This window comes from Triticum aestivum, chromosome 5B, assembly GCF_018294505.1.
Source record: "Triticum aestivum cultivar Chinese Spring chromosome 5B, IWGSC CS RefSeq v2.1, whole genome shotgun sequence".
Classification (NCBI taxonomy): Eukaryota; Viridiplantae; Streptophyta; class Magnoliopsida; order Poales; family Poaceae; genus Triticum; species Triticum aestivum.
The window spans coordinates 712,987,644-713,131,822 of record NC_057807.1 but is presented as its reverse complement, the minus strand read 5'-3'; the positions used below and the strand labels follow the sequence as shown (position 1 = coordinate 713,131,822).

General features: G+C 43.9%; 3 protein-coding genes and 3 pseudogenes across 4 annotated transcripts; 5 read left to right on the top strand and 1 right to left on the bottom strand.

The window, feature by feature from the left end:
* The first annotated feature begins 42,824 nt into the window (after window positions 1–42,824).
* On the top strand, window positions 42,825–53,040 carry LOC123114498 (putative disease resistance protein RGA3; annotated as a pseudogene).
* Window positions 46,425–49,950, top strand: LOC123114496 (uncharacterized). The gene is made up of 4 exons (XM_044535987.1): window positions 46,425–46,983; window positions 47,148–48,948; window positions 49,052–49,170; window positions 49,273–49,950. The coding sequence occupies exons 2-4, from the start codon at window positions 48,204–48,206 to the stop codon at window positions 49,690–49,692; spliced, it is 1,284 nt and encodes a 427-aa protein (XP_044391922.1). The 5' UTR covers window positions 46,425–46,983; window positions 47,148–48,203; the 3' UTR covers window positions 49,693–49,950.
* On the top strand, window positions 51,089–113,257 carry LOC123114497 (uncharacterized). Its single transcript, XM_044535988.1, has 5 exons — window positions 51,089–51,231; window positions 51,503–51,600; window positions 51,709–51,785; window positions 107,791–109,031; window positions 113,019–113,257. Exons 4-5 carry the CDS (start codon window positions 108,104–108,106, stop codon window positions 113,159–113,161), a joined length of 1,071 nt encoding a protein of 356 aa, XP_044391923.1. The 5' UTR covers window positions 51,089–51,231; window positions 51,503–51,600; window positions 51,709–51,785; window positions 107,791–108,103; the 3' UTR covers window positions 113,162–113,257.
* LOC123114493 (disease resistance protein RGA2) lies at window positions 61,602–65,633 on the bottom strand. 2 transcript variants are annotated; one of them, XM_044535985.1, is made up of 3 exons: window positions 65,018–65,633; window positions 61,981–64,414; window positions 61,602–61,868 (listed from the first exon to the last, which is right to left on the bottom strand). In XM_044535985.1, the coding sequence occupies exons 1-3, from the start codon at window positions 65,378–65,380 to the stop codon at window positions 61,843–61,845; spliced, it is 2,823 nt and encodes a 940-aa protein (XP_044391920.1). In that variant the 5' UTR covers window positions 65,381–65,633; the 3' UTR covers window positions 61,602–61,842. The 2 variants fall into 2 exon arrangements, with proteins under 2 accessions (XP_044391920.1, XP_044391921.1); XM_044535986.1 differs by lacking the exon at window positions 61,602–61,868 and having other exon boundaries at window positions 62,353–62,676; window positions 62,801–64,414; window positions 65,018–65,630.
* LOC123114495 (putative disease resistance protein RGA3) lies at window positions 102,421–104,754 on the top strand (annotated as a pseudogene).
* Window positions 113,258–121,198: 7,941 nt separating the features above from the next.
* Window positions 121,199–126,035, top strand: LOC123115369 (putative disease resistance protein RGA4; annotated as a pseudogene).
* Window positions 126,036–144,179: the final 18,144 nt, after the last annotated feature.

Genomic DNA, 144,179 nt, shown 5'->3' with positions numbered 1-144,179 from the left:
GAAACTGGCCGCCGCCAGCTCGGACATCCGCCACCTGTCTGCGCGTAGTGAACGGGTCGAAGCCCCATGTATCTCTCCCACTCGTTCCACCTCCGTACTTGACTATATATAGATGTCCTCTGAAGGAAATATGCCCTAGAGGCAACAATAAAGTTATTATTTATTTCATTAATTCATGACAAATGTTTATTATTCATGCTATAATTGTATTAACCAGAAACTTAGTACATGTGTGAATACATAGACAAAACATATAGTCCCTAGTATGCCTCTACTTGACTAGCTCGTTAATCAAAGATGGTTATATTTCCTAACCATGGACATGTGTTGTCATTTGGTGAACGGGATCACATCATTAGGAGAATGATGCTATGGAATGACCCATCCGTTAGCTTAGCATTAAGATCGTGTCAATTTCATTGCTACTGCTTTCTTCATGACTTAGACAAGTTCCTCAGACTATGAGATTATGCAACTCCCGAATACCGGAGGAACACTTTGTGTGCTACAAAATGTCACAACGTAAATGAGTGAGTATAAAGGTGCTCTACATGTGTCTCTGAAGGTGTTTGTTGGGTTGACATAGATCGAGATTAGGATTTGTCACTCTGTATTTCGGAGAGGTATCTCTGGGCCCTCTCGGTAATACTCATCACTATAAGCCTTGCAAGCATAGTGACTAATGAGTTAGTTGCGGGATGAAGTATTACGGAACAAGTAAAGAGACTTGCCGGTAACGAGATTGAACTAGGTATTGAGATACGGACGATCGAATCTCGGGCAAGTAACATACTGATGACAAAGGGAATAATGTATGCTGTTATGCGGTTTGACCGATAAAGATCTTCATAGAATATGTAGGAACCAATATAAGCATCTAGGCTCCATTATTGGTTATTGACCGGAAGTGAGTCTCGCTCATGTCTACATAGTTCTTGAACCCGTAGGGTCCGCATGCTTAACGTTCGATGACGATCGGTATTATAAGTTTGTGTGTTTTGATGTACCGAAGGTTGTTCGGAGTCAATGTGATCACGGACATGACGAGGAGTCTCAAAATGGTCGAGACATAAAGATTGATATATTGGAAGGCTATGTTTGAACACCGAAAACGTTCCGAGTGGTTCGCGCATTTTTTCGGAGTACCGGGAGGTTACCGGAACCCCCCGGGGAGTTAATGGGCCTTAATGGGCCATGGTGGAAGAGAGGAGGAGGCGGCCAAGGTGGGGGCACGCCCCCAAGCCCAATCCAAATTGGGAAGGGGGCCGCTCCCTCTTTCCTTCTCTCCTTCTCCCTCTTCCTTCTTCTCCTACTCCAACTAGGGAAATGGGGGAAACCTACTCCTACTGGGAGTAGGACTCCCCCCCCTTGGGCGCGCCATAGAGAGGGACGGCCCTCCACTCCTCCACTCCTTTATATATGGGGGAAGGGGCACCCTATAAACGCACAAATTGATTGTTTAACCATGTGCGGTGCCCCCTTCCACAGATTTCCACCTCGGTCATATTGTTGTAGTGCTTAGGCGAAGCCCTGCATCGATAACTTCATCATCACCGTCATCACGTCGTCGTGCTGATGGAACTCTCCCTCAACCTCAGCTTGATCTAGAGTTCGCGGGATGTCACTGAGCTGGTGTGCAGATCGTGGAGGTTCCGTACCTTCGGTGCTAGGATCGGTCGGATCGTGAAGACGTACGACTACATCAACCGTGTTGTCATAATGCTTCTGCTTTCGGTCTACGAGGGTACGTAGATAACACTCTCCCTTCTCGTTGCTATGCATCACATAGATAGATCTTGCGTGATCGTAGGATTTTGTTTTGAAATTACTGCGTTCCCCAACAGTGGCATCCGAGCCAGGTTTACGCGTAGATGTTATATGCATGAATAGAACACAAAGAGTTGTGGGCGATAATAGTCATACCGCTTACTAGCATGTCATACTTTGATTCGACGGTATTGTTGGATGAAGTGGCTCAGACCGACATTACGCGTACGCTTACGCGAGACTGGTTCTACCGACGTGCTTCACACACAGGTGGCTAGTGAGTGTCGGTTTCTCCAACTTTAGTTGAATCGAGTGTGGCTACGCCCGGTCCTTGTTGAAGGTTAAAACAACACACTTGACGAAAAATCGTTGTGGTTTTGATGCGTAGGTAAGAACGGTTCTTGCTAAGCCCATAGTAGCCACGTAAGACTTGCTACAACAAAGTAGAGGAAATATGCCCTAGAGGCAACAGTAAAGTTATTATTTATTTCATTAATTCATGACAAATGTTTATTATTCATGCTATAATTGTATTAACCAGAAACTTAGTACATGTGTGAATACATAGACAAAACATATAGTCCCTAGTATGCCTCTACTTGACTAGCTCGTTAATCAAAGATGGTTATGTTTCCTAACCATGGACATGTGTTGTCATTTGATGAACGGGATCACATCATTAGGAGAATGATGTTATGGACATGACCCATCCGTTAGCTTAGCATTATAATCGTGTCAATTTCATTGCTACTGCTTTCTTCATGACTTAGACAAGTTCCTCAGACTATGAGATTATGCAACTCCCGAATACCGGAGGAACACTTTGTGTGCTACAAAATGTCACAACGTAAATGGGTGAGTATAAAGGTGCTCTACAGGTGTCTCTGAAGGTGTTTGTTGGGTTGACATAGATCGAGATTAGGATTTGTCACTCTGTATTTCGGAGAGGTATCTCTGGGCCCTCTCGGTAATAAGCATAGTGACTAATGAGTTAGTTGCGGGATGAAGTATTACGGAACAAGTAAAGAGACTTGCCGGTAACGAGATTGAACTAGGTATTGAGATACAGACGATCGAATCTTGGGCAAGTAACATACTGATGACAAAGGGAACAATGTATGTTGTTATGCGGTTTGACCGATAAAGATCTTCATAGAATATGTAGGAAGCAATATGAGCATCTAGGCTCCACTATTGGTTATTGACCGGAAGTGAGTCTCGCTCATGTCTACATAGTTCTCGAACCCGTAGGGTCCGCATGCTTAATGTTCGATGACGGTCGGTATTATAAGTTTGTGTGTTTTGATGTACCGAAGGTTGTTCGGAGTCAATGTGATCACGGACATGACGAGGCGTCTCGAAATGGTCGAGACATAAAGATTGATATATTGGAAGGCTATGTTTGGACACCGGAAACGTTCCGAGTGGTTCGGGCATTTTTCCGGAGTACCGGGAGGTTACCGGAACCCCCCGGGGAGTTAATGGGCCTTAATGGGCCATGGTGGAAGAGAGGAGGAGGCGGCCAAGGTGGGGGCACGCCCCCAAGCCCAATCCAAATTGGGAAGGGGGCCGCTCCCTCTTTCCTTCTCTCCTTCTCCCTCTTCCTTCTTCTCCTACTCCAACTAGGGAAATGGGGGAAACCTACTCCTACTGGGAGTAGGACTCCCCCCCCTTGGGCGCGCCATAGATAGGGCCAGCCCTCCACTCCTCCACTCCTTTATATACGGGGGAAGGGGCACCCCATAGACACACAAGTTGATTGTTTAACCGTGTGCGGTGCCCCCTTCCACAGATTTCCACCTCGGTCATATCGTTGTAGTGCTTAGGCGAAGCCCTGCATCGATAACTTCATCATCACCGTCATCACGTCGTCGTGCTGATGGAACTCTCCCTCAACCTCAGCTGGATCTAGAGTTCGCGGGATGTCACCGAGCTGGTGTGCAGATCGTGGAGGTTCCGTACCTTCGGTGCTAGGATCGGTCGGATCGTGAAGACGTACGACTACATCAACCGTGTTGTCATAACGCTTCTGCTTTCGGTCTACGAGGGTACGTAGATAACACTCTCCCTTCTCGTTGCTATGCATCACATAGATAGATCTTGCGTGATCGTAGGATTTTGTTTTGAAATTACTGCGTTCCCGAACAGTGGCATCCGAGCCAGATTTACGCGTAGATGTTATATGCATGAATAGAACACAAAGAGTTGTGGGCGATAATAGTCATACCGCTTACTAGCATGTCATACTTTGATTCGACGGTATTGTTGGATGAAGTGGCTCAGACCGACATTACGCGTACGCTTACGCGAGACTGGTTCTACCGACGTGCTTCACACACAGGTGGCTAGTGAGTGTCGGTTTCTCCAACTTTAGTTGAATCGAGTGTGGCTACGCCCGGTCCTTGTTGAAGGTTAAAACAACACACTTGACGAAAAATCGTTGTGGTTTTGATGCGTAGGTAAGAACGGTTCTTGCTAAGCCCATAGTAGCCACGTAAGACTTGCTACAACAAAGTAGAGGAAATATGCCCTAGAGGCAACAGTAAAGTTATTATTTATTTCATTAATTCATGACAAATGTTTATTATTCATGCTATAGTTGTATTAACCAGAAACTTAGTACATGTGTGAATACATAGACAAAACATATAGTCCCTAGTATGCCTCTACTTGACTAGCTCGTTAATCAAAGATGGTTATGTTTCCTAACCATGGACATGTGTTGTCATTTGATGAACGGGATCACATCATTAGGAGAATGATGTTATGGACATGACCCATCCGTTAGCTTAGCATTATAATCGTGTCAATTTCATTGCTACTGCTTTCTTCATGACTTAGACAAGTTCCTCAGACTATGAGATTATGCAACTCCCGAATACCGGAGGAACACTTTGTGTGCTACAAAATGTCACAACGTAAATGGGTGAGTATAAAGGTGCTCTACAGGTGTCTCTGAAGGTGTTTGTTGGGTTGACATAGATCGAGATTAGGATTTGTCACTCTGTATTTCGGAGAGGTATCTCTGGGCCCTCTCGGTAATAAGCATAGTGACTAATGAGTTAGTTGCGGGATGAAGTATTACGGAACAAGTAAAGAGACTTGCCGGTAACGAGATTGAACTAGGTATTGAGATACAGACGATCGAATCTTGGGCAAGTAACATACTGATGACAAAGGGAACAATGTATGTTGTTATGCGGTTTGACCGATAAAGATCTTCATAGAATATGTAGGAAGCAATATGAGCATCTAGGCTCCACTATTGGTTATTGACCGGAAGTGAGTCTCGCTCATGTCTACATAGTTCTCGAACCCGTAGGGTCCGCATGCTTAATGTTCGATGACGGTCGGTATTATAAGTTTGTGTGTTTTGATGTACCGAAGGTTGTTCGGAGTCAATGTGATCACGGACATGACGAGGCATCTCGAAATGGTCGAGACATAAAGATTGATATATTGGAAGGCTATGTTTGGACACCGGAAACGTTCCGAGTGGTTCGGGCATTTTTCCGGAGTACCGGGAGGTTACCGGAACCCCCCGGGGAGTTAATGGGCCTTAATGGGCCATGGTGGAAGAGAGGAGGAGGCGGCCAAGGTGGGGGCACGCCCCCAAGCCCAATCCAAATTGGGAAGGGGGCCGCTCCCTCTTTCCTTCTCTCCTTCTCCCTCTTCCTTCTTCTCCTACTCCAACTAGGGAAATGGGGGAAACCTACTCCTACTGGGAGTAGGACTCCCCCCCCTTGGGCGCGCCATAGATAGGGCCAGCCCTCCACTCCTCCACTCCTTTATATACGGGGGAAGGGGCAGCCCATAGACACACAAGTTGATTGTTTAACCGTGTGCGGTGCCCCCTTCCACAGATTTCCACCTCGGTCATATCGTTGTAGTGCTTAGGCGAAGCCCTGCATCGATAACTTCAATATCACCGTCATCACGTCGTCGTGCTGACGGAACTCTCCCTCAACCTCAGCTGGATCTAGAGTTCGTGGGATGTCACCGAGCTGAACGTGTGCAGATCGCGGAGGTGCCGTACCTTCGGTGCTAGGATCGGTCGGATCGTGAAGACGTACGACTACATCAACCGTGTTGTCATAATGCTTCCGCTTTCGGTCTACGAGGGTATGTAGACAACACTCTCCCTTCTCGTTGCTATGCATCACGTAGATAGATCTTGTGTGATCATAGGATTTTTTTGAAATTACTGCGTTCCCCAACAATGGCATCCGAGCCATGTTTATGCGTAGATGTTATATGCATGAATAGAACACAAAGAGTTGTGGGCGATAATAGTCATACCGCTTACTAGCATGTCATACTTTGATTCGACGGTATTGTTGGATGAAGCGGCTCAGACCGACATTACGCGTACGCTTACGCGAGACTAGTTCTACCGATGTGCTTCACACACAGGTGGCTAGTGAGTGTCGGTTTCTCCAACTTTAGTTGAATCGAGTGTGGCTATGTCCGGTCCTTGTTGAAGGTTAAAACAACACACTTGACGAAAAATCGTTGTGGTTTTGATGCGTAGGTAAGAACGGTTCTTGCTAAGCTCGTAGTAGCCACGTAAAACTTGCAACAACAAAGTAGAGGATGTCTAACTTGTTTTTGCAGGGCTTGCTGTGATGTGATATGATCAAGGCATGATGAGATATAAATTGTTGTATGAGATGACCATGTTCTGTAACAAAGTTATCGACAACTGGCAGGAGCCATATGGTTGTCGCTTTATTGTATGCAATGCAATCGCCATGTAATTGTTTTACTTTACCACTAAGCGGTAGCGATAGTTGTAGTAACAATAGTTGGCGAGATGATAACAATGCTACGATGGAGATCAAGGTGTCGCGCCGGTGACAGTGGATATCATGACGATGCTTCGGTGATGGGGATCATGAGCACAAGATGATGATGGCCATATCATGTCACATATTTTGATTGCATGTGATGTTTATCTTTTATGCATCTTATTTTGGTTAGTACGGTGGTAGCATTATAAGATGATCCTTTACTAAATTTCAAGGTACAAGTGTTCTCCATGAGTATGCACCGTTGCTACAGTTCATCGTGCCGAGACACCACGTGATGATCGGGTGTGATAGGCTCTACGTTCACATACAACGGGTGCAAGCCAGTTTTGCACACCCAGAATACTCAGGTTAAACTTGACGAGCCTAGCATATGTAGATATGGCCTCGGAACACTGAGACCGAAAGGTCGAACGTGAATCATATAGTAGATATTATCAACATACTGATGTTCACCATTGAAAACTACTCCACCTCACGTGATAATCGGACATGGTTTAGTTGATTTGGATCACGTGATCACTTAGATGATTAGAGGGATGTCTATCTAAGTGGTAGTTCTTAAGTAATATAATTAATTAAACTTTAATTTATCATGAACTTAGTACCTGATAGTATTTTGCATGTCTATGTTTTTGTAGATCAATGGCCCGTGCTACCGTTCCTATGAATTTTAATGCGTTCCTAGAAAAAGCTAAGTTGAAGACTCGGTCCATAATTTGAGGATTATCCTCATTGCTACACATAAGAATTACATCCTGGAAGCACCGTTAGGTGTACCACCCGCGCCCGCAACTGTAGACATTGTGAATGCCTGGCAGACGCGTGTTGATGACTACTCAATAGTTTAGTGTGCCATGCTCTACGACTTAGAATCGGGACTTCAAAGACGTTTTGAACGTCATGGAGCATATGAGATGTTCCAAGAGTGGAAGTTAATATTTCAAGCAAATGCCTGAGTTGAGAGATATGAAGTCTCCAACAAGTTCTACAGCTGCAAAATGGAGGAGAATAGTTCTGTCAGTGAACACATACTCAGAATGTCTGGGTACCATAACCACTTGACTCAGCTGGGAGTTGATCTTCCAGTTGATAGTGTCATTGACAGAGTTCTTCAATCACTGCCACCAAGCTATAAACGCTTCGTGATGAACTATAATATGCAAGGGATGAACAAGACTATTCTCGAGCTCTTCCAATGCTAAAGGCTGCGGAGGTAGAAATCAAAAAGGAGCATCAAGTGTTGATGGTCAACAAGACCACTAGTTTCAAGAAAAAGGGCAAAGGGAAGAAGGGGAACTTCAAGAAGAATGGCAAAAAGGTTGCTGCTCAAGAGAAGAAACCCAAGTTTGGACCTAAGCCTGAAACTGAGTGCTTCTACTACAAAGGGACTGGTCACTGGAAGAGGAACTTCCCCAAGTATTTGGCGGATAAAAAGGATGGCAAAGTGAAAGGTATATTTGATATTGATGTGTACTTAACTAATGCTCACTGTAGTGCCTGGATATTTGATACTGGTTCTGTTGCTCATATTTGCAACTCGAAACAGGGGCTACAGATTAAGCGAAGATTGGCTAAGGACGAGGTGACGATGCACGTGGGAAATGGTTCCAAGGTCGATGTGATCGCCGTCGGCACGCTACCTCTACATCTACCATCAGGATTAGTTTTAGACCTGAATAATTATTATTTGGTGCCAGCGTTGAGCATGAACATTATATCTAGATCTTGTTTAATGCGAGACGGTTATTCATTTAAATCAGAGAATAATGGTTGTTTTATTTATATGAGTAATATCTTTTATGGTCATGCACCCTTGCTGAGTGGTCTATTTTTGTTGAATCTCGATAGTGATGATACACATATTCATAATATTGAATCCAAAAGATGCAAAGTTAATAATGATAGTGCAACTTATTTATGGCACCGCCGTTTGGGTCATATCGGTGTAAAGCGCATGAAGAAACTCCATGCTGATGGACTTCTGGAATCACTTGGTGCTTGCGAACCGTGCCTTATGGGCAAGACTAAAACTCCGTTCTCCGGAACAATGGAAAGAGCTACTGACTTATTGGAAATAATACATACTGATGTATGCAGTCCAAGGAGTGTTGAGGCTCGTGGTGGGTATCATTACTTTCTTACCTTCACAGATGATTTGAGCAGATATGGTTATATCTACTTGATGAAACATAAGTCCGAAACATTTGAAAAGTTCAAAGAATTTCAGAGTGAAGTGGAAAATCATCGTAACAAGAAAATAAAGTTTCTATGATCTGATCATGGAGGAGAATATTTAAGTTACGAGTTTGGTCTTCATTTGAAACAACATGGGATAGCTTCACAACTGACGCCACCTGGAACACCACAGCGAAATGGTGTGTCCGAACGTCGTAAACGTACTTTATTGGATATGGTGTATGATGTCTCTTACTGATTTACCGCTATTGTTTTGGGGTTATGCTTGAGAGACGGCTGCATTCACTTTAAATAGGGCACCATCAAAATCCGCTGAGACGACGCCTTATGAACTGTGGTTTGGCAAGAAACCAAAGTTGTCGTTTCTTAAAGTTTGCGGCTGCGATGCTTATGTGAAAAAAGCTTCAACCTGATAAGCTCGAACCCAAATCGGAGAAGTGTGTCTTCATTGGATACCCAAAGGAAACTGTTGGGTACACCTTCTATCACAGATCCGAAGGCAAAATATTTGTTGCTAAGAATGGATCCTTTCTAGAGAAGGAGTTTCTCTCGAAAGAAGTGAGTGGGAGGAAAGTAGAACTTGATGAGGTAATTGTACCTTCTCCCTTATTGGAAAGTAGTTCATCACAGAAATCAGTTCCAGTGATTCCTACACCAATTACTGAGGAAGCTAATGGTGATGATCATGAAACTTCAGATCAAGTTATTACCGAACTTCGTAGGTCTTCCAGAGTAAGATCCGCACCAGAGTGGTACGGTAATCCTGCTCTGGAAGTCATGTTACTAGACCATAATGAACCTACGAACGATGAGGAAGCAATGATGAGCCCAGATTCCGCGAAATGGCTTGAAGCCATGAAATCTGAGATGGGATTCATGTATGAGAACAAAGTGTGGACTTTGGTGGACTTGCCCGATGATCGTCAAGCCATAGAAAATAAATGGATCTTTAAGGAGAAGACCGACGCAGACGGTAATGTTACTATTTACAAAGCTCGACTTGTTGCGAAAGGTTTTCGTCAAGTTCAAGGAGTTGACTACGATGAGACTTTCTCACCCGTAGCGATGCTTAAGTCTGTCCGAATCATGTTAGCAATTGCCGCATTTTATGATTATGAAATTTGGAAAATGGATGTCAAAACTGCATTCCTGAATGGATTTTTGGAAGAAGAGTTGTATATGATGCAACCAGAAGGTTTTGTTGATCCAAAGGGTGCTAACAAAGTGTACAAGCCCCAACAATCCATTTATGGACTAGTGCAAGCCTCTCGGAGTTGGAATAAACGCTTTGATAGTGTGATCAAAGCATATGGTTTTATACAGACTTTTGGAGAAGCCTGTATTTACAAGAAAGTGAGTGGGAGCTCTGTAGCATTTCTGATATTATATGTGGATGACATATTGTTGATTGGAAATGATATATAATTTCTAGATAGCATAAAGGGATACCCGAATAAGAGTTTTTCCATGAAAGACCTCGATGAAGCTGTTTACATATTGGGCATCAAGATCTATAGAGATAGATCAAAACGCTTAATTGGACTTTCACAAAGCACATACCTAGATAAAGTTTTGAAGAAGTTCAAAATGGATTAGTCAAAGAAAGGGTTCTTGCCTATGTTACAAGGTGTGAAGTTGAGTTAGACTCAATGCCCGACCACTGCAGAAGATAGAGAGAAAATGAAAGTCATTCCCTATGCTTCAGCTATAGGTTCTATCATGTATGCAATGCTGTGTACCAGACCTGATGTATGTCTTGCTATAAGCATGCTATAAGCATAGCAGTGAGGTACCAAAGTAATCCCGGAGTGGAGCACTGGACAACGATCAAGAACATCCTGAAACACCTGAAAAAGACTAAGGATATGTTTCTCGTTTATGGAGGTGGAAAAGATCTCGTCGTAAACGGTTACGTCGATGCAAGCTTTGACACTGATCCGGATGACTCTAAGTCGCAAACTGGATACGTATTTTTATTGAATGGAGGAGCTATCAGTTGGTGCAGTTCCAAACAAAGCGTCATGGCAGGATCTACGTGTGAAGCGGAGTACATTGCTGCTTCGGAAGCAGCGAATGAAGGAGTTTGGATGAAGGAGTTCATATCCGATCTAGGTGTCATACCTAGTGCATCAGGTCCAATGAAAATCTTTGTGACAATACTGGTGCAATTGCCTTGGCAAAGGAATCTAGATTTCATAAGAGAACCACGCACATCAAGAGACGGTTCAATACCATCCTTCATCAAGTGTCGGAGGGGGACATAGAGATTCGTAAGATACAGAAGGATCTGAATGTTGCAGACCCGTTGACTAAGCCTCTTCCACGGGAAAAACATGATCAACACCAAAGCTCCATGGGTGTTAGAATCATTACTATGTAATATAGATTATTGACTCTATTGCAAGCGGGAGACCGAAGGAAATGTTTATTCTTCATGCTATAATTGTATTAACCGGAAACTTAGTACATGCGTGAATACATAGACAAAACATATAGTCCCTAGTATGCCTCTACTTGACTAGCTCGTTAATAAAAAATGGTTATGTTTCCTAACCATGGACATGTGTTGTCATTTGATGAACGGGATCACATCATTAGGAGAATGATGTGATGGACATGACCCATCCGTTAGCTTAGCATTATGATCGTGTCAATTTCATTGCTACTGCTTTGTTCATGACTTATACAAGTTCCTCAGACTATGAGATTATGCAACTCCCGAATACCGGAGGTACACTTTGTGTGCTACCAAACGTCACAACGTAAATGGGTGATTATAAAGGTGCTCTACAGGTGTCTCCGAAGGTGTTTGTTGGGTTGGCATAGATCAAGATTAGGATTTGTCACTCTGTATTTCGGAGAGGTATCTCTGGGCCCTCTCGGTAATACTCATCACTATAAGCCTTGCAAGCATTGTGACTAATGAGTTAGTTGCGGGATGAAGTATTACGGAACGAGTAAATAGACTTGCCGGTAACGCGATTGAACTAGGTATTGAGATACCGATGATCAAATCCCCTCATTCCCCTCTCGTTCCCCTCGTGTTTTCCTCTTGTGTGTTCATCGTGTTCTTCGGGAACCCCCTTCCAAATTATGAAAGATCGCCCCCTAGGGTTCCACCCTACATCACCATGGGATCACGTCTACAATGTCCATCTCACTTGTGTAGAGAAGGGAAAGTAGTGGCTGAAACCCAACTCGGTGCACCCACGCAAGAAAACATAGCAAAATATTTCAAAAAAATCCGAAACTTTGTTTGAATGATCATCAAAAAAATTATGGGTGCTTGCAAAGTTGTCTTTTTTGTACAGAGCTCATCGAATGTTATTTGACCATCAAATTTACAATTATTGCCATGCCTTCAACTTCTCTGATAGTATTTCATATCAGACAAAAAATGAAGAGTCATTGGCAGACTACCGCAATTGTTGCGACACCTCAGACTTCCCTCAACCTCAATGCCAACACCGACATCTTTCGCGGGTCCCTCTTACCTCCTCGGCTAAATATCACACTCACAGTGTAGCAGTTCAACCGGACGGGACCCAAAACTAGATGAGTCAAACGGACAGGACCCAAAACTAGGTGAGTTAGATGGTTCGTCTAATTGCCAAACATTGACGCATGAACTTGTTGATATATGCTACTGTTCAATTGTATTTTATTCATCTTTTGTATCTTGTGTTTTAATAATACATGTTTGAGTCACTATGGGGAAACATCAGTCTGGTTCCTCTAAACGCAAGAGAAAATAAAGAGAACAAAATTTAATTGATAAATCTTATAAAGGTGGAATGGACAGATATGTTAGAAAAGAAGCACTGCCAGTGTCGTCCGATAATCAGTCTGTTGATACTTAGTTTTTTATAATGAGATAGAGCCCGTTTTTTCAGTTTCACATAGGGTCTCGGATTTTGTCTGCCCAGCCCTGAAGAGGGGGTGGCAACAATGTTGCCTCCAAGAACATCAACGATGCCCATAGCCGCCGCCATCACTGGTCACGTGCCCAAGGCCGAGATAGGGTCTTCACACAAGCTCCCATATAAAGCAACAATTTATTTTTTTATTTTTTTAGCATACAAAACAACGGTGTTGACAAGTCCACCAAAACACTACCACCCCCAACGAGCCAACCAGCCACAAACAAAGAAGCCCACCGCAACAGAGCACCAACAACACCTGCAGAGGCTGCCGGTGTACACCCACCAGCACAACAGTGGATGCTCAAAAAAAGAAGTAACCAACACAACGGTGTGAATCTGAAGATCCAATTGTATTATAGGTGAATTGGTATGTGTTTTGTGAGGGTGAATTACTTTTTTTTCTGAGAAATCTGGGGGTGTGTATCAATACTTGTGGCATCAACACATAAACATTTTGTTTTAAAAAAGGAACACATAAACATTTTCTATGGTAAGAAAAAACATAGGGTCGCGATAACTGCCACATGTGTGGCATGTATGCGAACCCGCCCACATGCCTCGTGTGGCGTGAACAAGAACCCGCCCGCACGACCGCGTCCAGGCGCACAATTGCACAGCCCGCACGTCTGGTGTGTGGCAACCCCGCCCGCACTGCCCCGTCTGGGCCAGCCGACCCGCTGCCCGCACGACCCAGCCGTTCCCGGCCTCCGATCCATCCCCTCTCTCGTCTGCCGCCATCGTCCCCCACCTCTCAAACCCCGACCTCCGTCACCGGCCATCTATGGTTGCCATGGCAACCAGGGCAGATCCATAGGGCATTCCCACCGCAAACCACACCCCAACCCTCCCCACCCCCACCACCCCACTCCAACCCAGCCCTCCAGAGACGATCAGCTAAAACTAGGTGAAATCTCCCGATCTCATCCTTCTCAACCTTAAGGCTGAAAATCTCACGATCTTGTACTGGGTCCATGCTATAGGGGTAGAACACTGCATGGTTCAGTGTATATTCGTGATTGCCAGGCAGAATACACCAGATCTGCCATGTAATATGTTTGTGATTAACTTAAGTTCCTAGTTTGATTGACGCAAGTAGTTGGGTATGAAAATGGATGAGTAGGAATCCCTAAAAAAAGGAGAGGAAGGACAAGTTTGGAATGAAGGGGGTGGGAAAAATTAATAGCCACTTATGTATAACGATAGTTGCCACCTTTCGTTGTCAGTAACTGCCACCTATTTCACCTGTTGCTTGCCATCCCTATCTTCTATGTGCAAGCAGCGGAAGAATACAATTCTTGTGGATTGTTGATGCATTCTTGTTCATGCAGCGATTGAGAACACATTGGAAAGAAGCAAGACACGGAAAGAATGAATCACGAAGATGGCGCTGATACTTGGGGTTCTCAAAGGCCAGAAACGACCCCTTGGGATGCATCAGAGTACAGTCAACTCATCTTTGTAGGGCCGTTGCTGCCACTACTAGAACAGTATGCAGGCATTGGTATGATGCGTGATAACAAAAGAAGAGAACAATTGCCATCTTTGCAATGATGAAGATGACATTCTACTTATGTCGTACACTGTCATTTTTTTGCAGGTTCTTATGACCAAAACACTCTTAGGGGGCCCCCGTGGCAAGTTCAGTCGCAAGGCGCTAACACTGACAAATGTATGGGCAGCCAACTTCAACTAGCTAATATGGCTAATCAAGATAACGCAAACGAAAAAAGAGCACATACTGGTGTGGACATGAAAAATGAACATGCAAAAAAATGGCAAAAGGACTCACAAGTTATCACGGGTGAAAATGCAGAGCCTTCATGCACCACGTGGCATCAGGCAGCACCCATGTACCTGCCATCGACGTCATACACAGGTGAGTACATAAAAAAGTGAAGTTGTGGATGCGCACTTAGCAGAAGGAGCATATTTGACAACTGCAATTGCTATGACTGGACATCTACAATTGCCATGTGTAAAAAATTGCAGTTGTCATCCCTGGACAACTGTTGTTGCTATCCCTGGACAGCTGCAGTTGCCATGGAGGAAAAACTGCAGTTGCCATGCAAGTGCAACTACAGTTGCCATGCCATGACAACTGCAGTTGCCATGAAGGAACAACTGCAGTTGCCATACCGATACAACTATAGTTGCCATGTCAGGAAAACTGTAGTTGCCACGTCAGGGGCAACTGCAGTTGCCGTCCTAGCACAAAACTGCATTTGCCATGAATTGACCAACCACTACTATGCTTACAGGTTATTATGGTGGTGGTAACCCGGCAAACGTCTCGTGGCATGCTTCACAAATTGCAGGTGGAGCACGTCATTTTGGTGTCACAGACCACACAAGATGGTCACATGCAGCACAACAAGGTAAGGAAAAAAAACTGAACCACAACACTACATTTGTTTTTTGGAAAAAAACCGCACGTGCCGAGAAAAAAAAATTGAAGCAGTGATGGTGGACAAAAACCAAGCATAAAATGCTGACAAGTGGTTGCGTGTAAATGAGTCATGTATTGTCTTTGAAAAATTGCCAACTGCTAAAAGCATGTGTGCATCACTAATGGTTGAACACATTTCGCCTAGTGAGATCAATCTTATAAGCAGTAGTTTTGTTGCTAGAACACAGTGGTTGCCATTTGTTGCATGCAGTGTTTGCCATGTATGCAAGACTGCAGCTGCCATGCATATAGAACCCAAGTTTTCGTACTAAAAATAAAGGAGCTTGTTGTCGTGCATTGGCAAACAATAGTTGCCATGTTTGTTGAACCGTAGCTGCCATGACTGGACAGCTACAGTTGCCATACATGTCCACGCACAGACTCACGGCTTGCTGTTTGAAATGATGTCATGCAAAATCACTCAAATTTGACGTGATCCGTTGCGATAAACATGTTATTCAAACAAAAATCTTACTCTCATACCTGTTTTTTCTATTACAGGGCCTACAACTACAATGAACAGCGGCGCAGGGACATCTACTGTGGGGAGCTCTGAGCGCACGGAAGACGCATTGCACCAGCCAGCAGACAATCATGCCGCAAACAATTTCGAGTTGGAGTCGTAAATGGCAATCATTCTTGCAATGCCGACAAGCATCCCTTTGAACACAAGCACTGGCAACACTCAAGTAGATGGAACTGCCGCGGATACTGAAGTGAATGATGAAACTGACGACGACGCACAAGGGGATGAAGATGGTGGGCAATCAGATATCGTGGTACCTCAACCACCGTACGTTGGGCAGAGATTTGAATCATTCGAAGAAGCAAAGGAATTCTACCAGACATATGCAAAGTTCCATGGATTTGTGGTCAACACCGAATACCATAGGAAAATTAAGAAAACTAACGAGTACAGCAGAGGTGAGATGAGGTGCCACAAGGCACGGAGGAACAAGAAGGGGAAAGGTGTTGCGTCTGTCGTTCCGGAACGAAAGAGAGGTATCATTCTCAAGACTGAATGCCCTGTCCGATGTAAGCTAAACATAGATGGTACATAGTGGGTGGTCACTGAATATTTTGACGAGCACAACCACAAAATCATAAAGAAGTTCGACCTGGTAAAATTTCTGATCGCCCACAGAGGGTTCACCCCCGTGGAAAGGCAATTCGTAAAGCTGCTACATGATTGTAACGTCGGTCCATCAAGAATGGTCCAGATACTATCACTCATCCACAGCAAAAAGGGGACTCTGAGTAGCATGCCGTACATACCAGCTGACGTCACAAACCTACATGCCAAATACCGTAGAGAGAGCAAGTTGGCTGACATAGAGGCCACAATGGCCTACTTCGATGAGAAAGCGAAGGAAGATCTAGATTTCTTCTATAGAATAAGGTTGGACGATGAGGACCGTGTCAGGAACATGTATTGGGTGGATGGTGCTGCAAGGAGAGCCTACAAACATTTCCGAGATTGCATTTCATTCGACGCGACGTACCTCACCAATATGTACAAGATGCCATGCGCTCCGTTCATAGGAATAAATAACCACAATCAGTCATTGCAGTTCGGCTGCGGGCTCGTTCGGAACAAAGACACAGATGGGTACGTTTGGCTGTTCAAGACCTTCTTGGAGTGCATGGATGGACTTGCTCCGATGTACATAATAACAGACCAGGATTTCAGCATGCGTGCAGGCATAGAGGGAGTCTTTCCATTGGCAGTGCACAGGCACTGCAGGTGGCACATTATAAAGAAGGCTGAGGAGACGCTAGGACCGTTCTTTGCTGACCGTCCAGAGCTCCACAAGGCATTCGAGCTGTGCGTGGACCACAACTTGACGGTGGAGGAGTTTGAAAGGAGCTGGATGGCCATGATAGAAACATATCAAGTCCAAGACAACGAGACGCTTGCTAGCCTGTGGGAGAAGCGAATGTACTGGGTGCCGGCCTACTTCATGCAGTGCTTCTTCCCCTTTCTGCAGACTACACACCGCAGTGAGGGGTTCAATGCTGTTTTGAACCGGTACGTGAGCCCTAGCAACTCATTACTACAGTTTTCCAAGCAGTACAGAGCTTTGCAACAAAAAATTCTAGGATCTGAGCTACAGCAAGAAGCTACCACCGCGCTAAAGCAGCCGAGATTGCTAACGTATTTACCGATCGAGAGGCAAATGAGCAAGATATACACAAACAAGATCTTTAACAAGTAAGTTAGTTGCGTTACCATCTTATTTGCACAAAAAGCACTAAGGCAGTAGGTGCCTTGTAGAATGTAATGCAGTTGCCATGATATGTAGTTGCCATGTTTAATAAAATACTGTTTGCCATGCGTAATCAGCTGCAGTTGCCATGTTCAATGAAAATTCTATTTGCCATGCTTGCTCGGATGCATTTTCAATGTTCAATGAAGTGCAGTTGCCATGTTTAATGCACTGTGCTTCCCTTGGGGCACGTTGGTATGTAAATGCCAATGTCAACTGAAAAATGTTATATTGTCGACACTTATGCTGAAATGTAGTTGCCAGGTTTACTAAAATGCAACTGCCATGTTTGTTGAAATGCAATTGACATGTTTAATCAACTGTAGATGCCATGTTTAATAAAAATGCAGTTGCCATGCTTTATACGATGTGCTTCCATTGGAGAATGTTGGTGTAGGAATGACGATGTCCAGTTGAAAATGTACTGCAGTTGCCATGTCTGGTGTACTGCATTTGCCATGTCTAATGTGCTGCATTTGCCATGTTTAGTGTACTATATTTTCCATGTTCTATGTACTATGTTTGCGATGTTCAAACAAAATATATTTCTATTTCCATGACAACATAAGGTGGTAAAAAAAAAAGAGCGCACGATATTTTAACAGAAAACACATGAAAATTGCAGATTCCATGAAGAAATAAAGCGTGCCAGCATGTTCACGGCTTTCCAGGTGGACGAACATACGTTCAAGGTTTGTTCTATTTTGGGCATGTCAGATTCAGAACATGAAGACCTGGACAAAGGAAGGATCTACTTCGTCAAAGCCTCGATAGCGAAGGCGAGTACTACTGCCAATGCTGCAAGTTCGAACGGGACGGCATTGTGTGCTGTCACATACTAAAAGTAATGGACATGAACGCTGTGACACGAATGCCCCGCCATTTCATAAGGCGGTGATGGACTTGGGACGCTGACGACGCGTTTGCGCCCCAGACAACAAACGCAGTTCTGGCTGTGCATGACGAGAGACCTGAGGCAACCATGGAAGCCGTGAGGCACATTGTGCTGACAAAGAACTGTGCTGAGCTAATTGATGAAGCGTGCAAGAGTGATGAGTCAGCGAGAGTCGCAGAAAAACACAGGAAAGCACTTAAAACAGAGCTTGATAAGATCAAGAAGAGGAAAGCTGAGGAAGCCTTACACCGGTTCCCCCGCACATCAAGTGTGCCTTCATCCAGGGGGCCATCATCTGAAAACTCAGAGATAGGATCTGGAACAGCAAGCACACAGACCCAGGTCAGGAACCCACCCCGTTCCATCACAAAGGGTCGTCCAAGAGAGATAAGGTACAAGTCGGGATTGGAGATTCAAGCAAAACACAAGAAAACGAAGAAAGGGGCGGGCAATCCATAAGAAAAAATTGGGGCGATGTGATATGGTCCTTGTGGACATTTTGTTTTGTACCCTAGATGATGAGAATTTTTGTTTTAAAAATAATTGGGATAATGACTCTTGAGGGGCATCAGAAGTGGAAGGAAAATTCATTGAATGGATAAATGCAGTTGCCATGTTATGGGTACTTAATATACCATGTTATGTGTAGTTAATCTGCCATGTTATGTGTAGTTAGTCTGCCATGCTATTTTATACTAAATATGCCATGCTATTATATACTAAATATGCCAGGCTAGTTGTACTGAATCTGCCATGTTAGTTGTACTGGATCTGCCATGTTAGTTGTACTGGATCTGCCATGTTAGTTGTACTGTATCTGCCATGTTAATTATGCTGGATCTGCCATGTTGTTTGTACTGTATCTGCCATGTTAGCTGTACTGAAAATATGCCATGGTATTTGTAATGACTCTGCATGGCATATATTTCCATGAAAAATCGACGCGGTTTAGTAACACATAGTGTGTTGTGTGCAATATATGTGCAACAAGTTGGAAAAAGCGTAACGTGCATAAACCACAGCAAAGGTTGTGGCTACATGAGCAACCTACCGATGCTAGCCGGTGCAGTTAGCGATGAAAAAGAAGAAGCGAAATAGCCAAAATGAAAAACGACAATGACTTTCACTACCCATGTCTGATGAACTACATTTGCCACCTTTTTTAAAACATCATAGACGCATTCGAAACAGCAAACCGGTGCTAGAAACGATGAAACCATAGTAATAATGATAAACATAAAAACATATCTGCTGTAACGCCTAAAAAGGTTCACGTCCACACATATATTACAGAGACTATTCAAATGTCGCTCACACACCACCACTACATAGTAGGCTACGCGGGGTTGCAGTCTTAACATAGCACACAAACATAGTTTTCGACAAAAACAAAGAGATAGTACCTTACATTCCTCGGCAACAGAATGTAAGGTATGCGTTCGGTGTGTAACGCCACGTGATCACTTGTACTTCTTGATGACTTTCTTGATAGCTTCCTCCACAAACTCGCGTGCTCCGGACCGCTTGTTGAAATCTTCATTCGTCAACCAGTTCCATGTGTAGATTTTTCAGAGCTCAACAACCGTTGTAGCTGTGACAGCAGGACAAGTCTACCTTCCTACTTTGCAAAGTATTCCAACGCGTGAAAGCCACAGTCCGTCCTGCACAAGAAAAAGAGTCAGGTGAACACACAAAAAGGACAGACATAGCAAAGATAGACTTCAATTCAGATGTGACAACAAATGAGGGGTTGGATTGATGTAAATGGCACATGAAGGAGGGGGGTAAGAAATTACGTGTTCCCTTGCTTCACAGTCGCCACGTACTCAGTCGGGAAATGCCTGATCTGGACCTTTGAGTGTTCGTAGTGACGGTTCCATGTCTCTTTGAGGTTGTTGATGAAGAATTCAGCATGCGTAGTAAGGTCTGCATCAGCTTCCGAACGGATTGAATCAAGCACCTCAAAACGTTGGTTCTTCAGGTCAAGACATATCGCATAGTGGTGACCACACTTGTCGTGTGGGTCATGTGGTGCAAGCTCCTGGAACATGGGGAACATGACCTGCATTTAAAAATGAATGAAATGAGAAGCAGAGTTCACATGAAGAACAGCAGAGGGACAAAAAAATTAGAATCACGTAGAATGTTTGGTTATGGGTGGGGGTGGTTGAAAGAAAAGTTGCCGTCCATGTATGAACAAAATTTGCCGTGTATTTTACTGTGAAGTTGCCACATAGTTTGCACGGGATGGAAAAATCAAAAAGTCAGTGTGCATGGCAGCTGTTGCCACATGAAAACATCTGCCACAAAAACAGAGTGCAGATGATGGCAAAAAACCATACCATGTGAAAAAACAGCGCAAACAGGGAAGGAGTACTCACATATTTCTTCAGTGTGAGCTTGAATTCACCATGTTGAGCAAAATTCTTCCTCAGGATTTTGTGGTGAAAGTCACCATCCCATATTTTGCAGGTCACACTATAATGCATGATTATCTTGTCGGCACACACATCGATGTGATTGTTGATGTAGTCGATCCCGCATGCAACTACATTCGTCGACATTTTACCGTTTGGCCTCACGGACTCGGCAAGATCACCAAGGTCGACGTACGTCACTTTGCATTGAATGACCTTGGTTCTGTCCAAACATGAGCTGTATGAAAACGATATAACATGAAAGAATCATGCCTACTAAGTAAAAAAAGAAAGAACTAAAACGTAAGTGGATCGTGTATAGAAAGTACGAAGAAAATGAATAGTAAAAAAGGAGCAAAGCAAAATGAGAGATTATGGGGTGTGGTCATTTACGCTTTTAGCTCCTTCATGTGCTTGCTGCTGGCCCTTGCATTTCCATACCGCTTGACAATATCATACAGCTGGGTCTGTTCCTTAGTGGCTCTGAAATCGGGCTCATAGTCTTCCGCGAGAGGTGGGTGAACTACCCTCTGCTGCCTCACAGAACCAGGGGTGGCACTCCTAATGGTATCCTCAGATACCGTAGCTGCAGGCACGTTGGAACTTGATTGCCCTTGCCCTCGTGAGGACCTCCTATGCAATGCTGCCTCCTCGATCCCGCGGTAAGCTTCATCAAGTGACGGTGAAATGTCCTCAGGGGTGGCTGCAAGGATAAAAAAATGGATTAGGATACCTAGAAATCAAAAACAGATGGATTGTGAGAAGATAGGGTGCATGATGTGAGATGTAGGTACAAAAAGTGGGCATTTGCCATGTGTGGTCCAACTACAGTGGCCATGTCATAGCAACTGCAGTTGCCATGTAGTTGCACTGTAGTTGCCATCTAGTTGGACTGTAGTTGCCATGTCATAGCAACTACAGTTGCCATGTTGTGACAACTCCACTTGCCATGTGCTTGCCGTATGGAAAAATGTAGCATGGAAACAAAAAATGCAGGGTGACATGGTGTGGCAGATCCAGTTGCCATGTGTGATGCACTGTATTTGATATGTGGCAGCAACTACAGTTGACATGCTGAATGAACTTCAGTTGCCACGTGGTTGCCCAAAATGTGAAATGCAGCATGGAAGCAAAAAAATGTAGGTGACATGGTGCATCAAATCCAGTTTGCCATGTCATCACATGTCAGTTGCCATCACAAGTGAGAACCCCCAAAAAATATGATTGAGACAAAAGTCAAAGTACAAAGATGTATACGAGAAAATCATAAGGACATGATAAGTATACCTTGCACTATCGGCTCTGCGAACTTGACAGCCTTCCTGCCCTCAACCATTGGCTGCGCCATCATTGCAGGCATGCCTCCCGGGAAAGCAAAGGCAACTGGCATAGGATATTGCACCACTGGTTGATCTTGACTGATGCCAAGGCTGAAGCTCGGTGGGGTGAAGGCCATTGGGTGCCTCTCATGCCTACTGACCGGACCACGAACGACTTGCGGGGCAGAATCCAAGGGTGAAAGATCGACAAACATATCTGAATCGGCCGCTACAGAAAGATCAGGCTTATTTCCAGGGCGGGGCGTGTTGTCGGAGGTATCAGCCGCAGCTTTCATGACAATCTTCTTGTTTGGGCTGTATGGGACACCCACATTGACTGGGAGCCTGGAAGTGCGCAGATTTAAGCTGGGGATTTCCACTACGGGTAAAGGCGCAGTCTGCTCCGGGCGTTCACCTGCGTCACTCGTGCCCGGCTTGACACCTGCATCAGCTGTGCTCTGGTCTTCCGGTTTCTCCATCACATTGCTTCTGGCAGGTGGCGGGAACAGTGTGGACGCAGGAACATAACCAGACTCGTCTCTCCTGCTCCTAGCTACAGCCGGTGCGTTGGGTATGTCTGTTGGTTGCTTGCGGGGGCTACGACACCTAGGTGGAAGACCAGCACGCGAAACAGTCGCCTTAGCAGTATCTGCACCGACAGGAGCTGGAGCTGTTGTGCCAGGACTCTCACCTATAGATGGCATATCATTGTGAACTGCTGCCTCAGCCGCTTTTGTCGTGGACACAGGAGTGCCAACACGCACGCGCTTGGAATCAGTGTCAGATGAGCGGGAATCTTCCTTGCTTAGGTTCGTCTCGGGGGCGTCCACTTCAACGCTTGCTGATGGGGTGGCATGGCTCACAGCAGCATCCTTCATTGCCAGAAGAGTTGGCAATATTTCAGCTGTCCTGGCAGATACCGACTCGTCACTCCCCGATGTACGGATGCCTGATGTTCTAGCCTGCACATCTGTAGCCGGCGGAGATGGTCGGCCACTGGCATCAGAGTTGGTGGGAGCGGTTGACGGTGCAGCAGCAGTATTGTCACCTGGCGCCTCAGGTACATCTGAGTTGCCCCCTGTTGACAACTTTGAATGCAGGCGTTCGAACGGGTCCTTACTGATATGCTTGGCCCCACGCGTAGTAGTCTTCTTCATCCTGCAAAAAAAAATAGAGCACATGAAAAAGGTATTTAAAATGAACAAAAAATATGGTTGCCATGGTAGAAAACTTAAAAAAAATGAAAAACAAGTGGAAAAGCTGGTAGTTGCCATGTAAGGGGAACGTGAGTTGCCATGTGTCATAGTTAGCAGTTGCCATACAAAATCTAGCAACAGTTGCCATGTTAGCCCACTTGAAGAATGATAAAAATGTCTGATCTGCCATGAATGCAATTTCAATCCTACGTGTGGGATGAGCTCACAAGCCAACGGTGAAGATGGTAGTTGCCATTAGGTACAGTAAAATTACCATTTGGCCTAGATGCCAGTTGCCATGTAAAAACCAATAGGAGTTGCCATACACTTAAAAAGGAAGGAAAAAATCATTTGAAAAAACAGCAGTTGCCACGTGGGGGGCGATGACAGAAGACAATGTGACAAGCTAAACGGATGCATTGAAAAATCAAGAAAAATATAGCGCTATGTCAATGAAAGCGCATGGAAAAAACCTACTTCTTGACTGCCTTCCTCGGGTCTGGCAACACGACAGGATCCCCGGTGTTGGTCGTCGTCGTGCGAGGAAGTGACCTGGTGGAAGGGGTGTCACCAGCAATGGGGGCGCCTTTGTTCAACCGAGAAGAAGCATGGGTTGGCGTTGGCGCTTGTTTCTTCGTCACTGCTCGTCCACCAGCTGTCGGCTCGCTGCACGTATGAGATGGAGGAAAAAAAAGGTGGCAATTGTCAGACAGCAAACTCGTTGCCGCACTTGACAAAGACAAGTGCAAAAAAAGGATGAGTCTGTTCAAAGAAAATAGACAAAAGCAAAAAACTAAAAATAAAAGTTGAACCTCTTCCTGGCAGCTACGGGATCGGTCCTAGACCTCTTGCCAGGAGAACCCTGCCCAACACCATCTGGAGCCCTCCCCCTCTTTGATGGCAAAACCCCCTCGCCTCTCGCGGACGTATGTTCTTTGACTTTCTCCGGTTGGGGGACATCTTTTGCATCCTTGCCCTTGTTACCACTTGCGCGAACTTCAGCATGTTCATCATCATCGGTGTCCTGTTGCACATTCTCCATGTCATCGTCGTCATCCTTGCTGAGACCAGCATCTCCACCTAGTTCATCTTGTGTGTCAGCAGGCTCTTGGGAACTGTTGTAGTCATACCGGCCACGGCAACTGGTTGGCCGATGTGTACGTTCTGGGACAAATGAAGTGAACTGCCTCGCAACCGCGTCGCTGTCAGAGCCACTGAGGGACGTCCACCCCTCAACCAACTTCCCGAGCAAGCCGGTCATTCCAGATGCAAACTGCCCTATTATATGCTCAACAGGTGCCCTAGCCTGTGCACGAAACAAAGAAGCATCAACAACCACCCGTATTGCAATCACTTGCACGACATCAAAAAATACTCCACGGCAAACCATAGATGAAGATCTTTTGATTACCTCGGCAGGGCAAGACGGAGCTGAGTGCACGTCCATCCACTTTCCAAAGTTTTGAGGCCCCCCAAACACGTTGTAGTCTATAGCATGCTTGGCCATCAGCTGGAAAGAACAAAAAAAACTAGGACGTAAGAGAGAGAATGTAAGTCTCAGCACGAATGAAAAAGAGTTGCCATGTGGAGTGAAACATGGACACAGTACTCAGACAGCCATGGATAAGAAAGGTAGTCATCTCTTATGAACCACAGACGGTTGCCACATGCCAAATTGTAAGCATGCCATGTGGATAAAGAAACCAGGACTAACCTGCAGTTTTCCATATGTGGTGTCAGTAGCCTTGTCTGCGGCAAGCACATCCTTGACAGTGTTGATAGTCCACGCAGAAACAACAAACTTGTGCGCAGGCGGCGGGCCTCCAGTCCTAGTGAAATCCACGGTGGACAGATCAAGACAGTCGACGTACATGAGCTGATGCAAAACAATTTTAAAAAGAAAGAAATATCAGTTGCCATCATGGGTATTGTGTGAAAAAAACAGGATAATATATGTTAACATGATAATCAAGTTGATGTGCATGAAGAAGAGAAGAAAAGAAAAGGTTGCCATCTACATGTGCCAATTGCCATCATAGTGTGATAGCAGTTGCCATGTTGCTATGATGGCAGTTGCCATCATACTATGATGGCAGTTGCCATAATAATAAGATGGCAGTTGCCATATTGTCATTATGCCAGTTGACATCTTGTCATTATGGAAGTTGCCATCTTGTTATGATCAAGTTGCCATCTTGTTATGATCAGGTTGCCATGCATGAACAAAAGTGTGTTAAAAAACAGTGTTCTAAGAAAAGAACTGGTAAAAAAATACCATTAAATGCAGTCGACAACCCTTTTGGAACATCTTGCTAGAGAATGCATCATGCAGGAAGTCGGCAATAAACTTACACCAATTCATGTTCTTCACATTTTTCAGATCCGCCTGCACCGCACAAAAGTTCAGGGCAAAAAGGTTGCCGCATCAGAAATCAAATGGAAAAAACATCGAAAAACACTAGCAGTCACTAGCTTTACACATGACATCGGAGCCAAAAGATTGAAGGAAAATAAAGTAGTAGAGATGGATCATTCACCAGGGTGGGGAAGCATTTGTTGCTTGGGCGAAGAGAAGTGGTCGGCGCGAAAACAGCTGAGATGAGGTACATGAGTAGCTTCATCTTGAAAACATCTCCATGCGTCGTCATGGCCTGCAGCGAATCTGCCACTGCAGACATGTTCGGCATGGATTCCAACCCAGGAAACAAACGGGGGAACAGCGCTTCCTCGATCTCATTATTGACCTCGTACGGGACTTTGATATGTCCATGAGGCACACCCAAAATGCAGAACACAGAATCCTCGTTCAATGGTAGTCTTCCATGTCCCGGAATCACGAATTCCCTGGAGGCGGGGTCGTAGATCTCACCAAGCCAGTCGCATACAAGGTTGACAAGGTTCGTGCACCAGACGTTCATCATAGCCTGCATACCCATCTCAGCAGCAGCTCCCTTCTGATCATCGGTGAATTTGTCAGTCAACGCAGTCAGTCGTTCTTGGGAGGCTCTGTTGCGAATACGTTTCTTCTTCTGCAAAAAACAGACAAAAAGTGATCAGTTGTTGCCATGTTTTGCAACAAAGTGATCAGTTGTTGCCATGTTTTGCAATGTCATGAAATTTTAGTTCGTGTCAGATGACTGCAAGCAAGAGGTGTCAACTAGTAACATAAAACAGGAGGAGGGGGGATGTGTGGAAATTTACCTCATCACCCTCTTTTCTCCATGCAGTTGCACGATTACGCTGTGGTGGATCCATGAAATCATCATCATCATTTTGATGATCGCCACGAGCCATTCTGCTGAGATAGGAACAGACCAAATTGTCATGGTGGAAATGTAAATGCAATAGGTAAGCATCTAATCAAGAACCTGAAAAATTTGCCACAGTGATAACTGCTACAGCGGCAGAAATGTGCTAGGGTGAAATTGCCGTGCTGAAATGCAACACATACTACAACAAAGCGATGAAACCACATCTAATCAAGAACCTGAAAAATTTCCACAGTGTGTTCAGATAGCACAAAGTCTTTGTGGAAAAAACAAAAAAAAAGAGTGCGCCTATAGTACAATGAATTTGCCACATTGTACTGACAGTAGAATGGCAATAAACATGATGTGGTCAACCAAAAACTTGCCACATGCAAAGCATATGTATGGCATCTGACACAATTGATATGCAAATTTGGTTGCCAAATTATGCAGCCAATTTGCCACACTGTCCTATCTGCAGAATGGCAACAGACAGTGTGTTCACATTCTATTTGCCACATGAATATACTATCCAAGTGGGAACAGGCACACTTGATGTGCACATTAGTTGCCGCCCAGTGTAGTTGGCTGCTGAAACTGCATTGACTACCGATTGTGCCAACTATCACAGTGTGGCAACTATCACAAATCATTCAGAAAAAATTACTTGCCACAATGAAAAAGCATGTTTGTGGCTACTATCGCAGTAATTCAGCAAATTTAGTTGCCACATGAAAAAGCATGTGTGTGGCAACTATCATAGTCATTCAAAAAAATAGTTGCCGCATGGGAAAGCTTATTTGTGGCAACTATCACATTTGTTCAGGAAGGTAGTTGCCATACAATCATGATAGTTAATCAACCTACCAAGTTCACCTCATACTACAGTTTCAAAACCCAACTAACTAGACCTAGGGTTCAACGGTAACTACAGCGACTTCAAATTCAAGCTCAAAGTTCTCCCCCGAACTGACTGCAAACACAAATTCGAACCAATGCGCATCAAACAAACTGGGAGATACCTGCCCAATCCAAAGGTAAGACTAGTGCGTGCCTCCGGACAGGCATAACCACACCGATGATGCCGCCGCCGCGGCGACGAAACTGACCAGTGGCACCAAAAACGGCTAGCAGGCGACTTCGCCGCCGGCGGGAACACCGACGCATCCCCGAATCGCCTGAATCTCTACGAATCTCGATCGAGGAAACGAACAAGGAGGGAAGGGGGAAAATGCAGGAAGGGAGTGCGAGAGTTGTAGCTAGCATTACCTTCAATCCGCAGGAGCTCCGGCGAAGCCTCTCCGTTCTGGCGAGCACCACCAACGGCCGCGAACACCGTCGATTCTTCCGCCTCCACCGTCGCTTCTCCCCTCACCTTCTCCTCCAATGGTCTGAAGTGCGAGTGGGTTCTGCCAGTAAACGCGGTGCGGGGTGAGTAAAATGGAACCGTGAGGGGAGAGGGGACAGAGGTGTGCGACGTGTTTGACGTCAACCGCGGTCGGAGCGTGGCGTGCGGGCGCATAGCAGTTCCACCGCACGCCCCGGGTGGCAACCGCTACCGCGGGAGGGCAATCAACGTGCGGGCGAACTGTCTTGCACACCGCACATGCGCCTCGTCCTACGTGGCGCAGAAAACCGACCGAATTGTGCCAAGATTCGTGCACAAAGTTGCCAACGGTGATGCTTGCGTGTGGTCGAGATGGTGAACGCCCACACGTGTGTGGACGTTAGCATTTCCGAAAACATAAAGGTTTTCAATCGATATTCTTACTAGAAAATGCTAAGAAAAAACATAAAGGTTTTCAATCAAGTCGGATTTTTCATTTGTCCTCGAAAAAAAAAGAAGCGAAAGAGGCAACCTCGACATCAACGACATGGCGGGCGGCGGATCTGGGCTATGATTGAGCTTATCCGGGAGGAGGTCGTCGATGAGCCACCGGCGGCGGAGCTGGTCGAGAGCGGGATGGGGGCGGCGGGGGGGGGGGGGGGGGGTCGCGGAGGTGCCCCGGTCGATGAGGAAGCTGCGGTGCCTCATCCTCTCCAATGTGGTTTTAGCTCAATCCAATCCGATCCAATGAATCAGGTATGAGTTGGCCCCAAGTGCCTTCTTCTTGTAGCTTCTGTTGCTTCTTCTCTTTGTAGTTTACTTTCAGTGGATTTTTTACAAAATCTTCAGTGGCTTCTTTCTTTCAGATTCAGATTCAGATGGATTCAGATTCATCAGCTGCAGCCTGCAGCAGCAGGACAAGATTAATTATATATATTGGTGACTCTTTAAAGGATTAATTGGTAACGATCATTGCATTTCTATCAATCGAGGAGAGGATAATATCTGGGACAGCATCTGCCTTTCGATTTTGAAAAATAAGAATCAAGGTACACTCGAAATCTTGTCAGTATTTACTCTCTTTGCATGGTTATTATCTCAGTCAGCCTTCAAGCACTGATGCCTTTCCATGTCGATGTTCGTTGATGCACAGATTGGGCCTGCTTTAGCTCACAATTAGCCCAATTTACAATATTAAAAAGACGAAATGCCGTTAGCCAAGTCCGATGAGCAATGGGTACTCGGAACCAAGGATTGAATATATATGCCTCGAACACCATTAATTAAGTCTACTTGGAGAATGTTCCCCTGCACGCTTGGGGAGAGGGGGAGATCGCCAAGATCCTGGGCGAGAACACCATTCTGCACTACTTCGACATCGCTACTCTGCGGAAGGAGGACGCCTCGATGGTGAGCCTGTGGGCCTGGACTACCAATCCGTCGGCCATCCCCAAGGTGATGTGGTCCACCATCGTCAATAGGCATGGCCAACAACCTATCGGTAGCGCCACCCCCGCTGGGCCGGGGCTGGAAGGGCTGGAGGACAGGGTGCTGATCCACCTTGAGCTGATCGAGGACTTCAGCCCGGACGCCGCCGGCAACATCCCGAGGAACGCCCAGCGCCACCCCCTCGACTGGACCAAGGGTGTCATTGACGGCGAGCGGCAGTCGAGGGAGAGCCACAGCTCCCCTGCTGCCCGAGGGCGGGGCCAGCGGCGTGATGATGATCATGATGATCACGACGACCACCGCGGCAGGCAGGGTGACCGTGACCGGTCCTGGGCGGGCAGGATCTTCCGGAGCAGATCCCGAGCGGATGGCAACAGGACAGAAGACGGAGTGCGGCGCGATGAGCAGCGCCGCCGTGATGATTGCCGCGGGGATCGACACGATGGGCGAGACGGGAGGCGCAGGCAAGGTGTGTTGGAGCCGTCGCCGGCGCTCCTGGCCGGCTCGGGTGCTGCCAGCAGCGCCTTGGTGCGGGCGGCCAAGGGCATGCTGATCATGGGCGCTGCGGTGCCTCCACCTGTGCGTGGCCGTTCCCGCCTTCGTCACCCCTCGCCATGCTCCGAACGGAACCGCTCCAACGACAACCTGACGCCACAGGCTGCTCCTCCGTTGTCCCCTACGTTGGTGTTGCCGTCCTTATCAAGCTCACGGCGCGCTGATGCCCGCTCTGCTGCCAGGGACGCGGCAGTGGCAGTCAGGGTGGAGGGGGCTAGTGCGCTGGTGGCTGATTTGTGCTCTCCTCTGCGGCTATCGCTCCCAACACTGCCGTTGTCGCGCGCTGCTGGGTTCTCGCCATCGCCAACTCCACCAGTCTTCCCAGGCAGGACCCCTCCTACAACCCCGCTCGCTGCTGGCGGGGTGGCTGCGGTTCCCGCGCCAATGGAGGCACTTTTCCGGGAGTTCTTCCGACTCCTCAGCCTTCCCCGGTCAAGGCACCAACAAGGAGACGCAAAACACTGGCCGGGGTTGCTATCACGTCCCAGGGTGGAGGATTCTCGCTTCGTCGTACCAGTGCCCGCGTTCAGGCGCGCAAGGTGGGCTTCGCCACTTCCATGGCAAAGGAAGCGCAGGGGCTGGTCTGCCGCACGATTGGCATCATCCGCAACGGCGAAGACGTCACTGCCCGGGCTCTCGACCAATTTGAGCGCCAGTTCAAGGATCAGCTGCCTGAGAATGTCATGACTGCTCTCCGTGGCCTGTTCAGGATCGACGACGCGCATGTTGCTGCAGTGGAGGAGGCCCTCATTGGCCATGGGGGTGCAGCAGCGCTGGACCATGAGGAGGAGGTGCAATCCAGCGCCTAGGTTGTGTTCGTTTGTGGTGTTGTCAGGGTCCCTAGTTTATCATGTTAGGACAACCAATTAACTTTCTTAGTTGGAATGTAAGGGGATTAAACTGCCCAAACCGACGGGCCACTATTCATGAGACTATCGCTGCAACTTCGTGTCATTTGGCTTGCTTATAGGAGACCAAACTTGAGATGTTGGACCAGTTTACGGCTGCTTTCCTGGCAGGGGCCAGGCTCAACAGCTTTGCCCACCGGCCGGCACTGTGCACTAGGGGCGGCATCCTGCTGCTTTGGGATGACGGCGTTGTGGTTGTGTCTGATATTGTGCTCTCGGTGTATTGCCTATCGGCCACAGTCCTCATCCGCGAGTCTGGGGTCTCCTTCAAGATCACGGCGGTCTATGGCCCTACTGCTTCTTCTTGCAAAAACGCCTTCTTCGCGGAGCTTCTGGCTCAAAAGCCACCTCCAGGGACCAAAGGACTCGCTCTGGGTGACTTCAACCAAATACAACGCGCGCGCGACAAGAATAAGCGGAACATCAACCATGGTCGTATCAACCGGTTCCGTAACACCCTCCACGCATGCAAGCTCAGCGAGATACACCTGCAAAATCGTTGTTTCACTTGGAGCAACGAGCGAGACAACCCCACCCTTTGCAAGCTCGATTCATTTTTCTGCAATGAGGATTGGGATCTTGCCTTCGGCACCCACGTGCTACATGCTCTCTCCACTTCGCTTTCGGACCACTGCCCTCTCCTTCTCGTGGATGATAGTGGACCAAGGAGACCGCGTTGCTTCAAGTTTGAGAATTTTGGACGTCCATGCCGGGCTTCCAGGAGGTGGTGGACAAGGCTTGGAGCGAGGTGTGCCCTCATGTGGAGCCGTACCTGCGACTCTTCCACAAGATGAAAAAAGTTAGTGTCAGGCTAGCGGAGTGGAGTCGAAAACTTTTCTCGAAGGCGAAGCTTCACTTGCATGCGGCCCTCTTGGTGATATTCCGCCTCGACGTCGCCCACGAAGACCGGGAGCTCTCGCCTGAGGAGAAAGACTTGAGGGCAAAGCTTAAGAGAAGAGTGGTCAGTCTTGCGGTCCTTGAGCGGGCAAGGAGAAAGCAATGCTCTAGGATCTCAAACTTAAAGGAGGGAGACGCCAACACCAAGTTTTTCCATCGAAGGGTAAATGCACGCCGGAGAAAGAACCACATCCATAGAATTAAGCATAACGGTGGCTGGGTCACTGGGCATGAGCAGAAGGAGGCCTTGATGCACGAGCATTTCACCAGCGTGATGGGGCGTGGGACTTCCTATCCCGTGGACTTCAACTGGGACGCGCTCGACTTTGGTCATCACGACCTCTCCGACCTCGACAGCCCCATATCTGAGGGGGAAGTGAGAGATGGCATCAATGAGATGCCCAATGACAAAGCGCCCGGCCCGGACGGCTTCACTGGAATTTTTTTCAAGAAATGTTGGCCCACTATCAAGACTGACATCATGCAAGCCATCCACTCCTTCAACAATTTGCATTCGGCAAACCTACACTGGCTCAATGCTGCTAACATCGTGCTCCTTCCCAAAAAAAGATGGGGCGGAGGAGATAGCGGACTACAGACCTATAAGCCTCATCCATGCCATCCCCAAGATCATTGTGAAGGTCCTTGCTCTACGGCTTGGCCCTCACATGCACGCCCTCATCTCCAGCGCGCAGAGTGCCTTCATCAAGAGGAGATGCATCCATGACAACTTTATGTATGTGAGGGGCCTTGCCCGCCGCCTCCATAAAAGCAGAACTCCAGCACTGCTATTCAAGCTCGACATCTGCAAGGCGTTTGACTCTGTCAAGTGGGAGTACATTATAGACCTTCTGCACCGGAGGGGATTTCCTCCGCGCTTTCAGGAGTGGATCACGGCCTTGCTTCGTTCATCTTCCTCGCGAATCCTCCTTAACGGGTCCCAGGACCCATTATCAGGCATGGTCGCGGCTTTCGGCAGGGAGATCCGATCTCTCCCCTGCTCTTTGTCATTGCCATCGATCCTCTGCAGCAAATTCGCGACCTCGCGACCCGTCGTGGACTTTTACACAAGCTTAGAGGGCGCCGTGCCATTCTCCGCACATCCCTATATGCCGACGATGCTGCGGTCTTCATGGCCCCTATTAAGGAAGATGTGGACAACTTTGCTCAGATCCTCAACTACTTTGGCAAGGTCACGGGCCTCTGCACAAACTTCCAGAAAAGCTCGGTCGTCCCAATTCGATATAGAGACATCAACTTCGACCACATCCTAGCAGCCTTGCCGGCCTCCCGTGCAGCTTTCCCCATCAAATACTTGGGGCTACCTTTATCGGTTCGGCAGCTGAGGCGAGGCGACTTCCAATTCCTTGAGGACAAAGTGGCGGCCAGGCTGGTGCCATGGGACGGAGAGAATATTACCGCCATTGGGCGTGGGGCGCTTGTCAAGTCCGTGCTAACCTCTCAGGTCATTTACCACATCATCGCCCTTAGGCCTCCATCGGGCACCCTGCTGAACATCACAAAATTGGAGAGGGCATTCCTGTGGGCGGGCTCTAATAAGACAACTGGGGCCAAGTGTATGGTTAACCGGGGATCAGTCTGTTGGCCGACTGAACTCGGAGGGCTTGGCGTCCTGGACTTGACTAAGTTTGCGAGAGCCCTTCGGCTTAGATGGTTGTGGTTCGAGTGGACTGAATCTTCCAAGACGTGGATTGGAATGGACAACCCTTGTGGTGAGCTTGACTGTGATCTATTCTATGCTTCGACGCGCATCACCATTGGCAAAGGGGCATGCACGCCATTTTGGGACTCCCCATGGGTTAATGGCGAGAAACCTTCCGTCATAGCTCCTCTCATCTTCGAGGCTTCCACGAGGAAGAAATGGAAGGTACAGGAGGCCATGCATGCAGGTGCGTGGCTGTCCAAAATCAAGCTCCCCAACAACTGGACAATGGAGCACATCCGGCAGCTTGTCACGCTTTGGGCTCGGCTAAGGGCCATCCCACTAGCGGTGGACGCCGAGGATACATCACCTGGAAGCATACTGCCAGCGGAATCTACTCCGCCACATCCGCGTACAGTGCGCAACTCCTTGGGTTGGTCAGCTCGCCCATGGGCTTCGCCGTTTGGAAAGCATGGGCTCCCCCTAAGATGAAATTCTTTGCTTGGTTGCAATCCAAAACCGAGTCTGGACGGCGGATAGATTGGAGAGGAGAGGGTGGCCAAACTGCGGCCTATGTCCACTCTGCAAGCAGATGTTGGAATCGGTGAGCCACATCTTCTTCAAGTGTCGGTACTCCCTTAGACTATGGGACATGATCAAAGGCTGGCTCAAACTTGACTACCTTGACATCTCCTCCTGGATCACGATGCGCTCCATCAAGGACTGGTGGCTCAACATGTCGGCCTCCAGCATGCCCAACCGGAAGGCGATGGCTTCTCTTGCTATGCTGACCTGCTGGACCATTTGGTGCGAGAGAAATGCACGGGTGTTTCGTCACAAGTCCATGCCTCCGTCTGTATTGTTGTCAAACATTCAGAGCGACACCAACCTTTGGGTAATTGCGGGTGCTAAGCACTTGGGTCAAATCATGCCGGGAGAGTAGTGGCATTGTAATATTTTCTTTCGCTTTTCTTGTAAAAGGAACTCTAAACTCCTTCTTAATTAATGGATGAGGCAAAGCTTTTGCCTCCGTTTCGAAAAAAATACTACTTACAAAGCTAGCAAGCTGTCTGCCTTAATCAAATCTGCCACCTGCTAAAGAGTAGCTCAAGGATCAACCAACTCGATCTCTGCTTCTTAATTCCTTGAGGTTTATCTGTTGCTTCAAGGAGCTACACAAAGATACCATTATCCTTTCCTCCAGAACCAAGGAGAAAAACACAACTCACATCCTCTATATACTCTCATGGCTCATAAACACAACAATATATACTCTCGTTGGAGAAAGAGAGAACAATTAATAGCTTGGATAAGGAGCCATGACACTTTAATGTTGCTGTATTTGTGAATTGTAAGAGTGCAGGCATATAGGGAGCATGTCAAGTATTTGTGTGAAGGCATCAGTGTGTACATAGCTTAATGCTATCTTCATACTTTTGAATGCATTCCAGAAAGGACTACGATGTACTCCCTCTGTCCGGAAATACTTATCATCAAACTGGATAAAAGGGGATGTATCTAGATGTATTTTAGTTTTAGATACATCTTTTTTTATTCATTTTGATGACAAGTATTTTCGGACGGAGGGAGTACTATGCAGGAAGAAGCTACCACGAAGCTTCCTTCTCCCTTCAACCCAATCCTCACACAAATATTTCTTTTTTTTTTGACTTGTGGTGTGGGGTTATTCTTTCAACGTTGATCTTTGCCTGTCGCTGATTCCTCAATATGGGTGTCATGTGGGGCACGTCTTACAGACGTGGGCCGCGCGGCCAGGAGCAGCCGACGGCCGCATCAGGCAAGGCGCAGGCTGGACAGGAGTCCTGATCCGGGCACATTAGTTCCTAGACTAGTTTATTTCGTATAGGTTTCTAGTTTGTTATTAGCCCATGGGGCCTTTATATATCAGATAGTTAGCACCCTTTAGGGATAAGCAATAAAGTTATTTCCTTCTATCTTCCCCTCCCGCATCATAGAGCAGCCAGGCAAAAACCCTAGCGCTCCTATCCACCGCGACTACGAACTACGTAGTCGAGGTCCTGCTGTCTTGGGCACCGAGGCCCTTGACAACTTGGTGTCATGTGGGGCACGTCTTACAGACGTGGGCCGCGCGGCCAGGAGCAGCCGACGGCCGCATCAGGCAAGGCGCAGGCTGGACAGGAGTCCTGATCCGGGCACATTAGTTCCTAAACTAGTTTATTTCGTATAGGTTTCTAGTTTGTTATTAGCCCATGGGGCCTTTATATATCAGATAGTTAGCACCCTTTAGGGATAAGCAATAAAGTTATTTCCTTCTATCTTCCCCTCCCGCATCATAGAGCAGCCAGGCAAAAACCCTAGCGCTCCTATCCACCGCGACTACGAACTACGTAGTCGAGGTCCTGCTGTCTTGGGCACCGAGGCCCTTGACAACTTGGTATCAGGTTCCAGGCGATCCTTCTCCTCGTCCACGCTCCATCCGCCGGCCGCTTTTCCCCCTGTGTCCGCGCCCAGCTCCCCGACATCGCCACAATCTGCTGCCGCCTCGGTCACTTCCGACATGGCAGAACCGACCACCACAGATCTGGCTAAGATGATAGAGGCCTTGACGGCCACGGTGATGTCCCTGCAGTCGTCCGTCACCGCACTCCAGAAGGACAAGTCCTCCTCTTCGTCCAGCGCTGCCGCCGCCCATGATGGGCAGCACCACAATGATCGGCCGCCCAGGTTCCAGAAGATGGACTTCCCCAAGTTCGACGGCAAGTCTGATCCGCTCGCCTTCATCAACAGATGCGAGTCCTTCTTCCATCAACAACGGATCGCCGAGGAGGAGAAGGTGTGGATGGCGTCCTATAATCTCGAGGGTCCTGCCCAACTATGGTATATGCAGGTCCAGCGCGACGAGGGCACACCTCCGTGGCGCCGCTTCTCCGAGCTGCTCAATCTCCGCTTCGGGCCACCGCTGCGCGCTAACCCGCTGGGCGAACTAATGGCGTGCAAACGCACGACGTCCGTCGTCGACTTCCAGGAGCGGTTTGAGGCACTCCTTCCCCGGGCAGGCACCTTATCCGAGACACAGAAAGTGCAGATCTTCACCGCGGGACTCCAGCCACCCCTCAGCCTCGACGTGGAGATCCATAACCCACAGTCCCTCGCCGTCGCCATGAGCCTCGCCCGCAAATTGGAGCTGCGCGACCAGTGCGCGCTTTCCGCCGCGCGACCGGTGCGTTTTCCACAGAAGGGCATCCTGCCGACACCAGGACCACGCCTCGCGCCCCCCGCTCCGGCCCCACCAGCCGCACCTCAGCAGGGCCACAATCTGCCGGACGGACGCCCAATCAAGCGTCTCTCCCAGACAGAGATGGAGGAACGCCGTCGCCTGGGCCTTTGCTTCAACTGTAACGAGAAGTTTGGCAGGGGCCACAACCGCGTGTGCCAGCGCATCTTTCTCCTCGACTTAGCGCCGGACGACGACGACGACGACGCGGCCTCCGCCACTGATGATGCATCGCGGGCCGACCCTCAAATCTCGCTCCACGCGATCGCCGGTGTGCGCACGAGTGAAACCATGCAGATGCAGATTACTCTCGGAGGTGTCTCCCTCCTCGCCCTGATCGATTCAGGCTCCACCCACAACTTCATCGCCGAAGAGGCGGCCGCTCGTGCTACGTTACCGCCCCCCACCACAGAGAAGATGCGCGTCATGGTGGCCAACGGCGAGCGCGTTCCGTGCCAGGGCGCGTACCGCGTCGTGCCCTTCCGCATCGGCCACGAGGAGTTCGCGGAGGATTTCCTCGCCTTGCCGCTCGCGGGCTACGACATCGTCCTGGGCACGCAGTGGCTGGCGTCGCTCGGACCGATCCTGTGGGATTTCCGAGCCCTCTCCATGACATTCTGGCGGCGGGGCCATCGGGTGTGCTGGCACGGCATTGCAGGACCGGACGGGCCAGCCCTAAAATCATGCAGCGGCCGCGACTTCCTGGACGCCATCATCACCGAGTTCGACGGCATCTTCGCCGACCCCTCCGGCGTGCCCCCGCCCCGCAGCCGCGATCACGGCATCACCCTGCTACCTGGCTCCGCCCCGGTGGCCGTCCGTCCGTATCGATACCCGGCCGCGCACAAGGACGAGCTGGAGCGTCAGTGCGCCGCCATGCTCGCCCAAGGTATCATCCGTGCGAGTTGTTCCGCATTCTCGTCCCCGGTACTGCTGGTCCGCAAGGCCGACGGGTCCTGGCGCTTCTGCATCGATTATCGCGCCCTGAACGCCATTACTGTCAAGAATGCGTTCCCGATTCCGGTGGTGGACGAACTCCTCGACGAGCTACGGCACGCTCGTTTCTTCACCAAGCTCGATTTACGTTCCGGCTACCACCAGGTGCGGATGCGTGAGGAGGACATCCCGAAGACAGCTTTCCGTACTCATGACGGCCTCTACGAGTTTCTGGTGATGCCGTTCGGACTCTGCAACGCGCCGGCCACGTTCCAGGCCCTCATGAATGATCTGCTGCGGCCATACCTGCGCCGTTTTGTTCTCGTCTTCTTTGACGACATCCTCATTTTCAGCGAGACATGGGCTGACCATCTCCGACATGTGCGCACCGTCTTCACGGTCCTGCACCAGCACCGGCTCTTCGTCAAGCGCTCCAAATGCGCGTTCGCCGTTGAATCAATCGCATACCTGGGTCACACCATCTCCGCTGCAGGCGTGGCCATGGATCCGGAAAAGGTACAGGCAGTAGCGGACTGGCCGCAACCACGCTCGGCGCGCGCGGTTCGGGGCTTTCTCGGCCTTGCGGGGTACTACCGCAAGTTTGTCAAGGACTTTGGCGTGGTTGCCGCGCCCCTGACGGCCCTCCTTCGCAAGGATGGTTTCTCTTGGTCGCCGGAGGCGGCAGCAGCTTTTACCACCCTCAAGACGGCAATCACCACGGCTCCCGTCCTCGCGTTACCGGATTTTACACGGCCGTTCATCGTCGAGTGTGACGCATCGACGTACGGTTTCGGGGCCGTCCTTCTTCAGGACCACCACCCGGTGGCTTTCTTTAGCCGGCCAGCCGCGCCACGTCACCGCTCCCTGGCAGCGTATGAACGGGAACTCATCGGCCTGGTGCTCGCGATTCGCCATTGGAGGCCGTACCTATGGGGGCGTCAGTTTGTGGTAAAAACGGATCATTACAGCCTCAAATTTCTGCTTGACCAGCGTTTGGCCACCATCCCGCAGCATCATTGGGTTGGCAAACTCCTGGGATTCGACTTTACGGTGGAGTACAAGGCAGGTAGTACCAACACGGTGGCGGATGCACTTTCCCGCCGTGACACGGAGGAGACGACGATCGTGGCGGTCTCAGGGCCTCGTTTCGACTTCATCAATCGCCTCCGGCAAGCGACGTCCACTGATCCGGCGCTCGTCGCACTGCGGGAGGATATCACGGCAGGTGCGCGGCAACAGCCTTGGGCGCTCTCCGACGGCCTCGTTACTTTCAACGGCCGCCTCTACATTCCGCCGTCATCCCCGCTACTCCAGGAGATTCTCAGTGCCGTGCACGATGATGGGCATGAAGGCGTCCTGCGCACATTGCATCGTCTTCGCCGCGATTTCCACGCACCTAATCTTCGCAAGATGGTGCAGGAGTACATCCGCACTTGCGGTACTTGCCAGCGGTACAAGTCCGAGCACTTGCACCCCGCTGGGCTGCTCCTGCCGCTGCCGGTACCCACGGGCGTGTGGACTGACATCGGCATCGACTTCGTGGAAGCGCTTCCTCGAGTAGGCGGGAAGTCTGTCATCCTCACCGTGGTGGATCGCTTCAGCAAGTATTGCCATTTGGTGGCGTTAGCCCACCCATACACGGCAGAGTCAGTGGCACAGGTGTTCTTCGCTGAGGTTGTTCGTCTCCACGGCGTGCCACAGTCCATGGTCTCTGACCGCGACCCCGTCTTCACCTCCGCTTTTTGGCAAGAGCTCATGCGCCTCACGGGGACAAAGCTGCACATGACGTCCGCATTTCACCCGCAGTCGGATGGTCAAACGGAGGCTGCTAACAAGATCATTGTGATGTATTTACGGTGTCTTACCGGGGATCGTCCCAAGCAGTGGCTCCGGTGGCTTCCCTGGGCTGAGTACATATACAACACCGCCTACCAGACAGCAACCCAAGAGACTCCGTTCAAGCTTGTGTATGGCCGCGACCCTCCCACTATTCGCTCTTACGAGCCCGGCGACACACGGGTGGCTGCAGTGGCCAGGAGCATGGCTGAGCGCGACGAACTTATCGAGGACGTCCGCTATCGTCTACAACAGGCCCAGGCGGTCTATAAGTCCTACTACGACAGACGTCATCGGGACATTCGGCATGAGGTGGGCGATTGGGTTTGGCTTCGCCTTCGACAGCGCGCCGCGTCCTCTCTCCACTTGCCAACCAGGGGCAAGCTCAAGCCACGATTCTATGGGCCGTACCGCATTTCAGAAGTGATCAACGACGTGGCATACCGTCTTGAGCTTCCGGCACGCTCGCGCCTCCATGACGTGTTCCACGTGGGCCTCCTCAAGAAGTTCTTCGGCATTCCTCCAACTACACCGCCGGGATTGCCTTCGATCCACAACGGGGCGGCTGTTCCAGAACCAAAGCGCGTGACTCGTGCGCGCCTAGCACGCGGCGTTCGCCAGCTACTCGTCCACTGGAAGGGTGAAGCAGCTTCGTCAGCTACATGGGAGGATCTTGACAGTTTCGTCGAGCGCTACCCCGCTTTTCAGCTCGAGGACGAGCTGCTCGTCGAGGGGGGGAGAGATGTCATGTGGGGCACGTCTTACAGACGTGGGCCGCGCGGCCAGGAGCAGCCGACGGCCGCATCAGGCAAGGCGCAGGCTGGACAGGAGTCCTGATCCGGGCACATTAGTTCCTAGACTAGTTTATTTCGTATAGGTTTCTAGTTTGTTATTAGCCCATGGGGCCTTTATATATCAGATAGTTAGCACCCTTTAGGGATAAGCAATAAAGTTATTTCCTTCTATCTTCCCCTCCCGCATCATAGAGCAGCCAGGCAAAAACCCTAGCGCTCCTATCCACCGCGACTACGAACTACGTAGTCGAGGTCCTGCTGTCTTGGGCACCGAGGCCCTTGACATGGGGGGAGGGGGTATTCCCAAAAATATTGGCTAAATACTTATTTTTAGAATACCATGAAATCTTTGGAATAACTAAATAAAAGTCCATATACAAAAAAAAATCTTCTGGTGCTGGTTCGAAATCAGAATTAATAACTGAGGGAGAAGCTAGAATGATTGAATGTTTCTTCCTCACCTTTTTAGTTGTCAATTTCTTTCTCCATTAACTGCCCCTTTGCTTTGTTTCAAGCATTGCACTCAGATTTGCTAGAAAGTTAATTTCAAGTTTGCAAAAATTAAGGTAGAAGTTGCTGCTGGTAAGTGAAGGTGGTCGCTGGCTGTCAGTTCTATTCTCATTCTAGAAACATGTATATGATTACTTTACTGGATAAGAGTTTGTGACACATAGATAATTTTACCGTTTTTATTGTTGTGTCATCTACACGACTACACCTGTTCTGAATATATCCTCGTGCAACTTCAGTCAGCCTTCAAGCAGTGATGCCTTTCCATGTTCGTTGTTCGTTGATGCACAGGTTGGGCTCACTTTAGCTCACAACTAGCCCAGCTTACAATGTTGAAAAGACGAAACACCGTTAGCCAAGTCCAATGGGCAATGGGTAGGCTATCCTTTATCTTTGTGTATTGGCCGCCATCTTTGGCTGGCAGTGCCACCCAATGAGGTTTGTATCCCTCAAAACATTATTAGCTAAAAAAAAGAGGAGTGCTATTTACTTTTATTCTTTTCATTTTGTGATGTGTGTGCATATGATATATGATGCACAATCTCTACTGCTGGCCCTAGTGATTAGGTCCTGCGACAACGGTGTTCCTTTGTCGTCCCCTTTCTAGAGGCATTGTTGTTGAAGCACCTTTCATGTTACCTGGGTTTGCCCTCATTGATGGTTGCTGTTGCTCCTGCTACAACTGTTATGCTTATCTTTTGTTATTACATTAAGGACCAGCTGTCAATCATTTTATTTTTATGTAATATTTGCTAATTTATGTGTGCGCTAGTCCTGGTCTAGTTTTCTCAAAGGCATCTTGAACAACAAGTTGCTCTTATATGCTACTACATAGAAACAACGTACGTGTACTGCCTTTGTCATGTACTCGTATGCTAGCATGCGCATCGGTCTTGGTTAAAGCGATCAATCGTAGTACTTATATGTTAAGAAATTCATGGATTAGGTGAATGCATGGGTTTATCAATACAGTACTACTAGTTGTGCCTCAAGGTTTTAACTATGCCCCTAATCACATTGATTCATGCAGCATGTCAAGGCTGTCAGTTGAACACAAAAAAATGATGAACTCTCCACTTTTTATATGCTGGCACATGCATTCACGTGTGTGACAACACATGCATCAACGCTTAGACATAGGAGGACAAGAGATCAGACGGAAGAGTTTTTAAATTAAGATTCAAGATTCCAAGAGCCATATATGCTTTTCCTTTAGTTTGGATCAGGATAACCTAATGTCTTTAGGACATCAGAGTAGCTGGATTTCAGGATAATTTTTCAAGGTCTTTTATTGCAAAGATTTCAAATAGTATCTGGATTTTCAAGATGACATCCACTACCAATCGCCTTGAATGTCCTAAATGTTCAGTTTAGGCCACAACCCTGTAAAAATAGTTAAATTAGTGCACCCACAACTTGGTCATTTGAATCACTTTAGTCCGAAAGCTCAGCCCCAAAAAAATGTCCCACATCGTCACGCGCCGAGCACGTGAGGGAGGCAGAAGGGGTGGCAATCTTGCTAAAGAAAACCTGCCATTGTGTTCTCACTGCTCTCTTAAAAGTTAAAACCCAAATCCCTGACTAGATAGAGGTCCCCAAATTTGCGGCGAGCTTGGATCTTGGCCAGCGGCGGCCAAAATCTGGCGGGCGACGCTGACTTGGTCACAGCAGCGGGGAATAGAGCGATAACCCACATGCGGCTGCGCTCACATCTACTCCCTCAAAGTTAGTAGAAAGTTGGGTCATCTATTTTGGAACGAAGGGAGTATTTGGCATGCACATGGTGGTTAGCGGCTGGAAGATGAGGATGAGCGTCGTTGTTTTTTGTTTCAAAAGAAAGAAAAGTCTATCTAGTGCCCCCACGTAGAAATATTTACTTTACTTTGGAATGCAGTGCTTTCGAGTTGCAAATGCTAATGGAGTACGTGCAGAATTTTATCCAGGTGCAAGTTGGCAGATCACCAGTTTAAATCAACGGTGCCCGAATTGCCTAGTACAGTAGTACGTAGTACATAGTAAAAAAAGTCCCGAGCCCAAACCCCCACCGAAACCTAGTTTCATAGCGTTCAGCTCCGAGCCGCCACCCCACGTTACCATCGCCACGCCCACGCTGCCCAGCTCCTGCTACCACTACCAGTCGCCGCTCCCCGCTCAACGCCACACACTCACGCCACGCCGCTCTTCGCCACTAGTAGCTGCGCTTTCTGCTGCTTCCTTCCACCACTGCTCCGGCGAGGCGGAGCACAGATCGATGGAGGTGGCTCTCGGCTCGGCGGCCTCGGTCCTCGGCAAGGTGTGGACGACGCTGTCCGACACCCTGGTGGCGGCGTACGTGGACAGCCTCGAGCTCGGCCAGAACTCCCAGCAGATCAAGGCCAAGCTCGCGCACACGCGAGGCCTGCTGCACAACGCCCAGGCCCAGGGGAGCGACAACCCTGGCCTGCAGGACCTGCTGCCAGCGCTGAGCAAGAACGCCGACCAGGCGGAGGACCTGCTCGATGAGATCCACTACTTTCAGATCCATGACAGGCTCCACGGCACCAACTATGCCACCACGACCCAAGAGGCCGGCCCGGATCTGGACAGCCTTGTCCGCCATCAAGCTCTCCATGCCGGTAGTGCTCTTCGCCACACCCTTGACAGCTTGGCACAGTGCTTTTCTTGCACGCCTACACCCAAGACCAAGAGGAATGGTGGTGGTGCTGCTGCTGCTGCTGTTGCCGGTGCCCCACGCCGGTGCACCTTGCTCCATTGCTTTTCTTGCTCCTGTACACCCAAGAGCAAGAGGAATGGTGGTGATGCTGCTGCTGCTGTTGCCTGCGTTGGTGGTGATGCTGCTGCTGCCGCTGGCGGCGTCACCAACTCCAACTCTGCTGCTGCTGAAGATAGTGATATGCTGCATTTCGACAGAGTGTCCATGTCAAGAGAAATCAAGTCCGTGTTACAGGCCATGCAGTCCCACTGTGATTCCGTCTCCAATTTGCTCGGCACTATCCCAAGCAGCAGCATGGCAGTGGCGGTCGTCCAAGATCGGCCTCAGACTGCTTCCATGATTATACAAGATACATTGTATGGCAGGAAAGGCATTTTTGAGGAAACTGTTGGTCGTATCACCGCTGCCACACACACTGTTTCTGTTCTTCCTATAGTTGGGCCAGGGGGTATTGGCAAGACAACTTTCACAACTCATCTGTACAATGATGCAAGGACTGAAGAGCACTTCCAAGTCAAGGTCTGGGTATGTGTATCCACTGATTTTGATGTGCGTAAGCTCACCAAGGAGATCCTTGGCTGCATACTTGCAACTGAAGGAGCAGGTAGCAGCAGTGCTGCAAATGAAACAACCAATTTAGACCAGCTTCAGAAATCCATAGCAGAACGTCTGAAGTCCAAGAGGTTTCTAATTGTCTTGGATGATATATGGAAATGTGACAGTCAGGATCAGTGGAAAAGCTTGTTAGCTCCGTTCATGAAGGGGGAAGCTAAAGGAAGCATGCTACTTGTCACAACTCGATTCCCAAAGGTAGCAGACATGGTGAAAACAGTTGATCCACTAAAGCTGCGAGGTTTGGAGTCTAATGACTTCTTCACATTCTTTGAAGCAAGTATATTTGGTGAAGACAACAAGCCTGAGAGATACGAATATGAGTTAGCTGGTATTGCACGAAAAATTGCAAACAAGCTAAAGGGTTCCCCGCTTGCAGCCAAAACAGTTTGCAGGCTATTGCAGAAGGACCTTTCTCAGGAACATTGGAATGGAGTTCTTGAAAAGCATCAGTGGCTAAAGCAGCGAGATAATGATGATATCATGCCATCTTTAAAGATCAGCTACAACTGCCTCCCTTTTGATCTGAAGAAATGCTTTTCCTATTGTGGCCTTTTCCCTGAAGATTATCAGTTTACTTCTTCAAAAATCAATCATTTCTGGGTTTCAATTGGCATCATAGACTTGGATCACTTGGCCAATAGGAATTACTTGGAAGAGCTAGTGGACAATGGTTTTCTCATGAAGGAACTAGTGGACAATGTTTTTCTAGTGGACAATGGTCATCGGTATTGCTATGTAATGCATGATTTAATGCATGAGCTATCTAAGAGTGTTTCGACACAAGAATGTCTTAATATAAGTGGCTTAGATTTCAGAGCTGACGCCGTCCCACAATCTGTTCGACACTTATCTATCAACATAGAAGACAAATATGATGCAAATTTTGAGGAAGAAATGTGTAAACTAAGGGAGAGGATAGACATTGCTAATCTGCGGACTTTGATGATTTTTAGAAGATATAAAGAAGAAAGAATCAACAAGATTATGAAAGATAGCTTCAAGGAAATAAATAGTCTGCGTGTCCTATTTATAGTGGTGAAGTCTGCACAATCTTTTCCGGATAGGTTTTCAAAACTTATCCACCTCCAGTACCTCAAAATTACTTCATCTCTCGATGCTGACAGGGAAATGAGTTTACCTAGTACATTATCAAGATTTTATCACTTAAAATTCTTGGACCTAGATTATTGGTATGGTAGTTCTGATTTGCCTGAAGACTTCAGCCACCTTGAGAATTTACATGATTTCCGTGCTAAAAGTAAACTCCACTCCAATATTTGCAATGTTGGAAAGATCAAGCATCTGCAGGAGCTTGAAGAATTCCATGTCAAGAAGGAGAACATGGGATTTGAACTGAGAGAACTTGGGGCACTGACAGAGCTTGAAGGAGGACTGACTATATGTGGTCTTGAACATGTGGCAACCAAGGAGGAAGCTACTGCAGCCAAACTGATGTTGAAAAGGAACCTGAAGGAGTTGAAATTACTCTGGGGCAGAGATGGAGCAACTACAGATGATGATATTCTTGATGCTCTTCAACCACACTCTAATCTTAGAGTACTCACAATTGTACATCCTGGTGGTACAGTTGGTCCTGGCTGGTTGTGTCTTGATATCTGGTTAACAAGTTTAGAGACTCTCACTCTAGAAGGCGTATCTTGGAGCACCCTCCCACCTTTTGGTAAGCTACCAAATCTCAAGGGCCTCTATTTGAGTAAAATTTCTGGAATGATTCAGTTTGGGCCTCTATGTGGCGGCGCTCCAGGGAAATGTTTTATGCGCTTGAAGACAGTTGAGTTTGATGAGATGCCAGAACTTGTTGAATGGGTTGTGGAACCTAATTGACATTCCTTTCCAAGTCTTGAAGAAATCACATGCGATGATTGTCCCAATCTCCACGTGATGCCCTTCTCGGAGGTATCTTGCACCAATTTGCGCAGACTTCAAGTTTATAGGTGCCCCAAGATGTCTCTGCCCTCCATGCCTCACACCTCCACACTGACAGATTTGAAAGTTATAAGAGGTGATGCAGAAAGGTTGTTGTCTTATGATGGAAAGCAATTGGTTGTTAGAGAGTATGGCGGTGCTTTGGCCTACCACAATCTAGATAAGGTAGAAGATATGACTATTGCACATGTATCGCACATATCACTGAGAGACATTGAAAAGTTTAAATCCCTAACAAAAGTGTCTGTCGGAAGATGCGACGGTTTGTTCCCTGAAGAGCTGGATGGCAGTATTGTCTTCCATTCAGTTAAGAGTCTCAGATTAAATGTATCTCATCTTACCAGCAGCAAATCATCATCGTCAAAAGTGCTAAACTGTTTCCCAGCTATTTCTGTGTTGGTGATAACTAGCTATGAGAAATGTGTAATGCAGTTGCCGTTGCCATCATCCAGCTCACTGCAGGAACTAACCTTCTGGGACTGTAAGAGGCTGGTTCTTGTGCCTGTGGAGGAGAATGGAGGAGGAATTCAAAGTTTTAGATAGCGCGCTATAGCGGCGCTACACGCATCCTGACTGTGGTGCGCTACGCGAAGCTCGATTTCACGTACGAAGAGTTAGCGTGCTAATAGCGCGCTAGATGTCATTTAGCGCTGAAAATTGGGCCTCTAGCGTTAGCGTCCCGCGTCTTTGATCTAAAATTTTCGGCCCAAAATGAAATCGCTACGCGGGCCAAAGCCCAAGCCTACCAATAGTCGAATACTATGCCCCCAACCCTCCTCTCGAGCGAAACCCTATCCCCACTCCCGTCCTCATCTCAAACAGGAACCATGGCGGCGGCCGACCAACGACCAACCATGGCGACGGCCTCGAGCTGCTACTCCGGCGACTGACCTTCCTCGCCACTCCCTCCCAGCGACGGGGTATTCCACTATTCCTTCCACCAGGCGACGCAGCTCCCGGACGTTTCCTCTCGGCTGCTCCCTCCTGGCCACTTCCTCTGCTGACGGCGACGACCGCATCCACAAGGCGACGGAGCACCCCGCGGCGACGGTGTCCACCAGGCGACCATGAGCCAGCAAATCCCGTCAGCAGGTAAGCTCATCTATCCTTTGTTATCTCTTCTTGTGGATGCTTGTACTACTATAGGAATCTGCTGAAGTTTTCAGTTATATACAGAATACAGATACATTAAAAGTTTATTTGCTACTGATGTACATTTTTCTATCACGTACTTTGGATTGCCTTAATCTGCATAGGTGTTGGTGGCTCAAGCACTGCCTCAGTAGCAGCACCTGCACTCCCTCAAGTTGATTCGGATGACCCTGCGTGGAAGTATTGCCCTCTTCCAGATGTGAACAAGAAGCATTGGCAGCGATGCAACTTTTGTGGCAAGATATGCACAGCTGGCATTACAAGGATAAAGTTTCACCTTTCACAAATAACGAATTGTGGTGTCTTACCATGCAAGAAGGTTCCTAGTGATGTCAGGCTGGAGATGATAGCTTTGCTCCTAAAGAGTGCTGAGCTGAAGGAAAAAAAGATCGAGGGATTGGAGGCGCTCAGATCTAGTGTTGACTTAGATCACTCCGATGGAGAACAAGGAACTGATGAAGAAGATGGCAATCAGGTTGTGATTTTGAGGCCAAAACCAGGCACAAGCAGCTCAATGGGTGGCCCTATGGACAAATTCTGCAAGCCTAGTATAGAAGAAACTGTCAAGAGGAAGCAAAAAAGAAATTGTGAATACGAAAAGGTTCAGTCGAAGTTGTCAACTCAGGAAAGACAACAGAGGAGGGATAGAGCTTGTGGATATATATGTCAATTTTTCTATGAAGCTAGCATCCCACATAACACTGTCACACTTCCTAGCTTTGCATGTATGCTTCAGGCCATTGGAGATGTTGGCACAAACTTCGATGGGCCTACTGCATATGAGATGAGTGGACCATTCTTGCAGAAAAGGAAGAAGAAGGTGTTAGATTCATTCAAACCACATAAGCAAGCATGGGAGCACACAGGTTGTACCGTAATGACAGATGCATGGACAGATAAAAAGGGCAGGGGGGTAATGAACCTAGTTGTGCATAGTTCTCAAGGAGTCATATTCTTGAATTCAGTTGATTGTTCATCTGTCCAAAAAATGGCAAATACATCTTTGACCTCGTTGATAATTGCATTGAAGATATAGGGGCAGACAAAGTCGTTCAAGTGGTGACCGACAATGCTAGTGTCAATATAGCAGCAGCAAGTCTAATGAAAGCAAAGCGACCTTCCATTTTTGGAATGGATGTGCAGCCCATTGTATTGATCTCATGTTGGAGGACATAGGGAAGCTTGGATCGGTTGACAAAATAATTACCCAAGCAAGACAAGTAACGGTGTTCTTGTATGCTCACACAAGGGTGTTATCTCTGATGAGGAAAACACTTGGGAAAGACTTGGTATGGTCAGGTATTACTAGGTTTGCCACGGCTTATCTCAATCTTAAAAGCTTGCAAGACAACAAGAAGGAAATGCTTAAACTATTCAGATTGGATGAGCTACATGAAATGGGTTACTTAGAGAAGGACAAGGGGAAGATGGCTCACAAAACGGTGCAATCGGAAGCCTTCTGGAAAGGTGTTGGTGTTGCTGTCAACTACTTTGAGCCAATGGCTAATGTGCTAAGAAGAATGGATAGTGATGTGCCCGCAATGGGATTCTTATATGGTTGTATGTTGGATGCAAAAAAGGAAATTGCTGCAAGTTTTGATAATGGCGAGAGTCGCTTCAAATGTGTTATTGATATCATTGACAAGAGATGGGACAGCAAACTCAAGTCGCCATTACATTTGGCTGGGTACTTTCTGAACCCCTACTATTATTATCCAAACAAGGTTGTGATAGAGAGGGATGGATCATTTAGAGCAGCCGTGGTCCATTGCATCACAAGGATGATTGAAGCTCAAAAAACTCAAGATGAGCTTATTGATGAACTCGACAAATACGAGGCGGAGGAAGATTCCTTTGGAATGGACATTGTTGTACGACAGAGAAAAAGGAAAAACTTTTCTCCAGGTGAGTGTTTGCTGAAATCTTGTGATGTTATTTCATAACACTTCCTCTGTCTCCCCTCTTTGTACTTGCCTAACTAATATAATGTTTCAATGTCTTAATGCAGCAAAATGGTGGCTGAATTATGGCACATGTGCACCCCTGTTGAAGGACTTGGCAATGAAGATTTTGAGTTTGACATGTAGCTCCTCAGCTTGTGAGAGAAATTGGTCAGCATTTGAACAAGTAAGAAAGACAATTACAAGGTTCACAAGTACAAAATATAGTTCCTTGCACTTCTCACATTGAGGCCATGTGTTCCATACTTCATTTTGTTCACTTACACAGGTTCATACAAAGAAACGCAGCAGGCTACTCCATGATAGGATGAGTGATCTTGTATTTATCAAGTTCAACTCTAGGATGAAGCATAAGAGAGAGAACAAGAGTAGAGACCCAATAGAGAAGACGATCGTTGATGTTCTTGAGGACGAGGATAATGAGTTCATCACCGGCATTGTTGGAAATGATAATGTTGTTGAACATGTTGGTGATGAAGATCAAACTCAACAAGAGAGAGCTTCAACATCACAAGAACAAGGGAAAAAGAAGAAGAGGCCTACTGCGCCCCCTAGAAAGAAGAGGAAAAAGAGCTTGCAATCTCTCCTTAATAGTGTCGATGAGGAAGCTATACTTTCTGCCTCTTCCAATTCTTCTTCGTCGGAATCAGAAGATGAGTCTCCCTCGGCCCTTGCTGACTCGGATTAATTGCATGGTTGGGTGTACCACTTTTGTTGTTTCAAAGTGTGCTGGTGGTATGTTGTTATGTTGCTATGTCAAGTTAGTTGGCTGAACTTATAAACCGGACCATCTCATGTTGTTTATGTACCACTTTTGTTATTCAAAGTGTGCTGGTGGTATGTTGCTAGTTGCTAGGCCAAACTTTGCTCTGTTATGTAATGAATTGAACCATCTCCTGATATATGTCCTTATTATGTATGGTAGGAACTACATAATACTATGTTATGTGGCTGTTTGCATGAGTATGGTAGGAACTACATAATACAGTATCATTTTTCTATTAACTTGGCTGTATGGTAGTTGATATATGTCCATTTTCAAGTATATATATGTCAAGTTGATGACTGATTCTATGTTTATTTTTTCACTTTTTATTGATTTATACTGAAACGCTAAATGGGGCTTAGCACGCTATAGCTGCGCTATAGCGTTTCATAGCTCTTGGTCAGGCCGACGCTAAGAGGCTTAGCGCGCTATCTAAAACTTTGGAGGAATTCAGGAGGACAAGTCATTGCTCCTGAAATTAACAATATTCGGATGTGGCGAATTGTTCTCTCGGTGGCCCATGGGAATGGGAGAATCAGAGACCATTTGCCCTTTCCCTGCTTCCCTAAGGGAACTTGATGTTTACCAAGAGCCAAGCATAAAGTCAATGGGTCTGCTCTCAAACCTCACATCTCTCACCACTCTAAGGCTAAAGGAGTGCAGTAATCTAACAGTGGACGGATTCAATCCTCTCATCGCAGTCAACCTCATAGAGCTGCAAGTGCATAGGTGCAACACCTCTAGATTAGCAGCAGATATGCTCTCAGAGGTGGCCTCTCAGAGGGCCAAATTATTGCCTGCAGGTTACATCTCTAGATTGGAGAAACTCATTATGAATGACATGTGTGGATTGCTTGTTGCTCCTATTTGCAACCTCCTCGCCCCGGCCCTCCACACACTTGAATTCTGCTATGATGAGAGCACGGAAAGCTTCACGGAAGAGCAAGAGAAAGCGCTACAGCTCCTCACCTCCCTCCAGAATCTAAGTTTTTCAGGCTGCTGCGATCTGCAATCCCTTCCTCAAGGGTTACATCGCCTTTCTTGTCTCAAGGAGTTACGTGTCTTTGGGTGTCGAGAAATCCTGTCGATGCCCAAGGAGGGTCTCCCGGTTTCTCTGAGAAAACTAGAGATGAATTGTGGCAGCGCTGAGATAGATGAGCTAATTAAAAAAATCAACAGAACCAGCCAGATTTATCCGTCTCTTGAAGGATAACAACACAGAAGGTAACACTTGCCGCCTCCCTATTTCTTTTGTTTTTCTAATTCTAAAGCAAGGTTTATTCGCCTCATCTTAACCACTGTTGTCAAATCTTACAGACTAGCAATCTTTTCTGCACACAAGTTATCAAACCTGCACATTAATCAGCAGGTGCGAGATATTTTGCAACGCAATGCTAGCTGTTAACTCTTCATTCTGCTACATGATCGATATTTCTCTGCAAGTCAAATCTGCCGGCAACGGTTAGTACCTCCAGAACCAAATTTGTGATCCTTAATTTTTGATTGCATTCATAGTGCAAAGCAACCACTTTGGCTAGCTTATTTATCTTTCTCCTGCTTGCTTTCTCTAGTTTATAATATGTGCTTAATTTATGACTACATTCACAGTCCAACGCACACTTCTTTTCATCCACTTCTTTTTGTACCCCTTTTCTGCTACGTATTAGACTTGAGATTGATACACCACTGATGTTGGTTTTCATAATATATGTGCATGCATTTTCTTCGTCAGGCTTGTGTTCCACTCACTTGGTACCCATCAAGAAGAAGACTTGACTTGTGCTCTTTTTTCGCATGGAATTTAACTGTTGGCATCAGTTCAAGGAAGAGGTATTTAATTGCTGTTACTCAGAAAGAAGATTTTGTTTATTTTCTTACCATGAATTGAATGAATCAAGTGGCTTTATTTCCTCTTTCTTGAATCCTTTCATTTAACAGGTTGATGCTGCCTGCTGCTTTGTAAATTAAAAAGCAGCTCTCTGATGTACTCCGAAGAGTCCTGGTGGTGCAGAATGGTATGGATGTATATTATCGTGAAGTGAAATGAAATTGAATTCTACCAGAGAGAAGAGAATGCTTTCCAATTTATTTGAATCTTTCTTGAAAAATGGCCTGATACTGAATTATTCCTGTTGGACCGAAGCAACCTATGCTGGGGCAGAGTACTGAAACTATTGAACCCAGCTACGTACATACAGTCTTGCAGGGAGATTGCATGCATACAGGTTTAGGTTTGATTGGCTGGCATTGATCCTTGACTCTATCTAAGGTAATGATGAATGATTGGGTGTTTAAGCTACCTTGTTCTCTCTTCATATTCTGACCCAAGTTCATTTATTCTACTTATTGGATTCTGCAGTCCCAGTAGCAAATTTCACAGCTGATTCGGAGCAAACAAACAAACAAACAAACAGAAGTGAAGCAATTGTCTGTCTTGATATGCTGAAAGATCAGTACGTACTTGACACTTTGTTCTCATTTTTGCGTTTCCCTAGTAATGTAATGTAATGCTCAAAAGTGTTGTGGACTCAAACATTGTAATCTCTGATGAATTGCTCGAATCTGTCTGTCACCAGAATGTTGTTGCTTTCCTTTTAAAAAAAAGTTAAAAAAATATATCTTGTTGCTTTCTAAGGGTAAGTGCCGCATTCCTCAAGCACCTGCCTGATATATTTGTGTTGCATGTTTGCAGAATATTGACGTAAGTGATGGCTCGCAGTGGGATGTCGTTCCTTCATTTAAAGAAGTGGGCTTTAATTTGTGGATGCAGCGGCAGCTAACAGAGCAGAGCAGAGCATTCCAAGATCCAAACGGTGCCAAGGTGCGAGGTGGTTATTGGGATTCAGCACCAGCGTCGCACGACTTGAGCATTTTTTGTTTCTCCTCTGTAGATTAAATTGGTATGGTAGAATTGTTTTTTTTTTATTCCCAGTGTTCCGATCATGATTTTGTTCCATGACCACGGACCAACTGATCGATGATGCCAATGCTAGCCAGTACATTCACGCTTGCTTAATGTGTAAGATTTGGCAGCTTCACATCTGAATCTGATATTGAAGGCAAAAGTTGTATGGTTAATTAATTCCTCAGTGGCAGCAATGTGAGTGAGTGCTTTCAACTTTGGGGCCTTGCTACTTCTCCTTGCTTGCCATCAGCTGCTGCAGCAGTAGAGGATTTGTGTGCTTTAAAGGATCTCCGGGAATAAATCAATGTACATTTGAGATTTGTTGTTTACTATCTTTGTATGGTAATCTACACATCTGTTTTGAATATGAGCATCCTTGTGCAACTTCCCTCAGCCTTTAATCAGTTATTATCCCTTTTCGATGTTGATGTTCAATGTTACACAGATTGGATTGGATTGGCTTTTGATTATTACTGATGTAATATCCGGGATGGATAGCATCTGCTTTTGTTTTCACATTCTGATGTAATATCCGAGATTGATAGCATAGATTATTTTCTCTTCTCCATGGGACAAACTTGAGCCACCCAACAATTTTTCGATCTGTGGAGTCGCCCAACCATATCTTAATCTCTTCCTCGAACGAATGAACGAGGGACATTCACAAACACATTCTCTTGTCGTGGGTTGAGACTTGAGAGATAGGAGAGCAATAGCTTGGCTGGGCGGAGCAGCCATGAGCCTGTTATTACCTCAGGTCGCTCGCTGGCTCGGTTCCATGTACTGGTTTGGTCCAGTTTTTTTTTTCTTTCAGTGAAAACATTTCGAATTCAATGAAAATTTTCAAATTTTCAAACTTTTTCTTACCATGCTGGCAAAAATATTTATTGGTAATTTATGATATTTTTTAAAATATGTTTTTTTTAACAAATGGTTTATATGGGTATGTTATTGTTGTACGAAGAGAAGTATTAAATAACAGTGTTTTCGGTTTGTAAACAACCAAGTGGTCTTGGTCTATTAGTTGTTTGGCTGATACTTCGGCCGACGATGGTTCCCAAATCCCAGCTTCCCCATATTTACTCACAGATTTTTCTTCTATTTGCGCCTCGTTTTTTAGGAGGTTGCACGGTTGGCCCATTAGCGTCGCGCTCGCTCTCTCGGTTTCACGTACTGGTTTAGTCCAGTTTTTACCTTTTTTTTTTCGATTTTCTATTGTTTCCTCACCAGTTTCTTTACGGCCTTCTGTTTTTCTCACTTTTTTCATCTGTTTTCTTGATTCTTTTACGATTTTACTGGTTTTTCCTTTTTCCTTCTTTCTTTGTTTCTTACTCGGTTTTCATTCGCTGGTTGCTTTTCTTTCTTTTGATGTTAATAATTTTACATACAAATTCAACATTTCTTCGATATATTAGGAATATTTTTTGTATACAGGTTAATATTTTCTAAATACATGGTTACATTTTTTTTTCAAAACTCACATATTTTGTTTAAGTTTTACCATACACATTGTATGTTATTTTACATCAGATGCAAATTTTATGTACATCATTTTTACCATACACATCGTAAATTATTTTTGAAATAGATAATAAACAATTTTTTAAACTAATATGTTTTTATGCCTCCCTATTCCATGAACATAGTACATGTTTTACACTTTAAGAACATTTTATTTATACGTGTTTAACATTTTTTGAATGCATGATTAACAATTTGAGCATCGTATATTTCCCATACACATGTTACATTTTTTTAATATATCAAGAAAAAGGTATATACACATTTAACATTTGCAGAATACATGCTAAATATTGTTTAAAAACTTATATTTTTGTCTACTTTTTCCATATACTTTGTACATTTTTTTATAAATCAAGAACATTTTTCATATACATGTTTAAAATTGCTATCATGTGCAGGTAAGGAAATTCTCATCAAACCGTCATCCATGCTATCCCAGCATATCTCTACTCCTAATGTCTGAGTTGGTTGAATAGTATTCATGGTTTATTTTCATCCCATCACTTTTAACCATTTTTTTTCATTGGTTTTTTTCCGTCTCCGCTCCCACCACGCCACCGGTTTATTTTTTCTTCACTATTTCCTTATAAACAAACACTTTCCTACCGTACAAAAAGTCACATATCTTACTTTCTTAACTTACCCAATCAACCGATCCATCTCATCAATGCAATTTTGCTTTAGGAAATAAATAATGAATTTTAAGGAAACAAATAACGGACTTTAAGAAAACAAATCCAATTTACTAATCTTCTTTCTACTCCTTCCTACGTCGTTCGTTCGTCTCCACCCTCCTTTTCCGCCCCGATTGATTTTTCCTTCCACGCATTTTTCTCTCCAATTATACATGTTTTCTTCTGTAAAGGAGTAGGTAAATATTAGTTTGGAATAAAAAAGCTCTCGAGTTGGTCACCGATTCACCGGAGAAAACACTCATATTCATCGATCTGTTACTACTAATTTTACCCCTGACAATATCCCCTCCTCCGGCCTTCCTTTCACTCCCCCTCTTGCGCCGCACGCACTGCCCCTCCATCTCGTGATTTGGAATAAACATGCAATTATGCCTGAATCTGATGACAGCTTCAAGGACGTGAGCATCTAATGCTATGTTTGTTAATCTACATGTGTTGCATGTGTCTTGGTTGCCGATTGACATGTTATATCGTTCTGGATTTATAGGCCTTTTAGAAGTAAATGGGAACACATAATCTAGGCCATTGTAGTAGAGTAACTGTTAGCCGGCTACTGTGTGGTGATGCAATGCGAGCCTTTAGATTTTCGAATTCAGTTCCACTGTTGAAGTTCACGGCAAAGCAGGTTCCTTCTGTTCTGACAATTAATTGGTAATTGACAGTCTTGGGTATCTCGTGTTATGTATGACTTCAGATCGTTCTGGATTACTTGGCTTATTAGAATTCATAATCTAGATCATTGCCGCAACCACAAGGCAACTGTTATTGTATGATGATGCAATACGAGCCTCGAGTAATTTCATATTTTGCAATTGAGTTTCACTATTGAAGTTTATGTCGAACCAGGTTCCTTCTGTTCTGATGCTTAATTGGTAATTGGCAATCTCATGCTTGGGTGCGTAGGGGATTAGAACTTGCTTCTGTTTAATTCTGTACACGTCAATATTTTTAAACTGGAGTATTCTCTTGCTCAGAGGTGATCGATATTCATATGGCGTTACCTCTTGTAGGAAGATGGCAGTGAGATGGATGTTGATGCTGCAGCTCCAGCTGCTCAAGTTTCAATCAAGCATGGACTCCCGGAGATTGAATTCTACTGCTACCTTCTTGTGTTGATTTTCCTTATAGATCACAAGAAATATGATGTGGTACGTCCCAGAATTTCTTCCACTGTGTCATCGTTAGTGATACATACCAATTTGATGTTCTCTTGGTTAAAGCATGTGCAAACGCTAGCATTGCTCGTTTGAAGAATCTCAACAGGAGGACTGTTGATGTTTTGGCTTCTAGGCTATATTCGTATTACTCGTATGTCCATGAACTCACCAACAGCCTTGCTGAAATTCATGGGTGAGTTATTATATCATAATTAATCTCTACTCCTAATGTCTCAGTTGGTAGAATAGTATCCATGGTTTTTTTTCGTCCCACTACTTTCGTCCATTTTTTTCGTTCCCTCCCCCACCCTCACACACGCACCCAAAAAAACTACCCCGCATCACCGCTCCTCTCGATCGTCTCCCGTCTCCACCCGCCGCCCGCTACCTTCATATTTGAGGAGACACTACTAGGGAAAATCCTAGCAGTAGCACGGGTATTTTGCCTATCAGTAGCGCGGGATGCCGTGCTACTGATAAGGCGCTACAACTAACATATAGCAGTAGCACGTGTCATCCCACGCTACTGCTAGGCTAGCAGTAGCGAGCTTTAGTGCAGAGCGCTGCTGCTAATATCTACGACGCTTTTTAGCATGAAGCGCTACTGGTAAGGGAGCGCTACTGCTAACTTTTTTCTCCTCGCTACTGCTAGTTTTATTAGTTTCTGTTTTTTTCTACATATTTGTTTTGTATTTGAATAGGTATTATACAATAATCTTTAGCATATCATACACACACAAATGTAATCATAGCATATACATACAAATAGTCTCATCAAATCATGCCATCATCATAATCATCATCCAACACAAAGTGGTCTCTCGTCATCATCTCAAAAATAGCGATACAAGTCTCGATTACTTGCAACTACATCGTCATTCATCTAAACAATGATATATGCGAGAACATCTATCACTATGAGTGAGAGCGGAACTATGCAGTACATGAGTTCGTATTCCTCTCTCACATTAGTGTGAACCTAAACTAACTACTGGCTGTCGCTCGGAAACCGGAAACCGGTACACCTGGGCCTGACACTCCAGCCACTCGTCGTATACTCCTGGTGTAGCACTTCTTCGCCATCGATGATCTATGCACCTGCATCGTCACATGAGTCGATGATATGCAGCATATATAGTTGAGCAATAAAAAGAGACAGACTTGGCAAAAGTAGAAGCAACATATCATAAGCATAAATAACAAGAATATCTGGTGCAACTTCTTTAGAAGGGAGGGCCTCATATTATCTATCTTCTTTAGTTTCTCATCGTTGATGGTGGTAGTTGTCCGTACGATGCAGCCTATTTGATTGTCATAGCACGCGCGCGCTTCCGCGGGCGCGTTTGGCTCAAAATTGTTGTCGTCCACCTCCGTGACCACCAGTCTAGTAGTCCTGAGCTTGTTAAGAAGTCGTTATCTCTTTGCTTTCGGTTCTATACCAGTTCCGCTAGTCTCGGCGCCAGTCTCAGTCTTAGCGCCGGTCTCGATGCCGGTCTCAGTCTTGGCGCCTGTCTCGATGTCGGTCTCAATCTCCGATATGACAGGTGGACCCGGCAACATCAACCGTTGATCGTCGGCTTCCCTCAAAAATTCGTCTGCCGCCAGGTAGACGTTGTCGCAGTCAGCAAAACCTTATTCTTCATCATTGCTAGCATGTTTCCTACGATTAAATCTAGTCAATTAATTTTAGACCTAATAAAATGAATAATGACATAAACAAAAGGCCTATGTTTTGCAGGAACGTTGACTCCTTCCCGTTGCGGCAAATCCCGGGCACTCAATATATCCTACTCCCTCCGTTCCTAAATACTTGTCTTTCTAGAGATTTCAACAAATGACTATATACGAAGCAAAATGAGTGAATCTACAATTTAAAACATGTCTACATACATCCGTATGTTGTAGTCCATTTGAGATGGCTAGAAAGACAAATATTTGAGAACGGAGGGAGTAGTTTGTAGCATATGTGCTAGTTTATAGCAGTCGATATGTCCTGCTTTATAATAACATTTTTTAAAACTTATATGTTTTATGTCTACTTTTGCGACGAACATAGTACATTCTTTTTACACATCAAGAACATTTATAAGTATTTAACATTTTCAAGTGCATTACTAACAATTTGTTAAACATACATTTTTTATGTCAACTATTCCCATACACATTGTACATTTGTTTTAATATATCAAGAAAAAATTATATACATGTTTAACATTTTTGAAAAACTATTTTTTCTATGTCTACTTTTTCCCATATACTTTGTACATTTTTCTTATACATCAGGAATATTTTTCATATACACGTTTAAAATTGCTATCAGGTGCAGGCAAGGAAATTCTCATCAAATTCCCCTTCTATATGAGCGTATCCCAATCTCCCCCACTACCTCAATTCCCCTTCTATGTATTCTCGACCCCACCTCCCGATTGAATAGCTCAAGCAGCTCCCCCACCTCAGAGGTGTCGTCCAGCTCAAGCAGCTCAGAAGCACAGGGCTTCTTTCCCCTCTTCTTGGTGGCTCTCTTGGCGGCTTTCTTGGCCTTCCTGGCCTTTTTCGCAGCTTCATGATCATACTCCTTCATCCAGAAGTCAACATCAGCCTGTCAAAGTCATCAAAATTGAATTAAAACAAAGTATTAAGAATGAAGGTAAAATAGCTAGTTTGGCGGCTTACTTCTGGTGCCGGGTTAGACTCGCAGAAAGGGCTTAGGCCCACCTTGCTGCAATCAGTCGGGCTCTCATTCAGAAGAGACTTTGTCATCTCATTGATGGTGTCATCAGTTAACTCCTCGGAGCTGTGGCGCAGTGGATCCTTTGTGCTACCGGTGTCGGTGCACATTAAGCCGGAGCGGCGACTCAAGGGGATAATCCGCCATGCAACCCAGCATCGAACCAAGTCAATGCCAGTTAAGCCGTTCCCCAGCAGAGCCTTGACCTTGGCAATGGTAGGGGCAAGTTTCTTGCGTTCAGCAGCTACCAGCTTGTCGGGGAGAGGATGGTTTGATTCAAGACGCAGGGCGCGAAAGCCGGGCAGTCCATTCTCATCAGCCGGAGAAATATCCTTGCAATAGAACCATGTCTGGTTCCGGTCCTTTGGATGACTCAGCGGTTGCGCATAAGGGAAAATTGCGTCTCTTCTTCGCTGGATTGAAATCCCACCAAGTTCCAAACTAGGTCCATTGGAGTACTCGTTCTGGCGGTTCAAATAAAAGTACTCTCTGAATAACTCCACACTGGGTTCCTCTTGAAGGTACACCTCACAGAACACTTGGAAATTGCATATATTTGACACAAAATTGGGTCCGATGTCTTGAGGATGAAGGTTGAAAAAGTGCAGAACGTCTCAGAAGAATTTAGAGCTGGGCGGTGAGAAGCCCCGGTTCATATGATCAGTGAAGACAATGACTTTGCCTTCCTTTGGCTGAGGTTTCTCTTCTTCCGGCTTGGGGGCGCGGTAAGACATGACAGACTTCTTCGACAAATAACCGGTTTTCACAAAGTCTTGAAGTGTGTTTTCCGTGACGATTGAGCGAACCCAATTACATGAAGTGGTTGTTTTTGGCGGCATTATGAAGAAGGAACCCTAAAAAGAAAAAGGACAAATTTGACGGTTCAAATTTAAGCCGGAAGGAAAGTGTTACAACTCATATTCAGAGTGGCGGCTTAAAAAGGGGCCTAATAGTATATGACTAGTTACAGCGGGTTATATAAGCCGCCATGAGCAGTTGATGTTTATTAAAAGAAGAATTTGTTGAGCATTGAATTTAACTACAGCTGGTGATATGAGCCGCCATGACTAGGTGGATCTATCAAGATGTAGTTTTTGCTAAGTATCGTACAAACAGGTTTCACAGATTACAATTATTATTTCAGATCAACGGCAGTTCAGAAGAAGAAAATAAATGAAGACCTAAAACCAGTATAGGGGAGTTCATAAGCTCTAATGAGATCTCTTTTCAAGGAAAAAGGGGCCACTGGTATTGAAGGCAAAGACAAAACTACTACCGCACAAGTTATATGTTGTCTTTGGATCAAAGAGTGCCACGGTGAAAGAACTAGGAAAGAACTCCGAAGAACACGAAGAACAGCCGAAACCCTAATGCGATCTGGAGCGTTGGAGGAGGAGCACTTACTGGTGCAGATCAGACTGCGGTGGAGCGCCGGAGTTTCTCTGGTTCGTTCAGGGTGATGCATCAGCCAAGGACGAGGCCGACGGTGTGCTTCGCGGCGGCGGCGGAGCTCAAGTACAGGAGGGTCGCGAGAGGAGGAAGATGAAGGAAAGAGGGGAGAATGAGAAGAGGCCGTTCATGACTATTTATAAGGAGAAGGCTACTAAGTGGGCGGAAAAACAAAGAGGCCAAAAAACATAGTTATCCAGCTACTCGGGCGCCTCGATTCTCGGAACGGTTATTAAGATAAAGATCCGTTGAGATATGTTGGATATTGTGTGAATTTATGGCAGGTGACGTCATGGCGGGTTATCACAAATCCAGAAGATGACGTCATGGCGGATCATGAATCATCGCACATATGAAGAAGGGAAGATTTTTTCTAAGTATTGAAGATTGACATGAACCAGTTCAAATCAATCTGGGGCCTAATGTTGGGATATAACTATTAGTATGACCCGCCTAGGAGGGGTCGGGTTATACCTATGGCGATTCATCATATGAAGCCCACGGAGATATTAAAGATGGTGGTTCAGTTAAGGGCCCAAGGCCCAAGGGCGACTTAAAGGCCCGTATGAGTAAACCGCCTCATATGTAAGACTTGTATTGTAAGGCATGAGTAGATAGTCACCGAGCCAGACACTATTTATGAGCCGGCCGGGACTCCAAGAGCCACTGGGCGTCAACCTGTGTATATAAAGAAACGACCCGGTGGCGGTTCAAGGACAAGAGATAAAAGATCGAAAGCTAGGTCAAGCGGATTCGCTCCCTGGTAATCGAGACATAAGCAATACCACCTCAACTGGATTAGGCCTTTACCTTCAGCGCAAGGGGCCGAACCAGTATAAACTCCCGTGTCCTTTGACCCGTTTAACCCCTTTAAGCTACCTAGTTGCGATGGCTCCATGACTAAGTCCTTTTGCTAGGACATCTGCCGTGACCTTTCCACGACACTTTCCATCTTTTTGAATGGGCAACTCAAGATGCTTTCAAAAATCATTATTGGTAATGTTCATGCGGGTGAAAGAGTGACGACATCGTTGCACCAGTCCAATTGCAGCCTCTTTCCTGAAGTCTTTTGAAGTATTTCTTGTAGCGAAAATTTATACCGCGAAGAAGGTGTTTTCAAGAGATTTCATTGTAAATTTTAGTCATACGAGTTACTTTGTATTTTCTTGGGTTTTCGATTCAAACCAGTGTACCTGTAATTGTTATAAGCATGAATAAAATTACATGTGATCTATGAATTTGGATGTAAATTTTATTATTTTTGGTGTTAGTTGTACTATCACGATTGAAGATGAATAGATCGAAGTTTTCTCGCAAAAAATAATAATTACATGTGACTCTCAAAAAGAAAAACCAATGAATTTTTTCCCAATACAATTCAATTCCTCCGTATGAGTGTTCATATGATCATCCCTAAAATATGTAGATCGAATTTAGATCTGAAATCTTGTGAGATGATAAACATATATATTGTCAACATAGATGATTATTTCTAGAAAACTTTTTAGGGCGGGTGCTACTGTGCATTGGTAGGACGGTAACATGCGCTGCTTTGTACCACTACAAATTCTCTCCGTTGAACGTTCCCTCCGCTGTCTTCATGACACAAGACCATCATACATCCTCGTGAGAACGGAAAGCTAACAAATAAGTTGAAAAAAGGGTAAGTTGTTAGTAACAGTTCGTCCTCACGGAAGCAGCACTCTACAAATACAAATGAAAAAAAAACAGCAACGCAAATCATAGTCTTACATCCTTGACTTAGAAGACTTTTCATGGGAACGTGCTCAATCTTTTGCCAGTTTGGATGGCCGTGTGTCTCGCAAGACTTCACAAACTCAACGTTGCACCGCTTGAGTGTAAACTCCTCGAGTGACAGGGGCAATGTTGGAAGTGACCGAATATTCAAGCATGCATCGATCAATAATCTCTTGAGCGACATGAGGTGCTTCATATTGCATGGTAAGGCGAACCAGGTGCAGTTCCAAAGCTCCAACGAACAAAGATGAGCGAAAGCCTCGAGTTCAGGAGCAGGTCCATGTTGGCTCCATCCATACAACCATAGTTCTTGCAGCTCATTTGGTCCTTCGCTATGCGTACTCACCATCCAATTTGGGTACTTCGAACCTTCATAACCCAAAATGTGCAGTGTCTCAAGCCCCACAGGAGGACAAAGGCCTTCAAGTACCTCTGCTTGAACTTCTGGATTGCGACTCGTATCACCACCCCAGTACAATACTAGTTGTGTTAGTTGCTCCTTGCCAGCTAGATTGGCTTCAAGAGCCTCCTCCTTGCTCTCAATATTTTCAAGACCGCTGATGCTAAGTCTACCGTGAAGCTTGTTTAGGCCCCTCAGCTGCTTTACTTCATATCCTTGTTCCTTTCTTACTATGAAGGATGGTATTGTTTGGAGTGAGGTCAGCCTGCCGATGTTGGAAATATCCATTCCTGAAAAGCCAAATACATGCCGCAATTTGATAAGGTCACCGTAGGAAAATTGCATCTTTTTGCACTCACCAAAATCTAGCAGCTGCATGTGGTAAAGCTTGGACATTGCGTTTGGTAAAATTACCCTGCATAACATGTTTGTCCTAAAAGCAAGATAGCGTAGATGCTTTAACTCAATAATAGCTTCTGGGATGTATAACACATCGGGCTTCCTGATTACCCAATTATTACAACACCCCACGGTTAGTACCCGAAGTTTCTGCAGCTTCTTGAATATACTCGCAATGACTTTTTCCTCAACTGGTGTATACATTTCAATAGCATCAATGATCAGAGTGCGCAAACTTTTCAATTTAAGAATTTTCTTGGTAATCAATTCCGCATCGTAATTCTGAACAAAAAGATAGCGGACACTTAGAGGAACATCTCCTCGCCACCCTACTCCTCTCTTGGGTTCTTCCCATCTCCAGCCATTTTCGATTCTGAAGCAATCACTTCCGGCGACCATCTCTGCTAAATCATACACAAGATCATGAAGTAAATAGTAGTCATTGCCATTGTACTTTCCTGCCTTTTGCAGAAATGAGGTTGATGCTAACTCATCAAAGTATTCCCGACCAACATCTTCTACATCCTCCCGTTCATTTGGTGTTCTTATAAACCCTTCTGCCACCCACAATTTAATTAACTCATCAAGATACAATTGACGTCTTCGGGGAAAAATACTACAGTAAGCAAAGCATCGCCTAGCCTGCTGATCAAGATGTTGGTAGCTCCACCACAGAGCTCCCATAGTCCCGTCGACAAGCTTCCCATTTTTAACAGTTACCCAAAACTCAGCTTTGGGTCTCCTGCCTAGCCGTCTTCCCACAATCCTGGCTGCTAGAGGTGATCCCTTAAGCTTTTTTGCAATGTCAGCCCCAATCATACTGAGTCTTCTTCGAACATGATCATCTATGACAACACCTTCAAGTGCATAATGCATTAACAAACTATGGAAGACCTGAGCATCCAAATCAGGTATGGGAATACATGTCGGCTTTATAGCACCCAGAACTAGTAATGCATCCTCGCTTCGACTAGTCACCAGAACCTTGCTTCCTACTTCTCCAGCTTTGAGTGGTGAAACTATCTTTCGCAATTCCCCTTGCTGCCTCTCATCCTTAATGTTACACCAGATATCATCGAGTACTAAAAGGAATCTTTTTCCATGTAGTTTCTCCTCCAACTTATCTTGTAGGGTATTAAGATTATTGAAGTGAGCACATGAATGCCCTGTAGCTGCCTCAAACATCTCCTTGAAAATAGTATCCACACTAAAATTCTGAGAAACATGAACCCACATTACAAGGTCAAAATGGCCGTCCCTTTTCTCTTGCTTGTACTTTTTCTCATGGTCACAAACTAACTGTGCAAGGGTTGATTTCCCAGACCCGCCGATGCCATGAATACCTATTACAGAATAACATAAATTGCTGTTTGTGTCTAGCTGATCATCACCTTCCTTCTCATGAAGCATTGCAATGATCTGGTCACGCTCTTTATCGCGGCCTATTACTATTGGCGGAGGAGCCGCAGTAGTTGCTAAACCACCTGAACTGGCAGGAACAGCTTGGCTTCCCTGGACATTACTTACAGTCAACAACTTGAGATGTTCAACAAACTTGTATGCAGTGTTTATAATTCCTTCTATCTTCTCTAGACTATCCTTCAATTCCTTTTTGGGCATACCAGTCTCCTGTGAAACATGCAGTGTGGATACCAACGAATGAGAGGTTTGTTATAGGGACTGACCCTTGCTTAAAAAAGATACTAATATGTCGAAAGGGAAATGTTCTAGTAACTTCTAAATTCCCATTAACAAGGTTTTTGTATGGCGACTAACAACAGGCAGGGCATGGTGTGGTAGAAAAGTTTGGCACGGTAATTTTAGCAGTACATTAACGGTGATCACGAAATGCCGAAGTTGTCTAACACTAGATCTGGGAAATTTGGCTATAAGTTGAGGGTGAGGTAGTAGCGAAATTCTACGATATTGATGATCATCTAGAGCCTTTCAGAATAACGGGATGAGTAACGTGTTTTAAAATTTATTGGCTCCAGTTTATTTTTGCCTAGTGCTGTACTAGTTTACAAAGGCCAGACATATATAGATAGGTTTCTTGATACATTTTTTCGTCAAGCAATTATTCATGATTTGGGCATTTTCCAAAATAATCGAAGCACATAGGAAAGGGAAATGACCTCTCTTTTTCATATATGCATACATACATGTAGGCAAGGATGCCGGAGAAAATCAGAGAAATCAAAGGTTGGGAAGACATGGAGGAACAGGAAGGACCTTAATTTTCAAGCATTGGCTGGGCAGGAGTTTCTTCACCCAATCCCTCTTGCGTGGAGGCATGCTGTGGATCTCCTTCTCAAGACAGTGGTACTCAACATCATCCAAGATGTCTTCAGCTTCATAGAAAGCAGACTTGAGATCCTCAAACAGCTTCTCCAGACGATCCCTGCCGGGGATCTTGTCAAATACCTCCATCGCCCGCTCGAGCAATATAAGTTTTGGCCCAAGTTGCCGCAGCTTCTCCGATGCGTCGAAGCTGAGGTAGGTGGAGCATTTCTTGAAAAGCTCGGAGATGATGGGCGATGCCACCCACCCTAGAGCTTTCATGCCTATTCCTAACCCGGTCACGGGGTCCACCATTAGAATGAACTGATTTACTGGAAGTAGAGCTTCACCTATTATTTTGGCGAAAAATTGCAGCAACAGTTGGTTCTATCTATAATACTCAGGAGCGTGCGTCCTAGCAGCACAAATGGTGAGCCGATGATTGCTAGAGGTGTGACTGCGTGAAACTACCAGCTTCTTTCGCTTAAAGAGAGAAATCCTACGGTGAATATCCATGGACTAGACATGAATTGACATGGGTGGTGCACATCCTCTCGAGTCTTATCTGCTCAAGACTCAATGGAGACGACGACGGACGACCACAAGTATTATTCCGCACAAACCTTCCTTCACTCACCTCCACATATTATTATACCATGCATGAATTGACAGGTGAGATAGGTGTGAATTTCCAACAGCCTTTAAATTTGTCCGTCTTACTTGGTCCAGTTCGTCTGGGCGTGAAGGCCTGCAAGTCATCACCAGCCCTTTCATCCAGTGCGTCGATCGAGAAAAATGAACCTCGCAAAGGAAACTTACTACCCACTAAACTAGAAAGTAGAAACTCTGTGTCATCTCACCGACAGGAGATGTTATCAAATTTGTGAGTTAATACCCATCGTCACACTGAAATTCGTTCATTTACCGGCTTAGATCAACTCTAACCGATCCCCTGTAACCGTCTAGAGGAGTAAATTTCAGGGTTTCCTCCTCTAAGCCGGAACTAGCAGAAGCCCTAAAACCGTTAGTGGGGTATAAAAAAATTGGAGCAGACTAACTTCCAACTGACCGCTCATTAGTAACAGATCCAAACGATACGCAACGAAGCATACGCACATGCAGCCCAAGAAAATTTCCCCGCTTGAACTCCCCTCTCCTAATTAGCTTAAAATTGATTTAAAAGTATGCATGCATGCATGTGAGACAAAAATGCTGATGTCAGAAAGATTCCAATAAAATTTAAAATTCAAAACATTTTATAGCTCAAACCGTTGCTTCAATTGAAAAACTGTTTTGACATAAAAGATTCGTCGCGGCTATGGGGGGAGGCGGGGGGCACTTATGTTATTGGGCCCTTGGGTCAATAACTCTCCACTACTAAACCTTTTAGTATTTTTTTGGGCTGTTGATAAATTAATTCTAAAAGCCTTTTAATCAATATTAGAACCTTACATCACGATGGATTTCACAATGCGAAAAATGAGGCAGAGCTCGAGGAAGAGGGGCAATTCTCTCCAGGGACTCAAACAAAGCTCGCTGGGATTCTCAAAGAACATATTTTGATAGCGGAACAGAAGAGCTCTGGAGTAACTGACTACTAATGTTTGTTCTACTCTGTGCTTGTCAATAATCACTGGTCTGGTTGAGAAAATGCCATGGTTTTTCTGCATAAGGAGAGCTGTGCCATGCTGATTTTGCCGCTGCTGTGCCATGGAATATTTCTGTTGTGCAAACATCAAGGGATATGTAGTACGTATGGTTTGCCAGCTATGAACATATCCACTGATTGCCATCAGTCCATAATTGCAAATTCTCTATACTACATGTTCGAGGTAATAATATTGGTGGTGCCTAAACTTGCCATCGACGTTCATTTTGGTGCCTAAACTTGAAAAATACACCGAACTGGTTCTATAACTTGACATTATGGTTCAAATCATGTCTAGATATGTATGTATTGCTGACTAGACATGCCAGCATGACGCAGGGCCCACTTGCAGTGTCGGGACAGACTGACAAGAAGAGTGCAGGGCCCACTTGCAGTGTCGGGACAGACTGACAAGAAGAGTTTGTGTGTCAATGACCATCGGGTCCCACCTGTCAGTGCACAACTGAAATAAACAAAAAATTTGCAAGGCCGAGTTTCGAACACGCGAACTACGCACCACAAAGGACATGCGCCAACCAACTACCCCATTTTAGTTTGATGTCTTTTATGCACTGTAACGTTATATATATGCGGCACAATCGTGGAGTTAAATGGGGTGGAGTTAGTGCACCCATTTCCCACATGTTAGGTGTTTTTTCTTATTTTCGAAATTACAAAATATTCAGGTAGTATACGAAGTGTTCATGCTTTTAGGAAATGTATTTCTAGCTGTAAAAAGTGTTCACGTGTTCTAATAAAGTGTATGTGTTTCTCAAAAGATATATTTTCGAATAAAAATAAATCCTTAAATATGTGTGAAAAAAAAAACAATGGCCTAGTATTTAAATTTTTAAAAATTAAACTAAACATACATTTATCTAGTTAAAATCATTTTAATTACATGACCTTTTAATAACATGTAAATATTTTTGAAAATTACATTAACATGTTTTAAAATAAATTTTTTATGGATATTATTTCTAAGACAAGAAGACCCTAGCTTTATTTTTTGTTTACAAATACAATAATCCACATAGGATTTAGAGTTACTATAACCGAAAAAGAAACTCACACGTTGAAGGGTCACGTAAAAAGAGAAAAAGAACTAATAGTTTTAAATAAAGGATCACATGATATATTTTTTAAACATGAAGATTTTGAGAATTATATTAACATTTCGAAAATGTATAACTTTTAAAATTTGCACAATTATTTTATTACATATGTGAATCCTTACAAATATTATGAAATCATTTTATTAAACATTTTGTATTATTTTAATTTTGTGAATATGTAAAATTTCATTAACATTTTTTGAGGGGTCATTACCATTTATTCAATACTGTGACAATAATTTGAATATTTTTCTAAAAAACAAAAAATAACTAGCATGTGAAAAATTGGCATTGCCATCTAATTAGCTAGATAAAGGTTAGCGATGCGTAATAGTTAACTAACTATTCCTGGTGAAGTGGTTTGCGCTGGTCCTTCATAGCTCACAGGTGGCCTGTTCAAATCCCAGCCGTCGTACATTTTTATTTATTTTGGTTGTGCACTAATTGGTGGGATCCGATGGTCATTTAGGCACACTCTTTCCATGTCAGTCTGTCTCGGCACTGCAAGTGGGCCCTGCGTCACGCTGGCATGTCTATTCAACAATACATACGTATCTAGATGTGATTTGCACCGTATTTAAACCATACTGCCAAGTTATAGAACCAGTTCGGTGTATTTTTTAAGTTTAGGCACCAAAGTGAACGTCGATGGCAAGTTTAGGCACCACCAGTATTATTACCTCTACATATTCAGATGATGATTTTACATTCAGTCTTCCGATTTTATTGTGAGTTCTTTGGCCCAAGTTTTTTTTCCCTGAAAAGGAGGTTGGGTTGTGCATTTTTCTGGATAAAAGGGCCATTCCCTATTTGGCGCTGCAGGCGCCCGTTACAGGCCATTCTTGCTAACGCGGCCGGCCCATTTAGTTATTTCTTCCTTTCCTGTTAAAATTCCAAAAAAGGTGCGATTGTAAGGATTCAAATTAGTGACCATTTTATTCAGAGCAACGGGTACCAACCACTAGGCCACCTCGATCGATTGTTTAGACTCACATAGTTTTTCTCATTTATCCTGTACAGTTCGCGGAACTTTATTGTTTTTCTGTTTCCTTTTTTCTTTTTTCTGGGAACTGTTTTGTTCAGCTTTTATTTCTCATTATTTTTCTTTTTGCAAAATGCGTGCACTTTTTATTCAAATTCGTGATTTTCTTTTCTAAATCAATGAACATTTCTTCCAGATTGATGAACATTTTTTTGAAATCGCTGAACATTTTTCGAAATCGGTGAACAATTTTTGAAAATGATGAACAATTTTTCGAAATTGATGAACATTTTTACAAACTTGATGAAATTTTTCCAAGATCGATGAACTTTTTTTCGAAATCAATGAACATTTTTCCAAATTCAATGAACGTTTTTCAATCTCGATGAACTTTTTTTCCAAATCGATGAACTAATTTTCAAATTAAAGATTTTTTTCCAATGTCGGTGAACTGTTTTCAAAATTGATGTGTTTTCTTTCATTATTGATGAACGTTTTCCAAAATTGATGAACTTTTTTTTTCCAAAATCGGTGAACTTTTTTCAAAATCTTTGAGTTTTTTCAAAATAGATGAACTTTTTTTTTCAAAATCGGCAAACTTTTTTCAGAACCGATGATTTTTTTTATTTGTTCAAGTGCCATGAAATTTTGGGTTTTTTTTATAAAAAATGTTGAAGTTTTTTGAAAATCAATGAACTCTTTTTAAAATTCATGAAATTTTTCATTTTTGATTTTTTTTTTCAATTTGGTACAAACCTTTTTGAAATTTGTTTATATCTTTCTTGTGTTTTCAAATGCTTTTTCAAATTTATGTTTTCTTTATTCAAATATAATTATAGCGAGTATATAATACCAGTATATGTTTATTTTTTGTACTTAAGGAATGGTTAAATAAGATATGTTTCCATTAGAAATCAACAAACTGAGAATGTCCTACTGGTTAACGCTAGTGGGCATTTACAGTTGCGTTCAGAGTTCGATTCACACCACAGATGGCAGGTGGGATCGAACCCGCGACCCCTTCACTACGAGCGGTTATACACTAACCATCACGCCACAATCTAGCTTGTGCAATTACACTTCCGTTCCTTCATTTATTTAGTTCTTAAGTTCGTTTTGTTCTTTTATCCTTTTCTGTTCATTCTTTTTTGTTTTCTTTAATGCGCGAATTTTTCTCAGCTTCCGTGAATTTTGTTTCCTAAATTGATGAACTTTTCAAATTAGAATATATTTAAAAAAAATAATGAACTTTTTCTTTACAAATTTGATGATTTTTTTCCAAATATGATGAACCTTTTTCAATTTTGATGAACTTTTTTGAGAATTGATGATTTTTTTCCAAATTTGACGAACTATTTTTTCAAAATCGATGAACTTTCTTCGGAATCAATGAACTATTTTCAAAATCGATGAGCTTTTTTCAAATTTGATGAACTCTTTTTTTAAATTTGATGAACTCTTTTCAAATTTGATGAACTTTTTTGGAATTAATGAGCTTCTTTCAAATTTGATGAACTTTTTTCTAATCGATGAACTTTTTTCATTAAAAAATCGACTATTAAAAAGAGAATAGTTCAAGAATGTGTAATAAATAGCGCGGTTGTTATGGTTCTTAAGGATTTGCCTTTGCTACAAATCACCAGAGTTCTGGTGGTGTAGTGGCTAGCGGAAAAAACATGCAGTTTACTGTTGCTGAGTTCGAGTCCTTGTTCCAGCGTATTTTTGCGGTTTTTCTAGCGAGACGTTAACCACATTCTTTCGTCCATGGGTCGGCCCACTAGCTTTGCCAGTAGGCGCCGGTTTGCTACCACGACGCCAAACGTGCCGATTAGGAGCTCCCCCGAACAGGAGGTCCCGATAAAAGGTTCCTAAAAGCTTAAAAGTGCACGCGCACCATCTAACATAAAACGAGCGGCCAACTCGTGACCGCACGGTCGCGTAGCGATCGCATCGCGCGAGCCCCGGGTGCCGTCTGGTCCGTTTCCTCCACCGCGCGGTCGTGGGTGACTTGTCCTCATCCAACGCGGCGCGGGTCCCACATGTAAGCGACTAGAGAGAGATCGTGGGCGGCGGTTTCGAAACGCGAGCCGTTCTCTCCCTCATTTCCTCCGCTTGCTGTGAATTCCAGTTCCTCTCCTCCCTTTTTGCTCTCGCTCTCACCCAGCAACTGCGGCAGAATCGCGCCGCGACTCTGAAATCACGGATCATTCGTTGCTGGACCGTGGGGTGGATTCGCTGCTGGCCCTTGCCAGTGTTGCAGGTACCTATTACTGTCCTCCCTTTCTCTGTCTTGTCGCCAGGGGTTTAGGTCATCTCGAGGCCGTCGGTGGCAGAAATGGTGGGCTGGGATTCCTAGGGTTCTTATGGCGTCAACTACCTCGTATGGTCGATTTGGTGTAGACGTGTCGTGTGTGCTTCCGTTCGACTCTCCTATTCTTGGATTTGTGCGGCAGCAAGAGATAGTGGTGGTGGGGATTCATGGTGGGAGGGTGCATTGGTGTCGGTGGAGTGGTTGTTGGGATTTGCGGTCGACGCAGACATCCGCGGAGGCCTTCTGTTGTCCTTCCCCTCTCTGTCTCATCATCGAGGATGAAGCCATGGCCAGGTTGACGGTGGCGGATCTGGCGGGCTGCATAGGGTCCCTTTTCTGCCCCTTTCTGTGCTTGCTTCGATTTTGTTCGGTTGTAAAGGTTAGTGATGGTGGGAATTCATTACTGAGTGTTTTGTTGGTCATGGCCGAGTGGTGCTTGGGATTTTTTACGGTTTAAGGTATGTGTGCACTCAATATACCATCCATATACCATGTTCTGGTCCTTCCTGCGGTTTTTTGTTGGTAGATGATGTCCTAGATGTGTGCAATGCAATGGTTGATTGAACTAGCAATCAACCATTGCATTGCACACATCTAGGACATCATCTACCAACAAAATTCTACCCAGTTGGTTGCATCCCTTTTTTTAGTTGGCTGTTCACATGTTCTGCACTTTGCATTACTTGTCATGCTTAGTTGGGTTCCTATTTGTACTAGGTTGGTTGTCTATATGTTGTTCAGTTGCACAAGTTGGTAGAGATTTAGGTAGAGATTTTCTATTAGTTGCACAAAATTCTATCCAGTTGGCTTCATTCATATGGTAGTTGGCTGTCCTTATGTTCTGCAGTTGCACCAGTTTGTGCTAGTTGGGTGTCTACACACTGTTCAGTTGCACAAGTTGCCTGCTCAGTTAGCTGCATCAGTTTTACTAGTTGGTTGTCCATATGTTCTACACTTGCACTACTTGTCCTGCTTAGTTGGTTTGCTGTTTAGCACTAGGTTAACTGTCTATATGTTGTTCATTTGCACAATTTGTCTGCTTAGTTGGCTGCATCCATATACTAATTGGCTATCCACATGTTCTGCATTGTACTAGGTTGGCTGCTAGGTTGTCATGCTTAGGTTTGCTTCCTGTTCTAGGTTGTCTATATGATGTTTGAGTTGCACAAGTTGCTCTGCTTTCGTGTTCGAGTTGCCTCCGTATATGCCCTGCTCGTGCACCTAATTGTCCATATATTCCAGTTGGCTATACTAGTTGGCTTTTTGTTTGTCCCAGTTGCACAAATTATCATACTCAGCTGGACTTCTTTAGTTAACTATTTTTCTGCCTAGTTATTTCTTGCCTCAGTGAAACTAGTTGGCTTATAAGTTGTCCAGTTGCACAAGGTTGACTGCCTAGTTGGCCGCATCACTGTAGTAGTTGGCTGTCCACATGTTCTACAGTTTTTTGCATTAGGTGTCCTGCTTATGTGTAGAGGTCTGCAGATCAAGGCAAGCTTTTATGTTTTCTCTAGTTCGTTTGCGCATCTTCTAACTATGTTTTCTTTTCTTGTATTTTCCCCACGGGCTAAAAATGGTTATAATAGGAGGAGATGCAGATGGCAATGAAGAAGATGTATTTTCTCATATTTTCTTTCTGCGTCTTTGAGTTGTTTTCAACGTATCCATGTATGCTTATGTCCTTTTTTCATGTTTTTTTGGTTGCTTAATTAGGGTTCTGGAAGTTAGTCCCTTCGCCGGAACTCGAAGCGTGCTGCTAATCGCCAACCACGCCCTGCGCGTAGTGTTCAGCAGTGAGAGGAAGTTGAGGTAAGGGCATGCTGATGATACAAGCACCTTATTTTGGTTTTGTTTGGTTCATATAATAATTTTTTTTCGTGCCCATGTTTTTTATTTTCTTAGGATGTTGATCAGTTTCGGGTTGTAAACTGGACTAGACGTGCAGCAGCAGCAGCAAGGCGAGCTGAATCATCTACTAGGGTAAGTAAATCCTTGAATATTAATGTTTCTCGCCTTTTTTAGGCATTGATGAAATTATGCAGCCGTTGGCACCAGTATCTTGTTCTAGTTGCTCAATAACCATCTTGTAGTTGACATCACTGGTCATCTTGATGTAAATATTGTTTTTGCAGAAGTTCACATGAGTTGACATCTTTGTAGTTGACATCACTGGTCAGCATTTTTTTTGCAGGCAGTAGTTCACTACAAGAAATATGTCAACTTGTGACCACCACTATTGGTCACTGAATGGTCATTATTTTTCATCTGTGACCTTTTTGTGACCAAAAACAGAAGGTCAAAAGCTGACCATCGTAAACTGACATTAACGACCTTCTTTGTGAGAAGATCGTAGACGTTTACGACCAAAACAAAAGGTCATGGATTCTATGACCTTCTGTTTTGGTCACTGGCTGTCTGTCCAGGCCACGTCGGATCAAATAGCCAAATGAAGCACCAGCACTTGATCATCAACGCAATAGCCGGCAAGGACTGAACCACGGCGCAAAAAGCATTGAAATCCTAACTAAACCATGAAACAGAGCATGGTTATAGCATAGCAAAGGGAGGATCTCAAAGTGGTGGTTTGTGCAGCCAATGTCGAACAGCCTCCGTTCGTCGCTTGCGAGCACCATGCACCTTGGTTAGCCATGAAGCCCTTGTCCTCTGCTGCACGGATGAAATCCAAAGCATCGATGTTGCACATGGATAGGAGGAGTTAGAAATTTTGAGGTCAAATTGATTGAAAAGGGAATAGCATATAGTTTGCAAGTGCATGAGGAAGGAAAGCAATGCAAAAGCATCACTTTGAGGTGTAGAATCCTAACCACAAGAGCATCAATCAGCAGCAGGCATATATATATATATATATCTAGCAATAATACCATGTACTCTCTTATAAAGAAATATAAGAGAATTTAGATCACTAAAGTAGTGATCTAAACGGTCTTATATTTCTTTACGGCGGGAGTAGTAAATAGCAGCATCAGCACTTGTACCATGACATGTCCAGCAAGGAAACCAAAAATGGGAAAAATAATTTATTCTAGACTAGATACCAACTGAACTGTCCAAAGTCCATCCAATGGATTAAGCACGTTCATACTAAACCTACAAATTCTAATTACCTGCAACAAATCAGTAGCATAGGCAGACTATGCTGACTGAAAATCAAACTCCAGCCACATTGCTCTGTGTTCCTAGACTAAACTGGAAACCACATAAATCAAATGGGCTAAACAGCGAGTCAGAGCCCTCCTTCTAGAGTAGAGACTCCACTCTTACCTCCACATCACACTCCTAATGCTACTGATGCAAAACTACTCTTAATGGACTGCTACAACTATACTGCAAAAATTTACAGCTATACTCCATGTACTGCTCTCCAGGAGTACTCCAACTCATCTTTCAAAAAATGTTCAAGCACTGACTAAAAAATGAATTTTAAGTTTTGGAACCCAAGAGACAACCGTAGCATCTACACTGATATGTATAGTTCAATTAGGTTGGTCCTGTGCAAGACAAGCTACCTAGATTTTGCTGATGCACACTCTAAACTATCAAAAAAATAATGGACATGAAAAATTCAAAAAACAAATTAGAAAACTGCAGATACAGACTAGACTGCCACTGGGTCCTAAATGCTACATATTCAGTTTTCACACACAAGCAATCAAGACACTACAAGGTGTCGTTTGTCCATCCTACTAGGAACAGCAGCATACAAAAAGGTAAAACGGAACATATTTTCCCTTGAGGAGCAGACAAGGCACAACTACAATTCAAGCCATTGGACTGCCAATCGACTCCACTGACATTATATTTGATACAACAGTACACATTTCAGAGGAAACAACCCATGTGCAGCGTACAACCTACTAGTATCAGTGAGAGGAGGAGCTACAACCACATCTGATGACTGATGTATACTCTTGGGCATCCATTCGGGCAAATAAGAAAAGAAAGAAAAACCAAGAACGGGGATGGAATGCGGCGGGAGCTATCACCTTGAAGATGGGTGGCTCGGAGCAGATCCTGCAGCGAAAAGCATCTACATCAGTGAGAGAGCAAGGACATCAGGGAAAATAGGAATGTTGCATTCTTGAAAGGAAGCATGGATATGAATAACAGGGCAGAGAACATTGAAAATGTATCTTACCCTGCAGTGGTGATCAAAGCCATCAACACACTTGTTGCACACTCTGCAATGCTTACTGTTCTTCAAAACCTACATAAATACACACAAGGTTTGTAATAACATGTCGCAAAAAAGGTGAAGAAGTCATGCCATTCCCCATAAGATAGAGCTACCTAACGTAGCAATAACATTCGATTCAAACTACTACACACCCTCTTGCATATCTGACTACAACCTACTAGTAGTAAGTTACAGTAGTTCTAAAATTACATCGAATATCAACAGTGCAGGGCACACCACAGCTACCCACTACTCCATTAGTTAGTCCGTACCAACCACAACCACAACTCCACATGCATTGCTGATGGAGCTAAACCGATTTCAACTTGCAGACAAAATTAGCTAGGGATGGGAGCAAGAAAACAAGTATCAGTCAGCTCCGACCATGGCCACGTATATTGTCCAACTCGGGACTGGACACAATCAACAGAGACGAAATGCACAATTGACAGCAGCTCCCACCAGACGGAGGAAACGAACCTGGCGTGGATGAGCTTGACACTGGTCTTCATGCCAGGCCTAGACCAGTTGTAGGCGATGGATCCCGCGACCCCCATGAGCCACAGCGTCCCTGCAAGCTCACACGACAGAAAAAGGGGATCAGATTCAATTCAATCACAAGGCAAGGAACGACACGGAACAAAGAGGAGGAGTAGCTTCGGCGGCGGAAGGGGAGTTCCCCGCGGCGCACCATGCTCGTGGACACCCCCGACGCCATGGCGGGAGGTGGATGGGAGTGCGGGTGCAAGTGTGGGCGCTGCCTCTGCTCTCCCTTTTCTGCCTCCCGCTCTCTCTCGTCAGATGCCTGCGAGGTGGTGTGAGCTCAGCCAGATGCCGCCACTGAGGACGACGAGGGATAGGACCAGGACGCCCGCTCGCAGTCGGTGGTGGCGACCATGTCCACAACAGCCTCCGCCTCGGGCCGCGGGATGAGCACGCCGTCCCGGACGGCGACCACCAGGTCCTTCTAGTGCTTGTTCCCGAGTGGCCCGCGGAGGAGGTAGGGCGCCACTGGATCGCCGCTAGACGAGGAAGGGGCGGAGGCATCGGCGAGGAGCTAATGGAGATGGCAGTGGAGGTGCGGCGCCGAGGGCGGGACGAGCGCAGCGGCCCTGCGGCGGAAGGCGGCGAGTGAGGCCTCCGGGACGAGGTGGGTCGACGGGCCGAGGAAGAGCGGCGGGCATCGTCCGGAGGCGAGGAGGAGCGGAGCGGGTGGTGGCGCGCGGGTGCGGGCGGCGGGATCAACTTGAGGTAGGTGGCGGCGGCGAGGATTGGATCTGAATCGGGGGAGAGGGGAGAGGGGACGGGAGGAGTGGATTTAGAGTTTGGGCTGCAGGTGGGTGGGCGGGTGGATGGATGTATGGAAGGATGGATGTGTGCCATGTCATCAATCCATGGTACAAACATCTCCACCAATGAAAATTAAACTTATGCATATGTGTTTTTTTCTTTTTGTTTCTCTTCTTTGTTTTCACCTATGTGAAGAACCTACCAAATATTAGTAATAAAATTGGACCGCAACAATTTTCAAAAATATTCGACCGTGTTTTATGTACAAATTGACCAAATGGTTCCCTCTCAAAAGATTTTCATCCACCTCTCGTCCATTTTTCGAGTGTTCAAAATGAGTTTTTTGTGAAGAACCTAGCAAATATTTGTTGCAAATTTGGACCAAATCAATTTTATAAAATCTTAGGCCATATTTAATGTATAATTTACCAAATGGTTGGGTGTCAAAAGCTTTTATCAACCTATCGTGAAAAAGACAAATTCCCGCCAATTCAGTTGGAAGCGGGTCAAATTTGAACTACAGTTGCCTCATAGTTTGCTCTTTCTTTTTCCCAAAAAACATTTTTAGGTACAAAATGATCTATTTAATTAGAGAAACACCAAAAGTTTTCCTAGATTCAAACACTAGTTAGGAACGGTCAAGCCCGCCGTTTTAACCGCATTTTGAAATGGGCATAAAAAATAAAAAAATGGAAAACCTTCACATCGTGTCATTATATGTGACCAAGTTTCCAGGAAAAATAATAAACTTGTAATACGGAAATTATTTTAAAAAAGTGTTCTTAGAAATGAGCTATCATGCGTGAAGATTCATGGCTTTCAAGCCAAATGATCAATCTTATGTCCACATTCATGGCATAGTTTGTTCAAATGACCTCATATCGTGCACAGGGGTGCATCTTGGAATTCCAAACAATGTTGCCTATGGGAATTTTCATTTTCTTTGCACGGAAAATTCATTTTCCTCTTTCCGAGTGCCTGAAATGAGTTTTTTTTGTGAAGGACCTACCATATATTTGTTGCAAAATTGGACCAAATCAATTTTCTAAAATACTAGGACATATTTAATGCACAATTGACCAAATGTTTGGGTGTAAAAAGCTTTTATCAACCTCTGGTGAAAAATACAAATTCCCACTGATTCAGTTGGAAGCGGGTCAAATTTGAACTACATCTACCTCGTAGTTTGCTCTTTATTTTTTCCAAAAATCATTTCTAGGTACATAAGTATCTATTTAATCAGAGAAACATCAAAAGTTTTCCAACATTCAACCACTACCTAGGAACGGACAAGCCCGCTGTTTTGACCGCATTTTGAAACGGGCATAAAAAAATCAAAAAAATCAAAAAATTGGAAAACCTTTGCATCGTGTCATTATATGTGACCAAGTTTCTAGGAAAAATAATAAACTTGTAATACAGAAATTATTTTAAAAAAGTGTTCTCAGAAATGAGCTATCATGCGTGAAGATTCATGACTTTCAAGCCAAATGGTCAATCTTATGGCCACATTCATGGCATAGTTTGTTCAAATGACCTCATATCATACACAAGGGTGCATCTTGGAATACCAAACAATGTTGCCTAAGGGAATTTTCATTTTCTTTGCACGGAAAATTCATTTTCCATTTTCTGAGTGCCTGAAATGAGTTTTTTTGTGAAGGACCTACCATATATTTGTTGCCAAATTGGACCAAATCAATTTTCTAAAATACTATGACATATTTAATGCACAATTGACCAAATGTTTGGGTGTAAAAAGCTTATATCAACCTCTGGTGAAAAAGACAAATTCCCACCGATTCAGATGGAAGCGGGTCAAATTTGAACTACAACTACCTCATAGTTTGCTCTTTATTTTTTTTCCAAAAATCATTTCTAGGTACATAAGTATCTATTTAATCAAAGAAACATCAAAAGTTTTCCAAGATTCAACCACTAGCTAGGAACGGTCAAGCTCGCCGTTTTGACCACATTTTGAAACGGGCATAAAAAATTCAAAAAAAATCAAAAAATTGGAAAACCTTCGCATCGTGTCATTATATGTGACAAAGTTTCCAGGAAAAATAATAAACTTATAATACAAAAATTATTTTAAAAAAGTGTTCTCAGAAATGAGCAATCATGCGTGAAGATTCATGGCTTTCAAGCCAAATGATCAATCTTATGGCCACATTCATGGCATAGTTTGTTCAAATGACCTCATATCATGCACAAGAGTGCATCTTGGAATGGCAAACAACGTTGCCTTTCCATTTTCTTTGGACGAAAAATTCATTTTCCATTTTTTCGAGTGCCTAAAATGAGTTTTTTTGTGAAGGACCTACCATATATTTGTTGCAAAATTAGACCAAATCAATTTTATAAAATACTAGGCCATATTTAATGAACAATTGACAAAATGGTTGGGTGTCAAAAGTTTTGATCCACCTCTGGTGAAAAAGACAAATTCCCACCGATTTAGTAGGAAGGGGTCAAATTTGAACTGCAGTTGCCTCATAGTTTGCTCTTTATTTTTTCCAAAAATCATTTATAGGTACATAAGTATCTATTTAATCAGAAATACATGGTTTGGTGGCGAGACATCGAGGTTTCGACGGTGGCCGAGGGCCCCAACTCTAGAGCGCATAAGCTCGCATGCCCGCCGCGTGTCACCGCGTGACCGTGGCGTTGCCATGCGTTCTGGGTGGCCTAGGCATGTCTAGTGGGTTGGGCACTCCCCAGGTAGGTGCTAGGAAGAAAATTACAACATAAGATTCTCATGAGGAGACCGAACTATGCTCAAACATGAATTAGCAGCCAAGTGTTTGATTAGCGGTACTGGAAATGAACATGGCCAATGGGCGTGAGTTTTGGCTGAGGATGATCATATACTAACAGGAATGTCTTCACAAATTTTTAGGGAAATCAAGAATATATAAATAACACTTCCTTCACAAAGTGCGGCTTTGAACAGAATAGGAAAATGAATATTGTTGAATTATTTTTGAACTAGGCAAGGAAGGTTTTTGACATATTTGATGAAGATATGATCCAAAAAATTTATGAGAATTTTTTGGGAATTTTTGGAATAACAGAAATATAGGTTGCTTCATAACCTAGGGCAAAAATTGACGGATGGACATGACACATAGGCAAAACTGATGAGATGGCGCCTAGTCATCACAACCCACCACAATTTACAAGGTTATGACCATCTATATTGGTCGTTAACAACTAGAAATAAGGCAGCGGACCAGCGCTATATGCTTTATGACCATTTCATGTAAGGAAATTATGACCTTTTTGACCAAAATGGTCGCAATGGTTTAGGGTTTGGAGGCCCCTGAACAGCTTTTGACCAATTGGTATGAAATGGTCATACATTTATGACCAATTCTTCCAGGGTCACTGATAGAAGGTCACTAGTTGACATATTTCTTGTAGTGGTTGGTGGAGGAGATGCCTCATCTTCCACAGAAGATGCTGAGGTATGTGGTTTTTTGTGTGTGTTTATGAGCAATTGAACAGTTTCTTGCAAACCTTTTTTCTTAGTTGTTGTTATCTTCTTGCAATATCATGCTTTATTGTTGCACATCCCCTAGAACTTTTTGTAGTTGTCAGCACTAAAAAAAAGACACATCCCTGACATTTTGGGCTGAACGAATTTTTTTCCTGTCATGCTTATGACACTTCTATGAAGATAATCGTGACAAAACCCGGTATCATCGTAGATGTGGTGGGCTCCTACTTCTATGACAAAAAATCATGGCAGAAAATGGGCTTTTCATCCTGGGCAGGCCGGAGACGCAGCTGCATGACATCTTTGGACCGTCCATGACGGAAAAAAATCGTGGTAGAAGCGAGGGCGAGGAAAATATCGGAGATTTCCCGATTATGGTGGGTGGTCGGGGGCCGAGCGATGCGCGTTTCTCTCGTACACGTACGTGCGTGTGTGCGAGGCGTTGGGCTCTAACTCAACCCAAGCAAGGCGTTGGGCTCTAACTGAACCCGAGCGATTGCACTAGCTACGTTACTGAACCCGAGCAATCGATCCCTTGTTGTTAACTAAACCCGAGCAATTCCTTCACTACTGCTACTAACTGAAGCCGATCGAACCCTGCTGCCTCCTTCCCTTGATGAACAGTGAGCATTGTTGGGGGGGGGGGGTTGGATGAACAGTTCCCGGTGGGGGTGGATGAATAGGACCTCGTGGTGTTGCCTTTGGATGAACAAGACCCCGATCGAGCCGGTTGGGGGTGGATGAACAGGACCTCGTGGAGGGCTGGATGAACAGGACGACCCCGTGGAGGGCTGGTTGAACAGTAGTCGGTGGAGGGCCGGATGAATAGTAGCCCATGGAGGGGTGGTTGAACAGAACCCCCTAGAAAGGGCTGGTTGAACAGTAGCCAGTGGAGGAGCGGTGGAGGCTGGACGAACAGGAGCCCGTGGATGAACAGTCACAGGTGGAGGCTGGAGGAGGTCGACGGTGGATGAAAAGTAGCCCATGGAGGCTGGAGGAGGTCAACGGTGGAGATGAACAGTGTCCCGTGGAGTCCCGTTTTGCGGTAAGCCACACCCCTCCCGATGAACAGGACCCCCATTTCGACCGTAGCACTCCAACACAAGTCCGTTTCCTCCGTTTTGCAGTACGCCACACCCCTCCCGATCAACAGGACCCCATTTCGACCGTAGGAGGTCCAACAGAAGTCCGTTTCCTCTGTTTTGCGATACGCCAGACCCCTCCCAATGAACAAGATCCCATTTCGACCGTGGCCTGTCGAACACAAGGCCGTTTCCTCCGTTCTGCGGTACGCCATGCCTCATTTTAATCGGCTATTCCGTCCAAGCCCTCCGGATGAATACGACGACGCATTCCGTTCCAACCCAGCCGGTTGGCTCCCTATGAACACGACGACGACACAGTTTCTCCATTCCGACCCAACCATGTATACGAGCCCTGGCCATACGTATGCGCGAGTAGGCATTCGAGACCTCGCCCGTATATACATACGTGGCCGTATTTACTTTCTCGCACCCTGGCTGTTGTACGTACGTGTACATGATATTAACAGGACTGCGTGACATGCTACGTGCGCGCCTCTACTACGACACGTGCCCTTCCTTACACGACCACGGTTCATCACTGCAGCCTGCAGACAGACCGATCGACCAGTATGTACGTACACGACAGCGACCAGAATGACAACGCTACGTACGTTTCGACCGGGTGGGTTGATACGTCCATTTTGCATCATGCTTTTATATCGATATGTATTACATTATGGGCTGTTATTACACGTTATGTCACAATACTTATGGCTATTCTCTCTTATTTTACAAGGTTTATCATGAAGAGGGAGAATGCCGGCAGCTGGGATTCTGGCTGGAAAAGGAGCAAATATTGGAAACCTATTTTGCACAGCTCCAAACGTCCTGAAACTCCACGAAAGTCATTTTTGGAATTAATAAGAATTATTGAGCAAAAAAGTACCAGAGGGGGCCCACACCCTGGCCATGAGGGTGGGGGCGCGCCCACCCCTACTGGGCGCGTCCCCTGTCTCGTGGGCCCCATGGTGGCCCTCCGGTGCCCATCTTATGCTATATGAAGGCTTTTACCCTGAAAAAATCATAAGCAAGCTTATGAGTGAAACGCCGCCGCCACGAGGCGGAACCTTGGCGGAACCAATCTAGGGCTCCGGTGGAGTTGTTCTGCTGGGGAAACTTCCCTCCCGGAGGGGGAAATCATCATCATCGTCATCACCGACGATCCTCTCATCGGGAGGGGGTCAATCTCCATCAACATCTTCACCAGCACCATCTCCTCTCAAACCCTAGTTCATCTCTTGTATCCAATCTTGTATCCAAAACCACAAATTGGTACCTGTGAGTTGCTAGTAGTGTTGATTACTCCTTGTAGTTGATGCTAATTGGTTTACTTGGTGGAAGATTATATGTTCAGATCCTTAATGCATATTAATACTCCTTTGATTATGAACATGAATATGCTTTGTGAGTAGTTATGTTTGTTCCTGAGGACATGGGTGAAGTCTTGCTATTAGTAGTCGTGTGAATTTGGTATTCGTTCGATATTTTGATGAGATGTATGTTGTCTCTCCTCTAGTGGTGTTATGTGAATGTCGACTACATGACACTTCACCATTATTTGGGCCTAGAGGAAGGCATTGGGAAGTAATAAGTAGATGATGGGTTGCTAGAGTGACAGAAGCTTAAACCCTAGTTTATGCGTTGCTTCGTAAGGGGCTGATTTGGATCCACTAGTTTCATGCTATGGTTAGGTTTACCTTAGTACTTCTTTTGTAGTTGCGAATGCTTGCAATAGGGGTTAATCATAAGTGGGATGCTTGTCCAAGAAAGGGCAGTACCCAAGCACCGGTCCACCCACATATCAAATTATCAAAGTAACAAATGCGAATCATATGAGCGTGATGAAACTAGCTTGACGATAATTCCCATGTGTCCTCGGGAGCGCTTTTCTCATTATAAGAAATTGTCTAGGCTTGTCCTTTGCTACAAAAAGGATTGGGCCACCTTGCCGCACCTTATTTACTTTCATTGCTTGTTACCCGTTACGAATTATCTTATCACAAAACTATCTGTTACCTACAATTTAAGTGCTTGCACAGAATACCTTACTGAAAACCGCTTGTCATTTCCTTTTGCTCCTCGTTGGGTTCGACACTCTTACTTATCGAAAGGACTACGATAGATCCCCTGTACTTGTGGGTCATCAAGACTCTTTTCTGGCGCCGTTACCGGGGAGTGAAGCGCCTTTGGTGAGTGGAACTTGGTAAGGAAACATTTATATAGTGTGCTGAAATTTTCTATCACTTGTTACTATGGAGACTAATCCTTTGAGGGGCTTGTTTGGGGCATCTTCGCCCCGACCAGTAGAGCAAAGAGTTGCTCCTCAACCTACTAAACCTACTGAAAATGTTTACTTTGAAATTCCTTCTGGTATGATAGAGAAACTGCTAGCTAATCCTTTTGCAGGAGATGGAACATTGCATCCCGATTTACACCTTATCTATGTGGATGAAGTTTATGGATTATTTAAGCTTGCAGGTATTCCCGTTGATGTTGTTAAAAGGAAGGTATTTCCTTTATCTTTGAAGGGAGACGCATTGACATGGTATAGGCTATGTGATGATACGGGATCTTGGAATTATAAACGATTGAAGTTGGAATTTCACCAAAAGTTCTATCCTATGCATCTTGTTCATCATGATCGTAATTACGTATATAATTTCTAGCCTCGCGAAGGAGAAAGCATTGCTCAAGCTTGGGGGAGTCTTAAGTCAATGTTATATTCATGCCCCAATCATGAGCTCTCAAGAGATATGATTATTCAAAAAAATTATGCTCGGCTTTCTCTCAACGATCGCACCATGCTCGATACTTCCTGTGCTGGTTCTTATATGTTGAAGACTACTGAATTCAAGTGGGATTTATTGGAAAGAATTAAAGGCAACTTTGAAGATTGGGGTTCCGACGGTGGTAAGGAGTCAGGTATGACACCTAAGTTTGATTGTGTTAAATCTTTTATGGATACCGATGCTTTTCGGAGATTTAGCGCTAAATATGGACTTGACTCTGAGATAGTAGCTTCTTTCTGTGAATCTTTTGCTACTCACGTTGATCTCCCTAAGGAGAAGTGGTTTAAATATAATCCTCCCAATGAAGTAAAAGTAGTTACACCTGTTACAGTTGAAGAAAAGACTATCACTTATAATGATCCTATTGTTCCTACTACTTATGTTGAGAAACCACGTTTTCCTGTTAGAATAAAGGATCATGCTAAAACTTCAACTGTGGTTCGTAAGAGTAATACTAGAACATATACACCTCCTAAGCAAATTAAAGTTTAACCTAGTATTGCTATGGTTAAAGATCTCTTGGATGATAATATAGATGGGCATGTTATTTACTTCTGTGATGAAGCTGCTAATATTGCTAGACCAGATGCTAAGATACATAGACCTGTTGTAGGCATGCCTGTTATTTCTGTTAAAATAGGAGATCATTGTTATCATGGCTTATGTTATATGGGTGCTAGTGGTAGTGCAATACCTTTTTCCTTATATGAAGAAATTATGCATGATATTGCACCCGCTGAGTTAGAAGATATTGATGTTACAATTAAACTTGCTAATAGAGATACTATTTCACCATTTGGGATTGTTAGAGATGTTGAAGTCTTGTGTGGGAAAGTTAAATACCCTATTGATTTTCTTGTTCTTGGTTCCCCACAAGATGACTTTTGTCCCATTATATTTGGTAGACCCTTCTTGAATACTGTTAATGCTAAGATCGATTGCGAAAAGGATGTTGTTACAATTGGCTTGGGGGATATGAAACATGAGTTTAATTTTGCTAAATTTCATAGACAACCCCATGATAAAGAATTGCCTAGTAAGGATGAAATTATTGGTCCTGCTTCTATTGACGTGCCTCCTACTGATCCGTCAGAACAATATTTGCTAGACCATGAAAATGATATGTTTATGAATGAAAGAAGGGAAATAGATGAAGTATTCCTTCAACAAGGTCCTATTTTGTAACACAACTTACCTATTGAAATCCTAGGGGATCCCCCTCCACCCAAGGGCGATCCCGTGTTTGAGCTCAAACCTTTACCTGATAATCTTAAATATGCTTATCTTGATGAAAAGAAGATATATCCTGTTATTATTAGTGCTAACCTTTCAGAGCAAGAAGAGGAAAGATTATCGAAAACTCTGAAGAAGCACCGTGATGCCATTGGATATACTCTAGATGATCTTAAGGGCATTAGTCCTACACTCCTACTCTATGCCAACATAAAATTAAATTGGACGAAGGTTCCAAACCAGTTAGTGATTGTCAACGACGGTTAAATCCTAAGATGAAAGAAGTGGTAAGAAAGGAGATACTAAAGCTCCTTGAGGCATGTATAATTTATCCCGTTGCTGATAGTGATTGGGTAAGTCTTGTCCATTGCGTCCCTAAGAAGGGAGGTATTACTATTGTTCCTAATGATAAAGATGAATTGGTTCCGCAAAGAATTATTACAGGTTATAGGATGGTAATTGATTTCCATAAATTAAATAAAGCTACTAAGAAAGATCATTACCCTTCACCTTTTATTGATAAAATGCTAGAAAGACTATCCAAACATACACATTTCGGCTTTGTAGATGGTTCTTCTGGTTTCTCTCAAATACCTGTGTCAGCGGATGATCAATCAAAAACTACTTTTACTTGCCCTTTCCGTACTTTTGCTTATAGACGTATGACTTTTGGTTTATGTAATGCACCTACTACCTTTCAAAGATGCAAGATGGCTATATTCTCTGACTTTTGTGAAAAGATTTGTGAGGTATTCATGGATGACTTCTCCGTTTATGGATCCTCTTTTGATGATTGCTTGAGAAACCTTGATCGAGTTTTGCAAAGATGTGAAGACACTAGTCTCGTCTTGAATTGGGAAAAGTGCCACTTTATGGTTAATGAAGGCATTGTCTTAGGGCATAAAATTTCTGAAAAAGGTATTGAAGTTGATAAAGCTAAAGTTGATACTATTGAAAAGATGCCATGTCCCAAGGACATTAAAGGTATAAGAAGTTTTCTTGGTCATGCCGGTTTTTATAGGAGGTTCATTAAGGACTTTTCTAAAATCTCTAGGCCTCTGACTAATTTATTGCAAAAAGATATTCCTTTTGTCTTTGATGATGATTGTGTAGAAGCATTTGAAATACTTAAGAAAGCTTTGATCACTGCACCTATTGTTCAGCCACCTGATTGGAATTTACCCTTTGAAATTATGTGTGATGCTAGCGATTATGCTGTAGGTGCTGTTATAGGGTAAAGAGTTGATAAGAAATTAAATGTTACCCAGTATGCTAGTAAAACTCTTGATACTGCCCAGAGAAATTATGCTACTACTGAAAAAGAATTCTTAGCAGTTGTATTTGCATGTGATAAGTACTGACCTTATATTGTTGATTCTAAAGTAACTATTCACACTGATCATGCTGCTATTAAATATCTTATGAAAAAGAAAGATGCTAAACCTAGACTTATTAGATGGGTCCTCTTGCTCCAAGAATTTGATTTGCATATTATTGATATAAAGGGAGCTGAGAACCCCGTTGCGGACAACTTGTCTAGGTTAGAAAATGTTCTTGATGACCCACTCCCTATTGATGATAGCTTCCCTGATGAACAATTAGCGGTCATTAATGCTTCTCGTATTGCTCCATGGTATGCTGATTATGCTAATTACATTGTTGCTAAATTTATACCACCTAGTTTCACATACCAGCAAAAGAAAAAGTTCTTTTATGATTTAAGACATTACTTATGGGATGACCCACACCTTTATAAAGAAGGAGTAGATGGTGTTATCAGACGTTGTGTACCTGAGCATGAACAGGAACAGATCCTACGCAAGTGTCACTCCGAACCATATGGAGGACACCATGCTGGAGATAGAACTGCACATAAGGTATTGCAATCCGGTTTTTATTGGCCTACTCTCTTCAAAGATGCCCGTAAGTTTGTCTTGTCTTGTGATGAATGTCAAAGAATTGGTAATATTAGTAGACGTCAAGAAATGCCTATGAATTATTCTCTTGTTATTGAACCATTTGATGTTTGGGGCTTTGATTATATGGGACCTTTTCCTGCCTCCAATGGATACACACATATTTTAGTTGCTGTTGATTACGTTACTAAGTGGGTAGAAGCTATTCCAACTAGTAGTGCTGATCATAACACCTCTATTAAGATGCTTAAAGAAGTTATTTTTCGAGGTTTGGAGTCCCTAGATATCTCATGACTGATGGTGGTTCACATTTTATTCATGGTGCTTTCCGTAAAATGCTTGCTAAGTATGATGTTAATCATAGAATTGCATCTCCTTATCACCCACAGTCTAGTGGTCAAGTAGAATTGAGAATAGAGAGCTCAAATTAATTTTGCAAAAGACTGTTAATAGATCTAGAAAGAATTGGTCCAAGAAACTTGATGATGCATTATGGGCCTATAGAAATGCATATAAAAATCCTATGGGTATGTCTCCGTATAAGATGGTTTATGGAAAAGCATGTCACTTACCTCTTGAACTTGAACATAAGACATATTGGGCCATTAAAGAGCTCAACTATGATTTCAAACTTGCCGGTGAGAAGAGGTTATTTGACATTAGCTCACTTGATGAATGGAGAACCCAAGCCTATGAGAATGCCAAGCTGTTTAAAGAAAAAGTTAAAATATGGCATGACAAAAGGATACAAAAACGTGAGTTTAATGTAGGTGATTATGTGTGGCTATTCAACTCTCGTTTAAGATTTTTTGCAGGAAAAATTCTCTCTAAATGGGAAGGCCCTTACATTATCGAAGAGGTCTATCGTTCCGGTGCCATAAAAATCAACAACTTTGAAGGCACAAATCCGAAGGTGGTGAACGGTCAAAGAATCAAACATTATATCTCAAGTAATCCTATAAATGTTGAAACTAATATTATCAAAACAATAACCCTGGAGGAATACATAAGGGACACTTCCCAGAATGTTTCAGACTCCGAAAAGGAATAGGTATGTGGTACGGTAAGCAAACCAACTCCAAAATAGTTCTAATGGCAAATTTTCTCCGTTTTGGAATATTTAAGAATTTAGGGAAGAAAGAAGTAATCCGGGAAGGACACGAGGCCTCCACGAGGGTGGAGGGCTCGCCCACCCTTACTGGCCGCGCCCCTGCCTCGTGGGCACCTTGTGTGCCTCCCGGACCCCGTTTTCTTGCATGTTACTTTTTTCGGTCTGTAAAAATTCATTATATAATCTCCCGAAAGTTTTGACCAATGTATCATGCAAAAATCTTCTGTCTTTGTTTCGAGCTATTTTTCTGACAGATCTAGAGCATCATGATGTCACCCTCCTCCAACAATGAAGACAAGGATGCTTGGCTATTGAAGATAGAGCTGAAAAGAGAAGAACCGGAGGAGATCAACAAGGATGAAGGGATCAAGAAGGCCATGGAGGATCAAGCTCCGGCGGCAAAAGAAGAAAACATCCCTCAACCTTTACCTAACCTCTTTAACCAACTGAGATTGAAGCTTTCAAGATGATTGAGTTAGCTCACATACAAAACAAGCATCTCACACAGGAAAATATTTTGTTGAAGGATCATATCGTCGCACTCAAGGGCATTATCCGCAAGTTGGAGGAGCTTTTACGCTCGATGTGCGATTATCCACCATCATCAACAACTCCGCCTTCATCACCTCCGAGGACATAATCACATGGGTATGGGCACTCCCCTTGGCAATTGCCAAGCTTGGGGGAGGTGCCCCGGTATGGTATCACCATCACACTCCTATCTTTACCGTTTTACTTAGTTTGATCCTTTTGATAATATCTAGATCTAGTAGAATAAAGTTTTGGTTTGAATTAGTTTTGAGTTTTGCTTTGTGATCCTTCTATGTAACCGAGTCCGTGAGTTATATATAATAAAGATTAGTGTTGAGTCAAGGGCTTTGCTATCTTGCCATGATCTTAAAAAATAAAAAGAAATAAAAGAGTTCATATTGATCTTATGGATAGTAATGACTTCACATATAGAAAGTATGAGGCTTAAAAGTTGTTGAGAGTTGACAAACATAGTTTTGGTCATCGTTGCAATTAATAGGAAGTAATAAAGAAGGAGAGGTTTTCACATATAAATATACTATCTTGGACATCTTTTATGATTGTGATCACTCATTAAAGTATGACATGCTAAAGAGTTGATGTTGGACAAGGAAGACAACGTAATGGTTATGTTTTCTCACATCTCAGTTAAAGTATATTGTCATGGATCGTCCAACATGTTGAGTTTGACTTTCCCCCTCATGCTAGCCAAATTCCTTGCACCAAGTAGAGATACTACTTGTGCTTCCAAATATCCTTGAAACCCAGTTTAGCCATGAGAGTCCACCATACCTACCTATGGATTGAGTAAGATCCTTCAAGTAAGTTGTCATGTTGCAAGCAATAAAAAATGCTCTCTAAATATGTATGACTTATTAGTGCGGAGAAAATAAGCTTTATATGATCATGTGATATGAACTAGTTACCCTTGTGCTACGTCTTGAGCTTGCGTTGGTTTTCCTTGAAGAGGAAAGGGTGATGCAGCACAGCAGCGTAAGTATTTCCCTTAGTTTTTGAGAACCAAGGTATCAATCCAGTAGGAGGCTTCTCAACAAGTCCCACGAACCTACACAAACAACCAAAGAACTCGCAACCAATGCGACAAAGGGGTTGTCAATCCCTTCACGGCCACTTGCGAAAGTGAGATCTAATAGAGATAATATGATAAGATAAATATTTTTTTTGGTATTTTATAATATAGATGCAAAAAATAAAGATGCAAATAAACGTAGATTGGAAGCAAATATGATAAAAGATAGACCCAGGGGCCATAGGTTTCACTAGTGGCTTCTCTCAAGAGCATAAGTATTACGGTGGGTGAACAAATTACTGTCAAGCAATTGATAGAAAAGCGAATAATTATGACATTATCTAGGCATGATCATGTATATAGGCATCACGTCCGCAACAAGTAGATCGACTCCTGCCTGCATCTACTACTATTACTCTACACATCGACCGCTATCCAGCATGCATCTAGAGTATTAAGTTCATAAGAACAGAGTAATGCATTAAGCAAGATGACATGATGTAGAGGGATAAACTCAAGCAATATGATATAAACCCCATCTTTTTATCCTCGATGGCAACAATACAATATGTGTCTTGCAACCCTTTCTGTCACTGGGTAAGAACACCGCAAGATTGAACCCAAAGCTAAGCACTTCTCCCATGGCAAGAAAGATCAATCTAGTAGGCCAAACCAAACCAATAATTCGAAGAGACTTGCAAAGATAACTCAATCATATAAAAGAATTCAGAGAAGATTCAATTATTATCCATAGATAAATCTGATCATAAACCCACAATTCATCGGATCTTGATAGACACACCGCAAAAAGAGATTACATCGAATAGTTCTCCACAAGAGAGGGGAAGAACATTGTATTGAGATCCAAAAAGAGAGAAGAAGCCATCTAGCTAATAACTATGGACCCGAAGGTCTGTGGTAAACTACTCACAACTCATCGGAAGTGCTATGGTGTTGATGTAGAAGCCCTCCGTGGTGAATTCCCCCTCCAGCAGAACGTCGGCGACGGCTCCAAGATGGGATCTCGCGGATACAGAAGGTTACGGCGGTGGAAATTGTATTGTGGTTGTTCCCTGGCGGGGTACGTAGGCTTATATGGGAGGAAGAAGTACGTCGGTGGACGCCCGAGGGGCCCACGAGACAGGGGGCACGCCCTATAGGGGGGCGCCCTCCTATCTCGTGGAGGCTCCGGATGTTTCTTGACGTGCACTCCAAGTCCTCTAGATCACGTTCGTTCCAAAAATCACGCTCCCGAAGGTTTCATTCCGTTTGGACTCCGTTTGATATTCCTTTTCTTCGAAATACTGAAATAGGCAAAAAAAACAGCAATACGGTCTGGGCCTCCGGTTAGTAGGTTAGTCCCAAAAATGATAATAATGTATAAAATAAAGCCCATAAACATCCAAAACAGGTAATATAATAGCATGGAACAATCAAAAATTATAGATACGTTGGAGACGTATCAAGCATCCCCAAGCTTAATTCCTGCTCGTCCTCGAGTAGGTATATGATAAAATCAGAATTTTTGATGTGGAATGCTACCTAGCATAATTCTCAATATAATTTTCTTTATTATGGCATGAATGTTCAGATCCAAATGATTCAAGATAAAAGTTCATATTGACAAAAGAAATAGCAATACTTCAAGCATACTAATAAAAGCAATCATGTCTTCTCAAAATAACATGGCTAAAGAAAGTTCATCCCTACAAAATCATATAGTTAGGCTATGCTTCATTTTTGTCACACAAAGATGTTCCCAACTTCTATACCCCCGATGACAAGCCAAGCAATTGTTTCGTACTTAAATAATCTCAAACTTTTTCAACCTTCACGCAATACTTGAGCGTGAGCCATGGATATAACACTATGGGTGGAATAGAATAATGATTGGGGATTGTGTGGAGAAGACAAAAAAGGAGAAAGTCTCACATTGACGAGGATAATCAACGGGCTATGGGAATGCCCATCAATTGATGTCAACATGAGGAGTAGGGATTGCCATGCAACGGATGCACTAGAGCTATAAATGAATGAAAGCTCAACAAAAGAAAACTAGTGGGTGTGCATCCAACTTGCTTGCTCACAAAGACCTAGGGCATTTGAGGAAGCCCATCGTAGGAATATACAAGCCAAGTTCTATAATGAAAAATTCCCACTAGTATAAGAAAGTGACAACCTATAAGACTCTCTACATGAAGAACATGGTGCTACTTTGAAGCACAATATATGAGACTCAATAAAGAACAAGGTGCTACTTTGAAGCACAAGTGTGGAAAAAGAGATAGTAGCATTGCCCTTTTATTTATTTTCTTTTTTCTCTTTTTCTTTTTTCTTTTTTTTTTTTCTTTTTTTTTTTTTTTTCTTTTGGCCTATTTTTTTCTTTTTGGCCTTTCTTTTTTTTCTTTTTGGGCAATGCTCTAATAATGATGATCATCACACTTTTATTGATTACAACATATGAATTACAACTCGAAACTAGAACAAGATATGACTCTATATGAATGCCTCCGGCGGTGTACCGGGATGGTGCAATGAATCAAGAGTGACATGTATAAAAAATTATGCATGGTGGCTTTGCCACAAATACGACGTCAACTACATGATCATGCAATGGCAATATGACAAAAGTAACGTATGTCATGATGATGATGAACGGAACGGTGGAAAGTTGCATGGAAATATATCTCGGAATGGCTATGGAAATGCTATAAATAGGTAGGTATGATGGCTGTTTTGAGGAAGATATAAGGAGGTTTATGTGTGATAGAGCGTATCATATCACGGGGTTTGGATGCACCGGCGAAGTTTGCACCAACTCTCAAGGTGAGAAAGGGCAATGCACGGTACCGAAGAGGCTAGCAATGGCGGAAAGGTAAAAGTGCGTATAATCCATGGACTCAACATTAGTCAATAGAACTCATATACTTGTTGCAAAAATTTAGAAGTCATCAAAAACCAAGAACTACGCGCATGCAACGTAGGGGGATAAATTGGTAGGAAAAGACCATCGCTCGTCCCCGACCGCCACTCATAAGGATGCACAAGCCAGGTACACTTCATGCTTCAAATTTGTTACACAATTTTAACCATAAGTGCATGCTACGGGACTTGCCAACTTCAACACGAGCATTCTTTAAATTTATAATCACCCAACTAGCATGACTTTAATATCACTACCTCCCTATCTCAAAACAATCATCAAGTATCAAGTTGATCATAGCATCCAATTCACTTCCTATGATAGTTTTTATTATACCCAACTTGGATGCTCATCATTCTAGGACCAATTAATAACCAAAGCAAATACCATGCTGTTCTAAGATACTCTCAGAATAATATAAGTGAAGCAAGAGAAACTAGCAATTTCTTCAAAATTAATCCACCGCCATGCTCTAAAAGATATAAGCGAAGCACTAGAGCAAAAACTATCAAGCTCAAAAGATATAAGTGAAACACATAGAGTATTCTATCAAATCCCAAGCAAATAGGCTTCTCCCAAAAGGTGTGTTACAGCAAGGATGATTGTAGTAAACTAGCAAGCAAAGACCAATATAATACACGACGCTCCAAGCAAAACACATATCATGTGGCAAATAAAAATATAGCTCCAAGTAAAGTTACCAATGAACGAAGACGAAAGAGGGGATGCCTTCCGGGGGCATCCCCAAGCTTAGGCTTTTGGCTATTCTTGAATATCTTGGGGTGCCTTGGGCATCCCCAAGCTTAGGCTTTTGCCACCCTTTATTCCATAGTCCATCAAATCTTTACCCAAAACTTGAAAACTTCACAACACAAAACTCAACAGGAAATCTTATAAGCTCCGTTAGTGAAAGAAAACAAAACCACCACATAAGGTACTGTAATGAACTAATTCTTTATTTAAATTTTTGTTAAACCTACTGTATTCCAAGTTCTCTATGGTTCATACCCTTACATACTAGCCATAGATGCATCAAAATAAGTAAACAACACACGAAAAACAGAATCTGTCAAAAACAGAATAGTCTGTAGCAATCTATAGCTAACGCAAACTTCTGGAACCTCAAAAATCCTACCAAAATAGGACGTCCTAAAACATTTGCTTATTGAACATCATCAAAAAGAATCAATGCAAAAGCTCGTTCGTGTGATTTATTGAATTTTTTCTCGTGAGCGCAAAGTTTCTGTTTTTCAGCAGAATCAAATCAACTCATATCATAGGTTATCCTATAGGTTCTACTTGGCACAAACACTAAATATAACATGAAAACACATCTAAACAGAAAGTAGAAACAAAATTTAACACTAAACAGGAACAAAAACAAAAAAACATAAAGAAAATTGGGTTGCCTCCCAACTAGCTCTATCGTTTAACGCCCCTAGCTAGGCATAAACGCGAAGATAGATCTAAGTGGTGCCATGTTTGGCACTTGATTCATAAGTAGAGCAATTATAATCCTCAGGGTTTTCTCCCTTTTTAGTAATTATAAAACCTTTAGGAAAAAATTCAAGAACTTCGTTTGTAGCAAAAGGTTTCTCAATGATAGATAGACAATCGGGATCAACAATCATGGATTTGAGATCCGCATCTTCCTTACTAGAAGATTCACCCTTATTTTTAGGAACATAAATAAACTTGGCAGTTTTGGTAGGGGGTTTTGGAGTGTTTTTCATGGAGGAAAACGCAGAACCTAAGTTAGTAATGATATCCTCAAGTTTACCAATTCTTGCAGAATCTAGATCTATTTTTTCATTAACTATAGGTTCTTTCTCTTTAAGATTTTTCAAAGTAACCCCAACCCTAGATCCATATTGGGTAATTTGATTATGAATCTTTTTATCCAAGTTTTCAATTAACTCAACAGTGGCAATTTTATTTTCAATGATCTCAAGACATTGCATAACATGTTCCAAAGTTAAAACAGTTCCATTAACCAAAAGAGGTGGAGGGCCAAACAAATCTATCATAGCTTTATAAGCTTCAAACGTGTGGCTATTCAAGAAATCCCCTCCGGCAATGGTATCAAGAACACATCTATTCCAAGGGGTAATGCCCACATAAAAATTGCGAAGAAGAACGGAAGTAGAAAGCTTCCTAGTAGATTTATTTTGAGCATTGCAAATTCTATGCCAAGCATCTTTTAAATTCTCTCCCTCCCTTTGCTTAAAATTGAGAATTTCATGTTTGGGAGTAATAATAAGGATAGGAGAACTAGCCATAACGACAAGGTAAACAATCTAACACACGAGCAAACAGAGAACGGCAAACGGAAGAGAGAGGAGATTGGGAAAGAGAGGGCGAATAAAACGGCAAAGGTGAAGTAGGGGAGAGGAAAACGAGAGGCAAATGGCAAATAATGTAAATGCGAGGGAGATGAGTTTGTGACGGGTACTTGGTATATCTTGACTTGAGCGAAGACCTCCCCGGCAACGGCGCCAGAAATCCTTCTTGCTACGTCTTGAGCTTGCGTTAGTTTTCCTTGAAGTGGAAAGGGTGATGCAGCACAGTAGCGTAAGTATTTCCCTCAGTTTTTGAGAACCAAGATATCAATCCAGTAGGAGGCTTCTCAACAAGTCCCACGAACCTACACAAACAAAGAAAGAACTCGCAACCAACGCGACAAAGGGGTTGTCAATCCCTTCACGGCCACTTGCGAAAGTGAGATCTGATAGAGATAATATGATAAGATAAATATATTTTTGGTATTTTATAATATAGATGCAGAAAATAAAGATGCAAATAAAAGTAGATTGGAAGCAAATATGATAAGAGATAGACCCGGGGGCCATAGGTTTCACTAGTGGCTTCTCTCAAGAGCATAAGTATTACGGTGGGTGAACAAATTACTGTCAAGCAATTGATAGAAAAGCGAATAATTATGACGTTATCTAGGCATGATCATGTATATAGGCATCATGTCCGCAACAAGTAGACCGACTCCTGCCTGCATCTACTACTATTACTCCACACATCGACCGCTATCCAGCATGCATCTAGAGTATTAAGTTCATAAGAATAGAGTAACGCATTAAGCAAGATGACATGATGTAGAGGGATAAACTCAAGCAATATGATATAAACCCCATCTTTTTATCCTCGATGGCAACAATACAATACGTGTCTTGCAACCCTTTCTGTCACTGGGTAAGAACACCGCAAGATTGAACCCAAAGCTAAGCACTTCTCCCATGGCAAGAAAGATCAATCTAGTAGGCCAAACCAAACCGATAATTCGAAGAGACTTGCAAAGATAACTCAATCATATAAAAGAATTCAGAGAAGATTCAATTATTATCCATAGATAAATCTGATCATAAACCCACAATTCATCGGATCTTGACAAACACACCGCAAAAGGAGATTACATCGAATAGTTCTCCACAAGAGAGGGGAAGAACATTGTATTGAGATCCAAAAAGAGAGAAGAAGCCATCTAGTTAATAACTATGGACCCGAAGGTCTGTGGTAAACTACTCACAACTCATCGGAAGGGCTATGGTGTTGATGTAGAAGCCCTCCGTGGTGGATTCCCCCTCCGGCAGAACGCCGGCGACGGCTCCAAGATGGGATCTCGCGGATACAGAAGGTTACGGCGGTGGAAATTGTATTGTGGTTGCTCCCTGGATGTTTTCGGGGTACGTAGGCTTATATGGGAGGAAGAAGTACATCGGTGGACGCCCGAGGGGCCCACGAGACAGGGGGGCACACCCTATAGGGGGGGGGCGCCCTCCTATCTCGTGGAGGCTCCGACTATTTCTTGACTTGCACTCCAAGTCCTCTGGATCACGTTCGTTCCAAAAATCACGCTCCCGAAGGTTTCATTCCGTTTGGACTCCGTTTGATATTCCTTTTCTTCGAAATACTGAAATAGGCAAAAAAACAGCAATACGGGCTGGGCCTCCGGTTAGTAGGTTAGTCCCAAAAATGATAATAATGTATAAAATAAAGCCCATAAACATCCAAAATAGGTAATATAATAGCATGGAACAATCAAAAATTATAGATACGTTGGAGACGTATCACCTTGCATCCTCTCTTGTTGTCCTTTGATCTTTGTTACATCTATGTGTATGTGGATGTAGCACTTGTCTGACTGTTTCTCGTTGATTTGAGTGTTCCCTCTCGTTCCCCTCGTATTTTAATCTTATGTGTTCATCGTGTTCTTCGAGAATCCCCCTCCAAATCGTGAAAGATCGACCCCTAGGGTTCCACCCTACATCACGATGGGCTCACATCTGCAATGTCCATCTCACTTGTGTAGAGAAGGGGAAGTAGTGGCTGCAACCCAACTCAGTGCACCCACGGTGCACCCACACAAGAAAACATAGCAAAATATTTCAAAAAAATCCGAAACTTTGTTTGAATGATCATCAACAAATTATGAGTGCTTGCAAAGTTGCCTTTTTTATACAGAGCTCCTCGAATGTTATTTGACCACCAAACTTTGCAATTATTGCCACGCCTTCAGCTTCTCTGATAGTATTTCATATCAGACAAAAAATGGAGAGTCATTGGCAGACTACGGCAATTGTTGCCACGCCTCAGACTTTCTCAGCCTCAATGCCAACACCGACATCTTTCACGGTCCCGCTTACCTCCTCGGCTAAAGATCACACTCACAGTGTAGCAGTTCAACCGAAGAGGACCCAAAACTAGATGAGTCAAGCGGACAGGACCTAAAACTAGGTGAGTTAGATGGTTCGTCTAATTGCCAAACATTGAAGCATAAATTTATTCATATATGCTACTGTTCAATTGTATTTTATTCATCTTTCGTATCTTGTGTTTTAATAATACATTTTTGAGTCACTCTGGGGAACCATCAGTCTGGTTCCTCTAAACGCAAGTGAAAAGATAGAGAACAAAATTTAGTTGATAAATCTTATAAAGGTGGAATGGACAGATATGTTAGAAAAGAAGCACTGCCGGTGTCGTCCGATAATCAGTCTGTTGATACTTAGTTTTTTATAATGAGATAGAGCCCGTTTTTTCAGTTTCGCATAGGGTCTCGGATTTTGTCCGCCCAGCCCTAAAGAGAGGGTGGCAACAATGCTGCCTCCAAGAACATCAACGATGCCCATAGCCGCCGCCATCACTGGTCACGTGCCCAAGGCCAAGATAGGGTCTTCACACAAGCTCCCATATAAAGCAACGGTTTTTTTTTTATTTTTTTAGCATACAAAACAACGGTGTTGACAAGTCCGTCAAAACACTACCACCCCCAACGAGCCAGCCAGCCCACAAACAAAGAAGCCCACCGCAACAAAGCACCAACAACACCTGCAGAGGCTGCCGGTGTACACCCACCAGCACAACAGTGGATGCTCAAAAAAAAAAGAAGTAACCAACACAACGGTGTGAATCTGAAGATCCAATTGTATTATACTCCCTCAGTCCCAAAATGTAAGATGCTCTTTGACACTATCATAGTATCAAAAAACGTCTTACATTTCGGGACGGGGGAGTAGGTGATTGATATGTGCTTTGTGAGGGTGGATTGCTTTTTTCTTTCTTCGAGAAATCTGGGGGTGTGTATCAATACTTGTGGCATCAACACATAAACATTTTGTTTTAAAAAAAGAAACACATAAACATTTTCTATGCTAAGGAAAAACATAAAGGTTTTCAATCGATATTGCTACTAGAAAATGCTAAGAAAAAACATAAAGGTTTTCAATCAAGTTGGATTTTTCATTTGTCCTGAAAAAAAAAGCGAAAGAGGCAACCTCGACATCGACGACATGGCGGCGGCGGATCTGGGCTATGATTGAGCTTCCTTATCCGGGAGGAGGTCGTCGATGAGCCAACGGCGGCGGAGCTAGGCCAGAGCGGGATGGGGGCGGCGGCGGGGGTGGGTGGTCGCGGAGGTGCCCCGGTCGATGAGGAAGCTGCGGTGCCTCATCCTCTCCAATGTGGTTTTAGATCAATCCAATCCAAATCCAATCCAATCCAATCCAATCAGGTATGAGTTGGCCCCAAGTGCCTTCTCTTTGTAGTTTCCTTTCAGTGGTTTCTTTACAAAATCTTCAGTGCCTTCTTTCTTTCAGATTCAGATTCAGATGGATTCAGATTCATCAGCTGCAGCCTGCAGCAGGATAAGATTAACTATATATATTGGCGACTTTTTAAAGGATTAATTGGTAACGATCATTGCATTTCTATCAATCGAGGAGAGGATAATATCCGGGACAGCATCTGCCTTTCGATTTTGAAAAATAAGAATCAAGGAAGGTACACTTGAAATCTTGTCAGTATTTATTTACTCTCTTTGCATGGTTATTATCTCAGATGCCTTTCCATGGCGATGTTCGTTGATGCACAGATTGGGCCTGCTTTAGCTCACAATTAGCCCAACTTACAATATTAAAAAGACGAAACGCCGTTAGCCAAGTCCGATGAGCAATGGGTACTCGGAACCAAGGATTGAATATATATGCCTCATGAACAATACTTACATACATATAGTTGTAGCACACCAGTATCTGCCATTTCTGTTATGCTAAAATGCCAAAAAGGACTCCATCTCCCACCACCTCGAGCACCAAAAGAACAAATGAATGGGTATCTGGGTTGGGTCGTCGCCGGCCAAACCAAATACAATACCACTTACAAAGCTAGCAAGCTGTCTGCCTTAATCAAATCTGCCACCTGCTAAAGAGTAGCTCAAGGCTCAACCAACTCGATCTCTGCTTCTTAATTCCTTGAGGTTTGTCTGTTGCTTCAAGGAGCTACACAAAAATACCATTATCTTTTCCTCCAGAACCAAGGAGAAAAACACAACTCACATCCTCTATATACTATCATGGCTCATAAACGACACAGCAATATATACTCTCGTTGGAGAAAGTGAGAACAATTAATAGCTTGGATAAGGAGCCATGAGTGGCAGTTAGTTTCCATTTTTAGTTCCACTTTACACATACCACTCAATTGCACTTCAATATTGCTGTGCTTGTGAATTGTAAGAGTGCAGGCATTGGGAGCTGTCTTAATCCTTTCAAGTATTTGTGTGAAGGCATCAGTGTGTACATAGCTTAATGCTATCTTCATACTTTTGAATGCATTCCAGAAAGGACTACGATGTACTACCTCCGTCCTGGTTTATAGATCCCCTAAGTAGTTTGTGCCAAATTTTGACTAAAGATTTAACTAGCAAAATGTTAATGCATGTCAAGAAAAATTATCCCATTGGATTCGTATTTGAACATAGTTTTTAAAAATGTAATGTTTGATGACATGCATGAACATTTTGTTAGTTTAATCTATGGTCAAAATTTGGCACGAAATACAATGAGGACCAATAAACCCGGACGGAGGTAGTACTACGCAGGAAGAAGCTGCCACGAAGCATCCTTCTCCCTTCAACCCAATCCTCACACAAATATTTCTGGCTAGCAGTCTTGCCATTAGTGGACTTGTGGTGTGGGGTTATTCTTTCAAATTTGATCTTTGCCTGTCTCTGATTCCTCAATATGGGGGGAGGGGGTATTCCCAAAAATATTGGCTAAATACTTATTTTTAGAATACCATGAAATCTTTGGTATAACTAAATAAAAGTCCAAATACAAAAAAAATAAAATTCTTCTGGTGCTGGTTAGAAATCAGAATTAATAACTGAGGGAGAAGCTAGAATGATCGAATGTTTCTTCCTTACCTTTTTAGTTGTCAATTTCTTTCTCCATTAACTACCCATTTGCTTTGTTTCAAGCATTGCACTCAGATTCTCTAGAAAGTTAATTTCAAGTTTGAGAAAATTAAGGTAGAAGAACTTGCTGCTGGTAAGTGAAGGTGGTTACTGGCTGTCAGTTCTATTCTCATTATAGAAACATGTATATGATTACTTTACTGGATAAGAGTTTGTGACACATAGATAGTTTTACCGTTTTTATTGATGTGTCATCTACACCTGTTCTGAATATATCCTCTTGTAACTTCAGTCAGCCTTCAAGCAGTGATTAGGTCCCGTGACAACGGTGTTCCTTTGTCGTCCCCTTTCTAGAGGCATTGTCGTTGAAGCATCTTTCATGTTACCACCTGGGGTTGCCCTCAATGATGTGGTTGCTGTTGTTCCTGCTGCAACTGTTATGCTTATCTTTTGTTATAACACTAAGGACCAGCTGTCAATCATTTTCTTTTTTGGAGAAATCAATCAAGCTAATTCAAGTCCTGGTTTGAGTTTTCTCAAAGGCATCTCGAACAACAAGTTGCTCTTATACTACTATATACTACGAAACAACGTACGAGTACTGCCTTTGTCATGTACTCTCCTATGCCACCACGCGCATCGATCTTGGTTAAAGTGATCAATCCTATTTATATGTTAAGAAATTCATCGATTAGGTGAACGCATGGGTTTACCAATACAGTACTACTAGTTGTGCCTTAAGGTTTTAACTATGCCCCTAATCACATTGATTCATGCACGAACCACGGCACCATGTGAAGGCTGTCAGTTGAACACAAAAATCAACAAGCTCTACCATATAGTACTCCCTCCGTCCGGAAATACTTGTCCTCGAAATGGATAAAATTGATGTATCTATAACTAAAATAAGTCTAGATACAATCATTTCGAGGACAAGTATTTCCGGACGGAGGGAGTATTGGTCAAAATGTAAAAAAAAACAGCAAAAAATTGATGAACTCTCCACTTTTTATATCCCGCTGGTGGTATACCCAATGAATGCTCCAGGATTCACGTGTGTGACAGCACATGCATCAACGATTAGGCATACAAGGACAAGAGATAAGATGGAAGAGTTTTTAAATTAAGATTCAAGATTCCAAGAGCCATATGCTTTTCCTTTAGTTTGGATCAGGATAACCTAATATCTTCTCTTTTATTTTTGCGGGTGAGGATAACATAATGTGTTCTCATTGTTCTCTTAAAAGTTTAAACCCATATTCCTGACTAGATAGAAGTCCCCAAATTTGCGGCGAGCTTGGATCCATTTTTCTGGCTTTGTTCACTATTGCACCTGAACCGGAAGGCCTCGTTAGCGACAGAAATATTCGCCTCTGGCTCTGCTGAATTAGGATTCCTTAGGTCGATGTCGCCCGCTGAGGCTTCTGATCTTGTCAACCTGAATGTGGCTCTTCCAAATATCAACTTGAGCTCTGATCGAGTGGGACTCGAAAACTAGGGATCTTTCTTGGTCAAATCCATGTATGCTAAGCTGGTCCGTAGTCCTAAGGTTAGATTCGCCAAGTCTCTTTGGGCTCAAGCCAAGGTTCACATTTTCATTTCGCGAGTTGCCTTTGGCCATTAACCTTCAGAAGCGGCGTGGCATTGGCAACGGTTGTTGTTCCCTTTGTGGTAGCCCTGAAGACGCTAACAACATCATTTTTAAAGTGTATGCCGACACAATTCCTGCTCAGCCGTGTTAGAGAATATGTCTTGGATCCAATTCGAATCCGGGTTCCATGAATCCCTTCTGAACCAATCTCTTTGTATTAGTGAACGTTGTTGGCTTTATTAATTTATAATTTAATTTGTTGTTGTTGGCTTTATTAATTTAATGACTAAAGTTGGATGCTGCTTGTGCTTGTTTCTAAGAAAAAAAACAGTGACAACCCAGCCCAAATTCCCCACCTTAGCGTAACCTAGTTTGGTTGCCACCAGCCGCCACCACCACTAGCTCCCACTCCCACTCCCACTCCGAGCCGCCACCACCACCTTACCATCGCCGCGCCGCCCAGCAAAGCTCTCCTCTCCCGCCTACATCCAGCCGCCACACCACGTTACCATCGCCGCGCCGCCCAACTCTCCTCGCCTCTGCCCGACACATTTCTCGCAGGCCACCTGAATCCACCGCTAGCAGCTGCGCTTCCACCACTGCTCCGGCGGACTGCAGATGGCGGCGGCTCTCGGCCCGGCGGCCACGCTCCTCGGCAAGGTGTTCACGATGCCGTCGGCCGCCCCGGTGGCGGCGTACGTGGACAACCTCGAGCTCGGCCACAACTCCCAGCAGATCAGGGCCAAGCTCGCACACACACGAGGCCTGCTGCACAACGCCCAGGCCCAGGTGAGCCACAACCCTGGACTAAAGGAGCTGCTGGCGGCGCTGAGCAGGAACGCAGACCAGGCGAAGAACCTGCTGGATGAGCTCCACTACTTCCAGATCCATGACAAGCTCCACGGCACCCACTACGCCACCACCCAAGAGGCCGGCCATCAAGCTCTTCACGCCGGTAGTGCTCTTCGCGACTTGTTCCGGTGCTTTTCTTGCTCGCCTACACCCAAGAGCAAGAGGGATGGTAGTGATGATGATGCTGTTGCTGTTGCCGGTGCACCACACCACGTCGCCAACACCCTAGGCAACTTGCTCCAGTGCTTTTCTTGCTCCTGTGCAACCAAGAGGAATGGTGGTGGTGATGCTGCTGCTGCTAGTGCTGATGATGGTGATACGCTGCATTTCAACAGAGTGTCCATGTCCAGGGAAATCAAGTTCCTGTTACAGGGCATGCAGTCGAACTGTGATTCTGTCTCCAATTTGCTCGGCACTATCCCAAGCAGCAGCACAGCAGTGGCAGTCGTCCAAGATAGGCCTCAGACTGCTTCCATGATTGTACAAGATACATTGTATGGCAGGAAAGGCATTTTTGAGGAAACTGTCAACCGTATCACTACTGCCACACACACTCTTTCTGTTCTTCCTATAGTTGGTCCAGGGGGCATTGGCAAGACAACATTCACCACTCACCTGTACAATGATGCAAGGACTCAAGACCACTTCCAAATCAGGGTCTAGGTATGTGTATCCACTGATTTCAATGTGCTTAAGCTCACCAGGGAGATCCTTGGCTGCATACCTGCAACCGAAGGAGGAAGCAACAGTGTTGCAAATGAAACAGCCAATTTAGACCAGCTTCAGAAATACATAGCAGAACGTCTCAAGTCCAAGAGGTTTGTAATTGTCTTGGATGATATATGGAAATGTGACAGTCAGGATCAGTGGAAAACCTTGTTAGCTCCGTTCACGAAGGGGGAAGCCAAAGGAAGCATGCTACTTGTCACAACTCGATTCCCGAAGCTAGCACAAATGATGGAAACTGTTGGTTTTGGTTCACTACAACTGGCAGGTTTGGAGTCTGATGACTTCTTCACATTCTTTGAAGCATGTATATTTGGTGAAGAAGAAAAGCCCGAGCATTACAAAGAGGAGTTTGCTGTTATTGCACGAAAAATTGCAAACAAGCTAAAGGGTTCCCCGCTAGCAGCCAAAACAGTTGGTAGGCTATTGCATAAGCACCTTTCTCAGGAACATTGGAATGGAGTTCTTGAAAAGGATGAGTGGCTAAAGCAGCAAGATAATGATGATATCATGCCATCTTTAAAGATCAGCTACGACTGCCTCCCTTTTTATCTGAAGAAATGCTTTTCCTATTGTGGCCTTTTCCCTGAAGACCATGAGTTTACTTCTTCAGAAATCAATCATTTCTGGGTTTCAATTGGCATCATAGACTCCAATCACCAAGCCGATAGGAATTACTTGGAAGAGCTAGTGGACAATGGTTTTCTCATGAAGAAGAAAGGGTGTCATTGGGATGATCGATACCAACAACTGAAGGAATTTGATTGCTATGTAATGCATGATTTGATGCATGAGCTATCTAAGATTGTTTCTGCACAAGATTGCCTCAATATAAGTAGCTTAGATTTCAGAGCTGATGCCATCCCACAATCTATTCGCCACTTATCCATCAACATAGAAGACAAATATGATGCAAATTTTGAGGAAGAAATGTGTAACCTAAGGGAGAGGATAGACATTGCTAATCTGTGGACTTTGATGATATTTAGAGGATGTGAAGAAGAAAGAATCGCCAAGATTTTGAAAGATTGCTTCAAGGAAATAAATAGTCTGGTGTCCTATTTATAGTGGTGAACTCTGCACAATCTTTTCCATATAGGTTTTCAAAACTTATCCACCTCCAATACCTCAAAATTACTTCATCTTACCATAGTGACAATGGAATGAGGTTACCTAGTACACTATCAAGATTTTATCACTTGAAATTCTTGGACCTATATGATTGGTTTGGTAGTTCTGATTTGCCTGAGGACTTTAGCCATCTTGAGAATTTACATGATTTCCATGGTAGAAGTGAACTCCACTCCAGTATTCGCAATGTTGGAAAGATGAAGCATCTGCAGGAGCTAAAAGAATTCCATATCAAGAAGGAGAGCATGGGATTTGAACTGAGAGAACTTGGGGCATTGTCAGAGCTTGACAGAGCACTGGTTATACGTGGTCTTGAACACGTGGCAACCAAGGAAGAAGCTACTGCAGCCAAACTGATGTTGAAAAGGAATCTGAAGGAGTTGGAATTACTTTGGGGCAGAGATGGACCAACTACAGATGCTGACATTCTTGATGCCCTTAAACCACACTCTAATCTTAGAGTACTTACAATTGAAAATCATGGTGGTACAGTTGGTCCTAGCTGGTTGTGTCTTGACATCTGGTTAAGAAGTTTAGAGACTCTCACTCTAGAAGGCGTATCTTGGAGCACCCTCCCACCTTTTGGGAAGCTAACAAATCTCAAGGGACTCAATTTGAAGAAAATTTCTGTGATGCATCAGTTTGGACTTGGATGTGGTGGAAAATGTTTTATGCGCTTGAAGACAGTTGAGTTTTATGAGATGCCAGAACTTGCTGAATGGGTTGTGGAAGCTAATTGTTGTTCCTTTCCATGTCTTGAAATAATCAAATGCATCAACTGTCCCAATCTCCGTGTGATGCCCTTGTCGGAGGTATGTTGCACCAATTTGCGCAGACTTGAAGTTTCTGGGTGCCCCAAGATGTCTCTGCCCTCCATGCCTCACACCTCCACACTGACAGATTTGAAAGTTATAAGAGGTGATGCAGAAAGGTTGTTGTCTTATGATGGAAAGCAATTGGTTGTTAGAGAGTATGGCGGTGCTTTGGCCTACCACAATCTAGATAAGGTAGAAGATATGACTATTGCACATGTATCGCACATATCACTGAGAGACATTGAAAAGTTTAAATCCCTAACAAAAGTATCTGTCGGAAGATGCGACGGTTTGTTCCCTGAAGAGCTGGATGGCAGTATTGTCTTCCATTCAGTTAAGAGTCTCAAATTAGATGTATCTCATCTTACCAGCAGCAAATCATCATCGTCAAAAGTGCTAAACTGTTTCCCAGCTATTTCTGTGTTGGTGATAACTGGCTATGAGGAATGTGTAATGCAGTTGCCGTTGCCATCATCCAGCTCACTGCAGGAACTTACCTTCTGGGACTGTAAGGGCCTGGTTCTTGTGCCTGTGGGGGAGAATGGAGGAGGAATTCAGGAGGACAAGTCATTGCTCCAATCATTAACAATATACAGATGTGGCAATTTGTTCTATCGGTGGCCCATGGGAGAAGCAGAGACCATTTGCCCTTTCCCTGCTTCCCTAAGGGAACTTGATGTTTACCAGGAGCCAAGCATAAAGTCAATGGGTCTGCTCTCAAACCTCACGTCTCTCACCACTCTAAGGCTAAAGGAGTGCAGTAATCTAACAGTGGACGGATTCAATCCTCTCATCGCAGTCAACCTCATAGAGCTGCAAGTGCATAGGTGCAACACCTCTAGATTAGCAGCAGATATGCTCTCAGAGGTGGCCTCTCAGAGGGCCAAATTATTGCCTGCAGGTTACATCTCTAGATTGGAGGTGCTCAGGGTGGATGACATTTGTGGATTGCTTGTTGCTCCTATTTGCAACCTCCTCGCCCCGGCCCTCCACACACTTCAATTCTGGTCTGATAAGAGGACGGAAAGCTTCACCGAAGAGCAAGAGAAAGCGCTGCAGCTCCTCACCTCCCTCCAGACACTAACTTTTTTCTGTTGCAAGGGTCTGCAGTTCCTTCCTCAAGGGTTACATCTCCTTCCCTCTCTCAAGGAGTTACGTGTGCTTTACTGTCCAAAAATCCGATCGCTGCCCAAGGAGGGCCTCCCGGTTTCGCTGAGAAAACTAGAGATGAATGATCGCAGCGCTGAGATAGACGAGCAAATTGAGAAAATCAAAAGAACCAACCCAGATTTATCCGTCAAAGGTAACACTTTTCGCCTCCCTATTTTGTTTTTCTATTTCTGAAACGAGTTTATTCGCCATATTTATGCCTCATCTTAACTTGTCAAATCTTGCAGACTGGCAGGTTCCATATTTCTGAAGCGAGATACAACTGACCTCTTCATTCTGCAACGCTAGCTGTTAATCTTCATTCTGCTACATGATCGATATTTCTCTGCAAGTCAACTCAATCTGCCAGTTAGTACTTCCAGAACCAAATTTCTGATCCTTAATTTATGACTGCATTCATAGTGCAAAGCAACCACTTTGGCTTGCTTATTTATCTTTCTCCTGCTTGCTTTCTCTAGTTTATAATATTATCTTTCATCCACTTATTTTTGTAGCCTTTTTCTGCTATTAGACTTGAGATTGATAGTTGATGCCATCACTGTTGTTTTTCAGGCTTCTGTTCCCTATGTGAAATAAAAAAGGACGTGCGAGACATCAGTCACTTGATACCCATCAAGAAGAAGACTTGAGTCGTAGCTGCAAAATATTTTTGACACCAGAACTGAGGGTGGAATCATGGAATTATCAGGCTTGTGCTCTTTTTTTCGCATGAAGCAGTAGGACTGAACATGCGAATTTAACTGTGGCAGCGAGGAAGAGGTATTTAACTGGCGGCTGTTACTCCAAAAGGAGATTTTTCTTTCTTTTCTTACCATGAATTGAATGAATCAAGTGGCTTTATTTCCTCTTTCTTTAACTGCCCGCTGCTTTGTATAAAAGCAGCTCTCTGATGTACTCTGCTGTCCTTTGTCTTGGTGGTGCAGAATGGTATGGATCGATGTAACCTCCTTCCTATCGTGAAATGAAATTGAATTCTACAAGAGAGAAGAGAATGCTTTCCAATTTGTTTGAATCCTTCTTGAAAAATGGAGTATTTAGCCTGGTACTGAATTATCCTTCTAACTAGGACCGAAGCAACCTATGCTGGGGCAGAGTACTGAAACTATTGTACCCAACTACGTACAGTCTTTGCAGGGAGATTGCATGCATACAGGTTTAGGTTTCATCGGCTGGCATGATCCTTGACTCTATCTAAGGTAATGAATGACTGGCTGTTTAAGCTACCTTAGAGTGCTTTGTTCATGGGGTCGCACGGCTGCTAGTTAGTGTCACCAATATTCAGTACTTGCCAGACGTGGTGCCTTGGACTTACGCAGGCGTTCTGTATCAGTTGGACGTGCACTATGAGGATCCTGATCTTTTCAATGAGTTTGAGGATGACAATCCCATGGACACTTCTGAGGGAGGTGGGGGTTCAGGTACCAGGGATGACAATGCTAAGAGTAATGAGGATAAGGCTTTGGGACCGTCGGGGCAGTCGGAGAATGCCGACTCCACTCCTGTTGGGCCGTCCTCCACGGTACCAACTACCACGCTTCAGCTGGGTTCTCTTGGGGCCTTCTCGGCGCCGCCGAGATTGTCGAGTGTTAGGGCTGGTCCTCCGAGTCCAAGACTTAGATTATGTGTGGGGAGGTCGGTCGACCACACTGATGAGGTGGGGCAGCAGGCCCCGTCGTCTGTCCCTCGCTCGCCTTCGGCCATGGCGATCGTGGCGGAGCCGGTCGCTGCGGGACGAGCGGACTTGCAGGAGGCTAGACCTTCTGGGTCCTTGATGTGGCTGGAGACTGGGGGCGGCGCGGCCCCACTGGAGAGGTCCCCGGATGGCAGGGAAACGGGTGCGCAGGAGGCCGCCCTTTCTCCTGCGGTGGCACTGGAAGGCAGCCTGGTGGGTGCGCTTCCTGCGGAACCGGCAGCGCCTTTTTCTTTGGGCACGAGCATCGGCGAGGTGGATACTTCGTCATCTCGGGTGGCTGCTCCGGCGGCTCCGGTGATGGTCTTAGCGGCTGGGGGACGGGCAGGAGGCTCTTCCCCTAGCGCTACTTCGCGCGAGGAGGTCCGCGAGTTGGAGGATTCGGCATCTCTGGTGGCTGCTCCGGTGGCCTCGGTGATGGCCACTGCGGCAGTGGGACGGGCAGGAGGCTCTTCCCCTACCGCTACTTCGCGCGACGAGGTCATCGCGTTCGGTGGGATCCCGGACCCGGTCTCTGTAGGGAGACGGGTCAGCGGGAGACTACAGGAGCACTCCGATGTTGATGACATGCAGCTGAGGTGCGCGTTGAGAGCGGCCAAGCTGCGGGACGTCGAGACTACAACTGGTATGTCAGTTAATAAGTCTAATTCTATTATGCATTTTACCAATGAAGAGATTGTTCATAATGCAAACCAAATAGGAGTGTCTCTTGGTAACGATGATCTAGAGATCTCTAAATCGGTTAATGAGATGCTAGACTTGGAAGCTGAACGTGCGTTAGAATTGATTCGTAACATAGCTGCAGTAAAACCGATGAATGAGTCGGAGATTGACAAGCTAGGGGTTAGGGTTCTTGATAGCTTGTGTGCTGATCTTGATCCTGCGGTCCAGGTGACGGAGGAGGAGGATGAGTATACCTCTCCGGTAACCACAAACCTAGAGGTGGTGCCTGTGGCCGTAGAGCCTCTTTCCGAGTGTGTTGAATCTATTGATGGTGGGGTTAAGCCTAAGAGGACCTGGAAACGTAAGGTTTATCTGGTGTCGGCTGTGCGTAGAAGTGCTAGGATCCGTACCTCCAAAAAATTTCATGATGAATTATGAAAGGCATTTTTTGGAACAGCAGAGGTCTTAAAGACTTGGCTAAAAGACGTTTTCTAGCAGAAGCTTCTATTGAACATCACTTAGACTTTATTGCTTTGTCCGAAACTGGACGAGGTAATTTTTCAGCACAGTTTCTTAGCACCTTAGCAGGGGGGGTAGACTTTGATTGGCATTGTCTCCCACCTCGAGGAAGATCCGGTGGGGTTCTACTCGGGGTTAAGTGCGATACGTTGGAGGTTCGGAGTGTAGTGATGGGTGAATTTGCGGTTAAGTTTAGGGTAAGAACGAAAGCTGATGGTTCTGATTGGGCTTTGGTGGCAGTCTATGGGGTTGCGCAACCCGAACTTAAACCAGATTTCCTGGCGGACTTAGTCCGAGTTTGCGGGAATGAGCAACTACCTGTCTTAGTGGGAGGTGACTTTAACATTATTCGAAGAAAGGAAGAAAAGAATAATGACAACTTTGACGGCAGATGGTCCTTTATGTTCAATACTATCATAGAGAGCTTGGACCTCAGAGAGATAGAGCTTTCGGGTAGGAAATTCACTTGGGCAAACTCATTACCGGTTCCGACGTTTGAGAAGTTGGACCGTGTTCTGGCAAGTGTTGAGTGGGAACAGAAGTTTCCTCTGGTAACGGTGCAGGCGTTGACACGAGGTATCTCGGATCACACACCGCTATTAGTGGACTCAGGGGCCCCAACTCATTTGGGTAATAAGAATATTTTCTCTTTCGAACTTGCTTGGTTTGAAAGAGAAGGATTTATCGATCTGTTGGCTAGAGAGTGGGCTAAAGACTCGGGGGGAAGGTCACCCATGGAGCGGTGGCAATGCAAGATTCATCATCTGCGAAGGTTCCTTCGTGGATGGGCTAAGCATACGAACGGAATTTATAAGGCGGAGAAGGAAAGGCTCCTTATGATGATTCACACCCTAGAGTTAAAAGCTGAAACCTCTCTTTTAGATACCAGAGAGTTGGAGTCTAAATTGGAGGCCGAGCTAAGGCTGAAAGCGCTTCTCCGTGAGGAGGAATTGAAGTGGGCTCTCAGAGCTAAGGTTCGCAAGGTTGTCCAAGGTGAGGATAATACCCAATTCTTTCATATGATTGCTAACGGAAAGCATCATAAGAAGAGAATTTTTCAATTAGAACAAGATGAAGGAACGATAGTTGGTCAGGAAAACCTGAAAGTTTACATTACCAACTACTATAAGCAGTTATTTGGACCTCCGGAACGGAGTTTTGTGTCTTTGGATGAGTCAAGAGTTGAGGATGTTCCCCGACTTCAGACGGAAGAGAATGAGATTTTGACTGCCCCTTTCACGGAGAAGGAGGTGTATGAGGCCATTGCACAAATGAATAATAATAAAGCGCCAGGACCAGATGGGTTTCCGGCGGAGTTCTACAAAAAGTGCTGGCATTTCATTAAACATGACCTGTTGCTCATGTTTCATGAATTGTTTAATGGTCAGCTTCATTTATTCAAGCTTAATTTTGGAACAATAACTCTTCTTCCTAAGAAGACAGAGGCTATTCGCATTGAGCAGTTCAGACCCATTTGTTTGCTTAATGTAAGTTTCAAAATTTTCACTAAGGTTGGGACGAACCGACTCACGCAGATAGTGCATACGGTGGTGCAACCGTCCCAGACTGCTTTCATGCCGGATAGAAATATCCTTGAAGGGGTGGTCGTCTTGCATGAAACGCTCCACGAAATTCACTCAAAAAAACTTGATGGGGTGGTTTTTAAAGTGGATTTCGAAAAAGCATACGATAAAGTCAAATGGCCTTTCCTTCATCAGGCGTTGCGTATGAAAGGATTCGACAAGGCATGGCGCGACCAAATTGATTCCTTTACGCAAAAAGGGAGTGTAGGGATTAAAGTGAATGACGATATAGGTCACTATTTCCAGACACATAAAGGCCTAAGACAGGGGGATCCAATGTCACCGATCTTATTTAACATAGTAGCTGATATGCTATCTATTTTAATAGGCCGGGCCAAGGAGGCGGGGCAGGTTTCGGGCTTGGTTCCGCACCTAGTTGATGGAGGTATATCCATTTTGCAGTATGCTGATGATATGATCATCTTTATGGAGCATGACTTGGTGAAAGCTAGGAATATGAAGCTTGTGCTGTGCTTATTTGAACAATTGTCTGGACTTAAGATTAACTTCCACAAGAGCGAATTGTTTTGCTTTGGAAGAGCTACTGAGGACCAGGTGGCGTATAAGCAATTGTTCGGATGCGAGTTGGGTTCACTACCGTTTACTTACTTGGGCATTCCCATTCATCATCGTAAGCTTACGAACAAGGAGTGGAAGTGTATTGAGGATCGTTTTGAAAAGAAACTAAGCTGTTGGAAAGGGAAGCTCATGTCATATGGAGGTCGATTAATTCTGATTAATTCGGTTCTCACAAGTATGCCTATGTTTCTTCTATCCTTCTTTGAGATCCCGGTGGGGGTTAGGAAGAGATTAGACTTTTATCGATCCCGGTTTTTTTGGCAAAACGATGAGTTGAAACGTAAGTATAGGCTTGCCAAATGGGACATCATCTGTAGGCCCAAGGACCAAGGCGGTCTAGGCATTGAAAATCTAGAGATCAAGAATAGATGTCTCCTTAGCAAGTGGCTTTTTAAACTTTCATCCGAGACAGAGGCTACTTGGGCACAAATTCTGCGTAATAAGTATCTTCAGTCAAAAACTTTAGCTCAGGTGACGGTGCGCCCAACTGATTCACCGTTTTGGAAAGGGTTGATGAGAGTCAAGCCCCTCTTCTTTAACAGGACAAAAATCTTAGTTGGTGATGGAGCTACTACGAGGTTCTGGGAGGATACGTGGCTAGGAGAAACACCTCTGGCACGTCAATATCCCACACTGTATAACATTGTTCAACGTCGAGAAGTATACGTTGCAAATGTCTTACAGTCAACGCCTCTCAATATTAGCTTCCGGAGGACACTAGTGGGTGAACGATGGGAGGCATGGCTTCATCTTGTACGACGGCTGATGGATGTCCAACTGTCTCAGGATCCAGATAGGTTGTTTTGGAAATTGACAAAGGACGGTAGGTTCTCGGTTAAATCCATGTATCTGGATGTCATTAATACTAGTGTCATTCCTTGCTCCAGACATGTCTGGAAAGTTAAGGTACCTTTGCGAATTAAAGTGTTTATGTGGTTTGTGCATAAAAAAGTAATTTTGACAAAGGATAATCTGGCAAAACGCAATTGGGTGGGTTCTGCTAGATGTAGTTTCTGCGATTGTAATGAAACTATCAGGCACCTCTTTCTGGATTGTCCACTGGCTAAGCTTCTTTGGCGTTCGATTCATATTGCCTTCAATATTATTCCACCTACTTCTATCAATATGTTGTTTGGAACATGGCTTGATGGGGTAGACTTGGTTTTAGCAAGACTCATTCGTGTTGGCCGTGTGCCTTGTTATGGGCAGTATGGAACTGCAGAAATGATTTGGTTTTTAACAGAGCAACGAACTTTCATTTTTTGCAGGTTATCTTCAGGGCCACAGCGTTGATCCGTATGTGGTCGCTACTCACTCCGATGGAGGACAGGGGGCATTTGGCTACTGCGTCTACCCGATGGGAGATGGTAGCTCGGGTTATTTTCAACCGGTTTGGATGGCGGTCATGTAATAGGATAGGCATGTAGTGCTCCTATTTTTTGCCAGCCGGTTGTGGCTTTATGTTTACGCTCGTCTGAGCGGCTTGTCGTCTTTTTTACTTTAAACCTGCTGAAGACTTTGTGACACTCTCTATTTTAATATTATGAGCCGTATGCATCTTATTGATGCAGAGGCTGGGGTTGCACCCCTTTTCAAAAAAAAAAGAGTGCTTTGTTCATATTTCGACCCAAGTTCATTTGTTGGATTCTGCAGTCCCAGTAGTGAATTTCACAGCTGATTCAGAGCAAACAAACAGACAGACAGAAGTGAAGCAATTGTTTGTGTTGATATGCTGACAGGTCAGTACGTTTTTTTTAGAAAAGGAGGATTACCCCCGGCCTCTGCATCAGCGATGCATGCAGACACTTTGTTCTCATTTTTGGGTTTTCCCTACTAATATAATGCTCAAAACTGAAACATTGTAATCTCTGATGAATTTTGTTGCTTCGTAAGGGTATAAGGGCCACATTCCTCTAAAAGCACCACCTGATATAATTGTGTTTGCGTGTTTGCAGAATATCATATCGACGTAAGTGATGCAGCAGCAGCCAACAGAACAGAGCAGAGCATTCCAAGAAGGGACATATCCAAAGGGAGCCAAGGCGCGAGGTGATTATTGGGATTCAGCATCAGCCTCGCGCGAGTTGAGAAGAAAAGAAATTGTGTATTCGCCTCTGGAAATTAAATTGGGACGGTCGTGCGATAGAATTGTGCTTTTTTTTCAGTGTTCCGATCATGATTTTGTTCCATGACCACGTACGAACTGATCGATGGTGCCAATGTTGTTCAGTGTAACTGTCGTTAGCGCAATGTTCTGATCATGATTTTGTTCCATGACCTGATGGATGATGCCAATGCTGTTGGGTGCAAGTGTCGTTGGCACAATGCTAGGCAGTACATTCACGCTTGCTTAATGTCTAAGATTTGTCAGCTTCACATCTGAATCTGAATCTGAATCTGAATCTGAATCTGATAATGAAGGCAAAAGTTGTGTGGTTAATTAATTCCTCAGTGGCAGCAAGCAATGTGAGTGACTGCCTTGAGCTTTGGGGCCTTGCTGCTTCTCCTAGCTTGCCATCAGCTGGCTGCAGCAGCAATTGAAGATTGGTGTGCTTTAAAGGTCCTCTGGGAATAAATCAATGTACTACATTTGAAATTTATTGTTTATAGTATCTTTTGTATGGTAATCTACACATCTTTTTTTGAATATGGGCATCCGAACATGTGCAACTTCAGTCAGCCTTTAATCAGTTATTATTCCTTTTCGTTGTTGATGTTCAATGTTACCAGATTTGGCTGGCAGCTTCACATGTGAATCTGATAATGAAGGCAAAAGTTCTGTGGTTAATTAATTCCTCAGTGGCAGCAAGCAATGTGAGTGACTGCCTTGAGCTTTGGGGCCTTGCTGCTTCTCCTAGCTTGCCATCAGCTGGCTGCAGCAGCAATTGAAGATTGGTGTGCTTTAAAGGTCCTCTGGGAATAAATCAATGTACTACATTTGAAATTTATTGTTTATAGTATCTTTTGTATGGTAATCTACACATCTTTTTTTGAATATGGGCATCCGAACATGTGCAACTTCAGTCAGCCTTTAATCAGTTATTATTCCTTTTCGTTGTTGATGTTCAATGTTACCAGATTTGGCTGGCAGCTTCACATGTGAATCTGATATTGAAGGCAAAAGTTGTGTGGTTAATTAATTCCTCAGTGGCAGCAAGCAATGTGAGTGACTGCCTTGAGCTTTGGGGCCTTGCTGCTTCTCCTAGCTTGCCATCAGCTGGCTGCAGCAGCAATTGAAGATTGGTGTGCTTTAAAGGTCCTTTGGGAATAAATCAATGTACTACATTTGAAATTTATTGTTTATAGTATCTTTTGTATGGTAATCTACACATCTTTTTTTGAATATGGGCATCCGAACATGTGCAACTTCAGTCAGCCTTTAATCAGTTATTATTCCTTTTCGTTGTTGATGTTCAATGTTACCAGATTTGGCTGGCAGCTTCACACGTGAATCTGATATTGAAGGCAAAAGTTGTGTGGTTAATTAATTCCTCAGTGGCAGCAAGCAATGTGAGTGACTGCCTTGAGCTTTGGGGCCTTGCTGCTTCTCCTAGCTTGCCATCAGCTGGCTGCAGCAGCAATTGAAGATTGGTGTGCTTTAAAGGTCCTCTGGGAATAAATCAATGTACTACATTTGAAATTTATTGTTTATAGTATCTTTTGTATGGTAATCTACACATCTTTTTTTGAATATGGGCATCCGAACATGTGCAACTTCAGTCAGCCTTTAATCAGTTATTATTCCTTTTCGTTGTTGATGTTCAATGTTAATAGATTTGGCTGGCAGCTTCACATGTGAATCTGATATTGAAGGCAAAAGTTGTGTGGTTAATTAATTCCTCAGTGGCAGCAAGCAATGTGAGTGACTGCCTTGAGCTTTGGGGCCTTGCTGCTTCTCCTAGCTTGCCATCAGTTGGCTGCAGCAGCAATTGAAGATTGGTGTGCTTTAAAGGTCCTCTGGGAATAAATCAATGTACTACATTTGAAATTTATTGTTTATAGTATCTTTTGTATGGTAATCTACACATCTTTTTTTGAATATGGGCATCCGAACATGTGCAACTTCAGTCAGCCTTTAATCAGTTATTATTCCTTTTCGTTGTTGATGTTCAATGTTACCAGATTTGGCTGGCAACTTCACATGTGAATCTGATATTGAAGGCAAAAGTTGTGTCGTTAATTAATTCCTCAGTGGCAGCAAGCAATGTGAGTGACTGCCTTGAGCTTTGGGGCCTTCCTGCTTCTCCTAGCTTGCCATCAGCTGCTGCAGCAGGACAAGAACAAAGATTGGTGTGCCTTTGAAATTTGTTGTTTACTACTGTACCTTTGTATGGTCATCTGTTTTCGAATATGAGCATCCCAACATGTGCAACTTCAGTCAGCCTTTAATCAGTCATTATTCCTTTTGATGTTTTTTTTCCCGAGGAATTGGCAGTTGACGCCCATATATTAAGAGGAATAGAATGTTGGTACAACTTGCATGACGCCGATGGCCAAGACATGATCAGCCCCACGCAGAAATGCAAATTAAAAGAAGGGAAGAGATGGAACTATTTCGTCAGTCACACTCTGCTGTTAGTGCATGTAATCATTTTTTTGGCAATGCTTCATTCATTCATGCATCTAATAATTTGTCTATTGTGTTATTGCTTTTACTTTGTATACCTGCTAATGTGGCTATTAATTGTCTTGCAGATAGGAGATGAGCACACATCTTGGGCCTACCTGAGCAAACCGTAAAATACAATATTTGGGTGAGCAAAATGGGAGCTCCTATCTGCCGCTCTTTGCGGCAGATCGACGACGCACATGCTAGTGCTTTACGGATGCAAGATAGAGTGAGTGAGGCTAGTACGTTAGGGATGCAAAAAAAAGGGCGGCAGGTTGAACCTACGACGATCCCCCGACGGATCGAACTTACAGCGTCTCCCTAAGTTGACAACCAGCTAGTCAGTTGAACAAGCGAGCATTGTTGACCCTACAATACCGAAAAGCCTTAATGACCAACTGAAACGCAGATACAATTTTTTTCTCAAATTTCGAAGGGAAAACATTTTTCAACAATGTGAATACTACATGAAACATGAATACTTCTCATATTCATTAACATTTTTTTAAAATTCAAAACATTTTTGAGAACACGGGCATTTTTCTGAAATCAAAAAAATTTTGTGGACAAGAACATTTTTTTTAAATCACGAGTTTTTTAAACATGAGATTTTTTTTGTAATCTAGAAAAGAATTCAGAGCGCAAACATTCTTTTCAAAATAGGAACATTTTCAGAAATTTCAAAACAAGATTTGAAAATAAAAAGGTTTTTTTGGAATGCAAACTTTTTTGAAAACCCAGAATTTTTTTTTAAAACACGAATAAAAAAGTTGCAAACAATTTTTGAAACTACCAAAAAATATTTGAAAACACAAACAGTTTTAAAAAACGAACACTTCTCTAAAATTATGAACAATTTTCGGAAAATGGGACTTATTTTGAAATACAGAAATAAATTGAGAACACGAACATTATTTTTCAAACATGAACATTTTCTGAAATTGCAAAACATAATTTGGCAACAAGAACATTTTTTCGAACATGAATATTTTTTGGAATCCAGAACAAAATTTGAAAACACGAACAGAAATTTGCCAAATAAACATTTCAAATCTGGCTACAATTTTTTGAATCACGAACAAATTTTAAAAAATAGGAAACATTTTTTATATTTCTGAACATCTTTCGACAAACAAACTTGAAAAATAAAAATACAACATTAAAGGAAGTAAAAAAGGAAAGACAAAGAAATAAGAAACAAAAAATAAAATCAAGAAATGAAAGAAACTAGAAGAAAAGGAAAATAGTAACCCAAAAATAAAAAGTAAAAACCGGTTCAGGAACCTTCTAGAAGGTTCTCAGAACCAGAAAAAAACAAATCTGGAACACTCTAGAAGATTCCCAGAACCGGAAAACGCTGCAACACTTTAACGGGCCGGTCCATGTCACCGCTCGGTCAGCAGCTCGCGTGCGAAAGATCCATAGTTTGACGCAGAATGGGTCAAATAGGATGATATTCCGTGCAAAATTATCCAGGTTCACCGATTTGATCCTGGTGGGTCCATGCCATGCCTCGACCAAAGCGGTGGCCAGCCGAGTGTGGGGGTGCTGGGCGTCCCTTTTTATCTTTATTTTTTTTCGTTTCTTTTTCCCCTCTTTTTCCATTTTCATTTTGAACGAAATTTCAAGAAATATGGAAAAAACCGCAACTTGAAAAATGTTCACGAACACAAAAAATGTTCACAAATTCAGAAAAATGCTCATGATTTGCAAGAATGGCCGTGGATTCGAAAAATGTTAGAGTATCCCTTCTGTGCTGGAGTTGTCCCAGTTCACTGTGCTGCAGAGGAGGTAAGCGGCTTGGAGCCTTCTTTGTCTGAAAGGAACATGCTTGATTTGTACAACTTATTGTTAGTTCTTTTTTTAGAACAACTTATAGTTAATTCTCTTCTCTGTTAACGCGCGAACTGACTTTCTGCAAATTAAAGTGAAAATTTGTACTTGTAGTATGGGCTCCGATAGCAAGCTGCCAACTAGCATATGTGGGCCAAGTATTTTTGTATTGCACATTTCCCCCCCTGATTTCCCATCTTTGTATTTCTGCTCAAGCCCTGCTACAATATGGACCCACCACATGACATGTTCTCATCCCACGTACTCCCTCCTTCGCATTTTGTTAGGCGCATTAGCTTTTGCCTCCTTTCTTTTTTTATGAGTGGTGTACGCTTCCTGCTAGGATGGCTCAACTAGCGATAAGTGGTGCGTTAATTTCTGTACTAAAACTAATACGCCTAATAATATGGGAAGGACAGAGTACTAGCAACATCCAGAGCTTCATCCGTTACTGTTTAAACCAAGGAAAAAAATAGCATGTTATAAAAAATAACGCCGCCCCTGAAAATATGTTATTAGTGCGCTATAGCATGCTATTAGCGAGATATTGTACGCTGATCAATTTAGCGAAATAATTCTCCACATGCTATAGTGTGCTATTAGCAGCGTCATAGCACGCTATTTGCTTAGTAGCTTAAACTGATGTGATTAGCTAATTAAGACAACCATATCTTTTAAATCATATATTTGTTTTGAAAACTTCTTTTATATTTAAACTCCTTGCGCCAAAACCTTTAAAACAAGATCAGTATTGAATAATTTTCAAAGACGTTTAAACTCAAATGTACATTTCACATTCCATTGGATTGTTTTATATTTCTATTCATTTTCAGAACCTATATTTTACTTTCCACTGACTTGTTTCATAAAAATTACATCTATTTCAAATGCAAAATTTTCAAATATTGTACTTATTTTTTTGAAATAAATTGTTACAAATTTTCAAAAAATCAATTTCACAAGTTGACATTTTCATTTCATATCTGTTTTCACTTTCAAAACCTACATTTCACTTTCCATTGGCTTGTGTCACAAAACTCACATTTATTTTAATTGCATATTTTTTATATAACCTATTTCACCCTTTTGAACAAATTATTACAAATTTCGAAAAATCAATTTGACAAGTTGACATTTTAATTTCATATTTGTTTTCACTTTCAAAACCTATGTTTCACTGACTCGTTTCACAAAAATCACATTTATTTCAATTGCACGTTTTGAAATAACTTATTTCCCCTTTTGAACAAATTATTACACATTTTCAAAAAATCAATTTCGCAAGTTGATATTTTAATTTCATATTTGTTTTCACTTTCAAAACCTACATTTCACTGGCTTGTTTCACAAAAAATCACATTTATTTTAATTGCACATTTGGAATAAGCTATTTCACTCTTTTGACAAAATTATTACATATTTTCAAAAATTCAATTTCACAAGTTGACATTTTAATTTCATATTTGTTTTCATTTTCAGAACCTACATTTCACTTTTTACCTGCTTGTTTCACAAAAGTCGCATTTATTTTAATTGCACATTTTGTAACTAACCTATTTCACTCTTTTGAACAAATTATTACGCATTTTCAATAAAATCAATTTCACAAGTCAACATTTTAATTTCATATTTGTTTTCACTTTCAGAACCTACATTTTACTTTTCAGTGGCTTGTTTCACAAAAATCACTTTTATTTTAATTGCACATTTGTAAATAAACCTATTTCACTCTTTTGAATAAATTGTTACACATTTTCAAATAATCAATTTCACAAGTTGACATTTCAATTTCATATTTTTTTCACTTTCAGAACCTACATTTCAAATTCTAGTGGCTTGTTTCACAAAAATCATCATCTATTTGTATTACACATTTTTCAAATAACATATTTTGCTATATTGAAATAAATTGTTACACATTTTAAAATAATTAGCTTCACATTGTTTTTCAATCACATTTCAGCTATTTAACTAGATTAACATATCGCACATATCAATTTCACAAATCTACACATCAATTTAAACTATTTCATAAACACAAAATCTAGCTTCAATCTATTTTCGGACCAATTGAATCAATCCGACAACATTGTGGATTATTATACACATATTGCACAAAATGCAACAACTATTTGTTCAGTTTCATATTCAATATCATATACAATATTTCGCATAGACCACAAATGTTAGTTTCAATACTAATATACCACTTATTAGTACTGGACATATTTACATCATAGATTAGTAGTCCACATATATTTACATTCAACGGCAAGGAGCCGGGGAGGCCGACCATCTGGGAAAGAAGTAGAGAGAAAGAGAGGTGGGCTTTGTAGCTCATCCGAAGGGTTCAAAACATGTGATTGATGTTGGGGAGGGGGTTAACTTCATAGCTCACAAGAGGGTTCATGCCGTAAACGATGTCGCAACACCTATTGCTTGCTTGTCGATGGTGAGATCCACCGGTGATTGATGTTGGAGCTAGGAGCTTGAATTACCTGGAGGATTTGCCCAACGGTCCTTGGCACCTCTCAACCCAGCCGATCGACGATGAGAAGGCCTTGGCCATCTATCTCCACGAGTCGCCGGGAGTGTCGTTCGCCGGTGGAGGCACGGACCTCATCGGAGGAGTGCCATACGTTACCAGATCTGATGCCAGCGCACGACCGGCGTGGCCTCGCGCTTTCCCAATCATGAATTTGTGCAGGTCCACCGCACCATTGGATTCATCGTCGGCCATCATGATCCGACCTCGTTTCCTGTCGGTTATTGGTGAATTCCGCGAAGAAAAAGATCGATCTTGATGCGAAGATGGACGTTGGATATCTTACCGGTACATACCTTTAACGCGCAAACTGACTTTCTGCAAATTCCAGGGAGACAAAGCTCGCTGGGATTATGAAGGAACATATTTTGATGGTGGAAGAACTCCAGAGTAATTGACTACTAATGTTGTTCTACTCTGCTAGTGCTTGTCAGTAATCACTAGTGTGGTTGAGAAACGCCATGGCTCTTCTGATCGAGGAGCATGCTATATTCCCCGCCAGCTTGATGCTACGACCTTGTGAGGTTATTAATTTCAAATCAAATCATTTTTTTGGCAATGCTTCATTCCTTCATGCATCCAATAATTTGTCTATTGTGTCATTGCTTTTACTTTGTATACCTGCTAATGTGGCTATTAATTGTCTTGCAAATAGGAGATGAGTGCGCATCTTGGGCCTGCCTGTGAAAACAGTAAATTACAATATTGGGTTTGCAAAATGGGAGCTCCTATCTGCCGCTCTTTGCGGCAGATCGACGACTGAATGCACATGCTAGTACTTTACGAATGCAAGATAGAGTGAGTGAAGCTAGTACATTAGCGATGCAAAAAAAAGGGTGGCAGGTTGATCCTACGATGATCCCTCGACGGATCGAACTTACGGCGTCTCCCTAAAGTTGACGACCAGCCGGTCAGTTGAACTAGCGAGCGTTGTTGACCCTACAATAGCGGAAAACCTTAATGACCAACTAAACACAGGTCCAATTTTTTTTTTTCAAATTTCAAAGGCAAAACATTTTTTAACAACGTGAATGCTACACGAAATGAGAATACTTCTCATATTCATTAACAAATTTTTTAAAATTTTAAAACATTTTTGAGAACACGGACATTTTTCTGAAATCAAACAATTTTTGTGGACTAGAACATTTTTCTAAATCACAATTTATTCGAAACATGAGATATTTTGTAATCTAGAAAAGAATTCAAAATGGGAACATTTTCGGAAATTTCAAAACAAAATTTGGAAATAAGAATATTTGTTTTGGAATGCGAACATTTTTTGAAAACCCAGAACAAAGATTGAAAACATGAACACAAAATTTGCAATTTTTTTTAAACTACCAAACAAATATTGAAAACATGAACAGTTTTTAAAAAACGAGCACTTTTATAAAATTATAAACAATTTTTGGAAAAGCGAACATGTTTTGAAATCTAGAAATAAATTGAGAACATGAACATTATTTTTGAAACATGAACACTTTCTGCAATTGCAAAACTAAATTTGGCAACACAAACATTTTTTTGAAAATCCAGAATTTTTTTTGAAAACACGAACAGAAATTTGCCAATTTTTTTCAAATCTTCCTTCAATTTTTTGAATCACAAACAAATTTCAAAAAAATAGGAAACATGTTTTATATTTCTGAACATTTGTCTACAAACAAACTTGAAAAATAAAAATACAACATTAAAGAAAGTAAAAAAGGAAAGATAAAGAAATAAGAAAAAAATAAAATCAAGAATTGAAAGAAACTAGAAGAAAAGGAAAAAAGTAACCAAAAAATAAATAAATAAAAGTAAAAAACGGTTCAGGAACCTTCTAGAAGGTTCTAAGAAGCAGAAAAAACCAGCTGGGAAACTCAAGAAGAGGTTCCCAAAACCGAAAAACGCTGCAACTCGTTAACGGGGCGGCCCATGTCACCGCTTGATCACCAGCTCGGGTGGAAAAGATCAACAGTTTGACGCATGATGCGTCAAATAGGATATTCCATGCAAAATTGCTCAGCTTCACCGATTCGATCCTGATGGGTTTTTGCTTCATGACGGTTGAGGTGACTCCAATGGGCCGGCCAATGTTTTAGATTGAGTCTTCTGATTTTACTGTTATGGTTCTTCGGCCAAGGTTCATTTTGTCCCTGAAATGAAAAGGGTGCATTCTTTAGATCAAAAGTTGGCCGGTGCCTTTTTAACGACATTTCAAGAAATATGGAAAAAATAGCAAACTTGAAAAATGGTCGTGGAATACAAAAAAAATGTTCATGATTTTGAAAAATGGCCGTGGATTTGAAAAATATTAGAGTATTCAAAAAATGTTTATCACTTAAAAAGTTGTTCGCAAATAAAAAAAATGCTCGTGGATACAACAATTGTTCCCAAGAAACAGAAAGGAAAAACACAAAAAAGGTAGACAAATATGGATATGTGTTTGCTCCTTACCCATAAATATGACTGGCCCGTCGCCTGTAGCAATAAGGGGAGGACAAGCTCTCCCACGTGCCGCCTTAAATGACCCAGGCCTAGCGACGGATCACATTCTTTTATTTTTAATTTTTCTCCTATATTGTTTTAAAATGGTGTAAATGTATAACTATTTTTGAAGATCAGCTACAATTGCCTCCCTTTTGATCTGAAGAAATGTTTTTCCTATTGTGGCCTTTTCCCTGAAGATTATCCGTTTACTTCTTCAGAAATCAATCATTTCTGGGTTTCAATTGGCATCATAGACTTGGATCACCAAGCCGATAGGAATTACTTGGAAGAGCTAGTGGACAATGGTTTTCTCATGAAGGAATTCGATCGGCATGGTCGAAACTACTATGTAATGCATGATTTAATGCATGAGCTATCTAAGAGTGTTTCTGCACAAGAATGCCTCAATATAAGTGGCCTAGATTTCCGAGCTGATGTTGTCCCAAAATCTGTTCGACACTTATCTATCAACATAGAAGACATATATGATGCAAATTTTGAGCAAGAAATGTGCAAACTAAGGGAGAGGATAGACATTGCTAATCTGCGAAGTTTGATGATTTTTAGAAGATATGAAGAAGAAAGAATCGCCAAGCTTCTAAAAGATAGCTTCAAGGAAATAAATAGTCTGCGTGTCCTATTTACAGTGGTGAAGTCTGCACAATCCTTTCCATATAGGTTTTCAAAACTTATCCACCTACGGTACCTCAAAATTAGTTCATCTTACAATGAAGATGAAATGAGCTTACCTAGTACACTATCAGGATTTTATCACTTGAAATTCCTGGACCTAGATCATTGGTTTGGTAGTTCTGATTTGCCTGAAGACTTCAGCCACCTTGAGAATTTACATGATTTCCGTGCTAGAAGAGAACTCCACACCAATATTCGCAATGTTGGAAAGATCAAGCATCTACAGAGGCTAAAAGAATTCCATGTTAAGAAGGAGAGCATGGGATTTGAACTGAGAGAACTTGGGGCATTGTCAGAGCTTGAAAGAGCACTGGTTATACGTGGTCTTGAACACGTGGCAACCAAGGAGGAGGCTACTGCAGCCAAACTGATATTGAAAAGGAATCTGAAGAAATTGGAATTACTCTGGTCAGGCAGAGATGGACCAACTACAGATGCTGGTATTCTTGATGCTCTTCAACCACACTCTAATCTTAGAGTACTTACAATTACAGATCATGGTGGTATGATTGGTCCTAGCTGGTTGTGTCTTGACATCTGGTTAAGAAGTTTAGAGACTCTCACTCTAGAAGGCGTATCTTGGAGCAACCTCCCACCTTTTGGGAAGCTACCAAATCTCAAGGGCCTCTATTTGAATAAACTTTCTGGAATGCTTCAGTTTGGGCCTCTATGTGGTGGCGCTCCAGGGAAATGTTTTATGCGCTTGAAGGAAGTTGGGTTTTATGAGATGCCAGAACTTGCTGAATGGGCTGTGGAACCTAATTGCCATTCCTTTCCAAGTCTTGAAACAATCAAATGCAGAGAGTATCTTGCACCAATTTACGCAGACTTGAAGTTTGTGACTGCCCCAAGATGTCTCCGCCCTCCATGCCTCACACCTCCACACTGGCAACTTTGGATGTTAAAAGAGGTGGAAGACGTTATTCAGACACGTTGTTGTCTTATGATGGAAAGGAATTGGTTGCTAGTGGGTATGGAGGTGCTTTGGCCTACCACAATCTGCATAAAGTAGAAGATATGTATATTGCAAATGTATCGCACATATCATTGATAGACATCAAAAAGTTTAAATCCCTAACAAAAGTAACTGTTGGAAGATGCGACGGTTTATTCCCTGAAGAGCTGGATGGCAGTATTGTCTTCCATTCAGTTAAGAGTCTCAAATTACATGTATCTCATCTTACCAGAAGCAAATCATCATTGTCAAAAGTGCTAAACTGCTTCACAGCTCTTTCTATGTTGGCGATAGATGGAGGCAATGAGGAATGTGTAATACAGTTACCATCATCCAGCTCACTGCAGAAACTTAGCTTCTGGGACTGTAAGAGGCTGGGTCTTGTGCCTGTGGAGGAGAATGGAGGAGGAATGCAGGAGGACAAGTCATTGCTCCAATCATTAACAATAAAGGGATGTGGCAAACTCTTCTCTCGTTGGCCCATGGGAATGGGAGAATCAGAGACCATTTGCCCTTTCCCTGCTTCCCTGAAGAAACTTAATGTTAAGGGAGAGACAAGCATGAAGTCAATGGCTCTGCTCTCAAACCTCACGTCTCTCACCACTCTAAAGCTAAGCTGCTGCAGTAATTTAACAGTGGACGGATTCAGTCCTCTCATCGCAGTTAGCCTCATACAACTGGAAGTGCATAGGTGCAACACCCCTAGATTAGCAGCAGATATGCTCTCAGAGGTAGCCTTTCAGAGGGCCAAATTATTGCCTGCAGGTTACATCTCTAGATTGGAGAAACTCAGTGTGGGTGACATCTCTGGATTGCTTATTTCTCCTATTTGCAACCTCCTCGCCCCGGCCCTCCACACACTTGTATTCATGTTTGATTGGAGGATGGAAAGCTTGACGGAAGAGCAAGAGAAAGCACTGCAGCTCCTCTCCGTCCTCCAGAATCTAAGGTTTTACTCCTGCATACATCTGCAGTCCCTTCCTCAAGGGTTACATCGCCTTTCTTCTCTCAAGGAGTTATGTGTCATTAGCTGTCCAAATATCCGATCGATGCCCAAGGAGGGCCTCCCGGTTTCGCTGAGAAAACTCCAGATGAATGATTGCAGCGCTGAGATAGATGAACAGATTGAGAAAATCAAAAGAACCAACCCAGATTTATCCGTCGAAGATGACTAACCACACCCAAGGTAACACTTGTCACCTCCCTATATTTTCTTTTCTATTTCTGAAGCGTGGTTTATTCGCCGTATTTCTGTTGTGCCTCATCTTAACCACTATTGTCAAATCTTACAGAGTAGCAGGTTCCACTCCAATCCACCACTGTTGCAATCAATCTTTTATGCACACAAGTTGTCAAACCTGCACATTAATCAGCAGGTCAGGTGCGAGATACAACCTGATCGATAGCTGTGAACTTTGGCTTGCTTATTATTTATCTTTCTCCTGCTTGCTTTCTCTAGTTTTTAGTACGTATGTATGTGCTTAATTTATGACTACAGTCACAGTCCAAGGCACTCTTGCTCTCTTTTCATCCAGCTCTTTTTGTACCCCTTTTGTGCTAGTAGACTTGAGATTGATACACCACCGTTGATGTTACTTTTCATAATATATATGAGTGCATTTTCTTCGTCAGGCTTCTGTTCCCTATGTGTAATAAAAAAAGGGCGTGCTCCTTGGTGCCGATCAAGAAGAAGACTTGAGTCCAATTATGGAATTATCAGGCTTGTGCTCCTTTTTCGCATGAAGCAGCAGGACTGAACAGCCGCCCAATTTAACTGTTGACATCAGTAACAGCGAGGAAGAGGTATTTATTTTCTTTACAGAATGATAAGGATTCCTACTAATATTGTGAAGTGAAATTGAATTGAGTTACACTCTACTAATATTCCTACTAATATTTGCTTTCCAATTTGTTTGATTCTTGAATTTATTTAGCCTGATACTGAATTAATCTTGTAGGAGCAGAGCAATGAGAATTATGCTGGGGCAGAGTACTGAAAGTATTGTACACAGCTACGTACATTCTTGCATGGAGAATGCATACTTGTTTAGGTTTCATTGCCATTGATCTGGGGCAGGTTTCACTGTTGCAGAGTATCTGGAGATGGCAACTCTAAGGTAATGAATGATTGGGTGCTTAAGTCACCTTAGAGTGCTTTTTTCATACTCTGTCTGACCCAAGTTCATTTATTCTACTTATTGGATTCTGCAGTCCCACTAGTGAATTTCACAGCTGATTCAGAGCAAACAAACAAACAAACTGACAAACAGAAGTGAAGCAATTGTCTGTCTTGATATGCTGAAAGGTCAGTACTTACTTGACACTCTGTTCTCATTTTTGGGTTTCCCTAGTAATGTAATGCTCAAAAGTGTTGTGCACTGAAACACTGTAATCTCTCTTTGAATTACTCGAACTGTCCATCGCCAGAATGTTGCTGCTCCTTTTAAGTTTAAGGGTCACATTCCTCTTAAAGCACCAGCTGATACAACAATTGTGTTGCGCGTTTGCAGAATTGAATATCAACGTAAGTGATGGCTCGCGGTGGGATGTCCTTCCTTCCTTCCTTCAAAGAAGCGGGCTTTAATTTGTGGATGCAGAAAATGTAGAGCAGCAAGCAGAGTAGAACAGAGCAGAGCAGAGCATCCCAAGAAGGGACATATCCAAAGGGATTCATCATCAGCCTCGCACGACTTGAGAATTTTTTTGTTTCTCAAGTCAATGATGTTGCTAATGTTGTTTGTTGTAACCTGTACATTCACGCTTGCTTAATGTCTAAGATTTGGCTGGCAGCTTCACATGTGAATCTGATATTCAAGGCAAAAGTTGTGTGGATAATTAATTCCTCAGTGGCAGCACGCAATGTGAGTGAGTGCCTTCAGCTTAGGGGCCTTGCTGCTTCTCCTAGCTTGCCATCAGCTGGCTGCAGCAGCAATTGAAGATTGGTGTGCTTTAAAGGTCCTCTGGGAATAAATCAATGTACTACATTTGAAATTTATTGTTTATAGTATCTTTTGTATGGTAATCTACACATCTTTTTTTGAATATGGGCATCCGAACATGTGCAACTTCAGTCAGCCTTTAATCAGTTATTATTCCTTTTCGTTGTTGATGTTCAATGTTACACAGATTGGATTGTATTGGATTGGCTTTTGATTATTACTGGGAACGAGCATATTAATTGGGGATGGATAGCTTCTGCTTTTGTTTTCACATTCTGCTGTTCCTGTAATCTTGGTTCCTGTTTATTTTCTCCATGGCACACCCAACCATTTTTCGATCTGATCTGTGGAGTCACCCAACCATATTTTAATCTCTTCCTCGAACGAACCAACGAGCCATACTCCATTCTGTGCAGAGTCATACTCCATTCTCTTGTCGTGGGTTCAGACTTGAGAGATTTTTTTTATTTTTTTTGAGCATCAGACTTGAGAGATAGGAGAGCAATAGCCTGTTACGTCAGGTCGCACGCTCGGTTCCATGTACTGGTTTGGTCCGGGTTTTTTCCCGGTTTTCTATTGTTTCCTTACCAATTTCTTTATGGTTTTCTGTTTTTTCTTCATCTGTTTTCTTTGATTCTTTCATGATTTCACTGTTTTTTTTACTTTGTTTCTTTCTCGGTTTTCATTGGTTGTTTGCTTTTCTATCTTTTCATGTCAATTATTTTAGTACATACACATTCAACATTTTTGGGTAGATATTAGGAACATTTTTTGTATACAGGTTAATATTTTCTAAATACATGATTACATTTTCTGAAAACTTATGCCTCTTAGGTTTAATTTGTAAGGTTGTCGATGTTTCATGAGATGTTTATTTCCATTGAGGATTATAGCTATGTTTGTTGTTTGTTTGTTTGTTCCCATTTACAATCCTGTACGCTGCTATATACTGTGCTACGTTTTCTTCTTGTGTGTATTTGAGCAAACAAAATGATGAGAGAAATTATATCTTCAGTTTTCATCTTTCATGTCTTTCAGTCCATCTCAGATGGTTTTCTCCACCTATATACGGTGCACTACTGTTTGTAGTATCTGATATGCTTACTCACTTACTCTCTGAGATGCTAGTTTTTTTTTTGTATGGAATAAAATGCTGGAATTGCTTGAGCCTTTTAGGTGGTACTCCCTCCGTACCAAAATATAAGAAGTTTTTGCTCTTCAAATTGGACTAGAAAAACATCTCTCCCGCCTGTGTTTTATCTAACAATTTTTGTCATCCCAGGTATTGCTACACAGATAATTAGAGACATTCTGATTAATTCACTAATCGGTCTGCTCCAGCGAAGCGCTTGAGGCTGAGCCTGAGACCGGGTGGTGGGAGGGGACGATCTGATTTGAAATCAAAAGCAAAAGGGATACAGGAGTACAGCATGTGCTCTATTAGAGAAAATCGGTGGGAATATAGAAATTCTACGCTTATACTTGCAATGTACCTTGGGTACCAAAGTATTATTTCTTGCTTGTACTAGTCGTCTCACCAAAACAAGTCATAATATGTACGAACAGAGAGCACTAACTGCCTCAGAGAAACAACTTCAGATACATCATATAAATTGATGCTTCCAAGTCTGCATAGGCACCACCAACATCAACCTGCATGTTTGCGCAGCCGCAGCAACCAAACATCAGCAACGATAGCCAGTTAGCCACCACCAACACCAAATCCATGGCGTCCTCTCGCATCCTCCTCCTAGCCGCGATCCTCCTGGCCCTGGCTTCTGTCCAGGCGCATGGCCAGAGCATGCCGCCTTCACCGGCAATGGCATCGGCAACAGCCGCTCGCAGTGGCAATTGCACGTTGAATGGCGCAGTCACGCTTGGAGTGTGTCTTAAACTTCAACCGGGAAGGACAAGCCCGTCCGACAAGAACCGTTGCTGCCCTCGAATCCAGGGGATGCAGAGTGCCGCCGACTGTCTCTGCTTTGCCTTCATGCTGGCTGGTGGCCTTGTCGCCAGCAATGCCGCCGATGGCGTCAATTCCGTGTTCGGCGTGTGCGGCATGGCCCGCATCCCCAACCTGGTTTGCCTGGTGGCCTCTGGAACGGTCTAATTGGCCTCGGACTCGCTGGTGAGCTCAATGAGTGTTGGCTGCAGGCAGACTCACACTCTGAGAGGTGCATCAGCGAACCTACGTCACCTATGAAATATAAGTGTTGCCTAAATAATCTGCCTACTAGCATGTACTGGTTTCGACCCAGCTTACTATGCGCATACTGGTTTTCCAAATAAATAAGAATTTGCGATCTACTTATCATACTTGTTGTGTGGGCCCATCTGACGACTATGTATTTAGAGCATCTACAACCATAGACACCAAAATCCGGTCCTCAAATGTGTGCGGGCGCGCCTGGTCGGACAGTGACCGGACAACACAAAAAGTTGATTCCGCGATCACAAACACGATTTTCAAAGCATCGAATTCATATTATTACATGGAACATAAAACTGAACTTGGGCGGAGCTTCGTCCGGCTCCGCCCTGTCCATAACCGGTGGATGGCTGCGCCACTCGAAGTGTTGGTGCAGTCGTTGGCAAGGTAGAGTAGGACACGAGACATGTACCGGCTCATGGGACTCGACTCTCCGCTGTCTCCCATGTCCTACTCTTCCTCGTCGGAGCCTTTCGCCGGTGGATGTGATATCGATTATGGATCAGTCGTGGCCGGAGCCGCCGGCGTCCACCACAACGCGGTTGTGGTGCGCGGGGTTGGTGGGCACTATACATGGCGCTGGAGAGTGCGACTCCACCTCACCAACGTCTGCCGCAAGGGTTGACGCAGCCTTTCGCGCCCACTATCTCGCCCGGCGGGCACGCCGCGCCATATTTGCGTCGGACGACTCCCATGCTTTCACCTATTGCATGGAGTCTCTCACAAGAGAGCAAACATGAGGCCATTGTCGAGGCAAAGTTGGGTGTGTGACGTGTCTTGACTTCCCAACCATTTTACTATTTCTTGCAGATCCGTGAATTATTTTGGCAAAACGAATGAGGTTGTGATTGTCTTTATTTTTTTGCAGACTTCTAGATCTTACCGAAGGCTTATTTTTGGAATTATTCAAGTTTTTTCTCAAAAGTTTATATATGTATGTTGACCGGGGAAATGGTCGTATTTTGGTATTGGTTGACGCATGTGTGTTCTATAGAATGTAAGCATTCTGCTTATTTATCCTTTTTCTGTCAGGACCCCGACTCAATGCCAGATCGATCTAGCATGTAACACCTCATATCACCTTGCGGCCTCACGCACGGTATTCCCACGGGTGTCGCCTTACCTTTGCCCGGGACCGTTTGCGCCTTTTGGCACACGTATATGACAGTGTCGCTAGCATCCATATGATAAGGAGCCCGGGCTGACATGGCTAGTCGTAAACCCAAAGTGGCACAGACTTACAGGGACAGGCATCCATGACCCAGCATCGAACGTGTCGGTCATCAGCGAGTGAATCCAGGCTGTAGCACTGGGCTAGCAGGACTCCGGTGAACCGGGCTGTAGCGGGCTAACAAGACTCCGGTATTCATCGCGTGACATTTCCCCGAAGGGACAGACACAGGAACGAAGAAGGACACATGCCGGCCAGCCTAAGTGTTCCGGAGCAGTAGCAAGCTACCATGGCTCAGTGGAAACACTAGGAGACATTTCCCCGTAAGAGAGGCTACTAAAGATAAACAACTAGATGGTCAGATCCCACACATACCAAGCATTTCAATAACATACACACAATATGCTCGATATGTGCAAATACAACATGGCATCACAACATGACTCTACGACTCAAGTAATTTATTCAATAGGCTCCGAGGAGCGAGATATTACAAACATGGGTCTCATGACCCAACAATCAGAGCATACAAATCAAAGCACAAGCGGAAGCTATCATGTCTGGGTACAGACATCTATAACTGAAAAAGGCTGAGAAGCCTGACTATCTACCAGATCCTGCCGAGGGCACAAGATCGTAGCTGAGGTAACAAGCTAAACGTCGAAGTCCACGCGGAACTACTAGTGAGACCGAAGTCTCTCTGCAAAAACATAAAATAGGCAAACGTGAGTACAAATGTACCCAGCAAGACTTACATCAGAACTAACTACATATGCATCATTATCAACAAAGGGGATGGTGGGGTTTAACTGCAGCAAGCCAGCTTTGACTCGGTGGCTATCCTGAACTACGACTGCAAGTAACTCTTTGAGGTGGCGCACACGAGTCCACATATTCACCATATCAATACACCACTATGGATCCGCTCCCGTCTCCCTACGAGAACGCCATCCATAGCACTCACGCTTATCTTGCGTATTTTAGAGTATCCACTTTCACTTGTCTATGAACTGATATAAGCAACCCAGAAGTCCTTTTCCGCGGACACGGCTATTCGAATAGATGATGTTAACCCTGCAGGGGTGTACTTCTTCATACATGTTTCCACCACTTAGCGTCTGCACACGACATGTGCTCGGCAGACTTCAAGCGAAAGCCGACGTGGGTGTAGACCACGACCTACCTAAACACTCAAGTCTCTAGTCCAGGTTTATCGCCTATTCGGGTTCCATCCATGAGGAGATCCGGCCGGAGTTTCGCTCACAGCCCCAAACGATGTGAACAGGGTTCCCGAGATACCAAACGGGCATCCGGTACACCGTGCCACGTACCTACCGCATCACAGCCCACCCCTACGGTCAGCGCTGTCCACGGCCTCCAGTAAGCTACAAACACCAGAAACTACTTGCAACTCCTGGACAGAGGACTAGGGTGAATAAGAAGTCGAGCGGGGTCATATTTCAGGGCCCAATGTATGGTAGTAGCTGAATCATGGATCACAAACACAGAACTCAGTTCCTGAGGACGGCTGCAATGAGACAACCCACCATGTACTCCTACATGGCCTCTCACCGCTACCTTTACCAAATCGTGTTCACACACTTAGCTCACACACAGTAGGACATGTTCACACGCCTCTGATTCATCCCCGATGAATCAGACCTGACTCAACTCTAAGCAGTAGCAGGCATGACAAACAAGCATGAATGAGTAGGCACAACAGGGCTCAAACAACTCCTACTCATGCTAGTGGGTTTCATCTATTTACTGTGGCAATGACAGGTCATGCAGAGGATAAAGGGGTTCAGCTACCGCAGCAAGTAACAGATGAATCGTGTTGTCCTAATGCAGTAAAAGAGAGCAGGAGCGAGAGAGTGGGATTGTATCGGAATGAACAAGGGGGTTTTGCTTGCCTGGCACTTCTGAAGATAACATTGAGTCTTCATCAGTGTCAACGATCACATCATCGGTATCACGTCTATCGAGAGGGGACAAATACCGGCAACACAGAAGGGAACACAATCAATGCAATGCACAATATGATGCATGATCATGACATGGCAAAATGAATGTGTTTTGAGCTAATGCAACTAGCAACAGATTAAATGAAGTTGGTTTGAATACAAGATTCAAATTCAAACTCCATATGTGATTATTTAAATGCCATTTAATTGATTTGTGCTAAACAGCAGCTATAAGTTGTTCTAACATGCATGAAAATGGTACAGATGGATTCCTTGAATTTTTCTGATAATTTTTCATATATAATTATTTAATTTGGAGTTACGGTTAATTTTCTATGATTTATTGAAGTTTAGGCATTTTCTGAAATTTCTGAATATTAAATTAAAATTCCAGAAAATGAATTATGCGTCAGCATGACGTTGCATGACGTCAGCAAGTCAACAGGGGCTGGCTCGGGTCAAACCTGACCAGTGGGGCCCACTGGTCAGTGACTACGGCTAATCCTAATATAACTTAAACCTAACCTAGTTTAATTAGTCGGCCCGGGCCCGCATGTCAGTGAGTCAGTGGCTTAATTAAACTTAGTTATTAACTTAACCAAAGGTTAGCAGGGGACGGGCCCACACGTCAGTGACCCAGGGGGGTCAAATCCCTGGTCAACCCGGCTAATCCACCGGCGTCTAACCGCCGGCAACGACCAGACGCGGCGGTGGCTCGCCGGAATGGCTGCTCCGGCGCCCATTCGACGCGCGGAGGGGTTCTACAGGGAGCTCGAGCTCGTGCGCATCCAATGGAGCAAGCCAGAGGAGTTGGGGTTGGCTGTGGCGTCGGCAGCGGCGAGGGAGGCGGCGGCCGGAGTTCGGCCAACGACGGGTTAGGCGATGCAGGGCGCTAGGGGAGGCGTTGGTGCGTGCTACGTGCTCCTGGTGAGGTGTGGAGCACGGTGGTGTGCCCGGCTTCGAGCCACAGTGGCTCTGGCCACGACGGCGACGAGGCACGGCGGCGGCGAGCTTCGGCCGTGGTGGAAGATGGAGCTAGGGGACGAAATCAAGTGCGCGGAGTGAGGGGAAGAGAAGAGGAGCTCACGGGGAGTCGGACGAGACGCTAAGTGGGCTCGGGGACGTCCTGTCGGCGGTGAATCGAACGGCGGCGATCGCCGGCCGTGGCGATGAAGACGACGATGCTCCGGTCGACTGGGGCCTCCTCTGGTCGCGTGCGTCAGTGTGCAGCTCCATGGGGTCGGGACGGAGCTCCTGAGCTCATCGGAAGGGCGAGGGGTGGCCGGTGGCTATGGATGCGACGGCGGCGCCCTCCGGTGGCTCTCGGTGGTGCTCCAAATCGAGAGAGGGAGAGAGCCAGAGCGAGCAGAGAGAGGGATAGCGGTCGGGGACGACTCCGTGGCGTCGCTAGAGGGCTCGGGGAGGAAGCAGGAGGTGGCCAGGGGAAGCAGGAGGTGGCGCGCGCGGCGGCGTCGCGGTGTCTGTCCTCCTGGCAGGGAGGAAGACGACAGGGGGGGGGTGGAGATGGGCTGGGCTGGCCAGGTGGGCCTGGTGGGCTGCAGAGGTAAGTCCAGGTGAGATTTCTCTCCTCTGTCTTTTATTTCTGTTTTTTTTATTTTCTGTAGTTTGTTTTGATTTAGTTTTAGACACTAAATCATTTTAATAAATTCTGTAGGGTTTTATGTGGCTTGCTAAAATATATACAAAGCCACTCACAACTTCCAGAATTATTTGGAGTCATATTTAATATATATTAAATATAAATCCAAAGCAAATAGTTATTGGATTAATTCAAATGGCCCAAAATAATTAACTCTGAGATACCAAAAATATTGTTTTGAGTTTTACCTCTTTGCAATATTTTCAGAGACTAAGAGGAACATTTTTTTGGACTTCTTTGAGGAGATTTTAATGTTGATCATTTTTAGAAGGTTTCTGAGGCTTTGAAAATTCCTCAATTCAAATTTCATTTGAAATAAAACATGATGCTCACATGAGGTCTAGCCTAGTGCATTACCAGAAGCTAGGGATGTGACAACTCACCCCCACTAAACAAGAATCTCGTCTCGAGATTCAAGCGTAGGGTAAGGTGAAGGGGTAACGCAGACTAGTATAATCTTCACGATCCAGTTGCACTTCAAATGGACGTTGATTCGTCCACCATCATTGTCTCGAAGTCTTGCTCTGAGAACTCCAGCTAACATGACAACGAGAGGAAAGGAAAGACCCTAAAAGAATTGTTCCTCTCGAAGGTCGAACAACTCAGGATTAACCCACGGAATGAGACATAACAACATCTCTCGAGCTGAGAGACGAAGCACACCTCTAGAGGGATGGAGTGGAACAGATGACGAGGGTTCACTAGGTAGACAACAATTTCACGCTTAAGAGGGTGGTGAACGGTTGTCAACGTAGCGAAGAGTTGAGTTTCCATAATACCATAACGATGCACCTTAGGGAAGGTGACTCATAGAAATATCCCCTTAAGTGGCAAAAAGAATTACCTTTGATTCAGAGATCATTGAGACTCTTTAAACCAACCTAAGGCAATTCTCGACCGATCGTTTGGAGGGGGGTCGGTAGAATGGCATACTCGGACTTGGATGATGTGGATTACCTTGTTGAAGACAACGTAATGGATGAATTTGCTTACCACCGGAAATGGAAGAGACCCATGGTAGAATGGCACATTGGCGGTGCAAGCTGGGAACAAAATGCAAATGCTGGGAATGATTCTGGTAACTGGGGAAGAACCCAACACTAGAGAGTTAATTCACTGGTTGAAAAGGTCATAGCATTGCCGAGGAAACTGAGAGGAATCCCAGTTAGTGTCGATGATAACACCTAGCGCTTGAGCGTGCTCTCAAGAACTTGAGCATTTTCATATTCATCAAGGTTTTACCAACATCCGTGTCAAGGATCCTGGCAACACAACTTGCTACCATGATGAATGATGATGGATGATGCAGATGCAAAGAAAGATAACACTTTCTCAGATTTCACCTTAGCGAGGCCAAGGAAATAAAATCTGGATGATCGACCGAGAGACATTTAGCACTCCGCTTCTAATGTTCTCCTTGATGTGCTAGTGTAACCCATTCATAGATATGGTTTGATATCTAGAACATCAAGTAAAAGGTCGGACTTCGGGAGCAATAGAATCCATAAGGCAACAGTACGGAGTAAATCCTACGAAATCCTTATGGGGAGGTGGCCAACTTCTTCAATCAAGATACTACAATAATAGGTCTTTCGGCTGGGTGTGCTGGCCACGACATCCACTTTACCAGTTATCGAGGAACCAATATTATAGTTCTTGGGAAATGTTCCAACCATCATATCTGCCTGAGATTCAGATCTGGTTGGTGTCAGGATATTCCAGACTCATCGAGTCTAGGAAGAAAAATGAAAGTTTGCAACACAAATCGACGAGATGACGTTGCGGGATTCTCGGAAGATGAACTACGATAGCAAGCTCCAAAACATGAGCTGGTTCTGCTACAAACATGTGAACACGTTGTCCCAGACAAGCATGCCCACATGGTAGTCTTACAATAAAACACTACCGAGTTCAGGTGGGGAACCATCAACGAGGGTATCGAAGTTCTTTCATAAGTCCGGATTAGCTCTTATGAAGATACTCCTTCTCCTTGAACAAATCAGTCAGTGGCTTGGTGTGCTAGGATACACATATGGAATGAAGGTTGCAAGTCTCCAGACCACAGAATACTTCGCACGTGTGCATGACTGACTTGCGATGATTCCAGAGGAAGCAACATTGACTTTCTCGAGTCCACGGCGGCAACTTGCATCAAATGCACATGAACTAGAGGAAGTCACTTCTTACATCCGAACATATGCTTCATGAGCTAGCATGAACAAATGCTTTCAAAAGTTTCCAACACTAGCTTAATGTTCAGCAAAATTATGAAGAAGACAAGGATGTTGTCAATGGGCACAACAACAATTCATCTGGGTTTCCTTTTAAAAGGAATTCCATAGTTAAGTGAACAAGTGATAGCATTGGTCAGACCCAAAAGATATAATGGTGTATGCTCGAGGGATCAACCACGAGTAAGACAACATTACGAATATCGTTGGTTCTGGTCTGATTGGATGATAGCCCATACTCAATCAAAGGTTTGGGTAAGATAATAGATCCAACAATTGTTCACAAGGACCAATTGATGAAGATATCATCTTTCTTCAACACACACACACACACAAAAAGATATCCCTTAACATGAACTAAGTCAGGACAAGCTTTTATCTTCCAACTCTCCAAGTTGTTGTTTAGCTTATCCAACTAGCTCAGGGTATCCAACACGGATTCTTGGAGAAGGGGTGGTTTACAGGAATAAACCAACTTGATCACGAACTCAACATAGCGGTCAGGTGACAACCTGGTAATACTTCTGAGAAGATATTCAGAAAATCACGAACCACCGGTATGTTACTAAGCTCGAGAACAATCTTGCTTTTCAGGGCAAGACGATATGATCAATAGAGCAAGGATTTGAAATAATCCTAACTCATCGATCGAGGAGTGAACCAGGAGAATGGACTAGGTAGCATGATCAACCTTAGAATGATGATTCAAAACCAACACACTAAGAATGAAATTATTGTCCTTTAACTACCCAGCAACGAGGTTGCTAGGCGTATTGATTTCACACATCACGATTCACTTGTCGGTATTCCGGTTCATCAACACGAGACCGAGGAATGACTAATGATGGTGAGAAGTATCACTGTACCAAGAGTTCATGAGATGGTGTGCAATTCCTATAACAATCCCGATATAAAAATGGTAATACTCCAAGGTAGAACAGAACCAAAAGCTGGATTGCATTTGATCTGCGGAATACAACTACTTTGACCCAATCCTAGATATGGATGAGGTACTGGAGTTTGTTTCTCCAAGTCATTCAGGACCGAATGGCTTGACGGACCACAAGGGTAATAGGCATCGATAAACAAATGCATGCATACCCTTGACTATCAATTGATAGACGAAGGTCAGTAGACAACTAAAGAGGGACAACTCAAAGGAACATATAATTTTCTGAGTTGTGGATGCATAGATTAGTATGTCGAGCGAGATCAACATTTCTTCCAGATAACCCATGCAGAGAGGTAGGACTGGCAGAGTCACGATTTATGAATGGAGATCTCCTCAAGAGTACTCTAATTGTGATCTTTTGATCCAATAAACATCTGCCATAAGCGGTCCATAGTATTTGGAAGAAGGAAATACCACGGACCTCGAGGACTATCGCAAAGTTACTAATATCCTGAAGGAACTAGCAAACACTATCAACATGAAGTAAGTAGAGTGAATCTCGGGTTCAAGAACCCAGGAACAGAATACCTATTACTAAGTAGCATCACGGATGCTTTCGAGAATGATGGCCAGAATCATCACACTGGGAACACAAATCATGCTAAATTACTAGATGATCCCCTAAGACACCTAGGGTCATAATAATATCTCCAACATAAAGGTCGAGGCAGTAGAGTACCTCAACTCAACAATTAGTGTGATTAACTGGCCTAAAGGAACATTGGAACCAGAGGAAAGGATTTTGCAAATGCATCAGACTATTTAGAAACCTGGGATGACTCGGACAGCATAACGGCTGTAAATGCTCAGAAAAGATTTGAGACATTCACAAAAATGGTGGCATAACCACTCAGAAGCACAATATCAAGGTCTCGAGATCAATCAATTAACATACAGAAGTAGTAGGAACTGAAACGAGGCTTAAGTCCAACAATCTTATAAGTCTACGGACTAGTAACACGTGATCCTGATAGAAAGAAGAGAAAGCCTAGTTCTTAACCCCGTAGGAAAGATAAGATGACTCAGATCAGAAGGGCATGAGGTATAAGGAGTAAAAAGAGCCTTACGTTCCATCCCACAATCAATTCCCTTATATAACTAAAGAATTTCTAGACTCAACTTCGACCAGTTTGGCTTGGTAATCCTACAGGCAGTCAAGCTCTGATACCAACGCTGTCAGGACCCCGACTCAATGCCACATCGATCTAGCATGTAACACCTCATATCACTTTGCGGCCTCACGCACGGTATTCCCACGGGTGTCGCCTTACCTTTGCCCGGGACCGTTTGCGCCTTTTGGCACACGTATATGACAGTGTCGCTAGCATCCATATGATAAGGAGCCCGGGCTGACATGGCTAGTCGTAAACCCAAAGTGGCACAGACTTACAGGGACAGGCATCCATGACCCAGCATCGAACGTGTCGGTCATCAGCGAGTGAATCCAGGCTGTAGCACTGGGCTAGCAGGACTCCGGTGAACCGGGCTGTAGCGGGCTAACAGGACTCCGGTATTCATCGCGTGACATTTCCCCGAAGGGACAGACACAGGAACGAAGAAGGACACATGCCGGCCAGCCTAAGTGTTCCGGAGCAGTAGCAAGCTACCATGGCTCAGTGGAAACACTAGGAGACATTTCCCGGTAAGAGAGGCTACTAAAGATAAACAACTAGATAGTCAGATCCCACACATACCAAGCATTTCAATAACATACACACAATATGCTCGATATGTGCAAATACAACATGGCATCACAACATGACTCTACGACTCAAGTATTTATTCAATAGGCTCCGAGGAGCGAGATATTACAAACATGGGTCTCATGACCCAACATTCAGAGCATACAAATCAAAGCACAAGCGGAAGCTATCATGTCTGAGTACAGACATCTATAAATGAAAAAGGCTGAGAAGCCTGACTATCTACCAGATCCTGCCGAGGGCACAAGATCGTAGCTGAGGTAACAAGCTAAACGTCGAAGTCCACGTGGAACTACTAGTGAGACCGAAGTCTCTCTGCAAAAACATAAAATAGGCAAACGTGAGTACAAATGTACCCAGCAAGACTTACATCAGAACTAACTACATATGCATCATTATCAACAAAGGGGATGGTGGGGTTTAACTGCAGCAAGCCAGCTTTGACTCGGTGGCTATCCTGAACTACGACTGCAAGTAACTCTTTTGAGGTGGCGCACACGAGTCCACATATTCACCATATCAATACACCACTATGGATCCGCTCCCGTCTCCCTACGAGAACGCCATCCATAGCACTCACGCTTATCTTGCGTATTTTAGAGTATCCACTTTCACTTGTCTATGAACTGATATAAGCAACCCAGAAGTCCTTTTCCGCGGACACGGCTATTCGAATAGATGATGTAACCCTGCAGGGGTGTACTTCTTCATACATGTTTCCACCACTTAGCGTCTGCACACGACATGTGCTCGGCAGACTTCAAGCGAAAGCCGACGTGGGTGTAGACCACGACCTACCTAAACACTCAAGTCTCTAGTCCAGGTTTATCGCCTATTCGGGTTCCATCCATGAGGAGATCCGGCCGGAGTTTCGCTCACAGCCCCAAACGATGTGAACAGGGTTCCCGAGATACCAAACGGGCATCCGGTACACCGTGCCACGTACCTACCGCATCACAGCCCACCCCTACGGTCAGCGCTGTCCACGGCCTCCAGTAAGCTACAAACACCAGAAACTACTTGCAACTCCTGGACAGAGGACAAGGGTGAATAAGAAGTCGAGCGGGGTCATATTTCAGGGCCCAATGTATGGTAGTAACTGAATCATGGATCACAAACACAGAACTCAGTTCCTGAGGACGGCTGCAATGAGACAACCCACCATGTACTCCTACATGGCCTCTCACCGCTACCTTTACCAAATCGTGTTCACACACTTAGCTCACACACAGTAGGACATGTTCACACACCTCTGATTCATCCCCGATGAATCAGACCTGACTCAACTCTAAGCAGTAGCAGGCATGACAAACAAACATGAATGAGTAGGCACAACAGGGCTCAAACAACTCCTACTCATGCTAGTGGGTTTCATCTATTTACTGTGGCAATGACAGGTCATGCAAAGGATAAAGGGGTTCAGCTACCGCAGCAAGTAACAGTATGAATCGGTGTTGTCCTAATGCAGTAAAAGAGAGCAGGAGCGAGAGAGTGGGATTGTATCGGAATGAACAAGGGGGTTTTGCTTGCCTGGCACTTCTGAAGATAACATTGAGTCTTCATCAGTGTCAACGATCACATCATCGGTATCACGTCTATCGAGAGGGGACAAATACCGGCAACACAGAAGGGAACACAATCAATGCAATGCACAATATGATGCATGATCATGACATGGCAAAATGAATGTGTTTTGGGCTAATGCAACTAGCAACAGATTAAATGAAGTTGGTTTGAATACAAGATTCAAATTCAAACTCCATATGTGATTATTCAAATGCCATTTAATTGATTTGTGCTAAACAGCAGCTATAAGTTGTTCTAACATGCATGAAAATGGTACAGATGGATTCCTTGAATTTTTCTGATAATTTTTCATATATAAATTATTTAATTTGGAGTTACGGTTAATTTTCTATGATTTATTGAAGTTTAGGGCATTTTCTGAAATTTCCTGAATATTTAGAATTAAATAATTCCAGAAAATGAATTATGGCGTCAGCACCACGTCACTGTGACGTCAGCAGAGTCAACTGGGCTGGCTCGGGTCAAACCTGACCAGTGGGGCCCACTGGTCAGTGACTACGGCTAATCCTAATATAACTTAAACCTAACCTAGTTTAATTAGTCGGCCCGGGCCCGCATGTCAGTGAGTCAGTGGCTTAATTAAACTTAGTTATTAACTTAACCAAAGGTTAGCAGGGGACGGGCCCACACGTCAGTGACCCAGGGGGGTCAAATCCCTGGTCAACCCGGCTAATCCACCGGCGTCTAACCGCCGGCAACGACCAGACGCGGCGGTGGCTCGCCGGAATGGCTGCTCCGGCGCCCATTCGACGCGCGGAGGGGTTCTACAGGGAGCTCGAGCTCGTGCGCATCCAATGGAGCAAGCCAGAGGAGTTGGGGTTGGCTGTGGCGTCGGCAGCGGCGAGGGAGGCGGCGGCCGGAGTTCGGCCAACGACGGGTTAGGCGATGCAGGGCGCTAGGGGAGGCGTTGGTGCGTGCTACGTGCTCCTGGTGAGGTGTGGAGCACGGTGGTGTGCCCGGCTTCGAGCCACAGTGGCTCTGGCCACGACGGCGACGAGGCACGGCGGCGGCGAGCTTCGGCCGTGGTGGAAGATGGAGCTAGGGGACGAAATCAAGTGCGCGGAGTGAGGGGAAGAGAAGAGGAGCTCACGGGGAGTCGGACGAGACGCTAAGTGGGCTCGGGGACGTCCTGTCGGCGGTGAATCGAACGGCGGCGATCGCCGGCCGTGGCGATGAAGACGACGATGCTCCGGTCGACTGGGGCCTCCTCTGGTCGCGTGCGTCAGTGTGCAGCTCCATGGGGTCGGGACGGAGCTCCTGAGCTCATCGGAAGGGCGAGGGGTGGCCGGTGGCTATGGATGCGACGGCGGCGCCCTCCGGTGGCTCTCGGTGGTGCTCCAAATCGAGAGAGGGAGAGAGCCAGAGCGAGCAGAGAGAGGGATAGCGGTCGGGGACGACTCCGTGGCGTCGCTAGAGGGCTCGGGGAGGAAGCAGGAGGTGGCCAGGGGAAGCAGGAGGTGGCGCGCGCGGCGGCGTCGCGGTGTCTGTCCTCCTGGCAGGGAGGAAGACGACAGGGGGGGGGTGGAGATGGGCTGGGCTGGCCAGGTGGGCCTGGTGGGCTGCAGAGGTAAGTCCAGGTGAGATTTCTCTCCTCTGTCTTTTATTTCTGTTTTTTTTATTTTCTGTAGTTTGTTTTGATTTAGTTTTAGACACTAAATCATTTTAATAAATTCTGTAGGGTTTTATGTGGCTTGCTAAAATATATACAAAGCCACTCACAACTTCCAGAATTATTTGGAGTCATATTTAATATATATTAAATATAAATCCAAAGCAAATAGTTATTGGATTAATTCAAATGGCCCAAAATAATTAACTCTGAGATACCAAAAATATTGTTTTGAGTTTTACCTCTTTGCAATATTTTCAGAGACTAAGAGGAATATTTTTTTGGACTTCTTTGAGGAGATTTTAATGTTGATCATTTTTAGAAGGTTTCTGAGGCTTTGAAAATTCCTCAATTCAAATTTCATTTGAAATAAAACATGATGCTCACATGAGGTCTAGCCTAGTGCATTACCAGAAGCTAGGGATGTGACATTTTCATCTAATGCTAATAGCAAATATAGTTAGGAACTGGAGAAAGGAAATCGACAATTAGATGTAGGTCATATATCACAATATCCGCGTTTAGTTATTATCCTTCTTCCACCTCCAACACTAACATGCATGTGCACATAAAAAGAGCTGAGCTCTAACCAAATTTGATCAATTCTAAAATAGTTCGTTAAACTGAGAACTTATTTACTTCAATTTTTTGTTTGTCGTTGTAAACTAATAATTATTTTAGTCAGTAGATGTTTGCATATGAAGCGGACTAGGACTTGGAGTTTTGCCACTGTTCTATTCTAATGAAAGCTGAGATGTGATCATTTTCAGTTTTAATTGTTGTTCAAAAATCTGATCACTCAAAGGAACATGCAGAAATGGGTGCATCATCAAACTGTATACAAAATGACACTGAGTGATGTAAAAATTACCCATTATTGCTATGCCTAGAAAGCAAGTTAGTTGATGGTGCCAAGAAGCCATGAATCATCAACGTGCTATTACTGAAAAATATGATATCTATTTGGATAAGTTTAGAGGCGGAAATGTTTGTATTCTATTAAATGTTTATAGCTAGAACATTTCTTTTGTCAAGAGATGAGCCCTAACAGGTTCTGCATATGTACGTGGATGATCTTGAAATACCTAGATGGGTATACTCTAAATACCTAGATGATTATTCAGCATAAACAAAGCCACACTATCATTTTAACAGAAGAAGCAAGCATCGTTCCATATAGAAATAGCTATTGTTTGTGCTGAGTAGCAAATTCATACTTATGGGCCATCAAGAAAAGCAAAATCACCCATGCCCGTGAGATATACCTGTTCCATATGACGCTGTGGAAGTCTTT

Excerpts from the sequence above, each read along its gene's own strand:
- LOC123114496 (XM_044535987.1), top strand. The coding sequence starts at position 48,204 with ATGTTGGAGGACATAGGGAAGCTTGGATCGGTTGACAAAATAATTACC. Across the intron at positions 48,949-49,051 it reads AAGGAAAAACTTTTCTCCAG|CAAAATGGTGGCTGAATTAT; the intron begins GTGAGTGTTTGC and ends GTCTTAATGCAG. Across the intron at positions 49,171-49,272 it reads ATTGGTCAGCATTTGAACAA|GTTCATACAAAGAAACGCAG; the intron begins GTAAGAAAGACA and ends TCACTTACACAG.
- LOC123114493 (XM_044535985.1), bottom strand. The coding sequence starts at position 65,380 with ATGGTGGACCCCGTGACCGGGTTAGGAATAGGCATGAAAGCTCTAGGG. Across the intron at positions 64,415-65,017 it reads GCCAATGCTTGAAAATTAAG|GAGACTGGTATGCCCAAAAA; the intron begins GTCCTTCCTGTT and ends CATGTTTCACAG. Across the intron at positions 61,869-61,980 it reads AAGTCTTCTAAGTCAAGGAT|CTTTCCGTTCTCACGAGGAT; the intron begins GTAAGACTATGA and ends CTTATTTGTTAG.
- LOC123114497 (XM_044535988.1), top strand. The coding sequence starts at position 108,104 with ATGGACACTTCTGAGGGAGGTGGGGGTTCAGGTACCAGGGATGACAAT. Across the intron at positions 109,032-113,018 it reads GGACGTCGAGACTACAACTG|GTTATCTTCAGGGCCACAGC; the intron begins GTATGTCAGTTA and ends CATTTTTTGCAG.